This window comes from Lissotriton helveticus, chromosome 7 (assembly GCF_964261635.1).
Source record: "Lissotriton helveticus chromosome 7, aLisHel1.1, whole genome shotgun sequence".
NCBI lineage: Eukaryota > Metazoa > Chordata > Amphibia > Caudata > Salamandridae > Lissotriton > Lissotriton helveticus.
Window position 1 is genome coordinate 1,685,486,166 of NC_136068.1, and position 144,179 is coordinate 1,685,630,344.

Consider the following 144,179-nt stretch of genomic DNA (forward strand, 5'->3'; position numbering starts at 1 on the left):
TCAGCTCTTACACCAGGTAACATACCTCAACCAAATGTGATGCAGGGTGAGCTGGTGAGAAGATTACCATGTGCCGCCGCCATTCAAAGATAACTACCACGTCCTTTCAACCTTTGTGGAAATCAATGAAGCTAAGAAACAGGCAATATTCAAACTTTTTTCTGATGTGATGTCTGTACTGACTAAAGCGCATCCAACAGATAATGATATCGTGCTAGAAGAAACACGGATCACAATATTAACATTTTAAAATCTATTTTTATTTAATATATATGCATTTAAGATATATAGACAGTGCAGGCATTAAGGGAATTATATTTTCTTTCATTTGAAGCAATTCCTCCTCTATAGTGCTCACAATGAAAAAATAATGTCAATATACTAAAGGGCAGATTTACCAGGACTGGCGCATCCTTGCATATCAGCAGGGATGTGCCAGTAAAGATGCGATACGCAGGAATACCCTTGCGCCACCACCGTGGCGCAAGGATAGCCAGATGCTTGTCGCATCTTTTGACGTAAGGACACCGCATTGCTGGAGTCGTATTGCAAATGCAACGCGACTCCAGCAATGCACAGGGGCGCCCTCTGCCTAACATGCTGCATCACTCCATATGCCTGCTTCAAGCTGGCGCAGGGTTTTGTCGCAGCATGGACGTAAAAGTGGCTCAGTGAAATCTTGTATATTTCACTGCGTCACTTTTACGGGGCTTCCTTGCGACGGAACGCTCACCCTGCATACATTATACCAGATGCTAGTATACTGTAGCGCCGGGCTTTACAATGTGATGCATCTCACTAGATGCGTCACGTTGTAAATCTGTTGCATGGAGGCGCATTGTTTACGATGCCGCTGCGTCACAAAAGTGACTAAACAGTGTCGTAAACATGTCGCAAGGGGCTTGTAAATCTGCCCCTTAGTTTTATTAAAAATGAATTTCCCTTTAATCAACTTTAATAAAACAATTCGTTAGGTTACATTTGATTAAAAACAATATCAGTAGGTTATATGTAATTAAAAACAATGCTGTCTTCCCATAATATTTCCATTTAACACAATGCTAACAATTCATCACATTAAAACATACAATGTGAGATGCAACAGACTCCAACCGCTGTATAAATGTACAGCCTCTACCGCAAGGCAGTCAAAAATGTTCAGAGCCCCTTAGAAATGAGAACCGAAGCGTAAAATGTCCTCTCCAACAGTTTTGACTAAAAGGTGATCCTGTATTCAGTAATTGTGACAGATCCATTCCATCACATGCTGATAATGACAGACCTTTAATCATCCTCTGTTGAGAAAACAAGGCTCAGTACAAATCCAGATTAACATTTGGATTTTTGTCTTATTGTTACATAAAGGATAACAGACATGGGTATTGCTGCAGACAAATCCACATATAAAACACATCCACACCACAGACCAGCGTGAGCCAAATCTTTTTGTACAAAAGTTGATGGGGAATTTAATTTTAGTATTTCGTGCAAAACTCTATCTGTGGCCTGTCTTAACTGTTGTCCTAGATCTGTTATTTTTATTCTTTAAATTTATTTGGAATTGGTGCCCTTCATTAATAAATTCTACACAGATTAAGTGCCATAATAAAGAGTGATAATGCTGATGTATGTGAGGTGATAAAAAAGAAAAAAACTGAATATTATTGGAAACCACACAAGGAACGTTGCACTATACTGCTACCTACCCATTGGAATTAATTAATATCCACGGACTTGCTCAAGATCACACATTTTCACAAGAACTGTTGTACCTAAACAGTGTGTAGACATATGATGTGGGCTGGTGGTTGAAATATTGACTTTGGGTCCAGAATCCATGGGTTTCTCATCACAGATCACAAACCTCTTTGATCCTAGACCTGGTACTCTTACTCTCTGAGGCGTTCTTTCTTCATCTAACAACTTTTCAATAGTACTTAGAACTAGGATTTGTGCCAGTGTATTAAGCAATATATAAAACAAATAGACATTTCATTACTCTCAAGAACACAACTCAACACTGGAATTACATTTCAAACTATGACAAATATTGTTATTACGAACTCAAAGGAAACACCCCAAAGCACTGCCACCACCCTCTCACTTGGGTGGTACATAATGATGCCCTTTAAACTCCACTGAATGTGTTAAAAAGCATATTTTAGAGGAGCAGCAGTAAAGAAGCTGGATAGGAACACATGTGCTACCAAGATTAAATATTTTACATAGCCACAGAGGGCACTTTACAGTTTTATACCCTAAATCAAAGTTACATTTGAAATGATTATCTGCATGACTGAGGACATCAACAATATCCAATCCACAGGTCCTCCTAATAAGCATCCACTGCTAACAAGAGGACCAGAAAGCGTAAGTCAGTAATGGAGAAGTAGTTGGTGAAATAAGTCAACCGCAGAACTTATGTTTTCCCAGGAGAAGGTGTCCTCAGCAGAAGCGCAGCAAGGGTATAGAAGAAATGTTGGTCTGTTTCGCTAGATCCAGCATGAGACCACTGGAGGTTTATTTTTATGTGACCATCGGCTGCAGGATTAGATGGCATCTATATGACAGAATTTCTGCTTGATTTTGCACTATCAAGCAATGAGGCTTCAGTCGGAGCGCTGAAAAGAGAGAAGCAGATCACATCAGTTCTCCATGCAAAATTACCATTGCCAGAATGAGAATGTAATGTTTTGAGGTCCAATTACTGCACAGAACCATTTACTGATTCAAATGAGGCCTCTCTTAGTAAAATGTTAATAAAGTATCCTCACTACAGCCCACTGTACTTTCCCAGGACCTCTAAATCTTTATTTTGTCTCCATACCCCAAACTGGGCACAAGTGAGTACCTGTTTGTGGCACAAGTAAAACATTCTTCCCCCTGTTTCCTTTGACTGCGCTCCTCCTGACCATGCTCCCTTTTACTCCTCCCGTCCCCTTCTGCCTCTTAAATTCTTCCCTTGATTTGACATCCTCTTTGGAGGTTGTTAGAGCTTGCACGGATGGACTTCTAAACCATGGATTCAGGCGATACATGAAAGGACATCCTTCCACAAGGCCCAATGAGAATTTGTTTAGGAATGCCCATAAACATGCACAGAATCACTTCTTAAGAGACACCGCCTTTACCTATATAGAATAAATCATCCCTTAATGCATGTAAGTATCATGAAAAGCATATTGTATAGCTACCATAAGCTACTAAAAATAGAAAACCTGCTGCTGTAGTTTCAATTCCTTTTACATTTGTTCATACAACATAAGGTGCTTTCCTTCAAAGCCATATTGGCATCCAATTGATATTTCTCACAATGAACATGATACTTTCCACATATTCATGCTGGTGGTTACAAATACCATCTTGATATCCTCCCACCACCTTTGCCGGTAGTGCAGTGTGTTGCTGCCACGGTTACTGGTCCACTGCTCTGGCATCATCTCCTGCCCACCCCCCCACCAATACCACTCCAGACCAGAGCCGAGGACACATCAATAGGTACCCCCTGCACCTTAATGATACCATTCTAGGTTATGGCAGCAGATCCTCTCCTCTGCCCCTCTGTGTTAATTGACAAAAACGTTCAACCTCTTATGATGCTGATCCTCACGGCAATCACAGAAACAGGCTGTTCAAGATGAGACTCACCGTTCCATAGATTTCTTCTTTTCCTGCTTCCTAAGGAATGATAAAAACAAAAGATGACCTTTATCAGTGTTCAAATGATATTTTAGCAATTCTAATTGGCTGTCATCAGCTAAACACAATATGTCTCCATGGTTAGACCCTTCTGAAAGGCAATTACTCTCCTCTGTACTTGCCCACTCATCCCACCATTGAATTCTCCATTATCTGCTAAGGTGGGTGAGGCAGCAGTCTCACAGCGGTTCTTGGGTTACTGTGAGAGCACAGGCTGCTTTCTCATCTGTAGTAGGAAGACGTGGATCAGCAGAATGTATAGATTCATGTCCTGATCATCCTCTTTGGAATAAAAATGGAATCATTCAATACTGATGGTGACACAATAAGCCTGATGACTTAACCTCACGATTGTAGGGACATTTCAGATGGGGTAGTTCACGAATAGATTTTAGTTCAAATAGGTACAAGAAGACCAGAACACCTCCACATGATACTTACCACCATATATAAAGGGGCAGAAGCAGCACTTTTCTACCGTACTGTAAGATTCATTTAAGGTAGAGAGTCTATATCTCTTCACAAGACTCCTGAATAAAGAGTACAGACCAACAATTAATGGTTACTATATAACTACATGCTACCAGGAAGCAATGCTTTCTTCTTGCTCTTTCAATCACCAAAACAGTGCATTGTGGGAATTGCAAAGTCGGTTATTTTTAACTAAACTAATCAGATTAATATAATGATTTGTAAAATTAATTCTAGGTAAACCTGTGTTGCGACATGGTTCCACCTCGGACCCTAAGGGCAGCGATTTTACAAGTGATAAAACAGGCATGTAATATTTTAGGGGTTAACCCTTTCATTTCTCTAATAGAATTGTGATATTTCCAAAAGAGACAGTACCAGTACTTATCGCCATAATTATTATTTTGAAATAGAAAGGACCCTCTATGTTTTATCGGAGCGCAGTATTACCGATAGGGGTGATCCAGACAATCCCCAGTCGAGCTTTGAGGCAATGAGGGGACAGCCTCCTCGCATTAAATTATACTATTTTCTCTTAGTGCATCTCCCACTAGACTACTCTTATTAAATTAGATGACTTTGTAGATGCATAAGTCTACAGAATTTAAAATATAATTTTTTAATCATTTCCAGATCAATGCTTACATTTTAGGTGACTGGAATAAAGCGATATCTAGCCCTTTAGTGAAAAAGCCTTCATTAGATGCAAACAGGAATATTCTTGGTCCTTGTTCCCTTTTACCTGTTTCTACTAAACTTTAGGAAGAGTAGTTTTTTAACAGGTAAACTTTAGAAAGGGTAGTTTTCTTACAGATAAACTTTAGGAAGAGTAGTTTTTAACAGTTAAACTTTAGAAAAAAAGCTAACTTATAGGTAAACTTTAGGTCTCGCCTGAGCCAGCATTACGAGATCAGACCACTCACTCATGCGTGCTTTTTTTTTGCTCACATGCTATTGGCCTTTGCGTGAGTCTTTCTAAGAAAGACAGCATGCAATTGGCCAAAGGCGGGTGCATGTCCCACCTTTGCCAGGAATTGTAGCTGCCTAGGGCTTGTGGTTAATGCTCAGCGGCGCACAGTTTACCATCTCTTTTCTGCTTGCAGCGGCAGGCACATACGTACACATACGTGCGCACCACTCCCGGGGTCGTTGTTTTTGGTTATCTCCTCCATTGTCGTCTCTGAACTCCGTGCCCTGCTTGTGTTTTTTGTCCCTCTGGTTCTCTGTGTTTTGTGTCCCACAACTCAGCTTTATCTCACTAACCTTTCCCTGTGCCTCGTGTCTCAGTTTACAGCCGGTTGTGCTAATTTTGCAAACTCGCCATTTTTCTCCATGCACTTTCTGCAATGTAGCACCTTGTTAGGACTTGTGCCCTAGTAATAGGAAGTATGGCGGGAGAGATAAAGCTGATCGGAATAGCAAATGGGTTAGTGTGTGTTACAACATGAAAGTCTCATTGAGTTCCTGCGTGCCTCTCCACCAAGGAAAGTTTCCAAGTTTAGATTCACCAACTCACAGGCATCCATGTTACCGGCGGGCACTGCCCGGTGCGTGCGTACTCATCGAACTTATCCCCAGCTTTATCAAAATGTACTAAACATACCCGATCTGGTCGAGAGGCGTGTTGGAAATTAGGAATCATTTGAGGTTTCGGATCAGTTCTAGTTCTTACAAAAAAGTGCTTCATTCAAAACAGATATTTTGGAGAACTGGATATTTTATATACGTTTTTCGTGGGTTGTCCCCATCACTGGGTTCTCCGAACTATCGATACCAGGGGCTATTAGAAACGTAGAAGAAAACAAAGGAGGGAGGGGAGAGTTGGTGTCCTACACGGACACCTGGGGGCGGGATTCAGCCTCCCCTTACAATTAGTAAACAAAAAGATCCACCTAAGTGAGATTGCATTTAATGAAGTTTGATCATGGGTCAAGTGTGTTTCCTACTTTGGTGGGTAGCACATCATGTTTCTTAAATACCCCTTACACACCAAAAGGCCCCTTGGTGTCATGCTTCATCATAGGGGTCTTCGCATCCCTCTACGGATTGCGGCGTGCTACTACCAACGAATGCGCTGGAGCACTGAAGTAATCTCTATGTGTGGTGTGAGAGAGATGACATCTGAGGAACTCGAGAAACTTTGCAAGTACACACACGTGGCGAACTGCAATGTCCATGATGCCTACATTTGAATTGCCTAATCTCTACTGATGATGAATAACAATCCAGAAACACATGTTTAGAGATGGCCAGCACCAATCTGCACCTACCTGGTGAAAGACTTGCAAGACTTTGCAAGTACACATACTTGGCGAACTGCATTGACCATGATGCCCAGGGGCGAACCTGCTGGGAGGTAAAGCAGTGTGATCCCCCATTTGTTTCCTATTTAAAATGCTCCCTCGAGCCATTTGAGCTGACGAGCTCGTGGAGAGGCACCTGCGCGCCTGGAGAGTTACTGAGAACCAACAACATTTTGGAACCTGCTCAGCAACCCCTAACATTCAAATTGCCTAATCTCTACTGATGACGGATAACAATCCAGAAACACGTATTTAGAGATGGCCAGCACTAATCTGCACCTATCTGGTGAAACACTCGAGAGCCTTTGTAAGTACACACACTTGGCGAACTGCATTGACGATGATGCCTAGGGGCGAACCTGCTGGAAGGTGAAGCAGTATGATCCCACATTTGTTTCCTGTTTAAAAGGCTCCCTCAAGCCATTTGAGCCGATGAGCTCGTGGAGAGGCACCTGTGCACCTGGAGAGTTACTGAGAACAGACAATATTTTGGCAGCCTGCTCAGCAACCCCTTACATTCTAATTGACTAATCTCTACTGATGACGGATAACACTCCAGAACCATGTGTATAGAGATGGCCAGCACCAATCTGCACCTACCTGGTGAAACACTCGAGAGACTTTGCAAGTACACACACTTGGCGAACTGGGTTGACCATGATGCCTAGGGGTGAACCTGCTGGGAGGTGAAGCAGTGTGATCCCACATTTGTTTCCTAAGGACATTAATAGTGACCAGGAGAGTGATACATCTGATACAAGTACCAACAGTTCAAACTAAAGCAGGAAGAACTCATATAGGAACCAGAGAGGAGGGCAACAGTACCAAAGACCTTACAATCCCAGATGAAGAGGATTGGGCAATTACCAGGGACTAAGGATGGGCGCAAAATCCGTTCCGCACGCGGATGTTGCGAATTTTCGGTAAATTCACGATCCGCGAACTCCCGCGAATTTACCGAGAATTCGCAAATCCGCGAGCGGCGGATCCGGGCCCGGGGCAAAAGTTGAAGCCTGGCCTGTTGTAACTATTTTACGATGGCGCCGGCGCCATCCTAAAATAGTTACTAAGTTAGCTTCAACAGGAAGCTCTAATAGATAAAATAAAGCAGGTGCTCGATTTTATCTATTAGAGCTTCCTGTTGAAGCTAATTTAGTAACTATTTTAGGATGGCGCTGGCAGCTTGCCGGCGCCATCGTAAAATAGTTACAACAGGCCAGGCAGGTGTGCCTTCTTCCCAAATCTACCGTCGAAAATCAGCTGTGATGCTGGACAGAGGCCTTTGCATCCTTGACTTTCAGGAGCGCAATCCCTTTGCTGTTCCTGTGACCAGGAGGGTCTGTCTCTTCATCTACTGCTCTGATCGGTCTCAGACCTTTTACCCACACAAGAGGCATGTGCACTCGCATGGAAGCCCCGCCCACACACTCGCGGTGTGCACCGTCTTCCCGCCATTGACCCACTATGATGGACAGCTCACCTAAGGGACCCCTGCGCCCTTCGGGGCGATTGCATAGTAACACACACATGGTCGCTGGAACTAGTTGAAGCTCAAATGCAGTGACTCATTCATCAGCCCAAAAAACAATCGTGCTCGTCATCGAGGCTGGGCAGGTGTGCCTTCTTCCCAAATCTACCGTCGAAAATCAGCTGTGATGCTGGACAGAGGCCTTTGCATCCTTGACTTTCAGGAGCGCAATCCCTTTGCTGTTCCTGTGACCAGGAGGGTCTGTCTCTTCATCTACTGCTCTGATCGGTCTCAGACCTTTTACCCACACAAGAGGCATGTGCACTCGCATGGAAGCCCCACCCACACACTTGCGGTGTGCACCGTCTTCCCGCCATTGACCCACTATGATGGACAGCTCACCTAAGGGACCTCTGCGCCCTTCGGGGCGATTGCATAGTAACACACACATGGTCGCTGGAACTAGTTGAAGCTCAAATGCAGTGACTCATTCATCAGCCCAAAAAACAATCGTGCTCGTCATCGAGGCTGGGCAGGTGTGCCTTCTTCCCAAATCTACAGTCGAAAATCAGCTGTGATGCTGGACAGAGGCCTTTGCATCCTTGACTTTCAGGAGCGCAATCCCTTTGCTGTTCCTGTGACCAGGAGGGTCTGTCTCTTCATCTACTGCTCTGATCGGTCTCAGACACAAGAGGCATGTGCACTCGCATGGAAGCCCCGCCCACACACTCGCGGTGTGCACCGTCTTCCCGCCATTGACCCACTATGATGGACAGCTCACCTAAGGGACCCCTGCGCCCTTCGGGGCGATTGCATAGTAACACACATGGTCGCTGGAACTAGTTGAAGCTCAAATGCAGTGACTCACTCGCATGGAAGCCCCGCCCCAAATCCGCGGATCCGCAAACCGCCGATTTTGCGGATCCACGATCCGCAAATCCGCAAATCCGTGGATCGTGGATCCGCAAAATCCGCCCATGACTACCAGGGACCCCCTGCCTACCACCAGTATCCCTACAGACCACCACCAATGATGGGGGGGCATGCCCAGGCACCCGATTACCATTGTAATTACTACGGGCCACCACCTTTTTTAGGATCATGCCCTGGACCACGACAGGGCAGGAACAGGAGAGGCAACAATGTACACTGGACAACAGAAGAAGTAGAGGACCCACGCGTCTCAACAAGGAGCATGGCAGCTCACTCAACAACCAAGTGTCCACCAGCAAGAGGGGCAACTAGTGGTGAACCTAATGAAACAAGAGCTCACTGATATCCAGAAGAGAGTCCTAGAGAAAGGATTGGGTTTTGTGCCAACGAATAGGATAGACACATTCAATATTCATGCGGAGATGCAAGAATTCATGCGAAAATTGAAACTACGGGCCTTCAAGGACAAAGACACCACCATGGCTGAACAATCTGACACTGGCTTACTGTTAAAATCAACATTCACTCCACCAGACACTACATTACCCGCCGCATTACTAACGTTTCGAGAAGTCAGTGATGAGAGACCTAGGGGAGATGACCACAGACGACCAAAACTGTTTCCATAACACGACAAGATTGGAAAATGAAGCCATAAGACAACTATCAACAAACAAGGATATCGCTATCAAACCAGCTGACAAAGGTGGGGGCGATAGTAATTCAGACTACAATGGCATAGGACAATGAATGTAGAAGACTGTTGGGAGACAGAAGAAATTATTAAATTGTACAAGAAGACCACACAGAAACCTTACGGATTCAGATCACGGGAATGGTGGAAGAACCTCTAGCTCACAACTGGGTGTTCAAAAAAGAGGCAGAGTTTCTAATCCAAAAATAACCCAGGACCCCGTATTTCTACACCATTCCCAAGATACATAAGAACCTGGTACAACCTCCAGGTCGCTCGATAGTTTTGGGCATTGGCTCTATACTAGAGCCCTTGTCTAATTTCTCTGATGCCTTTCTCCGTCCTCTAATTCAACAAAAGGACACCTCCATAAAAAATACAAAAGCAGTACTCCAGCTACAACAAAAGTTGATTTTTTTTCCTGATAAACAACTACTACTGGGGCTTGACGTGGAGAGTTTGTACACGAGTTTACCCCATGACGAGGCACTTAACATCATGGAGGAAATACTTTTTAGCAACACATGAGAATACCAAACACCACGGAATCTTGTAATGGAATGTATCAGCCTTGCCCTGAACAAGAATTTCTTCCTGTATGAGGATACTCTCAACCTGCAGAAACATGGGACCAGCATGGGGAGCACATTTGCTCCCAGCATGTCAGGTCTCTATGTACACCATCAAGAGACCTGCAGGATCCTGCATCATAATCACCCTTCCAGACACAACACCAAGACATGGAAGAGGTAAATTGACGATGTGCTGGTCATCTGGGAGGGAAACGTTCCATCGACCGACGAGTTCATGGAATGGCTCAACCAAAAGAATACCTTTCTAAAGTTTACCAGTACAACATCACGTGACAATCTAGTGTTCCTAGATCTGAACATATACCTGGAGGGGGGAACACTGAAAACCACCACGCATTTCAAGCCAACAGCTAAGAACTGTCTGTTATAATTTGACAGCTTCCATCCACGTCATCTAAGTGAAAACCTCCTCTACCGGCAGTTCCTCTACCAAGGAGGAACTGCACCAACCTGACTGACTACAAAACACAAGCCTCAGATTTAAAAACAAAACTCGCCAATCAGAATGATCCCGTCCGCATCATTGACAGACCAATGAAGAGAGCCCGGAATAATAATAGGGAGGCTTTATTGGAAGAAAAAGGCACACAAGGATCAAGAGGTCAGGCCTATCTGTATGACCACCAATCACACTCATTCAAACAAAATATTTAAAATTGTCAATAAACATTAGAGGGTCCTTAACAGTGGCAATCTAAGCCTTGAGAAACCACTGTTCGCTCACAAAAGGGGCAACAACTTGAAGGATATGCTTGTTCACACACGACCATGCTCAGATACAGTCACAACCAATGAGAACCCCACTCTTCAAGCAATCCAAGGCCATTTCCCATGTGGGAACTGCAGCGCATGCCACCTCACCAAGAAGAGCAAACGAATTAGGTATAGGAATGACAGTGAATGGGAACAAAGGAAATTTACTAACTGTAATAGCTGGAACGTAATTTATATGGTCACATGCCCCTGCAGTTTAGAGAAAGTTGGAATGACATCACGACCAGCGAAAATCCACATTGGGAAACACAAAAGTACAAAAAGCACAACGAAAATGCCGACACACTTTCTGACTGGAGAACACACAGTGAATGACCTCCAATGGACAATCATACAACAAATACAATCTAAGAACGGCCTGTTGGAAAAAGAACAACGCTGGGTGTTCCGTCTGGGCACCAACGTAACAAGCCTCAATGATAACATACCATAGAGTAATTTCTCTTGAGTCAAGAATGGATATTGATTGCCACTGTTTACACTCATCTACCGAGTGTCAGTGTAAGGATCTTACAACCCTCGGGAAATCCGCATTTCTCAGACCAAGAGTGCTGGATTACCAACTGAGTCAATTATCTTTGGCCCAGTTGAAAAAGAGGAGGTTACAGGTTGTTATGGGTTTACCTAACTAAACCCTACAAATCTGGATTTCCGTACGCAGAGAAAGGGTTTACAATCTTTATTTTATTTTACTACCTTTTTTTAACAGAAGGTAATGGAGACTACAAAATATAGCCCCTCGCTGATTTACTGATTTACTACTTCTATCTCAATGGCTTTTTTTAAATCTGCAGCTACCAAAAAGAGCTACGTACAATATATATCCATGGCCCATGAATACACGAGAATCTTTTCCATTTTTTCCCAAATTTAAAAAAAATCATTTTAATAGCTTTGTAATATACATTTTCTTTCTCACACCGTGCTTAGTGCCCCCAGACTAATTATTGGACTTCTAACACGAGCGCAACCTATTACAGCGCTGTCCTATTTAATCCCAAGTGAGCGTTCTAGTTCAAAAAACGCACGGCGTCCCTCCACTTCCGAGTGAAGGAACACGGCACAACTTCCGGGACGATGGCAGTCCCCGCAACCCTCACAGTAGCGCAGGGATTGTAGCGCTCCTTGAACAACAAATACACGCCAATAATTAGTACAGAGCGGTCCTATTAAATCCTAAGTGAGCGCTCCAGTTCTAAAATGCACCGCGTCCCACCACTTCCGGGTGAAGGAACGCAATACAGCTTCCGGGGCGATGGCCATCCCCGCAACCCTCCCAGTAGCGCAGGGAAGGAAGCGCTCCGTGAGCACACGTACACGCCGATATTGGCGGGAACGATATGGGCAATTAAGTACAGTATACATAAACACTCCAGTTGGCATAACCACATTAAATGGAGCCGCGAGGGGGACGTTTATGCTAGGCAGCATCTTGGTATATGCGAGTACGGCATAGCCGCTTCACAGAGGCCAGTTCTGTTCCCATCGACTTTGGACACCGACCTAATGCAGCAATTCTAATTTTTATTTTTATTTTTATTTTTATTTACAGAGTGCAATGAGCACAGGGTCCCTTTCGTTCCAAGGCTCATGATGTCATTGGCTTCAAAACAACAAGTATGTGATCATTTTACTCTCTCTAGGCTGTTTACTCTGATTTCGGATTTCAAGAACTCGCTAGTCACTGCAGAAACTACCCTGGGACATTATTCTTTTAGTGTGTGTGTTTTCTGTTACGTGTGTGTACGTTTTGTATTTGTTCCCTTTTTTTACGGGACACTGCACTGGCACCGATAGTTTATAGTTTGCTCAATTTTTAAGTAAGGCATGTGTCACTTATACAGGTCAAGAATACTACATTTGGAATCTAACTTATACACCTGATTTTTTTCCCATATTGTGTTTCTTTTTCAAATTGAATCTAAGGAATTTCCTTTTTGCTAATAATATTGAGACCATTGTGTCCCATTTTTTGTAGCATTTACCATCTGTATACACAAAATACTGGTACAGTTGACATTGTCACACCATTCATGTGAGTAGGGTAAGGATCTGTGTACCCGTCCTGAAGAAGCACCAGCTTCGAAACACGTTGACACACGCAGAAGGTTTTGTACATTAATACAACACACCTCCACCTCACACCCTTTTTAATAATACCGGCACCAAGGCTTACTGAAATGTTTTACTCCTATGACGCTAGGTATTTTTTAACATTCAGTTATCACTCCTGACCCTACCTCTCACCATCTCTCTCACACCACACATAGAGATTACATCAGTGCTCCCGCGCATTTGTTGGAAGTTACACACCGCGTTCGGTAGAGAGATGCGAAGACCCCTATGATGAAGCATGACACCAAGAGCCCTTTTGGTGTGTGAGGGGTATTGAAGAAACACAATGTGCTCACCTCCAAAGTAGGAAACACACTTGACCCAAGATCAAACTTCATTAATTTCAAGCTATTAGAAATGTATCACTCGGTTTAATGGTAGTGCCTTTATTGAGACAAAGGTGAATGCCCAGCCGGCCCTATCAGAAGTTGATTTATCCCGTGGGTGACCTCAAGATCAAGCAGAGATCTCTGCAGAAGGTGTACAACCCACCGTGCTAAGTGGGCTTGGGCTCTGCAGGATTATACTCTGTGGCTAGACAACATCTCTACCAGATACATCGTTCCCGAAGGTAAGTAACTCATACATCTGATAGAGACATCTAGCTGCAGATTCCTTAACTTAGAATAGATACCATAGCCATACGCCAAAAGGGGAGGTGGTCTGCGATAGGACAACAGAAAGTGGCAGGCATGTGATCCATCAACAAGGTGACAGAGAAAGGGGGAAAACTGCAGCAGAACAGGCCGACAGCAAACCCAGCAGAAATCACAGGATAAAGATATCTGACAACACGCCACAATGGCGCCACACCGTACCAGTATAAAAATGTCAGGTAGAATGGTATGATCCGAGAGAGAGAGAGAGAGAGAGAGAGAGAGAGAGAGAGAGGGATCCGTCTCAACTAAATGGCGCACGAAAGTGCATTAACCCAAGCTTGGAATGAACTTGAAGAGATGCAACCAGCGCCTAACAGATCAGTTATAAAAGGAGGCCGAAAGTGCCGGAGGCGAAAGCCAAAAGGGAAGCCAGAACCTGAGCAATGCATTGGAGATAGCCAGCAGGACAAGAAACACGCCAAGCGCACACCCAACCCTAAAGGGTAAAGAGGGGCAAAAGCATCAACCCCATACTCGCTAAAAACAGGTAGAATATGCCACCAGCAAATGGCAATAGAGACCTTAAGTGGCTTACACAGGAACAGAAGAGTGCCCGACCGGGCAGCACGAAGCCAGAAGGAGGAACGACCTCCAAAATAGACTTGTCGACTGTAATTAATGACCACTGCCAGAAGAACTGTCCCACAGGCGTAGTTCTAACAAGAGTAGGCCACTTCGAAGGTAGAGGCCAAAAACGCCAAGTGAACTAATGGCGGAAAGATTCTTAAATCCAAGACTAGCACTCCAAAAGACACGGATAGTGTCGAACACCTAAAAGGGGCATATGACAATTGGAAAATCACCCCAGGAACTGGAAGCAAGGAGGACCCTATGGGAACTTGCAACCACCTAAAAAGGGCTCCCCCACAAATTGAGATATTGGTCCAAACTGCGCAGCCATGACAAGAAGAGGCAAGGTAGGAAGAGGAAACCAAGGCAACTGGCATGTAGACATAATGTATGTAGCCGTACCATACCCAGCACATTGAAGAGCTGGTAAGAGTCGTTTAAGAAGAAGAGACCATGAAACCTCTAAAAGAGATAGATAACCATGGCTAAAGCATATATCTCAAGGAAAAACATAGAACACTGTACAATGGACATACAATCGGTGCCTGGAGCCCACATTATCACTAGGCCTAGGTGAGTAAATCAAGGCTATATAATAGAGTACAAACCCCACATGGAGTATGTATACCCCGCACCAACGGGGGACGCCTCTTAGGGCAAAAAGCCAGGTCAAAAAGAATGCAGGAATGAACCGAACCCATGAACAGAGTTCCGGGCCTTAATGACATTACCGAGCTGAACTACGGGCTGAGAGCCACAAGCAGAGGACACAGCAACCTGTGAAACACAGCCACAAATGCCGACAGGCAACTGAAAGCAAAATACATCCAAGAGATGCTAATAAAAGGGTAAACACCCATGACCACATAAAAGGAAGATGTAAGGCTCACTGTTCACGTGAAACACAGAGCACATGTAAAGGCTCACTGCCTATGTCAAACACAGAATGCATATAACAGATACGAAAATGAAAAGTACCACAGAAGACAGGCCTAAAAGGACCTAAGTGGGAGGACGAAAGCCCGCCAGCAGCCTGTGAACCGCCGACTCGGCGTGAGACTCAAAGAGCAAAACCTCATCAATGGGTAAATCAACCAGACGTTCCCGGATATTTTCAGGGAAGACACTGTCTCTCAACCAAGCCTGACGCCTTAAGGCAACAGAACTCGCCATGGGTCGGCACAAAGAATCCGCAGTATCTAAGGCTGAACGGATTGTGAATTCGGCTATGTCGCGCCCATCCCGAATGGAGTGAAGAAGATCAGCGCGAGCACCGTCAGAGGTGGCAGTAAGCAAAGACTCTGCAGAGTCACACAGGGCAGAAGTTGCTCGAGCCAAAACACACACAGTTTGTAATGACCGAAGGGCTGCACTAGTGGATGCAAAGACGTTCCTACCCCAGGATTCAAGCCACCTGGACTCCCGAGAGGGAGGAAGCGTTAGAGGGGGCAGAGAAGGAAAGGCAGTCTGCAAGAAAAACTCTTTCACATCAGGGTGCACAAAAAGACAGACCGGATCATGTGGAGCTGGGTGATGACGGTGCAGAACTGAATGTGCCACTGGATTCCCTGAAGCAGGTCGAACCCAGGCACCCAAGAGGGCATCATAAAGGGATGCCTCAAAAGGCAAAAGCGGCTCCACATTGTCGGACCCACGATGGAGGTCCTCCAGTGAGGGATCTACCGACAAAGGGGTAGAAGGGGGTTTGCATATTAAAAATGCGGGTGGCCGAAGAGACCACTCTCAAAAAAGCCGCACCAGCCTCGGTAGCCCTCCGCGGAGGGGAAAACAGCTCATCAGTGGGGGAGGGTTGTAGGCTGACCCTCCCAATACACTGAAGGTGTGCCGAATGCCACACGGAAGGGATCCCCATGGAAGAATGAGGATCCTGACAGGGCTCCGGGGGAGGCGAACAGCCTGCCAGATCTGGGAGATCCTGAGGAGGCTCCACAAATTCCAAGGTGGGCACTGGTATTACTAGCTCTGGCGACGCCGGGTGGGAGAGTGGCACAGAACCCTCTCCAGAGGACTCCATAGAAGAATCCAGAACTCTGCGTCGACACCGCGTCGAAATGACACGTGTCGGCGCAAATTGTTCCTCGTCAGACGCCGACATCAGACGCCGACTCAGCAGATTTCGGTTTCAGACATTGGCAGGTTTCACAGTTCGTGGAGTCATGGTGCTAACCCAGACACCGCATACAAATAAGATGTGGTTCTGTTGCGGACCTCTGCCATGAACATGAATTACAAGTTTTGAAGCCCGAAGGTATCGCACACTGTTCCCGACGTGAAGCGTCGAAAATGATGCCTGAAAACAGGCCAGAGGAGCTCACTCCAGATCTGCGTTGCACGCGGAATAAAGGAAACTGACGTCAGCGTGCCGGAAGGGACTTATATGACCTCGCTGATGTCATGTACGAGGACAATGTCAGGGCGGGGTCTTATGGCGCCGTCCCCCAGCGCTTAGAGGTGCTGCTGCAAAAAAATTCCAGATCCAGTCTCACGTCTGGGGATATTCCAAGTTTAGGAATCTGCGGCTAGATGTCTCTATCAGATATTTTTGTTCAACATGTGTATGACATTTTGGTTTATACTAGTAAATTGAGCGATTGCACTGCTCCTATAATATTAAGGACCGAGGCAGCTAACATTGCAGATCAAGCTCCAATTAATAGTTGTTCCTGTTTCCTGCCTGGCATCAGCAATATTGTCTACCAAGGTTTCACGATTCTGTAAACTATTGATTTTCGATGTTGTAATAATTGTTTTTAAAAACTCAATATATACATATCTCTAAACAACAGGACTAGACTCCTCGAGTTCTGGCTACTGGTATTAAAGTTAAAAACATATACACAGTGTTTTGCTAATGACCTGTGTGTTGCCACTCCCCCCACTCAGCATCTCCTCCTTGCAATACTCACTAGTTGTCCTGTCGGGATATTAAGGTGACCACCAGGCGCTAGTGGGATTGGGGGCATTCAAGGGATCACAACTGGAAGAAGTCGTATCCAGGAAATGGTATATGGTTTACACCACTTTAAAATGATGCACAGGGGTTCTGTGTCTCTAAGGAATGGTCTATTTAGTAGTGAACCACGCCTCTTCCAACCACCCCTCACTGGCTTGGAGCCTGTTAAAGTCTTCTCTTCAAAGCATGCAGATGCAAATAGCAATGTGTGAAAATGCCCCTGACTTCATTGACTTTCTAAGGCATGGGCAAATTAAATTTATTTTTAATGTGGGTGATGTGTGACAGTCTAGTACAGACATTTTGCAGAGAAATGTTGTGCTTATGTTTCATGCAACATCCATAAAAAAGGTTTCTTCAAAACGGGACCTCACCTATGAGCAATGGGAGGGGGTCACAGAACATTATTTGAAGTAGTGTTAGTGAGCTGCTGCTGTGTTACAATGTTGAAAACACATATCACTATCCCCGAATATTAGATGTAAACACATTTAGAATTTAGACAAGGGTGTCTGTGCACTTTTAGTGAACTGGCCACAGAGGGCTTGAAAGAGCTTAAATTAGATCAAAAATTCAAAGGTGTTCGGAACAGGGGCCTCCAATGCATGTTTGGCTCAGGGCCCCCAAAATCCTTAAGATGTCCCTAGCCTCCAGGGTTACCTTTGCTTGTCTTGACTACACGGATTGTCATGCATACAGCCGAACGGAGTAAACAAAAAAAAATTATATTGCTCGCGGCATCGACAAATGGCGATGCAGTGCGCGCAATGTAATTTGTTTTATTTATTTATGTATTTACTTAACTCCATTTGGCCGTATGCCGGAGTTTACTACCGCTCACCCTGCCCCTCCCCTGCCACACCAGCCCGCAGCACTCCCTTGAGGAGTCGCTACTGTTACTTGACATGCCAGTCACTCCATTTCCGCGCTCTGATTTCACCTTTTCCTTTGTTTGCCAACCCTTACCTCCTGTGGCACCACCAAATGATGCCAACAGCTACTAGAACTGCCAGAGCTGCGATGACACAGACAGCAATGACACCGGGGTTCACAGTAGGCGCATCTGTAGGAAAGAAAGAAAGAAAGCAGGAAACACTTTCAAAACTGGTTCTGTTTCACAGCACAGCATACAGAAATAATAGCATTGAATGAGGAATTCAGGATAGTTTAAAGCGTGAGAAAATGCCCTATTTTCTTAAAGGCATAGGCGCAAATATTAGGCATTTTGAAAATTCGAGCAACAAAGAATGCGTACAAAACTAGTGTCTGTAAAAGAGTTAGGACGGCCTAGCAGTGGCTTCATAACAGACACAACCAGCCCTTGTGCGCCCCTGCTTCGTGCAAAAGCACTCAGAGAACTCTTCATGCCACCAGGCTGCTCCTGTTTCTGGCATCTTGCTAGCAGTGCTTAACTTGTAAAATATGAAGTGCAGGTGCTCACAGTGTTTAACGAGGCCACACCCACTTCCCAAGCTCCGCCTACTGGTGCGCACCAAAGCAAGCACACTAGCAGCATGCACAAAATCTGAACCTACAGCTGCACAAGCCTCGCTCGAGGCTGGGGCTTTTTAATGGCCTGTGCACAGGGCTGGCTGTGCATGGGAGAAAAATTCAATAGACCCGGCCCTGAGAAATAGGTGCCGGTGCTTAGCACCTGATAGCACCTGCACAAATTAAGCATTGCTTGCTGGAGTACAAGCATTTACTTCAGAAGAGTGGCCAGAAGGAACACAGAAAGATTAAATAAAACTGAACAAAAGATGAAAAGACATATTCAAGAAGCAGAATGGCTGGTGCTGGTTTCGGCCAGTGGTGCTTACTCATCCGTTTTAGGATATATATTAAATGCCTCAATGTAAATTAAAAATAATATCTCAGCCACAGGGGAACATTGTAGTTGGGGAATCTGCTGTGTCATATCCATATCTGAAACTTCAACTGCTAACCCTTTTATCCCACAACTTCACCATGGCCCTATTATGTATAGGGCACACTTTCCCTGCTTTCACCCAGTGCACCTTAACACAGGCATGTCTGGCGCAAAAAGGGGAAGTGTGCCCTATTACATAGAATATGCAGCCCCCAGGGCAAATGTGAACTCACGCTACCCAGTGGGCACCGCATTCAGGTGAAAAACATAGCAGCCGCTCCGTGTTTCACTGTGCAGGAGGCAACCCACCTGCACTTTAACAGTGGATTAGAGATCCCCTTCCAGGCGAGTGCGATGACTGACTTCACCCGCCTGCAAGGGGATGTCTAAGGGGTCCATAGGACCCCCCTTTTCCCCTCCAGAGGGCTGCTATCAGGGGTACAGTAAAAGGCACAACCTTTTAGGTCAGTGCGCCCCTGACAGCTTCATTGCCTTTGCGCCCGCATCTATAATTCGGTGTGTGAGCAGAGGCTAAGGGATCCCCTCATTTGCATGGGCCACACTGCCAAGCAAATGAAAGAACGCCTTCTTGAGGAAGCGCTGGCGCTCTATGGGGGCCAGCACTTTCAGTATTACAGAAGGGCCCGCAAAAGTGTCTGCGGCTTCTTCTGTAATACCAAAGTGCCCCAGGGGGCGTAGAGCGGGCGCAAATGGCCCCATATGTGGTGCTAAGCTGGATGGCAAGTACTGGGAGTGGAGACAAAAGGTACAAGATGTCTAGGAACTAAGGGCCAGATTTACTAAGGACTTAAGTTGTCCTTGCGCGAGGCAACACAAGTGCTAAATGGAATGGAGAGCATATATACTAATAGTTCATGCAACGCAGCAAAGTAAGTAGCTGCACTGCACTGTGAGAGGATTGAACAGCACCATTTATACCAAAATATGCCGATGTTTAACTCCCACAATGTAGTGGCGCACTTGTGGCTGCCTAGCGCTGGCGCAGGCACCATTGCGCAATGGTCAAAGGATTCCTGCATTACGGACACAATTGTTTTTGTGCAAGAAGGGCTACTCTCCAGCGCAAAAACAATCCTTCAAGGCATATTCTTCTTTCTATGTATGCTGCAAAATTCAGCACACTTGAAAACAGGAATTAACAAGAAAACAGGTCTTGGTAAGACAATTGGTATAGATCCTAAATGGTGTATTAAAAACTTCTGATTTAGCGTACGTTTACCTGTTCAAAGTGTGTATGTGTTTATGGGCCCAGGTGAGTATGGTAAAACGAGCAGGTGAGCCCGCGCTCTAGCAGAAAATGTACTCCATCAGCAAGGTCAAACCAAAGTATCCAAGCTGAAGGAATTGCATTAGTGTTGTACACTTTCTACCTCATTTCCAAGTTGGAGGAACTAGCACAGCTTGCAACCTTTTTAAGCACTTTATTAATGGGCACATATACATAGAAAAACATCTTCAGAGTTGGTTTCCAACTATATGAGAAATTTGACACACCTGGCACAGAGAGTAGCAGGAGCGATGATGGCTTGTGGTGGCCAACCCTCTCCCATCCACTAAAGCTTCTATTTCCATTCCTGGCCTCACCTACTCAGCCCTCACGGACAAGATGACATGGTGCGGGCAAATCTTATGTGCCAGCAAGTAGTGACAAATGACAGCATGCTAGTTGATGGAAAGGAACACCAACTGACCGCTAGCAGCTGCCTGTGAATAGGAGAGTGAAAGCCAGCAGCTGGCCGGGGACCAGAGATGGCGAGGCAAAGTTCAACAGCTACTAATAGAGGAGGTTGATAATTGGCGTGAAACCACCAGTATGCATGCGGCCTACCACATAGAGGCCACAGTGATCTGGACAGCCAGTCCCTGGGAGTCCTTCTGCCCTCTCAGCCACATAGGTCATTAGAGGGCCACCAGGGATGAGTCACAAAGCTGAGCTTGCACCGACAGTCTGTTTATAGGAAGACTTGAGCACTTCATACATCCAGATCATTTTCTGCCAATATTCGATGTATTACATTTTGTTAACTCTCATTGCTAACTTCACTGATTAGTCCAGTCATTAGATCACTGTTGACCTGCCTGTTGGACAGGGCAGTCTTCCCCGAGGTATGATAAGAAAACGTGAGAGCCTCTGCCAGCCCCGGCTGCCTCTGTATTTTTTACTCAAATGTAGAGCAAAGACCATACAGAACATCTGTGGCATCTGTGTGAGATGATCTCATTTGCTCCTTTTGCCGCCACTCAGGGGGAGGGGAACTACCAGTGCAAAACAACCTCTCTCCCCACTACTTCAATCAGGACAACTGAGCCGTATTAACCCAGCACCTTGTCCACCCTAACAATCTGGGCTATTTAGCGGCTCAAGGCCACCAACTAAACAATTGCTATTTATTTATGGAAGCGGGAAACAAAGATGCCATTGATGGCGGGAATCAAGCAGCACAATCTCTTTCAAGGAATGTCTACTCTAAGGGAATAAAGTGCTGAGTTTCTACAACATAACTATGCACTCAGCTGTGCACCAATAATATCCCTCCATCAATCTATTGTCAAAAGTACATATGAAAGGGTAAGTGTGTGATTTAGGTACATTTCAGGTAACTCTTGGGAGTATAATGTCTACACTTGATACATTTTAAACAACTCACTTGGTTCATATATGTGAGCAACTAAAAACAAAATATGTATTGATGATTTAGTAAAGAACAGACACAAAAATACATAACTGTTCATTTACAAAGGTATATTTAATCTCTGTGAGCCTATCTGCTCGCAAACTCTCCATCTCCTTTGTGTGCTGTTTGGTCGGTTTTGGTAGTCACTGAAAATCAGGAACAGAAAGACAAAGTTTCAACTTAGATTCATCACAAAATATTAACACCTTTGGGCATAGAATGACAATCATGGGAAAAGCTCCTAAATGGCAGACTGGGAGGAATGACTTAGATATGTATTTGAGCAGATATACGATAGCAGTAAAAAGTGCCACTGACCTTCCTCAACGCATCTTCTTTACAGCATCCTCTTAAATTCGACTGCCTGACTTCATTTTTATAGCGAATTAAAATAACCATATCTCCTTTAGGCACTGTCTCCTACACAACGTGACCAGCAGAAGTTTAAGAGGAGTTGCTTTTAAAGACTAAAGAAAATAACGTGAATTAAAATGGAAAGGTATAAACCATTCCTCGTATTAGAATTCTGATTGGAGTTTTTGCCACCTGGGCAATCAACATACATTGAAGGGAGACAAGGGAAAATGGCCAACCACATCTAAACATTTTTGCTAGCTAGATTATAAACGCCATGTGAAAACTAAGGTGGCAGGTAGGTTAAAGAAGTAAACAGGGATAGGAAAGCATCTGGTATGTGAACATAGAGACCATTACAGTAATTTAACCTCATTGTGGTTTTGTCTACCAAGGCCAGATTATGATAGTCAGGCTAAATTTACTAAGGAAATCTATCAAAAACTCCCTATTTTTTTTAATGTTTTCTAAACTTTTGCTTGATTAGTTATCTATTTACGAAAATGGGGGAGGTGTTCTGATGCACATCTCAAAGATTTGAAAGCTGTTCGCAACCAATATGACCTTTGCTATCGGTCGTTTGGTGTTTCAGTTGGATGAAGTTGGATGCCACTAGCACAGGAACAATATGGGTCACTCAAAGCCCATAAAAGCGGCAATCTGGCAATTAAAAATGATGGGAGAAAAGTGTCAAGAGGAAGCACTGGATGAATTGAAGGCTTTCTACACACTACGGTGACTATCCGTTTCTCAAGAACTCATAAAGCCATCTCATCAGAGGATGAAGCCAGAGTCCTAATGGAAGCGACAATGTGAGCATGTTCTCTCCAACTATCCACAGGTCTGTCCAAGGATGGGCAGACTTAGTAATTATGGTGAACATAAGGGGCAATATAGCAGCACTGTGTTTTGGTGAAAGATTGGAGTAAGCGGTGCAAGTACATTTAGGACAGTAACAACATCAATGACATCTAGTCCAGGATTCTCAGGAAGGCAATCAGGTACTAAAGAATCATCTCAGTGCAGGATACAGACAACACGAAGAGGAATTCACATCAAACTTACAATAATAAGCCTTGGCAAAGGCAATACAATGTAATACAAGATTTAAAACAACAATTAGGGAAACAGTAGACATTTGTTTCACATGTTAAAATACCTTTAAGATCACTTTTTAGAACTGCTATGTTTTCCAAACCAGTGGGCCTGATCACATTTCTTTCTGAAAGCTGGTAAATTTACCTTGTAAAACCACTTATTGCTTTAGGCCGGATGTTTCCTCAATTTGTCTTCACTTAGTTAGACAATACTTTACTTTAGTGTATTATACTGGAGAAAACCCTTTTCTCTATGACATTTTGTTATGGAGGGCCTACTATTGTGGGGGGACACATGAGTTGACATATTTGCTGTAGTAGTCGGGATAGCAATGAAACAATCAGAGTTGCTGAGTGGGGGTTGTGGGTACTTAAAAATTAGCGATCAGTGGCGTAATTAGCATGTCATTAGCCCTAACACATACATGGAATATGTCCCACCATGCACTTCATTTGGATATTAAGAGACAGTCAGAATGGGGTATAGACGGCCCTTACAACCTTGGGTCCTGATAGCAATACAGTCGTGCACTACTGATATCTAAGCCCCTGGTAGCGGCAAGTGGGCTCGCTTTGGGAGCAGCAACCGAAGAACACAGAGAAGTGATGTGACCAAAGTGAGACAAGTTTTAATGATTAAAATGGTAGCACTAAGACAGGGAATGAAATGATTGGTCTGGCCCTGGTAAATGCACTGTGAGATGGCCATGTTATCAAGGGTGGAGACAAGCTGCTTAACCAATAGTGTAAAATGCCCAGCGATCAGCAGCGCCTCATAAAATGCAGACCCTACTAAAAGGAAAGAGCAGACATCTAAAGGCCCCTCAAATTTACCCACGTGACACGTGAAAGGAGGGTTGATATTATGAAACTGCTGTCAATTAAACCACTGTAAAAATAAGATGTTTGAGGAATACAAATCAGGAGGAAAGTAATAAGACGTACTGCAAAATAGGTTTCACTATCGAAAACACAATCAATATTGTCTTTTTCTAGAAGGCCAGAGGTTTCTATCGCACGTATCAAAGAAGATGATGTATCTCAGTGCCCATTAAAGAGCAGAAGTGGGAAGAGGCAGAATAGCTACAGCAAGTCTCCTGGAGGTCCAGACCAGGTGTGGACTGATGACCAGAAATCACCTCAATAGGACAACAGAGGCTATTATTGCATTAGAGTGGTCAAGTGGTATTTAGCAAAGGCAGTTAATTATTTGAATATTTGAATTTAGAAGTGAGTTTCATGACAACCAGAGTGAAGTTAAAACACTGTAAAGTGAGTTTTTTGGGAGAACCGAAGTGGTGAATAAAAATGGTTGAGTAGCCCTTCGTACACGGATGACCCCTGTAAATCCATTTGATAAAGATTTTGTATTCCAGATGTCCAACTCTTCTATAAATGGGAATGGTGGGTAGAGTGCTCGGTGATTACAACCTCATGTCTAAGCATGCGTTTTGAGTAACCTGATTCCATATCTTGTTTGTATATGCCTTTTGGGGTTTGTGATTGGGTGATGCATTGACTATAGGAATGTATTGGACTTAGTGAATTCTGTGTATCTGTTGATTTGTTTCATGTGTTCAAAATCAATCAAATTTGAATTTAAAAAAAGCATTAGGCCTCCCACTAGGTGAAGCCAGGGATGTGATGATGCCTGCAGCAACGATTCATGGATTTGACTTATTAGTTGCAAATATTTTATTAAGGAATAGTTAAGAGCAGGCAGGCACATGCCAAGATACATGAAGAAGCAAGCTCGGGGCATATCCTTGGATCTGCAGACTAGTATTGATGGCCAGTCTGTGATTGACCACACTTATTTTATAAATGAAAAACGTAGGTTCCGGCATCCCTTGGGGGTGAATAGCATGCAGGAGAAGTCTCGTAATACTTCCTCCTCCGAGGATATAACACCACCTTTAAAGCTTCCTGGGGTTTATTACATCCTCTAATTTTCTCCTTATTCAAAGATAGCCTGGGAGTGTTGGAGTGCTGACCCCTCCTTCATCTGTTAGCTTATCTGGTGAGAACAATGTTATTTAAGAAGTAAGAAGTTTTTCAAGTCTGTGGCAGATTCTTTGGTGAAGAAGGCTGATGCTCTTTAGGAAACTTACTCAAGAAGATCACAGATAGTGCCCTGTTGAGCAGAATGAAAGACTAAGAATAGATGCCCCTTTGCTACGAAGAGCTTAACAGGAGACTCCATTGAGCTGGGTGTGAGTGGTTTTGGAAGGTGTGCTCCTTTTGTTCCTTGCTATAGTTTTTGGTGTAAGGCTTGATGATTAACCAGAATGAGTGGATCTTATAATACAATGCTGGGGTATTTCCTTAACAGTACCTAGAAAAGCCCTAACGGTTGGAGACATTACCTGCTCATTGAAACAATATGCAGAATTTTAAAAATAGGAATGGAAGGTATGGGAGTATTAGTACTGTGCCTCACGGGAACAGTCCAGCCCGAAATGCCAAGCCAGGTCTTCCCTGGACCGGAAACAAGCATCCTGGGATCAGTTTCTTGCTAATCAGCCGTTATCAGCCAGGCTAGCTTGAATCTAGTGGCAAAGTGAGCAAGGGACCCACATTTGGGCATACCCTGCCAACTTAGGGCAAACAAAGCAAATCCAAAGGAGATGATGGACGGAGTGTTGACCATTGCAAGCACTCACTCCCAGTCAAACGATCTGGGTTTAATCCATCATCATTCTTTAGCTCACTCCGCCACCCTAGTTCAGTTATGGCCATATGCAAACCAGTCTGATCCTGTGCCTCATGAGAACAGTCCAGCCCAAACTGCCAACTTTGCCATTATCCCCTTTGGTTTTGCTTTGTTTGCCCTAAGTTGGCAGGGTATGCCCAGACGTGGGTCCCTTTCTGACTTTGCCACTGGATTCAAGCTAGCCTGGCTGATGAAGGCTGACTAGCCAGAAACTGGTCCCAGGATACTTGTTTCCGGTCCAGAGAAGATATGGCTTGGCAGTTTGGGCTGGAATGTTCCTATGAGCCACAGGGTCAGACTGATTTGCATATGGCCATGTCTGAACTGGGGTGTTGTAGTGAGCTAAAGAATTATGATGGATTAAACCCAGATCAGTTGACTGTTGGTGTGTGCTAGCAATGTTCAACACTCCGTCCATCATCCCCTTTGGTTATATAAATAGTTAAACATAAATGTGCTTACTGTGATGAGGATCTCTTCTGCTTGGTTGCACTGTAGTGGTAGAATGTTCCTTGCAGCCTACAGTTGAGGGAGAAAAAGGATTGTCAATGATGCATGTTTTAAGCAATCTTATTCCTATTAAAGATATATTGCAAGTACCAGAAAAAGTTATTGGACCCATATAACTCTCAAACCTTGGAAATGGATTCACCCGGATTGCAGTTCTAGTACTTCTGTGCCAATGCTGACCTCTAGCCATCGACCATGGTGAGAAAATAATTTTAAAGATACCAAGTTAGAATTTCAGCACCTTGCTCAGTTTCTTCACCATACCCAATATTATGTGCATCTCTCAGAAGCTACATTTCCTATTCAGTTCAGTTGACAGAACTGTTCAATTTAAGATGCTTGCTATTATTCATGGCTGCCTAAAAGAATGTGAGGCAGCCCCTTCCTGGTATTGTGGCATTTTGTATATTTTCAGCAACCAGCTATGTCTGTTTTTCAGAAATTAAATCACTTTGTTCAAGTTTAGGGCTCAGATTTTCTGAACTTTGACGCAACACAGCGAACCAAGGGGCATATTACCAAGCAATAGCGATAATTATCGCTACTGCTTGGTTAGAGACAAATATTTACCGCTGAGCTGCGGCGATTTTTATCGCAAATAAACCTTGGTATTACCAAGGTTTATCGCAAATGCGATAAAAATCGGCCGCAATGCATGAATATCGCTGAAGTCAGCGATATTCATGCATTACCGAGATAATGCTCTTAGCCATGTTATCCACCTACCATTGGATAACATGGCTAAGAACTGCTCAGGGCAGGTGTTAGCTTTTGGAGATATTCGCGCTTAGCGCGAATATCTCCATAAGTTGGTAATAGGAGATAGCGATGTTAGCGACTGTTTCCAGTCGCTAACATCTTGGCATGCCCACTTTGCATGTCATTAGTGATAAATATCACTGACATGCAAAGTGGGGCCCAAGATGGTCGCTATCTCCTACTAGCTGTCGCTAACTGGTGATAGCGACAGCTAGGTAATAGGGAGATAATTTTATCTCCGCTTTCTTGGCTTTTAAAGCCAAAAAAGCGGAGATAAACCCCCTTGATAATATGCCCCCAAGGACGTTGCTGCCCTGCGTTGTATCAAAAGGGAAGAACAGAAATTCACCATATCTACTAAGATAGTGTTGGTGCACTTTTGGCTGTCTAGCCCCATTGCAGGGACCCTTGTGTCACAGCACATGTGAGCCTATGTTAAGTTCAAGATAGTTTTTCTGTAGGAAATTGTTACTTCCTGCTCAAATATCCTTTGAGGCTTTTTCCTCTTTGTATGTGTTCAGCAAAATGCAGCACACATGCAAATAAGAAGTACCCGGAGCAATAACGATATTTGTCTTTTTTATGCCAGCTACGCATATGTGTAACATTTTGGTTTAAACCATGGTTTACAAATCTTTGTAAATATGGGATTCCGTCAAAAAACATGGGTGGATGGCCAGGAATGCCCTTGCTCCACCCATGTAACAACTAAATGATGCTAGGAAATGGAAGGTGGTGCTATGTGATTCCATTAATTACTTTTGTTTTTTTCTAAACCACGCAAATCGGACAATGCGTTGCTTTGCAAATCAAAAAATAGATTCTGTGTCAGGGCTGTACATAAAAAAGTGACCCAACCCTGATGGTAAATCTTCGCAAATCTGGGCTTAAATGTTTTTCCCTAGATTCTGTGTTTTTGATTGAGATCCATATTGCTACGGTTTAAAATATTTGTTATGTTGCACTTTTTCTACATAGTGCAGATCTGGAAATTACCAGGCCCCTTAGAATTCTTACTTACAAAACGTATGTCTCTGCTTAAATCCAATAATTTTTTTTTTTTACTACTATAGTATGAAGTGGCAGTGGAGCACTGTATCAATGGCCAATAATACAATTAAATAATGTTTCCAACAAGGAGAGGAGCTGCAGAGTATTAAGAGGTGAAGGAGACTTTCTTTGACATTGAAAAACAATGATTTCTCCAGCTGTAGGTCTCTACCTATATCCTGACGTTAAGAGTTAGGTGATGCTCATGAATAAGGGTTATGGTTAGGATCCTGCGAGTGTTGGTGGAAAAGGTCTGTTCACTGTTTAGTTTCTGTTTCACATTGCTTGATCTCTATTCTGGAGCTGTCCTGGCTGATGGGGATGCCAAGAGCCAAATGAGGTAGCAAGCTTGTCAGCCAGATAGTAGGTGGTGTTGATCATGATGACTTTGTTGATATTGTGGGATTGCCCATGGAGGGTCATCCATGGGGCACTCTGTTAGCTACAGAGCATGGTCAACATTTTGTGAAGGACTAAAAACTATATATTTTATGTCTCAAACACAACAGGGATAGCACTGCACATAAAATCAGGTGGAAAAATTATGTTAAATATAATTAATAATTCATAAGGGCCGGCTAACTATACACTAGGTTATAAAGTTTCCATTTATTTTAACACGATTGGCTCCAATTCTAATGGTAGGTGTGACTGCACTAATAATATGAGGTGCTCGTAGTGCGTAGTCACTGAAGAAATTGGTTTAGTGAACGACACACAAACTATCAATAACTAGGAAACTGCCAAACAACTGAGCATTTTTGACCGCCGGCGCGACGAAGGCACGTGGACCACACCCAGCGCCACAGGTTCTGGCCCTTGAACCATCCACCACTACGATGCAAGCAATCTCCATGCCTTCAACATCGGACGCCCACCACCTGCTGCCGGCTGTCTCTAAATGACACCCAGGGCCTTTTTTCCTGCTGAAACTGCTGTTTTACCCACTGCACAATGGCACCAAACACTGCCCGACTGACAAATACCGGACCCAACTGCCTCAGCTGTATCTTGCTTAACACATGCTCCCTCCACAAACACAGCAAACACAAGGAGATGATGGACGGAGTGCTGGAACTTTTCAGATACTCACCCCCAGTCACAGATCTGGGTTCAATCCATCATCGTTCTTTAGCTCACTTCTCCACCCCAGTTCAGATCCAGCTATATGCAAATCAGTCTTGACCCTGTGCCTCATGGGTACAGTCCTGCCCGAACTGCCACGCCAGGTCTTCCCTGGACAGGAAACAAGCATCCTGGGACCAGTTTCGGGGTAACACCCCTCATCAACCAAGCTAGATTGAATCCACAAACATAGCATGAAAATCTCATCTATCCAGACTTCGCCTTCCCCACGGAAACCTGGATGAACTCCACCTCTGCCCCGGACATCGCCACCACCATCCCAGATGGCTTCAAGATCATTCACTGCATCAACAAGCACCCTCCGCCTCACCACACAAACAAACAAACACTGAACCAACATGAAGCACCTCCACTTCTAGGTCCAGATGATCCGGAACACCACCCTCATCTACAAAACCCCCAGACTCAGTCCAACCTTCAGCAACTCCATCATTGACTTCACTACACTCCACGCTCTTGCCTCCACAGATTACATCCTACTTGGCGACCTCAACATTCACCTGAACAGCCTCGCCACCATTGGACTCAAACAATGGGTCACCTCACCAACCCACTCAGCAGGACACACGCTAGTCCCCATCTTCTCCACTAGCGACAACATCACCTTCAGCCACACCTGCGATCTCCTTTGTACCAACCATCACTGCGTCCACTTCTTTCACCAAACCCACTGTACATTACCACACCCACCGCTAACCTCTCAGAAGCTGGAACAAGGTCACCGCAGAACAGCTCACCACCTCCCTCAGTAAATCCCCACCACTGACATCCACGGACGCTAATACCTTAGCATACAACCTCCATCAATAGACCTCCAAATGCGCTGAAACACTGGCTCCCCTCAAGGAAGCCCCAGTCAAGCAACAATCTAAAAAAGCTAGCTGGTTATCTCCCTGTCCTTCATGAGTCCAGAAACACCTGTCAATGGCTCGAAAAGAGATGGAGGAGCTGTCACTGCACTCCACCTCCTCATTAGAACAACTAAGAAAGTGGCCCTACAGGAAAGGATCAACGCCAATGCACTCAATAGCAACAAACTTTGTTTTGTGCAAAGAATTCTCCAAACCCAGCACAGACAGCAGACATTCCACCCACCCAAAATCTCTGCAACAACCTGGGCAACTTCTTCCACAGCAAGATTAAGGAGATCTATTACATCTTCAACAGCCTCAATACCCAAAACCCTCTAACCCCACCTGCAACCACCGCACCCAATGACACCGGACCCAAGCAGACCCTGCTCAGCTGGTCTCCTCTCACCGCTGATGACACCCTCAAGATCATGAAGAGCATTCTTCTGATCCCTGCCCGCACCACATCTTCAACATAGCTGGCACCTTCATCACCCCCTACTCTGCTGCACCATCATATGTTCCATCAACGCTGCCACCTTCCTGGAAGACTAGAATCACACAGAGATCAACCCCTTGCTGAAAAAAAACCCTGCCGACCAAAAGGACCCCAAAAACTTCAGACCCATCTCTCTGCTCCCTTTCCCAGCCAAGGTCATCGGATGCCCAAATTTCTGAGTTCATCAAAGCACCCCACATCCTGGATCTCTCCCAATCCTACTTCCACATAACGGAGACCACACTCCTCGCCGCCACAGACTACATCCACACCCTCCTCAACTGTGGCAACATTACAGCCCTCATCCTCCTGGATCTCTTGGCTTCCTTCAACACCATCTCCCAGCGCACCCTATGCACAAGACTCAATGATGCTGGCATCCATGACAAAGCCATGAAATGGATCCACTCCTTCCTCACTGGTTGAACACAGAGAGTCAGACTACCACTGTTCCAATCTGAACACAGAGATCAGCTGCGGAGTGCCTCAGGTCCCAGCCCTGAGCCCCACTCTCTTCAAAATCTACATAGCCCGCTCCTAGCCATCGCTAGGAACCATGGACTCAACATAGTCTCCTAAACCAACAACACCCAGCTGATCCTCTCCCTCATCAACAAACACACAGTCATCAAGAACAACTCACACAACAGGATGAAGGCTGGTGCCAACTGGATGGACAGTTGCCTCAAGCTCAACTCAGAGAAGACCGATGTCCTCATCCTGGGCTCCACCCCCTCCACCTGTGAGGACTCCTGGTGGCCCACAGATCTTGGATCCACACTCAAAACAGACCATGCCTGAAACATTGCCATCATCGTGGACTCCTCACTCACCATGAACCACCAGATCAATGCCGACTCATCCTGCTTCCACATGCTATACCAGCTCCGAAAGATCTTCAAGTGGATCCCCAATGAGTCCAGTAACAAAGACCCACGCACTCATCAGCAGCAGACTAGACTATGGCAACACACTCTACACCGGTATCACCCAGAAACACCTCAAGAAGCTGCAGAACAATAAGAACACCTCTGCCAGACTCATCCTCAATATCCCACGCCACAGCCACAACACCGGCCACCTGAGAGACCTCCACTAGCTCACAGTCAACAAAAGAATCAGCTTCAAATTCCTCAAACACACCTACAAAGCTACATATGACACAGGACTTGCGCACCACAACCACCACCTCACATTCCATGCACCCACCCGAAACCTTCACTCTACTGACCCTAGCCACCGCCCCATTTATCTGCAAGACCACAGCTGGAGGAAGATCCTTCTCCTACCTCAAATCAAAGACCTGGAACAAAGGCCTGGCAAAGGCCTCTCCACCTCATGTAGTCACTGCCACAATTCAGGAAGGACCTCAAGACCTGGCTCTTCGAATAAACCACAGTGCTTTCAATGGATCAGCAGCCCCCCAGCATCTTGAGACCCTTACGAGTGAGTAGTTGTGCTTTACAATTCACTAGATTGATGGATTGACCCGAGAGTGGTTATCCTGTAAAAGTGCACTAAGGATAGGACTCCACACTCCACTGGTCAACATAGCCCATTGGGTTCATTTTTTGAGCTTAAAGAGCCTCTCCATTCCATTACACTATATGAGATACACCATAGTTTTAGGCTAAGTAAAACTGTAGGGGGTACTCATAGTTTCCAAAGTAATATGTTGCATATAAAATGGGGGCAAATGATGGTCTTTCTTGACGATCCTCTAAAATGGCATTGATATCCAGTGGGGCAGGCCTTTCATTATAAATACATTACGTGCATGCCAGGCCTGATTGTATGGCAATATGAATGCACTAAATATATTATAGTATTTGTGCATTAGGCTTCAGATCTAGAAAATGAAATAAATGCTTGGATGGTAATGCTAGTAGATGTGTGTTCAATAGCTCTGTTTTTATTAGGAAACTCCATTTTGACATTAAAGGCAGTGAAGGAAAAGGTCCACGTTGCTGGTCTGCGTACAACTACAAGGCCATCGTGCAATGTGCAGATCTAGCTTGGAAGGAAACAGAAGTTTTAGCTTTTTCTACTCTTCAGGAAACTTCTGCAAAGAGGCATTTTAGTGTACAAAAGTAGTAACAGAAGCTGAGCACAAGGGGTCCCTCCTCTCTCCATAAAGAGCCATCTGGAACTACGGCATAAACAAATGTCAGAAACACAGAAGGGCAAGACCACATGGGCAGGTTAGTGGGGACACAAAAAAATTATCAAATTCTGACACAGGCCCAACAGTAACATAAGGTATGCAGGTAAATTAACATGACTTGGCATACTACTATGCCAAGTTAATCAACAATGCCAGACACAAGGCTGGAAATGCTTCTGGGTATTAAGTAGACTGTACAGCAACAGGAAAGGGAGGTGTGATAAGAAATGGTCTGAGCATTCCTGGCACTGACTTCATTTCTGATTTTTGTGATCTTTATATTAATTATCATTATTCTGATATATATGTCCTGCAAACAAATTATGAATGATAAATAACCAATCATTTTGAATACCAATCCTTGAGTGTGTTGCCTGTCTCTGGGAACCAGGGAGAGGATTCGCCTTTAAACCCACTATATTTGGGAGATGTTTGACAAGTTAGGGCATATTTTTAATACTCTGTCTAATACAACATAACGCACTGACTGGGGAGGAGGGTGAGTGACACCTGGCCACTCTTCATTTCTCCAAAATGGGGGACGATACTTACTGTTCCTTAATACAGATATACTGGGTGTGCCCCTCCTAAACTGTGAGCAACATGACAAACTAAAAAGGGTTTCCACACCTGTTCTAAATACACCTGCCTTCTAGGAGTCACCTGTACAGATCCACTGCAATACAATTTTCACAACGTTATATTTGTATTTACTAGCTAACGCTCCTATGTGTGTGCAGCGGTTTCATTGTTATTATTGTTTTCATGTCTTATACTACCAATACAAGAAAACAAAATTAAACATTACATCAGCATGCCAGAGTCAGACGCACTAGCTTGTACGACTGATGAGTTGTAATAAAAATATAAAAAAAATACCTCAAACCATTAGGTAGAAACGTTTCAATAAACAATACAGCTACAAGCTGTGCTTGTTAAAGATCTTTGTGGTTTTCATTGCCTACTTGCAGCCTGTAGCATGCCAAGACACAATTAAAGTGACAGGCGGAGTCACTGTTTGTCACTTGTCCTGGCTTTGTACCCAAGTGGAACCTGCTGTCTCTTAGACACACTCCACCTGAACTAAGCGTGAAATTTTCATAACAGATCGAGATCAGCAGGAAGCAGTCACAACACAAGAAACTAATCCAGACTCAAATAGCATTGCAGCGCGCGCAATGTAATTCGTTTTATTTATTTATTTAACTCCGTTCAGCCGTATGCCGGAGTTTACTACCCCCACCCTGCCCCTACCCCACCCCACTCCCGCAGCACTCCCTCCAGGAGCCACCCCTGATCCAGACAGAGACTGAAAATACTTATCAAATGTAAGTATTTATTTGATTGTACGGCTCGTTCATCAAACATGAAAATAAATTGAAAAAAGGTAAAACAAAGATTATGCTCGGTCATGAGCAGGATCTGCACCTGAAGAGATATAAAGGTGACATTAATTTATAAATGCAACTCCCTGTATTGGATGGATTTACAAAACCAAGGAGATTGTTGAGAGAATAAAACTGACTAACATCTGATTACATTGATTGGAAAAGCAGCTGGTTTCTGTTTTGTTCCAATCCCTCTGCAATGAGCTGGACACAAGGGGGGGTGAGGGGGAGGGAATATATTTACTAAGATTTTACAGCATGTTTGCCTCCCAAAATGACACAAATTGGCTCAAAATCTTTTTTTCCAATTTACTTTCCAGCTAAGTTTGTTTAGCTCTGGAAATAACGTGAAAGTAACGCAAAGCCGCGCATACCGCTGCTTTGCATTACTTAGTGCCAACGGGGCGTACCATGGATGGTGCATGGGCGTTCCCACCCAACCACTCAAGGTTTCTGACGTCCAACCCTATTTACTAAATAAAGTGGAAATGGGTTTAGCATCAGAACACTGCACCCTTTTGAAGTAGAAATGCTTTCCTTTCTCGATCCTTTTCCAGCTTTGTTTGTGTGCTACACTTTCCCACACACATACACAGAGGGAAAGGGTTAAAGTTAGTCTACGTATGTTATTTTGTACAGGAAGGCTATCATTCCTGCACAAAACCTATGGTAGAATCACAGAGACAACCTTGGGAAAGGGGAGGAGAGAAGCATATTTCTGTAAATATGACTCTCTCCTCCACTCTCCTTTTCACACAGTGCAGCATTTTGTGGCTGCTAAACTGTACGTGAAAGTGTTAAATCTGGCCCTTGGTGTACAATCCATTCTCTAATGTTTTCAACAGACCATACTTCAGGTTGTCCGGTTGTCGACATCCCTGCCTTCACTCTGAAGGTGTTAGACTTTGATGGAGTGCCTTGTGACCCCCCCACCCACCCTCAACATTGTAGCCACTCAACCAGGGCCGACTAGCTGCAGCGTGCACTGGGCATTTCCCTGGGGGGGTGGGGGGGCGTTTTTGTTACCAGGCTGGCAATATCAGCCCTCTGTAACAAAACCAGCCCAAACCAGCCCTAACAAACAGCTCAGCTACACCCACCTGTACTCCCCCCTCTCTTCCCCCCCTCCCAGGGCCAGGCCAAGCAGTTTGTCAGGGCCGGTTTCCTTTCCCTGCACTGAACTCTTGTTCACTGAACAAGAAAGGGAAAAATGACCATTGCCTATGCAGTGGGTTGTCTAGTGGCATGTCAGATAAGCACAAGAGTCTCTACAATGTAGCTCATACATTTCTGGGAGAAGCATGCTCTTTCCAAGTACTAGGACAGAGGTACGGAGTATTAGAGGAGACAGAAAGGGTTAAGAAGGTCATGCTAAGATCTACTAGAAAGGCAGCCTAATACAGTGCTTACCTTTGTTCACAAGATGTACTATCTTCTGATTGTCTGTTTCTAATCCATACTCCAGGCCATAGGTTCCAGTATTTTCCTCAAAGAAGTAGAATATAATTGAGTTATTGTTCCACAAACACAAAGATATATTATTTAGGCATTTTGTCCGCCCTGGACAACGAAGGATTTCCTTCAAGTTGCAGGTGGGTTGCAATTGGTCTTTGAGATTCAGAAGCGTGATGGGACAGTCAATAGGGGTGGTGCTGTTGAACATGTGTTCACAGTTTTTGAGGCCTAAGGAGACAAAATATGTATACATGAAATAGCAACCAGGATCACTTGGGCAGGGCTGTCAGCAGAAAGGAACCAGTTATGAACACAATGATCAACCCGCAATATGTTTTAAAAAGCATGCAAACACATGATTAGCAAATACAAAAACATGTACACAAATTCCCATTAGAGTCTCCTTGCATTTATAAATTATGCTTCCAAACTTGCAAGGGCAGCCTCATACACAAACTCGAAGCTATAGTGGTAAAGTCACAACCCTGCAAACCTACCTAAAACAAAAGGGGTGAACTGGTATGATTAATGAGGAGTATGGAAACTACTGGGTTCATTTTAACCAATAGGTCATTTAAATAAGGAATACAGTGCCAGATGTATTAAGAGTTTTTACAGTCACAAACTCTCCAATTCGAAGTTTGCGAAAAGAACAATACTTTATCTTCTGTACGAATCCTATTTTAGGAGTCGGTAACTTTTACAACTCATACAATGCGATTGAGACCCCCCACATCAATGTGGTATTTGCAAGGGGAGTGTTGTAGGTGTCCCTTCCAAATGCTGAATTGGTATGATATTTGTCAAATTTTGCGTCCAAAATCCAGGTGCATAACAATGAAAAATTACTGACGCACGAATTTTGGGTGATCATGAATTCTCAAAAGGGAAGGGTTCCAATCAGGATCCCTTTGAGGACCACAACTAACTCTCAGAATCTTTTGGGGGAAAAAGTATACTTAATAAAATGCCGCTTCACTACCATTAAGAAAAAAAAACTTCTATTTAAAAAAAGAAAAAGAAAACAAGAATAACAGATATTTGGTCTACTGACTGTGAAAGGACACTATCCCTGTGATGGCTTTCAAATCCTAGTGAGTCACAATTTGGGACCTCTCTCATTACCACTCAAGCGGTAGTTCAGATTTTGACCACAATGATTCAGAATTTTAAGAACCAACCTACTGGTACACGGGTTGGTTCTTAGAATTCTTTGTTGGCGACAGGAACGGAGTATGTTTCAGGTAATTCATTTTTAGATGGTCAATGGTGCTACTCACTTCATGAAGAGTAGTTTTACAACAACTGGTTCTAATTGTCTGTGTTCAGAGGCCAGGAAAAGCTGCAGTTAGACTCACATAGGTTGCTATAGTGCTTACTAAACTGGAATCTTGGTCAAAAACCACAATGCACATATATTTACTAGCTTTTTGCCTGGGCCGGTTTTTGGTTCCCAGTCCGGCCCTGCTTGGATCGGCCCATAGGTGCCCCAGTTGTAGCTCTATCAGTGAACTTTTCACATGGGTCAGCCAATTCCTCAGACTCGTTCCACCGGAACTAGCAGCATCTCCCAGAAAATGTTGATAGATCGTTGCCTTTGCCTTCCTCCCTAACCAAATCCAATACAACACTGGTTTTAAAGCGGTTTGTTGGATAATTGGCGTGAAGTAAAGTTCTGCACATAGTGCTAATAGGGAGGTACCAGGCCCCAATCTTAACAGCACCCTTAGGAAGTTTTTTTACGCTACTTGCAGGGTGCGTAAGTACCCGTACCCCAGAGATCAGCCCCATAGGGCACAGCCACCACTGATTTCTATCAATAGATTTGAAGGATGGTGCTAATACTTTGTGCACCTGCCTTATGTCTAAATTTCAAAACTGCTCCAGAGGACTGTGTCAAAACTGTACATGCTTTCAGTATCTTGTCTCTCCGACGTAGTTGTTCTGTGAACTGTATCCCCAAGTAATCATATTGTTTGACACACTCATTATGCTCACCGTTTATCATTAGTTTTCTCTTAAACCTAGTGGACGGTTTTAACACCATGCTTTTTGTCTTATAACAATTGATGGTCAGTGCCTTCCTTTGGCAGTAGTCAAAAAATCTTTTGAGTAATCAATGCAATGCATTTTCTGTTTGATACAGAAGGACTGCTTTGTTCGCAAACAATAAAATTGGGACCAGGTGTTCAGCAATGATAGGGGCATAGCCGCTTCACATCCGCAGCATCAACAATTACCTGGCTTTCCGTGAGGCCATCAAGACCCATTCCCTCCTACATAGGCCTTCCTTCTGTTGGTAGTCTCCCATTCTGTTGCTTAGCACCGGGACGCCCCTTTGCTGGGGCAGCTGTGCGCTTATAACATCAATAGGTTCTTCCATTAGGTGGTCTACAACATTTAAAAAAGACTAAAAAGCAGATGGGCTAGCACGTAGCCTTGTTGTACACCTTTTTCGAAAGGGAAATTCTTGATGCATTCACCTTCCAGACCATACCTGACTCCAGTTGTACCATTAGTGGGGAGTGCCATTATTCTTTGCACAATAGAAGTATCCCCCACTCGACTTTGAAGTGATCTCCTTAGTTTTGTTTGATCCAAAACGTCAGATGTTGATTTCAAATCAACAAAGAGTAAATATAATGATGATTTTGTTTTGACTACATACTTACAGAAAGTCATACATAGGCTAACCGCTTGGTCTATAATTCCAACCCTATATTTTTCGATGTAGGTGTCTTGTTTTTGAACTACATTAATTTAAGGTGGTATAAAATAATATTAACGAAGTAAAAAATATGTGTTATGTTAAATTTACAAGTTCAAATTGTGTGATTTGCTTTATTCTGTTTCTTATTTATTTCTATAAAGTCATATATATTTTTGCAAGAAGGTTAAAATATTCCTTGGTTACTTATACTGACTCATACATACATTATCGCATCCAATCCCCAGGAAGTTGTATATAAGTAAGATATACAACTTCCTGGTAAGAAAGAACATGCAATAGAAAAAAACAAACAGAGGAATAAAGCCCAAGCAAGAAAGCAAAAATCACAAGTCAAAAGATCCAAGTCAATATGAAAAAATGTATTAAAAAGTTTAGAAATCATATTAAAAATACATGATAAAAATATTAACCTCTTCCATGCCACGGCCCTCCGGTGCTCATGACGAGCTCAGCACGTCGTGAGCCGTGGAACGCTCGCATGCGGGGATAATTCCCCTGCTGTGCTGAGCGTTCCACGGCAGGTAATGCATCTGTGACGAGCTCAGCTCGTCATGAGCATGCGGGCGCTGTGCGCACCCCCCTGCCCCCCCAGCACAGCGGGAAAATAACCCCCGCAGCGAAGGGGTTAACACAATATAGTGAAAAACATACTGTATGAGACATATGTTCAGGAAGGCAAATTAATACACTGTCGTTTGCAAAAATGATAAGGAATTAATCCTCACAATCACCCCGGGGAGAAAAACAATTGACAGTATAATTAGTCATAACCTGTGACACATCCGTAGAACAAACTATTACCTAGAACCCGATACACGCTTGTATGGACGTATCTGTGGGCTCCAGTCAACTATCAGATTGTGTCTAATAGATGCGTCGACGCGTTTCGATGGCCCTCATTTATTTACACAATCTTTATCAAGACTATCTTATCAATCTCTCTTTTTGAAAGTTTTTCTTTAAATCAAGACCTGTATAAAACGGGACAACGTCATTTTGGTCGATGATTAATATTATTACATAAAGTTCTTTACAGAAAGGACCTTGTATCTCCACCTCCTATTTTGAATCGTTACAGGCAGAATCTTTCTTCATATAAGTGAGACTCCTAGGTTTTGTAGCATGTTGGACTTTTTGCCTTAAGCTCTGACATGATGGTAGTGATTTTTGGCCTCTGCGCACTTTAGCACTGTGGCCCAGTGTAAAGTGTGTGCACTCTGAGTGCATGTGGTGAGATTGGCCTGCCCTCACATAGGAATGCATGGAGGATATGTGTGTCCATGGTAATTCCTGATATGAGAGGAGTGCAGGGGCGAGTTTAGTATGTGAGAACTCGTGAGAATAAATGCTGTGCAATGGTGTGCGCAGATTATTGTGACTAGTGGAGAAGTGCCACTTTTAGAAGTTGGCATTTCTGTGTGCAGTGTGTCTGCCTGCCTGATGTGAATTGCCAGTCTGGCTCTAATGTGTTTAGACTTGTGAGATGATTGCATAATGTGTTTATGCTGGTGAGTTGGGCACAGAATGCAATTCATGCCTTATTTGAGACTGTGCATAATGTAGTTTATGTTACAGGCTGATGCTAAGTACAGTGATGACCAGTGGCTTTTGGTTGTACGTTGATCTGTTTTACTTTTACTAAGTTCGCTTTGTGAACATTCTGACAGTGGTCCAAGTGGCCTTGTCATGTGTAAATAATTCCCTTATAGATATGACCTAGAGCCATGTGGCACCATGTATAATATGCTGTGTGTGTGCACAAATGCTTTACACATCCTCCGAGATAAGCCTGACTGCTCGTGCCAAGCTACCAAGGGGGTGAGCAGTGGTTATCTTTGGCGTGTGGCTCCCCAGCCCTGAATAGAGTGGTGGTTTCTGCCTGGCTTTGGCGCAAGCCTTAGCCAACCAGAGATCCCATTTCTAACATAGCACCAATAATCTTGTCGCTATAGTATGGGCACCTCCAATCACTTAAGGAGGTATGGATATTTAAGACCGCCTGTTCTTGCTCTTCCCGTTGTGGGTCCAAGGGTTTATTTAAAAACTACCCTGTCTAGTTGATGACCTCGGGTGGTATAATATGGGTCCTTCGTTTACTTGGGCTTTATATGTAGCACAATCACTGCTCCGGTTTTTCTTGTACCCGGTCTGAATGGGTTAATTGACGGCAGATTCAAGACCGGGTATCAGAAAAACCGGCGCATGTCCATACAAGCGGGTATCGGGTTCTAGCCAATAGTTTGTTCTATGGATGTGTCACAGTTTATGGCAAATTATACTGTCAATTGTTTTTCTCTCTGGGGTGATTGTGAGGATTAATTCCTTATCATTTTTGCAAAGGACAGTATAAATTTGCCTTCCTAAATATGTCTCATACAGTATGTTTTTGACTATATTGGGATTTTAATATTTTTATTATGTATTTTTAATATGATTTGTAAAAACACTTCTTAATACATTTTTTCATTTTGACTTGGATCTTTTGACTTTGATTTTTGCATCATTGCTTGGGCTTTATCCCTTTGCTTGTTTGTTCTATTGCATGTTCTTTCTTACTTGTATAAAACTTGCTGGGGATTGGATGCAATAGTGTATGTATGAGTCAGTATAAGTAACCAAGGAATAATTCAACCTTCTTGTACGAGTGTACCCTATTTCCTTTGGTTGAACAAAGGGTCCCTCTCCGATTTTTTAATTTATATTTTTGCTCTATTATGACTGTGTAGCCATTATCATGTATGGCGAGATATTTCACCCATTAAATTAATTAGGAAGGAGTTCTGTTTTATTGTGACTTTTATTCCTCCGTTTTCCTGCCTTTATATTCTTCTTTACAGGAGCCCTCTTCTTGTTTGTTTTGAAGGTAATAGCTAAGTGGCACTGCTTGCTCCACCTCTTGGTCAGCTGGTTATCACCATACTTTCAATCACTCAGTTTGTTCATCCGATTCTATAATATCCCGATGTCTTTCTGTAATTATAAATGCAATTTCAAATCACCTCAGTATGCCCATTAGCTCTGTCAGTTGGTCTACTGTGGAGGGTTTTGCTACTCGAACCTCCAGGACTTTCACAAACCACTTCATGGTTGATCTGGGTAATCTTCCGAACGAAGCTCGTAATGAACTTAGAGGCTCGTTGGGAAACTACCTGGGGTTCAACTGTAGACACCTGCTGATCAGGAGGCATTTGAATAGGGGATATTTGCTGAAATGTTGTTGACACTCTTATGGATCTTCTTCCCCTTTGGTGGGGTCATAATTAGTCCCTTGTGCACTCTCAGGGAGCGTCTCGTGACCCTCTGTTTCCCAGTTATACATTTCCTCCTGGCCGTCACTCTACTCCTCAATGTATCTATTGATTAGCAGTCAACGTCAGAGGAGAACTGGTAGTAGTAGCAACTCTCAAACACTGTAATGTTCCAAACAGCGACCAAGTGGGCCATTAAATCCTTGTGTCTTGGCTTGATATCTCCGCCCTTAATACTGGCTACCCCCTTACTAGAGCCGCCGCCCTGCTAGCTTACCACTGCTATCTCTTCTAAGGGCCCACCGCCCTCCACTAATCACATTTGTAGTCACCACCTCTCTACGGGACTCCCAGGTAGCTAGTACGGATTTTGGGGTGGTGGGTTTTTTGCGGCACCCATGGCCAACATCAGACGGGGGCAGATGGTACTGGGCTGGCACGAGCACACCAGTTAGCAATGTTCCTGGACCCTGGGATTCAGTATTGAGTCCAGTACATTCAGGTGAGTAACGCAATAGGATTCATACACTGCCCACTCGCTATGAACACAAAAGTAGCACAATGCTTACAGTTTACTGCAGCCCTCACCATCGACCACTTTAGCTCCGCTCTACTTGGTTATCATAGTTTCTCCTCCTTCCCTTTTGTAAAGCAGTGGCATGGTGGGCTGGAGATCAGAAAGGCCACAAAGACCATAAAAACTGAGTGTGAGTGGCCCACTGCAGGTTTTAAATTAAAAAGCTGGCTGAAAAGGGAGACCGGATGGCTATTTTAGCCGGGACTCGCACCTCCTCATTGTTCCTTACTTGTGCTCCTGCGGGCCTCATCATCCCCACAACCCTACTGCCCCCTCTCAGCCCGGACACCAACGCCAATTGCTGGATTCTGAAAACGAGCATGGCGTGGCTCAGCTCCGACCAGCAGCATCGCCTCCACCATCATCATCTCCCCAATGTCCTGTGACAGCTCCAGCAGTTTAACCTCAAGTGTGGCTCCCCAAGCGTCCTCTCAGCCTTGGCTCCAGAAGCGTCTTCTCAGCCGCTCAAGTGTGCTCTCAGTCTATTTATTTTTCCTCAACGTCCACTTTGTACTATCAGTTTAGAAAGAGATCTGGTGAATTCTGTCAGAAAGACTGAATCCAATGACTTGCATTGTGCCCTGAATGACCCAGAAGAGTTTGCATTGAAGGCCATCCAACTAGTCCAGCAATCACTGCCGAATGATTCTAGAGAAACACTTGCATTAAGCCTCTGAGAATGCAATATGTAACCAGGAAACTACTTCAGCACAAAATATCTCTAATTCATTCAGTCTTTTTACCCAAGCATACTGGGAATTGAGTGGTACCACGTTGGAACAGTTGAGATAAACCCAGTTCTGCGTCATCCTACAAAGATTTGAATAACTTCTGCTTGCAATGCGACTCGTCGATTGAAGCCAAGAGTTAATATATGAAGATTGTTCAGCTAATAATAGTCTAGAAATGTCTTAATGTTACCCAAATTTGAATCAAGCTCCAACTAAAACTGGCAATGAGCCTTCTATTAGAGATATGACTTAAGCCTAGAGGTCTCCGGTGTATCATGGTACACACGGAGAATTTCTGGTAGAGAAGTTATGTGGGGAGACTTACACTTACTAGAAACATCCATAAACAATAGATTGCTATTTGTTCCCTCTCAGTATTAAATGAATACAGCAGGTAAGCTGTCAATATTGACTCAAACCTGGTGATCACGTGCAGTACATTTAGCCGCATCCCAGTTACCTCAACCTTGTCAAACCGTTTTATTGGGGATTTTAATGCCTCTGATCATCCATGGATCACCCGTTGATGTCTCTACAGGGGAAGTGACACCAAGGCGGTGCACCAATGGTGATATCAGAACTAAGCGCTTCATGCTGCAATCAGCAGATACGTTAAGGGGGGCGGGGGGCGCTGGGAAAAATAAAGAAGAAGCTGCAAGAGGATGAACATTTACATTTTTTACATCTGTTCAGTGAAATACATATATTGATCCACATTAATGGTACATGTCATAGATGCAAGTAAAACTTACCTGAGGTGCTGTGGAAGATGATCAAGAACAGGAGGATAAAAATGGCCCCTCGTTCTACAAGTAAAGGAGGAAATTAAAATGGTTGGACTGCATAACTTGTGAGTACTATTCCATATATGTCTGATGACATGAGATCTTTGCTCTGTTGAACTGTCCTGCAATCATCAACAACTATGAAGGCAAAGCATATGTTTCAGCTAGATTTTATTTTTGGGGGGTCTTAACCTGGTAACACTGTGTTAGCATTACTGTTACTGGCATATGTTCAGCATTATAACCATATAAAAGAGCCGCACTGGCCAATTCCAGAAATCCTTTGTGTCTGCTGACTTTCCAAAATCCAAATATTTAGATGTATAACTTTAGCCAGTATATTTTAATATTTGGGCAATTAGAAAACCGACTGCCAGGGTCCAATGCTCATTAGGCAAACGGTGCTGCACCTTTGACTTTGAATCTAACCTTTAAGCCACTGGCTTTAAGGCTCTTGAACGCGGTCTGCTGCTGGGTGAGCAAGATATGAAAAGTGTTATTGTAGCCAGCACAATGGCTCAGTGAGTTAAACACAGACATTTATTGCGATTCTCAAGTCACAAATTTGAATCAATCAAGGTACCCCTCCTTCTTCTGGTATCTAAATATATCTTGAAACAAAACTGTTATACATGAGGTGGCGTTATTGTTTGAACACAGCAAATGAGAGGATGTGGTCTAACGCCTAGGGCGTTGATCTCAAATGTGGGGAACCAGGTTCGAGCCTTGGCAATGACGCTCAACATCCTGTGATTCTGGGCAAATCACTTAATCTCCCCGTGCCTGACAAAATTAATGTCTCCTTGAGTAAGGCAACTGGTGCTCCGATACCTTCGGGACAAGTTCGCACTACATAAAACTCTGGCAAAAAAAATCAGAAGACACTTACACATTGTGTTAAACCTATGAAAATGAAAGGTTTGACTCTCAAAGTCTAAAAATAATTCTGTTGTGTAAAATAGTCCGATTTACATCTCCTTTGTAGTTTCGAATGTTTTGAATGCCAAAGAACCTCAACTGCTGGCGGGTATCTGAAATTATCATGGGAGTGTTTGCAGTATAAAACTAGACAAATACATTTTTGTAAGAATATCTTGGAAATATAATAGGTTATCATGAAACATTTGGCATGCCACCGCCATCTTGAAATGTGCAGTGCAGAAAATATATTGCATGCAAATTGTATCATGTCCAGTTATCTCACTCAGGCTTTCAGGCATTAGGTGCACGTCCTGCAGACTTCCTGAAGCGGTCTTCAATCACAAATAAATATTGCGAGACTCACCTCTCCCGCCAAGGGCACAGCTTTGAAACAGATTTCGGAAGCCACCCCTCACCACTTCAAAGAGATTTGTTGTCCCAAAAGTCTTTAATCCTATGAAAATGAAGATATGTAAAAACACAACAAAACATTATTGATTATAAAATCATACAGCACTTAGGATAACTTTCGGCCATGCATGACAGAATAGAAATTGGACACATTTCTTTTAAATAAAAACATATCATGTTTATTGTTACCCAAACCAATAGCACTCTTTTATCGACCTCAGAGTGGACCCGAACCTTTTGATCATGCGGTCGAGTCAGCTCAGGGTTTCCATATTAGGTACAAGTATTCTAAACTGAATTAATTTCCATAGTCAGGGATTACCCAGAAATTCTGGTATGGATTCGGCCCTTCTGGACCTATGCTGGACACACCTTGTCTAGACATATGCTTGGACGTTAGCGCTGGACTTTGACAGCAGGACAAAAGTCGGGCCGCTTCTTTGCAGCGTGAAATAAGGTAGAACCACTGACTGCAAAGAAGCGCCCTGGCTGTCCTATACAGTGTTGCATTGTCTGTGAGTGGGATTAATGATGTGGTAAAGGCAGAACATAAGAACCTATGTGTGACAGCTAGCTGTACACAGCCTGCGGATTTTTTATACACAATAAATACAGAAATAAAAAAAAGCAGGTTTAAAAGCAGTGCTTTGCAGAGAGGGCTGGTAGTGCATGTCGTTTCATTATCAGATGCAGTTTCAATCTCTGCGATCCGAGTACTCTTTTGCCACAACACCGTGACTGAGTCACAAAGGAGAGCTTGTCTTTGTGGTCTTTCGGCCGCATTTTAGCATTTGCATGTCTCTTCTGTTACTTAATTCACAAATTAAAGTGCATGTAAAGTGTTGCTGTAAAAGAACAGAGTTACTGCAGTGTTCACACTCTGTAGTGGTTTGTCAATTTCGATCTAAAAGTGAAACCCTGAAAGTGTTTTGTCTCTCAGCCAGAGTTAAACCCTGAGCACAAAGGAGATGGGTGTAGCTCCTAAGCAAATGTTTAGGACTGCAAACTGCAAAATGCGTCACAATTTGTTTTACTTGGAATTTCAAACTGAGTCGAATTACCAGCAACTCTACAGGCTGCAAGCCAAACCTCATCTTGGCATGTCCCAAATTGTGCTGGGCATATTTTCGGGATAGACCGGGGGGAGCAACAATTCTTAAATGGCTGGCCAATGACAGGCAGTGGTTGGCGAGTCACTTTACAAGGGGCTTCGAGGTTCTCCCATTGAACTTTACTAGGAACAGCAGAGTATTTTATGGAAAAATGGGCCAGTACAGTTGGATAAAACTGGCACAAAGTTGGCAGCAGTCTGTTAAGCCTGCTTGTTTTTTTCCACTGCTTTACAAGGTCTTACGTGGCTCAGTACAACCACTTCAGAGCGCTGTGAGAGACTTATGATGAGCAAGCGTCAACAGCTCTACCTGCCGCCACCTTGTATGAAATACTTGCTGATGTGAGCCATGTGCTAATATAGCATGATTTAGCCGCTCTCTGCCTTTACTTACACTTGCCCCACATTTCTGCAATCACAGTTGGCCAGCGTATGCAGTGGCATACACAGAAGCAGAAAGCCAGGCTGTTTCTTCTGCAGATGAGGTTACACTGTACAGATGTGTCTTATGTTCCACCGCTGAAGCACTTTTGAGTGCCTGCCCTCGTGCCTGCTGCTTGCCAAATTCACAAGTGGCTCCAGCATTGTAATTTATCCAATCCCAACTTTTGAATTCTGATGTAAGCCAAGACTTTTTCTTTTTCAAAAAAAGTATAACAAACAAAGATATTACAAAGATCCACCCCTTTCACCCATCGACACAGGATTCTTTAGCAACTCACTGTGGACATTGTCAATCACATCTTTGATCAGCCTACAGGAATACTTTAACCTCGCCATCTTTCTATTGGCTCCTCGGGTGTATCTTTCGGCCTGCATTTGGAAGAACTAGCAGGTGATTCCACTGAAATGCACGAGGGACTATTTTAAATGTGAAAAGTACACTAAACCTTCATACTTTGAGAACTTCTATGTTATCCTAGCACCCTTTGCACATGTTTTAAATATTTTAATAATTTTTGTTGCTATTTGTAACACGATAATTTAAAATGCATTATTTCGCCATTACCAAAATCCTGTTAAAGAAGAACCATATGTACAAATGCACTGATTAAGCATACTTTATGCTATAAACACAAGTCACTTTTTGTATATATTGTATCATAACTGCACTCTGTCCTTTTTAATCGTTCTTGGCTCTGTTGTTTATTACAACATGCAGTATGAAACAGAATGTAACCTATGTTTTATGTATGCTTATATGGATGTTTTATATTGCGAATAAAGCTTTGAAATTGAATTGAGAACTTCTATGCAGGAAGCAAGAAACAAGTCGTCAATATCAAACCGATAGTGCTGACAACTACAATTTTTCCTTTGTTCTGATTTTGTTCATTTTAGAAAAATAGATCAGAAGAATGAAAAGACAGGTCTCGTTTTTGTCGTTTAAACTGCAGCTGTAATTATGATCTTTATGTACCCTTCCCATGTCATATCTACTACCTCTGTCAGCGGGCGTTTTGAATTTCAAATTCAAATGTAAGAAGTTATTACAGTTGAGCTGCAACATAGTTTATTATTTCAGGTCACGAGAAACATCTCAACCCTACTAGAATAAGGAAATTCGAGACATTTTTATTTCAGGGATTGTGGCTCCCAGGTATTATATTACAGATTAGTGTGTTATCAATAATTTCTCCCTATAGGCAACAGACTTTTGCAGATGTGTTAGGTCGGAATAATTTAAGACCTTTTCAAACAATTTTATCAAATAACAAGGTCTTTGTAAGTCTGGAAATGATGTAGGAGATAGTTTGTTGGTCATCACATTAATCAATATAGAAAGAATTCCCAGAGTGCTCAGGTCTTTGCGCTGGGTGAAGAGATGCAATCAAAGCAATACAAAGTCGTTCAAGGGTTCTTATGTTTCAGTGAAGAAGGGATTTTGTGGTGGAAATGTACCCTTCTCAGTGCAGAGAGCGTTTTGCATCGCTTTACACCAAGAGGGCATTACTGGTGTGTGACTTGGTGGATCAGCAAAGCCATGAACCCCTGGCTTTTGAAGCAGAACCTGATCTACTAATAGCCAGACTGGGGTTTGCATCAAACAATAATGCCTCTCTGAAGCAGACCTTAAAAAGAAGAAATGTTTTAATTTCTCCAAACAACCCACACGTTGCACGTGTGCTGCAGTGCACAGCATACATCCAGTGCATGGGATGCTTCAGAGCTTGTCTAGGCATAGAATGTTATACTGGAAGGTATGCATTCCGTACAAATCTTATGCTAGACAGTGTACACTCACATTTCCGCCATGATCAAAAGGTTGTGCCCTACATACAACCTTTTGATCATGGCTGGGACGTAAGTATACACTAGGTAGCTTTTTCTATGCAGCAGCGATGGGGATGACAGCATCAGAAGTCCATTTGTAGTAAATATAGCTCTGCAGTTTTTTATTCTGTTGTGCTGCGTTTCCGTAAAAAATAATACATCTGGGAAACAGATTCACCTGTCTGAGCAACAATGTCACCCACTTCAACATTATGCAAACCTGCAGCCATTCACGCCTAAAATGTATTCTGTGCCGGTCAGAGTACCAGAAAAACAGCAATTGTGGTGTTCGGCTCCCAAGGCTTACTTTCTTAGCTAATTAATAAGCCAAGAACAGCCCAAGGCCTCTGATCATCTTGAAGGGTATGAGCATGAAAGTGCATCCTCTCCTCTGATGCTAGATCATTCTCTATGTGTTGCATCAACATTACATGATGAAAAGGAAGAGAAGCACTGAACTCACCAGAGAACATCTTAGGAGACAACTGCCGAACCCTCATGAGCTTACTCCGCAGCTCCAGGGAACTCTTGTAGAAAAACTGTTCCACTGTCTTCTTCACTGACTTTCTTCTCCGCTTTCTCTTTTTTTTCTTTTCCTGAAGGTCACCACTTGGAACATCCGGTGACCGCATCTCACAGGGATCAGCCATGCCTCCTAACTGATTATTAATTATTTCTACCCGGATAATAGGTGTTTCCCCAGTTGGACCGTCATCCACTGTTCCTAGTTGAGCCTCCTCTTCATGACTCAGTGTTTTGCAAGACCCTGCTTCTGGTTCCGGACCTGAGATTGTGGATTCTTGCGGGTCTACATCATCTATCAACTTCACAGATACGGGGTATTGAGGTTCATCAGTCTTTAGCTTGAGGGGCACTTTTCCTTCATGAATGTCATAGGAAGGTTCAAACAAACCATCAATGACAGATGTTTTGAATAAATCATAACTGCAAGATTCCTCTATGGACACGTGCTCTTGTACTCCTCGCCCGCAAGTTTCTTCAATACTCAGTCGAAGTGGCTGTTTGGATGGTGATGACCTGGCACGTGAACCAGCCCTTGAAATCTTAGCCATATTTCTGTCCCCCTCCATCGGTATAGTCTTTATAACAGGCAGCTCAACTGGATCCTAGCTTTCTAGAGTTCTGCAGTGCGGAAGAAAGAGATAAATGTTGGCGTCAAAATACATACAAGAAATTCACAAATGAATGTTATGATCATCAAAACTCAGGCCTACAGAAATCAATGTTGTCCCACTGATCACGTCATTCTATGACGATTTGCTTTTCAGGGAGAAAGTGCAAGGTGATATTTTTCTTTGAAGTAATCATTGTTTAAGGAAACAGTCATTCGTAAGGAAAATGTACTGCAGAGCATGAATTTGACGAGGATGGTCAGATAATGTTTCCAACCACTTTCAAGCCACACAGAAACTAATGTACAATTACACAGTGTAGATATTAAGATAAATTCAAGCAGCAATATAAGTGTTATAAGTATAAGAACGTGCTGTTGCCTCAATTAAACAAAGTTGGCCAGTATTGACGCCCTACCAGTTTGAGAGGTCTGAGCAGGTTATTTCCCTCTGGGCCACTACTGGCAAATTTCTAGTTAAAAGTGAGACTTCTGTCAGGGAAGGTCTCTTGAATTGGGTCACAATTAGCCGTAGATCTGGACAATAAGTGAACCATGCAAAGCCACTCCCATAAAATTAAGCAAAAAGTCCACTGATTTCAAGGGATGAATCATTCAATCCATGTCATACATAATTGTGCAGAGAATAGAAAAGTGCCATTATTGTGGTTTTCTGCTGTACCTGAAGGTGGTTTGCATCTGCTCATTGTATTTCTGTGTGGACTGATCAAATGTTAAGTTCATTCTTGTACATGTTATGTGAAACATGGTATTTTAAGTAAATACTACTTACAAAAATCACAAGGAATAATTAGTGTGAAAATTGTCCTGCACCGTGAAGTTAACTGGTATTCAGAATGTCTTTTAATTAGGTTTCAGCACCAGTCGGTGTACATAGATCACTCATATACATCAGAGAAGAACTACTCAACGCATGAGACCATGGCCACCTGTGTGTGGTGATCCTATTAGACCTCCCTGCTGCCTACAATACCATTATACATTGGCTGCTAATTGAAAGATTATCCACCTTAACCTATGCCAGGAAAACTAGGTTTACATGGTTTGTGCTCATTTTACAAAAGCAATCCCCTCAGGTCAACCCCAGACCATTTTTCTCTGTGATAGCAATCATTAGATGTGGTATTTCCCGTAACTTTGCCTTTTCACCAACACTATTTAATGTTTACATGTGCCCCCCACTTGCAGTCATCTTAGATTACTACACAATTTACATGGATGACACAGTTTAATTTCAGGCTGATGAACCTGGCATCATCCACAAGTTCTTGCGCTAGCTTATGTGGGTTCACCATTGTGAAGACCAATTCAGTTATGCGATTCTGCAGTGCTAGACCTGTCAGACTAAGGGTGTTCTTCTCCCAAATATTTGCAGATCTTGTTTTTGCTGACCTTGGGACTACTACATGTGCCCGTGCCCAGCCATCTAAGTAGCCCTTTAAACATTTTACATGTCTGCTATTACAGCCTATGTATGGAGTTTAAAATGGTCATTTCAACCAGGCATAATAAACCTTTTACCAAGCCCAAATCTTCCTATTTAGGTCGAGCATCAGCGATGACCTGTTGTATCTCTGTGTGGCTTTGGCAAACCCACCCATTGCTATTGGCTGTTAGCTGCAGCATTCAGAAATGGTGGTTTATTATTGGTGCATTTCTGTTAAAGTCCCTCCTTTGTGTGTTTAGCTCTCTTTCCGGCGATTTCACTAGGAGAGCATTTTGGCCGGCCATCACACAGTACAGCGTGTGATGACCTCTCTTCCCTCCTCCCATCTGGCTATTGCAGATCAGACGCGATCATCTCTTAATGATTAAATGCCTTTCACCCCTAAATTAATTGTAATAATGAGGGAAGGCAATCTTCTACAGACACAATATGTCTCCGGAGAGGCTGTAGCTGGAGGCAAGATGGAACTTTCTATTTCCACTCTCCCTCTCTGGTCAGCTGTGTACATCCTCCTTCTACCCTCTGTCCTGGTACCTCCCAGTGCACAGAGAGAAAGAGAGGTCGCCGGGGTCACCATTTCCATGTTTATCAGGTTTCACGTTCTCTACAATTACACGCAGTCCGAGCAGCGGGCCCTCTTGCATTACTGTGCCTCATAGTTACGTACAGGGAGAAAGGAGGAGCTGAGGGGGTGACGTGGAAGAGAGATAGGTGGGGCTACAGCCCCGGAAATATCTCAATACTTCTGTAATTGCTACACCCACCTAGACCATGCAAAACTTGATTACGCGCTGATTCCTACACTGGGACCAATCACCTAGGTTGTTCTCTCCACTTCCTGTCTCCTTTCACCAAAATAGTCACCAGTCTCCACAGCCATTCCAAGGTTCCCTTGGACCTTTCTTCTTATATTAAAGTGACTTACCTCATTTCACCCTCCCTCCCACATCTTACAGTGCATTGCCTTTCTCTTCTCTCCCACTATAACAGTGACCTGCCTACACTGCCTGCTCCCAACCTGCTTCCCCATTCTTTTTTTTAAGCGCATTTGTGCTAAAAGTAAAAACACCACTGTTTGTGCTGCTTACACCAATCTATTTTATATTGTTAAATAAATAAAGTACTTGCTGCATCTTGTAGGCGTCAGCATGCGTACTGGCGTGCTCCTACAAAATTACGCAGTTGGCTGTATACTGTTTTTTGTTTGTTTGTTTTTTAAACAAAAATGTAAGTCATGCTGCTCTACTACAGTGCCCGACCAAAAGCCCGGAGTCCTCAGGGCCGCAGAAGAACATTGTAACCAACCACAGCAAGAAGCGAGCCATATTTAGCTTAGCATTTTCTCTGTGCATCTAACACGTGAGCTTTATTTTACAAGGAAAATCTGTATGGTGTGTGAGTGCAGCACTCGAAAGGCTGAGGATGTAGTAAGCAGCAATGGAAAGGCTACGAACATCTGGTGTAACCAAACTTAGAAGGCAGAACTCTGACGAAAAGCACAAACATGTAAACATGGCTCCCATCCAAACAATCCCGTCTCCTAAGGTCGACTGCACGCCACTACATGCACATGAAAATATGTCTGTTCGGAAATATCTGGTCTTTAAACTTCTTTATTTTTTACTGCTGCTGTAACTATTCATGTTTCATTTTTTTGTAAGCAAATTGACTTTGTTGAACTTATTTCATCAGAGAGAGCCTGTATCTCTGCGCTTTCCCGCCATTCATCAACTCTGTTTTAAAATAGGCGCATCACACCACCTTCCTAATACTACATAGTGGGTTATGCATATAGCGCAGGCCTGAGCTGGATCGACTCTGGACGCTTCGCGGTTGGAAGTAGTGCCTTAACAACGTGCTCAGGAAAGGTGAGTTTTGAAGTTTTTCTTGAAGGTGAGGTCCGGGTTCAGTGGGACGCTCCATGGGGTTGGTCCTTAGACTGAGTAGTGTTGGCTTCCTTCCAAGCTGCACTTGTGTTTTGCAGCAGGTTCCATAAAATGAACGCAAGCTCTGTTTTACATTGCTTATTTAAGATGTTGTCTTCCCATGGAAGTGGAGTGAGGCAGAAAGTCTAGAACAATACTGAGCGGGCAGGAGACGGTGAAGGTGGATTCCCACATCTTCCTTCCCTCTACTGTTTGCTTATGTTATGTCACAGTGTTTCCTCAATTGTATTGTTCAAGCAGCAGCCAAGGGACCCATTTACCGCCATTCACTGCTGTTGGGACAGCTTGTGAATGGCTCCTAGTTTTCCACAGCATTACCTGGTCCTCACAGCTCCAGCAACAAGGTCACCGTCAACACTCCTGCATCTTCCGTCATTGGTGGTCATTGCTCTTCCTTGTCTCCTGGTCACCTCCGAATGGCATAGACTTCGTCCTCTCTGCTTGCAGGTTCTTCTCATCATGAATCCACCCTTGGATTCCAGACTATCTCACCTTCTTCGCCAGCTGCATCTTTACTGAAGTCCTCCATTATGGTCTAAGGCAGTTTTCGATGTCAATTCACAGCTATTTTCCCGACTTTCCTGGTGTAGGTATCCTGGTTCCTGGGGTATCCACAGGTGGATGACTCTCCAAACTTCTGTCTTCCATGCGGTTTCTTCAGGCTACACTGGAAAGGGCACTTCTTTAAAACTGCTACCACGACTTTCCAAATGACATTTATTGAGTAAGTGGCTGTGTTTCCACACTGCACACAGCCTCCATGGGGTTCCCGGGTACTTACCTCAGGTGGTTTCTTGTGTCCCCAGCTCTTCTGAGTCTCCTGATTCAAGTCCCGTCTTCGGTCACAGTTCGCATTCCACTTCTTTAGTATATGATTTGGTCTCCCCCTGGAGACGACTGTGTATTTGTGCTTACTTACATGTTTACAAGTGAAATATTGTCTAGATATCTCCAGGTAGGAGATATACTGATGTGTTAGTGAGTGTGTATAATAAATATGCATATTTTTATAACTACACTGTGTGGTTCATTTTCTGTTTAAACTACAATATATGATTAGCTCTGGTAAAACTAGCTGCTGAACACTCCTTCTGGTCAAGCCTGAAGGCTGCTCTCCATAGCTACCACTTAGAGAGCTTTCTATGGTTGTCCAAGACCACTAAAATCACCATAAGGGTTGTCTGGCTTAATGAAAGGTGCTTCATTTAAATAAGTGTGCATCATACATAAGCCAGCCTCTTACAAATAGTAACAAAGAATGAATCGACTATCACAATATGTGCAACATTTGGCCACATCATTTGCAGTCTTTCTGCATGGTTTAGTCAACCCTTCTACATAATTTTATCTTCCTTTGATACATAAGTCCGGTGACCATGACCATTGGATGCAAAATAAAGGTCTCTCTCTACAATGGTGAAAGTGAAATGGTGATCTTAGACACTGAGCAATACTGCCTCATATCTTATAGCTTGGCCGGTGGAATTAAATTCACTGCCAAGCACATAAATAACAAGAATTAAGCTCTCCTCCAACCCTGTAAGGCTAAAGCTCCTAAACTCGGAGCAATACTGCACAGGGAACTACAATGAAACCCTAAATAAATGTACTCTGTATGTGCTATTATTAGTGCTGGGATGCCTTCGGGTAGCTACGCGCTCAATAAATGTTTTTATTCATTCATTCATTCATAAATGTGGTCTCATCTGCCATCAACATCTGTTAACAGCGTTTCCACTATTGCTCCACTGCTCTTATAAATACTTCACCGTGCCCCGGTCCTGCCAGGATTACTACAACAGTTTATGCACAGGCCTCTCCAACACACCTCTTCCAAAACTCCAGAGTTCTAAACTATGCAGATAGCTGTCATTTTATCTGAAACAATAGGACAACACCACTCAGGCAGTAACATGCCTTCATTGGCTCTCAGTAAAAGAAAGAGCAATAGTCAAAACCTTCTGCCTCATACATGGGGTGATCTGTGGGTGGACAGCAAACTACCAAACAAAACTGTTCATGCTTTACTATGTAAACAAAAGCCTAGGGGGTCACTTGACTATTCGACTAATTACATACAGGTGAATAGGTTCATGCTCATTTCATTCTTTACCAACTAACCAAAAACCTCAGGCGGACAGACCAAAGTCACTTCACTATTCAACAATGTAATAAATGCGATTCGGTGGTGTTGAATGACGTTTCACTGCAACTAAGACTGGAGGGTGACTTGTCAAGTTCATAAAATCCTTGAATACTAACCTATTCTCTCTGGTATTTGGATAGTTGAATACACTGTAGATGGTACTCGCCCAAGACCAGCATGCCTCCATCATCACCTTCAGCTTTTTCATCTTTTGGGACATAAAAGATGGCGAACATCTTTTGTATGCGCCACCATTACAAGGTGGACCACCTGGAATACATCACCAGGTATTGCAAAATGCTATTCTAGTGCCCTCTAATCTTTGTATCTACCCACACCCAAAGCTCGCAGAGGCCACAAGTCAGGGGATAGTAGCACTTTAATGAAGATAAATGAACTGTTGTGCTAAATTGCACTAGCTGTTCAGAGATTGTTGTGATTCAGACTAAATTATGTATGCCATATTTCTGTTGAGTGAACCTAGCCAAAAGCCAAGCGCCATGGGGTAGTGTTAGCACCATTCAGACTCACGATTATGTAGGCTTGAACACCAGTTCTGGAGTTGTTTTCTGGAAAAAATGATTTTGCATTCTTGAGAAGAGAGAACTGGTGCCAGACTCTTTATTTTTTGGCAGTACGAATATTTACAGTGTGCTCAAAGGTTTCAATAAAAAATTAGAGCTAGTATTGGCTTTTAAGGTGATAGTGGGTGTGCGCCTGGCGTCAATACCCAGCCACCTACTGTAGGTATCCAGATATAAGTGAAAATGAACATGTGTTACTTTTTAATAATGCGAATTTGAGTTGTTTCGCCCGTAACCTTTGAAAAATCTGTGTGCCTTTGAAAACATGACGTGTAAAATAGTTTGCGACCGGCTAATGGTCATTGTGCACTCTAACGGTTTTTTGTTGATGGTTTGGCGACGATTTATGAGGATTAAAACTACTGAAGGAGTATTATGTAGAAAGACCTGGTGTATCGACGTAAAATTTTAAACGGTAGGAGAATTGCAATGAAAAACGCGCATCAGGTAAAACTGGCTCCAGGAACAGGGGCGTCGGCTGCTGTAAGCTCTGTTGATTGGTTAGCGGTTCATGCAAGCGGTGGATTTCCTTCGGGGTTAGGGCCAGTAGAAACGGAAAGCGTTGCTAGGAAACTCACATTTTGTTTACATAACATTAACTGATTCCTTGAAGCCCGACTCGACACAGGACCTGCAAGAAATGAACTTCTGAACTAGTAAAGCCGTGGATTGTGATAAATGGTCCCTGGTTTCTTCCTTCCTGGAGCCAATATGGTCGTGATTTAACACCAGTTCCTGTCACAGGTAGGTGGTCTTGTTATAGAGGTGAAACGTCAAATTCCCTACATGCAAGCAAGGGAAATCAGACTGAAACACATCAATGGCTGGGATACAGCAGATACCTCAAACTCCGTGCGCCTGGTGCCACTGAACGTGCTGCACTAATTATAGCTATGTTCCAGGCCACCTAGCAATGCACCGATGTGCCCATGGGACCAGTCCCCATGATACTCGGCGCACGTCATCCCTTGCATGGCAGCACTGATTGAGGCCTGTCCATCAGTAATGCTTTAGGAAGGGGTCCGGTGACATCATGTAAGCATGAGAGACCCGGGACTGGAAGGGGGATGCTTTTTATCAGCTGCTCGGTGGCTTGAAGCGGGAAGGTGGGTGTCAATCCTGGAACTGAACAGTCAGCATGTGCTCACAGACTGCAATTTAACATAACTCAGGGGAGCAATGCGTCTGCTGCAGAGAGATGTGCATATTCAATGGGTGTATTCAGGGCTCGAGTCGGGGGTACACACAAGTGGATGGCGTCCCCCCACTCTTTTCACAGTGTGGAAGCCGCGCTCCCCCCTGCCAAGTAAAGCTGGGCCCCACAGAATAAGCTGAACGTGTCCCGGTGTAATTTTCAGACAGCGGGACACGTTCCGCACGTGACCTCATGAGGTCATTTGCATAGTGCCAGTCCCCCCACTTCTTTTTATAGGACTTGTGCTCTGGGTGTATTTGTAGTTTAAACTCCTACATTTTTCCTGGTGGTTAATGCACTTACTGAAGAGGTCTGTGGGTAATTTCTGGTCAGAGGCTGGACATTTCATTAAAAAGCTCGAATATTAATAGTTCTGTTTTAAGAACCTCTCATTTAGCTTGTAGATCACATCTGTATGTTGTGTAAATTAATATTGTTGCTACAGAGATTCTTGTTTCACTTGTAGTGCACAAATTACAATCGCAGTAGTATAGCTCAGTGAGTTATGCACGCGCTGCAAACAGCTGTATGTAACCTGCAAGGCATTAGATTGAACCCTTACAGGCTTTAACTCCATGTTTACCTATTCTATGGCTGATAATAAGAACTTTTTACTGCAACTATTTATTTAAGTGGCAATAACGTTAGGGTTCAATTTATACTTTGGCCCAATGGGATTCTCATGCAAAAAGAACAATTGATGGACAGAATGAAAAACAATGTCATACATTCATCCCAGTACAGAGATCTGGGCCTAAATCCATCATTTTTTTGCTCGCCATTCCAGTTTGGTCCGAGCCATATTTGATTTTATTTTATATATGTAGAGCCCAACAATCACCCAAAGGCATCAAGGCACTAGAGACAAGCCGCCCAGAAGCAGGCTGAAAAGGAAGAAGAAAATCCAAATAGATGCTAGACCGAGAATAGCCATGTCTTAAGAGCCTTTCTGAAAGGGAGCAGAAGAGGGAAAGGCCTGAGGGCAAAGGGGAGGGAGGCAAATCTTTCTTGTCCCAGCACCCAATGGGATCAGTCCAGCCCGAACTGCCAGGCCAGATCAGTAATTTGAGTGGTGGATAGGTTAGTCAATTATTTGGATTCAGAAGGATAGCGCAGGGATAGAAGAGGGGAAAAGGTTTGCATCTATATAGCGCTTGTTACCCCCGATGGGGTGTTGATGCGCTTTCTTCAGCGAGTAGCACGCTACTCCGGAACCCATAAAGGTTTAGTGGTGAATTAGTATAGCGGAATATAAAAGTAATTTGAGTGGTAAATATTAGTATGTTATATGGATAGAGAAGGATAGCAGAGGGATAGAAAAGGGAAAAAAGGTTAGCATTCATATAGCGCCTGTTACCCCTAATGGGGTGTTGAAGCACTTTCTTGGCGAGTAGCACGCTACTCCGAAAGCCATAAGTATTAGTGGTGTATTAGTATAGTGAAATATGAAAGTAATTTGAATGGTGGATATTAATCAGTTATTTGGATTGAGAAGGATAGCGGAGGGATAGACAAGGGACAAGGGTTTGCATTTATGTAGTGCTTGTTACCCCTGATGGAATGTTGAAGCGCTTTTTTGGCGAGTAGCACACTACGCCGGAACCCGTTAAAGGATTAGTGTTGAATAGATATAATGTAATATGAAAGTAATTTGAGTGGTGGATATGTTAGTCAGTTATTTGGATTGAGAAGGATAGCAGAGGGATAGAGGTTTGCATACATATATAGCACTTGTCATCCCAGATGGGGTGTTTATGCACTTTTTTGCCGAGTAGCACGCTACTCCGGAACCCACAAAGGGTTAGTGGTGAATTAGTATAGTGAAATATGAAAGTATTTTGAGTAGTGGATATTAGTCAGTTATGTGGATTAAGAAGGATAGTGGAGGGATAGAAGAGGGAAAAAGGTTTGCATTTTTATAGTGCTTGCTACCCTTAATGAGGTGTTAAAGTGCTTTGTTTCGGCAAGTAGCACACTACTCTGGAATCCATAAAGGATTAGTGGTGGATTAATATAATGAAATATGAAATTTGAGAAGTGAATAGGATGCTCAATTTGTCACAACTGATTGACAGTCATTCTCAGTATAATGATTCTTACAGCAGCTCTTTCCCATGCAAAGGAGTTGCATCTTGCTTCATAGGGTGACCAAAGTACATCACCGGATGTTAAATGTTTTTAGTGCTGTGTCTCACTACTTATTGGGTGAATGACAGTAATGCCACTTTTCCAGTTTAAAATGACATTTTACGTTAGCATTGATGTAAATCATTTTGGTCAATTTCACTAAGCGTAAATAAAAATATTTTAATGTTTGTGTCCTGACCCACATCATTGATTTACAGAGCAGGTGGGACAAGTGGATTTCTTTACAGGACATGAAGATTTCTGTACCATTCGTCCCTTGGACAAGTGGATTATTTTAAAAAGTCCACACTCCTCACAGTGTCTGTTTCCAGCCTCAGCCCCAGTATAGGCACTTCACTTGCCTCACCGGTCTCACCTGCAGAGTGACCTGCCTCGCCTCTCTCAGGATGGCCTGCGCGACCAGCAGACACGTGGCCAACGATATGTGCACCACTGCCTTATCTCACTGGGAGACAATTTACAACTTTGAAAGTGCAAAATGGCAGGATTTGAGATGGCTGCTGAGGGCTGAAAGCCTGAAACCGGTCCTAGGATGCTTGTTTCCAGTACAGGGAGGACGTGGCCTAGCAGTTCAGGCTGGACTGTTCCTATTGGCCGCAGGGTCAAGACTGATTTGCATATGGCTGGGTCCCAATTTGAATGGCATGGTGAGCAAAAAAACGATGGTTTTTAGCCCAGATCTCTGTACTGGGGTGAATGTATGAAATTGTTCTGCATTCTGTCCATCAATTTAGGATGAATTACTGCGCCCGGCCGACAGAGCTGCACTAGAGCGCAGCCCTCTTGCCGTGGGCACTCTAGCGCCCCCTCAACATTGTGATTTGTAACTTACTTTACAAGAGCAATTATGTCCGCCAGACCCTTCTGCTTGCGGGGATAAATAGGGTTTGTATGTTCAACAAGAACTCGATATACCCAGAGCCAACTACCGAACTGCACCTTGCACTGTTTTTTTATTGTGCATCTGGCATAGATCAATTCTTATTGTAAAATATAAACAGTGAGAAATGGGTACCAAGGAAACCTATGTATTTCTGAAATAGCCACCAGTTATGAAGTTTAGAAGCAGTGGTTGTTTATAAATCTCTGAATTTGTGTGTAGCCATACTGGCATGTCATTCAGAAGGAATTTTTCAAAATGTCTTCTTTCTTACACACTAGCTTACATTTGGAAGGCTCAAATGCACAGAAATACAAATGGAAAATAAATGTTCTACTATTTGGTATTCCCACACATATCCATATATAAAGGGTAACTTACTTGTGTGGGTAGGCCTAGTGCGTGCAACAGGAAGGGCACAGAACACAACATGGACACATCACTTTTATTAGCTTAAAACTGCCCCCTTTTTAGGTTGAGGCTAGGCAGCGCGCATGCGCTGCTGCAAGCCCTCTTGTGGTCAAAAAAAACGACTTTGGTCCCACCTGCAGTTGGCCATACGTTTAGGCCACTGTTCCTTTTTGCTGCCTTCTAACTCGTTCGGCAGCCCATCAGTCACTTCCCTTGGAAGACAGAGGAGCACCGCCTAAGTATGGGTCCCTTGCGCTTTAATTTTTGAACAGTTGCTTGGCAGAACTTTTTATTGTTGCTTTCTGCCCAATGTTGCCTGCTATCCGCTAGTTTACAAATGTGTCCTTTAATTTTCGGTGCATATAGAGCAAGCTGTCCTGCCTGGCAGCAAGGGCGGAGTGAACGTGAAGAACAACTTCTGTTCCTGGAGCTGTGCGCGCAGCCCGCCATACGGCTACGGGGGTTCCGTCAGATAGGTCGCGGCTGCCCACTGGGCCCAGCCATTGGGGGACAGCCGCAGACTCAGCCCCTCTTCCTGCAGCTGCCGTGGTGGCTATATCCTGGTTGCTGGTCGTGAAGCTGGACTCTAGCTTTAAGCCCTTCCGTGAGAGCTGTTGGACTTGCATCGAGTACTGCAAGTGGCAGCAGCCTGTGGAGGCCCTTCACAGGGTGGTGGTGAGTGTGTGTGAGACAGGCAGCCATGGACAGGGACAGCACCAGTGAGAGTTTGTTAAGCCAGCAGCACTGAGAGCGCTGGCGGTGGAGAAGGACCCAGGCTGCAGCAGGGGTACTTGGTGCCCGAGGCTCTGAGTGCTACATCGCCAGCACCATCGCACCCGCTTAAAGGTGGCTATAGACAGCATAAACCAGGCTACCAACCCCCATTCAACCCTATGGCTGGTCATAGTATGGGGGCCATTCCGTCAGTGCACCAATAGTCCGCCTATCCATAGCCTGTGCAGACTGTGCAGTCCATCAGCAGATTCTCTCCGCACTCATCCCTCAGAGTCATGCTATGTCGGCAGGTCAGACTACTGTTACAGGGAGCGTGGCTGATTTAGCTTAAGGACAGCCAGGGCTAGTGGCCTCCGGGCACACTCTGTCGCAATCCACAGCTGCACAATCCACGGCCTCTGCTCTGACCACTGCTCACGCACCCACAAGACCCTAATGTTATAAAAGAATTATACATGGGTGAACTTTGGACTCACTTTTTTGTGTGGTCCTAAATCCATTTAGGTTTAAAGCATTTTATTATCGTTTCCACAACAAAGAAAAACAATACATACAAGGAATACGGTAATCACGATAATGCAAAGCAAAGACTCTCATCAGAGACGCCATCAGCAATAAAATATGACCAACTATACGCCCACAGAGCCCCATCAGGAGCAAAAGTGACATGATGTACCCATCCCAAACCTAAAGTAGAAAACACCCCCCCAACTCCCTTCCCCCCCTGCCCAAACTCCCCCAACCCTCCCCGTGCCTGTGCTAGTGTCCAATAGCCCTTCATATCCTCCAAGAAGCCCCGCCCTCATCCCATCCTCCCCCCCTCACCAATCACGGGATCGGGGCAGTCAATCGCATCAGCCTGAGATATCGTGGACAAGTGATCTCCTTGAACTCTGATTGTAACAGGACTCTAAAAGGTTGCCACAGGTCGTCAAATTTGTCCACCTCCCCCGCCACCGTGAGGGACATCTTTTCCATCCCCAAAACATGCCACAACCTGTGCAGCCAGCCCGTGATAGTGGGAAGAGTGGTGGTGCGCCAGAATATCAGTATGTTTTGGATCGCGGAGCCTAAAGCGATCGCAATGTGTCTCCCCCTTCTAGAACGCAGTGGGTACATCAAACCATTGGGTAACCCCAGTAGAACATAGGCAGGAAGGCGTGGCAGTTCGATGTCAAAGCACTGGTCCAGCTCATCTAAGACCTCCTGCCAGTACGGACCCAGCAACGGGCAATCCCATAAAATGTGTGTGAGTGTACCTGTTTGCCCACATTCGCGCCAGCACGTGTCTTGGATGTTATGGTTCATGTCATGCAATCTCTGAGGCGTGTAATACCAGTACGTGGATACCTTCGTAAAGGTCTCCGTGAGACCAGTGTGGTATGCCGAGTGCCGTGCTCTATAGGAGATGTCGTCCCATTCCTTGTGACTCAACGCCCTCCCCAGCTCACGTTCCCAGCGAGCCCTCCCGGGGTTATAAAGGTGGTGTGCGGGGGGTTGTAGGAGCCGATAGATGTCCGAGATGAGCTTGGCGTCCGAAGAACGTGTCGCAAGCCACATCTCATATGGAGTGAGTTTGCGATCGGCCAGCTCCCGCACCTGCGGCTGTAGCGCCCAATGGCGGACCTGCATGTAACGCATACGTTCCGTCTCGGGCAAATGGTATTCCCTGCGCAGATCATCAAACGGCACAGCGCCCTCCGAGCCATAAATATGAACCAATGCACAGCACCTGGCCGCTTGCCAGAGCGAAAACGCTCCAGGTTCCGTCCCGGGTCGGAAGTCGGGGTTCCCTGCCAACGGCGTGAGCGGCGACGGGAAGGTGGTGAGCTCATTCCTAACACTCACGACATCCCAAACCCGAAGCGTGGTCTGCGTGACCAAGGACGCATAGAGATTAGGGGGCCGGTGAGTCTGGCGCAGGAAGGGTATCTCCTGTAGAGTCCTACCCGCCACCGCCTGATCTTGAAACAGCCAGTGTCTGTCCGATTCCCATTTACTCCACTCTACCAAGTATCTCAGCTGCGCCGCCTGGAAGTATTTGTGCAAGTCCGGGATGCCAAGGCCACCAGACTCAGGCGCCAGCGTGGAAAGGGCTCTCCGGAGTCTGGGCTTACGACCCTGCCAAACAAATCTTGCGACGTCGGCCTGGGTCTGCCGTATCCACCCTTTCGGCGGTTGCAGCGGTAAGGCCCGAAATAGATACAGCACCTGCGGTAGGAGAGTCATTTTTACAGCAGCGATGCGCCCCAACAGCGAGAGCGTACCTTTGCTCCAACGGAGCAACTCCTCCTTTAGCTTCTTCCCTAGGGCCGCATAGTTAGCGGTGACCATGGCAGGTAGGGATGGCGCCAGCAGTACCCCTAGATACGGGATCAGGTCTCTAGACCACTGCATGGGGAATCTTTCTTGTAGTTCCAGCCTGGTAGCGGAGGCCAGCGAGATGTCAAGGGCCATAGACTTGCTCATGTTCATTTTAAACCCCGCCACTGCCGCAAAGACGTCCAGCTCAGTAAGACAAGCAGGGAGCGCGTCTTTCGGGTTGTCCAACATGAAGATCACGTCATCCGCATACAGGCTGATGGTGTGAATGTAACCCCCCATCCGGACACCCGTCACTGCCAGGTTTCGCCTAATCCTCTGAGCAAACGGCTCCATGTACAGAGCAAAGAGCAGTGGGGATAGAGGGCACCCCTGCCTGGTTCCCCGTTCTATTGCGAATCGGGCGGAGTTGCAACCGTTGACCCTCACAGTCGCAGTAGGAGATTTGTAACAGTTGAAGATGAGGGTACGGAACTTCTCACCCATCCCCAGTTTGCAAAGCACCTTCTCAAGGTAGGGCCAGTGCACGCGGTCGAACGCCTTTTCCGCGTCCACCGAAAGCAGCATACGTTCCCCAGGGACCCGGGAGGCCTTCTCCAAAACGTGGATCACCCTCTTGGTGTTGTCCACCGTCTGCCGACCCGGGACAAACCCGGCCTGATCCGGGTCCACCAATCCCGGGAGATGAGGCGCCAAACGCGCCGCCAGAATTCCCGTGTAGAGCTTGAGGTCCACATTGAGCAGCGAGATCGGTCGATAGGACGCGCATTCAGTACGGTCCTTCCCCGGTTTAGGGATAACCGAAACCGTCGCCCCCAGTAGGTCCGGGGGGATAGCCCCGGGTTCTGCAAAGGAGTTAAAAAGTCGCGTCAGTAGTGGGGATAGTTCCTGGCAAAATGTTTTGTAGAAGAGTGGAGTATAACCGTCGGGTCCCGGGGCCTTCCCATGTTTGAGTCGGGAAATAGCCCCGATCACCTCCTCCGGGCGGATATCCCTTTCCAGGTGATCCGCCTGTTCCGGCGTGAGTATAGGAAGGTCGACCGATGCGAGGTATTCGGTCTCGGCCTGGGCCGAGGGAGGCTCACCGGCGTAGAGATCCTCATAGTATCTGCGGAAGCCGTCTGCAATCTGGCTGTCCTCAGAGGCCAACCCTCCCCCGGGCACTGACAGTTCCTTGACCTTCTGGAGCTGGTGTCGCACTCGAAGTTTATTCGCCAGCAACCGGCCGCAGCGGTCCCCACCAGTATAATATGCGTGTTTCAGGCGTAGCGCAGCATATTCCGCCCTGTCCAAGTCCAGGGCAGAGAGAAGCTTCCGCGCCGCCTTGAGTTGCCTCCAGACTCTGGGGGCCCCCGTCCTCTGGTGCACCAGTTCTAGCTCCCGAACCGAGTTAGTAAGCTCGTCCCTCTTCCGCTGTCTGTCCCTATTCTCAGCCGAGGAGATAGAAATGAACTCACCCCGGAGCACCGCCTTCAGGGCTGCCCACTGCGTCGCCAGGGAGGTATCATCGTTCTCGTTGTGTTCCCGGTACCCAGTAATCGCAGTCCGAATCTTAGCCAGTACGTCTCGCCTATGTAACAGGGTATCTCGGAGGCGCCAGACCCCGCGTGAAGGAGCTACCGGTGGCAGCTGGAAGCAGCCCGACACCGGAGCATGGTCCGACAGCGTGAGAACCCCTATGTCAGAAGCAGTTGCCAGCGCAGCCAGCGGTCCCGACACTAGGAGGTAGTCCAGTCTAGCGTAAGTCCTATGTGCGTGAGAGTAGTAGGAGTAGGCTCTAGAAGTGGGGTGTAGGTGTCTCCATAAATCGTGCATGTCCAGGTCCCCCAAGTGTGAGGCGCTAAGCTGCGAGAATTCCCCAGTTTGGGGGTGACGCTGCGCGGACCTATCTAAAGATGAATTAAAGACCATATTCAAGTCGCCGCCAATAAGTATGTGCCTGTCTGGGGTAGTCGCGATGTCAGCTAAGGCAGACTGCAAAAACAAATCCTGGCGATCATTAGTGCTATATGCTGAGCCCACCGTGAAAAAGAAACCCCCTATCCTAACCCTATAAGCCAGGAGCCTCCCCTTCTGCTCCGCCACTTTGTGCAGTACCTCCCCTTTGAACTTCCCAGACACCAAGATGGCGACCCCCGCTGTTTTAGACGCCCCAGAGGAAAAAAGCTGAACCGGGAACTTCGGAGACCTCAACCTGGGACAGTCACGGGCCAAGAGATGAGTCTCCTGCAAAAGGCAGATATCCGCCTGGGTGCTTTCAAGGAGGGACAGTATCGCCCTGCGTTTGACCGGGTTATTCAACCCCTTTACATTAAGGGTCACAATCCTCAGGGCCATGAACAAATAGTGGAGTCACAGCGGTAAGTGGGCCCGAATGCATTATCACCTCACAAGGCGGGAAAGCGGGTCGAAACAAGCGCCCCAGAGGACCAATCAAGGGCAGCAACAGGTCGGTGACAGGTGGGCCAGAAGCATCAGAAGGTCCCAGCCAGCTAGGCAGCACGTGATGGGACCAAAGCCCTGCAGAGCCAGCCCGACAACTCCCCCATCGGCCCAGTGTGGAAAGGACAAGACAGTAACAGCTACATGGAACCTCAGCGGGCACCCAGCCTCCAGACCGAATCCCCACCCGAGTGGACCCCCCCCCACCCCTGTGAAGCGGCAGAAGAGCACAAGTAGCACAACATGAGACAAATGAGGCACAACCCGAACCCCGAACCCCCCCCATCCCCACACCCCAAACCATCCCCAAACACCCCAACTCCCTACGTCTCACCCCCTCAGACCTACCCAGTTCCCCCCCCACTCCCCACAACAACAACCCCAACTTCACGGAAATCCCCAGTGTCCCAGTCCAGCCCCTAACGGGCAAGTCTGTGGAAAAGTGTCCGAGTGGACGTCCAGCCACCTTCAATGCTCCCCCAGAGCCCCCCCCCCCCCGGAACCCTCAAACCTGCAGCGCCGGTGACGCCAAGATGATCTCCCCCCGGATGCTGCTCAGGCCGTCAAGGCCACTCCGCTAGGCGATGTGGAGCCGGATACCTCCCTGATGGCGCTGTCCATGTCCGCCCTGATCGTAGGAGAGTCCGGCCTAGATGGTTGAGGTGTGGTCCGGCGCCGACGAACTGTCTGCCAGCCCTCTCTAGAAGTGCGTCGGCGAGGCGCTGGTGTGTCTTCATCCGTAGCGGTGATACCCAGCACTCCACACGTGTCCTGGAGGGATCTCATTTGATGCAGCGCTCCGTTCCACCGGAAAATAAGCCGGAAGGGGTGCCCCCAGGAGTACTGCGTGCCATGCTCCCTCAGGAAATCCGTTGCGATTTTGAAGGATTTGCGTTTCTGCAACGTTATGGTGGACAGATCGTGATATAAAGCAATTTGGTGACCTCCGAAGCTCACCGGTTGTTTCTGACGTGCTTCACGGAGGATCCTCTCCTTCAGAGGAAAGTCCGGCAGAAAGGCCAAGATATCCGGAGGCGGCGCCGCAGCTCGGCGCGGCGGCCCAACCCTATGCGCTCTGTCAATCCTCACCGGAAAGTCCTCCGCTTCTCCAAGGATATCCCGAAACAGACCCCGCAGGTAGGCCGCGACGTCCTCCCCTTCTTCGTTGGACGGAACGCCTCTGACCCTGATGTTGTTGCGCCTGGACCGGTTCTCAAGATCCTCGGCATGGGCCTGCAGGTCGATCTGTTGATCCCTGAGCCGTAGTACCTCCTGTTGCAGCTGCGTGATCTCCTCGTCCCTGGCCTGATGAGTGTCTTCAATGGTGGCGACCCGTTCTCCAAGCGAATCGACTTCCCTCCTCACCTCTCGGACCTCGCCAGCAACCTCCTGTTTCAGCGCCTGAAAGTCCTCCCTGAGCGTGCTAAACAGTGACTCCAGAAAGGACCTGGTGACTGGGGGCTCTCCACCCTCTGCTCCACGAGAGCCGGTCGAGGGGCTCGGTACTGGTTGGGATCTGTCCTGCCTCTGGGCGCCCCTGTTCAGCATCTCGGGCAAGGTGCGGTCTCCTTTCTTTCCCCCTCTGTTGCCCGCCATCGCGGAGGGGGGGTGCTTGCCGCAACAGGGAGGGCACCTATAGAATTCCGAACGGCTGGACGCTGTATGGCCGAGAGTCACGCAAAGGCTCCGTCCGCCGCGGCTCGTGACGGTCAACTCCTAGTCAGAGAGCGACCTGTGTCTCAGGAGCGTCGTCTCTAGGATGGGCGCAGCAGTCCCCCTCCAGCCGCAGGGCACCCCCCCCTTCTCCGTAAAGCCAAAGGAAAAGTCCACAGGCGAAGACTGTGTGATGTGCCCCTTCCAAGCAGAACCAATGCACCACGATGTCAGGGCACCCTCCTCACCTCAGGGCCAGCGTCCGCTGCACAGCACGTCTGTAGGGGTCGAGATCGCCACCACCGTACCACAGTAAAAGGCGTCGCGGGCCTGTTCCCCACGAGGTCAGTGGACCTCACCACAGTCTAAAGGCACACGATGCAGAGGCTATGCGGGTCCTGCTTCTCCAGGGATGCCACCCCTGGGGGCGCCCAGTGCAGCAGTCGGCCCCCGTGTTCGTGTAGAGAAGGACGAGGAGGCAGGGGCTCCCCCCGGCCAGGTCCACAGGCCGCCCGTCACCTCCACGCTACAGGCCCAGCAAGGATCTCTTCGGAATTTCGCCAGGGGTGAGGGTCACTTGTCGCCTGCAGAAACAGCGAGGCTCTTCCGAGCTGCTCTCCACCTCCTCTCTTCACCCCCAGTCACGGGGGGCCCTGGGGGGAGGCACCGAGGTCGGCGCGTAGGTACAGGCCCTCCGGCCCAATCAATCCCCGGACTGGCGTAGGAGCTTCCCTCCGGTCCAGCCCCCTGGGTCGTCGGCCAGCGCGATGCTGTCCCGCCGGGTCTCTGGTCTCACAGCCGCGGTGGCGGCGTGTGCCGAGTGCACACCAAGTCTGTCTGCCCACCCTAGCGTCGCCGGGGCCCCCCCTCCGACCACCGGTGGGCCCCGGTCCGCGGCCGCTCTCGATCTCTGCTGGCTCGGCGGCCCACCCCAGCCCCAGGGGCCGCTCCTGTGCAACCTCGCCGCGCCCAGGGGGTCACCGGGGATTCCGCTGGACCGCCGGTCTGCGGTTCGCCTACCTCCGACCTTGCGGGGCTCCAGAAAGAAGGCACTAAATGTGGTGCACAGGCCCAGGCCTCCCGCTCCGCCCGGTCCCCAGGCTGTCGTAGCTGTTCCTCGCTGGACCCGCCTCCTCCGTCCGGGAGCCGGCGCGTCTCTGACCGGCTGGTGAACTCCGTCCGCCCGTCTCACCGGCCGCTGGCAAAGGGTGCGTCTCTGATGCGCCTGGCCTCGTGTTGTCACCGGGGCTCCACGCCGGACCCCCGACTGGATCCGGACACCGACTCCACAGCCCTCCGCCGCGTGGTAGGCCAACCCAGCTCCGGGGGCCGCTCCGGCACAGCGCCGCTATGTACAAGGAGACACCGGGGCTCAAAGTTGGGCTGTCGCTCGTCTGCTCGCTCCGGCCGTGTTCGCCGCTCGATCTGGGGGAGATCAGCGGTGCCAGGCGGCACAGGGGTTCCGGGGTTTCGGGAGCACACAAGGAGAGCGTCCTCTCAGCCCGCCATCTTGGCCACGCCCCCCTAAATCCATTTAAACTGCAATGAGGCACAATGTGTCTAAACTCACACGTTTCTGAAACAGCTAGTGTGTTTGTGATGCAACACAAACTGCAAAAAGTAAAGTGCCATTTGGAATTTGAAGTGCTACATTGCAGGTCATATTTATTCAATGTGTTTCTATAGCGCAAACAAGCACATGAGCACCAGAACACTTTGGAACAAACAAAAAGGAATGTTTTCTCAATTGCAGCAGAGGAAAACATTTTGCTATTCTCGCAGAAAGGTGAAGGCAAAAAGAGAACATGCCTGTCGTATTTCTTCCTGTTGAATGTTCCATGCTCACAAAACAGAGAAAGATGTGGTTTAATTAGATGTTGTCTATCTCGATTCACAAAGCTTTTTCTATGTCTAGGTCTGTCTTACTCCTTGCTCGTATGAGCTACCTCTAAATAACCAGAGCTGATTCACCAAGCATTCTCTTTGAGTAGGTGTAGCATAGTCCTAATAGCCTTAAGTTGGACTTTATCATTAGTGTTTAGGAGTAAGGCAAGGGGTACCCACCACAGTTTGAGAGTAAACATATCTTACCCTGAAACTATTCACTAAAAATGGTCTGTGAATCTGGCTGGGGGATACTGGTTAACCTACTTTATTCCCATGACCGCATTCATTAAGGCTGGAGACGCTTAGGGTGCACTTAGATTGGTGTTACCTGTGGCAATTTCAGACAGGACTTCAGCTGCAAGGAGAACTGGGCCTTATTCGAGAGTCGTCTGGTTTAGCAGATGTTTGGTAGTGGGTATATTAGATTTTATTGTGGTGTGCGGTTGAAAAGTCATGCGGCCATCCGGATGTTTACCGAGGGACATTCCAAGAGGAGAATTTCAACCCAGAACTGGGCACGTGACGATTCTTTGCCGAAAAGAATGAACTCTGTCCTGATGGAATTGATTTAAACCCACTCAGTCATCGAGGTATTTCATGCAGTGTCAAAGGTAAGTGAGGTGGTAGGGTACAGCTGCACCTTTGCACATGGGTGTTTTTTCTTCTGGACTTTTTTTCTAGTTATTTAATTCTATCCAGTGTATTAATGAATAGCATTTATGATTTTGAGGGTTTCTGGGGCGGTACCCACACCCTTACTGGAAGCCGGAGACCCACACCATCTCAATTTCAACCGCAAAACAACATACACAAATAAAGCATTGATCAAGCAAAACACAAATGATGAATTACTTATTCAAATTCACAATCCAATACAAAAAGCTACATTTTAAAAGAAATGTAGGAGCTTTTATGAGTTCAATTGAAGCCACCCATTGTACATGCTATTTTCTGTTTGATGCATTTGCACTATTCCTACGAATCAATTTGAGGATATCAAATTAATATTTGTCTTCCGATTGCAATACCTTAACATTTACAGAACAATTCAAAATGTTGTTTATATAATGCTTATTAATCAGCTAATATTTAACTTTGTAAGCAGACGCGGACAGCCTGAGTAAACATCACGGACCACAGGTTAAAAACAGCTGAACTAGACCATATCACAGCTAGGTTAACACATTAAAAGTAGTCTTGCATAAATACATAACTAGCCGTCGCAAAGCGTGTTTTTGTTTGGCCGTTTTGCAGGTTTTTTGGGGCCTGCTTTAATCACCAGTGTTAAAGTCTGGTGTTTCAGAATACGCCAGCCTTGTAGCGGTTAATCAGTGTTGTTTCATTTACAATGCCTTTTATTTAAGTCTTTTGAAAGCCTGCAAGCGGTGCATGAACACAAACTTTGTGCTTATAGTCACTGCTTACGAAAAGCAAGGCTGTCAGTAACTGCACCTCTTTTACTGCCGACCTTGCTTCTGGTAAGCAAGGACTATAAGTACAAGTTGCGTGTTTATTGCACCTCTTGCAGGAATTCAAAACACATAAATCGAGGCATTGTCATTTGCAATGCCATTCGCTCAAACTCTCACAAACGCGAGACCTATTGCATTGCAAATGCTTGTTTCTATCTGGGTAGCTGCGGATTGTGGGCCCTAGGCTCAGCTGGCACACAGGGAAACCTAGCAAACCTGTCCATTTTTTAAAACTAGACACCCAGGGGATACCAGGGAGGAGTGAAACATCACATTTTTGTAAGTAAAACTTCTGGAATCTGCAGGGAGCCACAACTTTCCTCCCCCTATCATTCCCCCAAGTATTCTAATAACAAGCACTTGCAATGCAACAGGCCTTGCACCAGCTAAGTGCAGAGCCATTTGGCCTGCAAATGGTAAAGCAATACGGTGGACAAACAATTTTGTGCCGCCATTGTTACAAAAGTGATAAGAAGAAAAAAAAAGTTGTTTGTCCACAGTATTACTTTCACAGCGGGAAAGACGAGGCAGACGAGGTGAACGCCAGCTTTTATCCAACATCCAGAACATATCCAGTTCTTGGTTATACAACAAGAAAAACATTACACCTCGCCGGGATGAATTCTTACACTTTTAAGAAATAATTTTATCAAGTTAAAAAGAACGCAGAAAAGGAAGCTAATCAGAAAATACTGATGCAACACGCATAAAGAACACTAAAAGCAGAAAAATTCCATACTGCAAAAAAAGAACTATATAACAAAACGCTCATCTGTGGGATGAGAGGGAAATAAGTGAAAACTTGCAGAGTCAGACTAAGGCAGATCCACCCGTCACATCACGACAGGGGTCTAAGAATAAAAATCAAGGATACCGTCTCCTGAGAGCAAGTCAAAGGTATAGAAAAATGATGAACCCCACACATCAGCAGTCCTGATGAAGGTGTAGACATACCGGTTGTGAACACCGAAACGCGTCGACGCACTTAAATATAGAACCCAGCTAGATCCCTATCAGAGAGCAGATACACCTGGATTATGGTTACTGTGATCATTGTCATCTAATGCATATTTATGTGTGACATTTATAAGAGGATTCTGGGTCAGTTTCAAATAAGAATAGGAAATAGTCCAACCCAAGGTGGGGCAGAGGTTGATTTGTTGAAATTTAGAAGCATACATTGGGTATAATTTTGACAAGTATTGTTTGTTAAAAAATGTTATGTTCTTTTTCTCTTTGATATACAGGAATGTACTTGTTTAACCGCTGTAGTTTGCACATGTATAGATTGACATGTATTTGAGTTGATATCACTGCATTTTCCAATTGTTTTTATATTGTACAGACATTTGTCTGTTTTTAACTTGTAGTACAAAAGCTTTTTTAATAAAATCAGAAAGATTGTAAACGTCATATTTTTGTGTTGGTCTGACATTGTATGAAAATGGTAAGGTTTGACTGAGGCGAATGCACGCAAAGAAAAGATACACAGTCCAGGGATTTTCCTTTGACTATAATTGTCGTTAGTACCCTGTTCCCTGGAACTCAGTGGGGTCACCTCTTCCTTGTGAAGTTACTTTCACATTTGCCAAGGCACCAGCTCTGCATTCAACGAATGCGAGACCTATTGCTTTGGAAATGCTTGTTATGATATGATGCTAGTTGTTAGTATCGCTCAGTCAGAGGCAGCTGAAGAGAGATTGTTAACCAGGCAAACATTTGTGCATCATCAGTGGATTGGTGGGGTCAGTTGATAAGTCAGCAGCGTGGGGTGCAGCAGAGTTTCGAGTACATGCTCATAGGACTGTGACTCAGTATTGCACCAGGTGCCCCTCGCCATGTATCTAGATTGTGTCGTACCCTGTGATTGTCTCCCACCAGACACCAAGAGGCATCCGGTGCTACCCATGTTTTGTGGGGATAGGCTATGATTAGCCCTCTCATCCAGTCCCTGTGCCGACGTGGGCGTGTGGTAGGTGAAGTGTTCATCTGGTAATAAAGTATGTAGTGTTTGAAGAATTCATATAATACTTGGCAGACATTCAGCAAGTTTTTGCTTACTATCAGGTTTCGAGCAGATCTGTCGGGGAAGGGGCAAAGACAAATGGAATGACAATGAGAGGTTCACTCACTTATAACTTTGGCGCTGCTCAATTAATCTGCATGAATTTGGAAGCTGGCAAAATTGGGAGGGTCCCCGGAAAGACAAGCCCTACAACCACCCCTACTGCAAACAACCATGGTGGGTTCGACACAGGGCCTAGCGTATGGGTGTGCAGTGCAGAAGGAAAGAGGAAAGAATGAGTCCATTTGCTCAGCATGAAAATGGGTACATTCGGGTACACCATTAGGATTTTTTGTTTTAGAAAATAACACCAAAATGTCTTTGCTATATGCCTCCATCTGCCCACCCATTTCATGATTTGCATGAGCACACATGCGGACACTGGTGCCGCCCTAGCTGAAAATGTTGAGCCAACCTTGCCTCCAACAATGGTTAGGGTGCCCAAAAGCAAGGCATAGGTCAATCGTATGTGGAATACAATTAAAAACCTATCTATGATCTAGTATTACCCAAACCATATTTTTCCAGTTATTTCGTTATTTTACTGGCTTCTGAAACACAGAATTATAACCAGGAACTGAACTTGATTGCAGATAAGGGGCCAGATGTAGGTGGCCATTTACCGACCGGTAACGGCCAATTTCGGCCGTTACCGACCGGTAAATGGGTTTTTGGTATGTAGGGGGCCAATTTTACCAAATCGGTAAATTTACCGAATCGGTAAAATACCGAATCGGTATTTTTACCGATTCGGTAACTTCCAGATGTAGGTGGGACTCTTCTGAGTCCCAAAGGCCTTTCAGATTCGGTATTTTACCACCAAATCCAATTGGGTAGTAAAATACCGAATCCAGGTGTGCATGCACATGTGTGCATGCACACCTATGCCATGTGACAGACAGACATGCCCTTAGGGCATGTCTGTGTGCCACATGGCACACATGCCTGTATTTGGGGTGCTAGAGGGTGTCAAAGTGACACCCCCTGCACCCTTGCTGGAATCGGTATTTACCGAATCGGTAAATACCGATTCGGTAATGCCCATTGTTTCCTATGGGCTTCAAGGCCCATAGGAATCAATGGGCATTACCGAATCGGTATTTACCGATTCGGTAAATACGATTTTTACAGATTCGGTAATTCAATTAACAAATTTACCTACATCTCCCTCCTTCTATTTCACGATTCATAAATACCGAATCGGTACAATTCGGTATTTATGAGTCGGTAAAATAGAATTACCTACATCTGGCCCAAGGTCCTCAAACTCGACACCTTTCCAGCCAGCGCATTTCCTGCCTGCTTTTTACACTCAGACCACAAAAGTTCTGCAGCACCATCTCTTAACCTAGCTGATTTCATCTCGGTCTCTAGCAGTTTTAAATGTCTTAGATTTTTGTCTGCACCACCAGGGGTATAGAAGACACTAAGGGGCCGATTAGGATGGCGGACGGACTTGCGTCCGTCCGCCATCCCAGAGGTGGAGGGACCATCCGCATGTGCTGCGGCGGTCCCTCCGTGCAAATTAGGATGTGACCGCCACCCTGGCGGTCACATCCTGGATATTTAACATTGCGGCGGGTGCTGCTTCAAGCAGCACCCGCCGCAATGTTAAAAGTGCATGTTTCACATTTACATGCACAAAGCGGCAGGCACCGCGCGGTGCCTGCCGCTTTGTGCATGTAAATACTGGGGGGTACCATAGGTACCCCCCATGTGCACCCCCCACCCGCCTACACCCTGGGGGCCCGCAACGGGCCCCCAAAATCAAAAGTACACATGCTTTTCCACGGCGGAAAAACCGCCGCGGAAAAGCATGTTTACAAATACATCCTAATTTGGCTGGCGGTGTCTGATAGACACTGCCAGCCAAATGAGAGCTTTTCCGCCGCGGTTGTAATCCGACCGCGGCGGAAAAGCAGCGGACAGAAACCAAGACCCACCAGCCATCGTAATGCGGCGGTGGGTCTTTGGTGACTCCGCAGAGGATTTTCCGCCTCCTCCGGGCCGGAGGTGGCTTCCGCCGGCCCGGAGGAGGCGGAAAATCCTCCATCCTAATCGGCCCCTATGTTTCTGCGGTCGACAGGGTCCGACTCGGGCACCCAATAAAAATTGACTGTGGTCTTCACGTTTCTAGTTCCAATAAACAATTTTTTAAACAAAGTGCATGTGCGGTTTTATTAAATACAGCCTAATGAAAGGTAGCTCAGGGAGTCAAGACATCTGCTGCCAAAGTCCACACGCATCCTGGAGGTCATGGTTTGGATCTCTGAAGGAACTGCTTTTCCTTCTTCTAAGGTCATAATATGAGTGCTACTGGGTTGGTATAATATTAACCCCTGTCATTTTCTATTCTATTCTTGGCTAGAAGTGATTTATCAGCAGGGGCAGGAATCTTTTTTTTTTTTTGCAGTTTTCTATAATGGGAACTTGACCCAAAGTAATTGGAGACCTACACATGAGCACTAGTTACATTACAGAAGATCATATACATTTTTATTTTAGGCACAGGAACATTAAGTGATATGCCCAGAGTCACAGGATGTTGAGCTCATATCAAGGCTTGAACTTGATTCCCCAGTGTCACGGAAATCATGCAGCAATGAAGGGCCAAATTATGTAGCCGAGTTTAGTAAATTATGTGGCAAAAAAGGCAAATTATGCAGCATAATGTGGCACATTATCTAATAGTATTATTTTTTACATTTTTACACTTGTTAATGTTGTATCGCAATAGTTCAAGTTTAATATCTAAATACAGCAATATGCAACACAAAGGTGACCAGTCAACTTTTGCAACGAGCCTTCCACTGCACAGCAACACATGCAACTGCATTTTTAGTAACTTTTGAACCGATTGAGCTACAAGTATTTTTCTTTTTTTATTCAAATCTGCAGATTGTGCATCCTAGGGCTGATTTTACTGGATTCAACAAGCCTGCTGATATGGGGTGTTACTCCAAAACCAGTCCCAAGATGCTGGTTTCCAGTCCAGGAAAGACCTAGCTTGACAGTTCCGGCTGGACTATTCCCATGAGGAACAGGGTCAAGACTGATTTGTGTATGACTGGGTCTGAACTGGGGGGAGCGAAGTGAGCTAAAAAACGGTGACGGATTCAACCCAGATCTGTGACTGGAGGTGAGTGTCTGAAAAGTGTCAGCGCTCCATCCATCATCTACTTGTGTTTGCTTTGTCTAGGAGGTATACACAAAACCCAAATGCCAACTACGCCAAGTCACGGGACCAGAGACAGCCTGCAGGCACCAAAAGGCTAAGCAAGAAAAAGCCAACTTCCTAAAAGTGGCATTTCCAGAATTGTAATTTAAAATCAGACTTCCCTATAAGTTAGGGATTTCAAATTAGGATTTCACAGACATCAAATTTGAATCAGTTATATCTTCCCATTTGGAAATTACACTTATAAAATTTTATACAATAATCGCAATGTAATCAATGGGAGATATAGGCCTTGAAGTAGTGAAAAACGAATTTAAGAGTGTTGTCTTTGAAGCATCATTTAGTATATTGTCTTGATGCATTCTAGTATTTCCCAAAAATATTCATAATGTAAAATCAGTGTAACATGTTTCAACAAGATTATGGGAAATATGAAAATCAACAAGCAATGGCAAAGCTAATAGGTCTAACATTGGTAGTCAGTCTTTTGGTTTGTCAATGCGGTCTTATTTTGACATGGCGTTTGTAAAATGTTTTTGTTGTGGGAAGTGCCGGGCCCTCACCATTGTAACAAACAGACAAAAACAAAAATATTTTTTGGTCTCAAAAAGCACATATTGCCACAGTAGTTCTGGCATTGAACAAAACTACTTTGTGTGCCGATATGCTTCTTGTGAAAGAGCAGATTGCTATCACTCACATTGAAGCCAGCTAACAGATAGATAAAAACAGAGACAGACGTTTATTAAAAACAAAAGGTCTTGGTTAAGGCCAGACCAAATTAGGGGTCCAGTTCATAAAGAAAGTCACAAAAGTGTATCCATACCATATGTAATGTTATCTTTTTTTTTTGTAATTTTATTTTGCATAGTTACTTAAAACCATTGCAATACAAAAAAATATAAAAAAAATAGGTTAAGAACAAAGAATAATAAAAGTACAGTTCTAATAAAAAGGAATAAAACATTCACATTTCCTTGGTTCGAATGTGCACGCAGCAACTTCGTAAGCAGTGAAGTTTTTTTTTTTTTTTTAAAGTTCAACTTTATGATTCTAAAATGTTTCTACTTTCCCGATGTCATCATAGGCTCTTTGAGTCAGTAATGTCATTCGACAAAGTGATATTAGATCAATAGTACAGGGACCGTTATAGATTAATTTCAGGCATCTTTTTTTCCACCGCCATCATAAATTTTACGAAGCTACAGCTCAGGCGAGAGTCATGGGAAGAAAAGCAAGCCAGAACTGCCTTCCTTCGTGTGCGGATTCCTTGCCGATTGAAGTGGTGTTTCAACAAGTATTTCCGTTCATCGTGTAATTTCTCGCAAGAGCATATCAAATGCAGCATGTCCTCTTGCCCCAAGCCACATAGCCGACAAAGGGGGATCAGCTTTTATTTTAATCCAGCGTGGGAGATTTTGAGTGCAGGGTAGCAGGCCCAGCCTGTGCTTTAAGAAGCGCGTTTTGATGGATTTGGAGTATCCCTCGCCAAAGTAGCTCTGTGGTGCCTTAGTAGTATACGAGTTTAGGGTCATCCAGCCATGCGTTCTTTTAGAGAGGGCTGCCTTGTCTTGGACCCATGATAGCTGTTTGATCGATTTCTTGACCAATTTTTTAAAAGTTATATGATTTACTGGGGTATCCCAGAGCTGCTCTAGTCCCGTGTTCGTCCGGCTGTCCAGTAGGAACTTGGCTGCTGCAGAGGACGGATGTTGTACTAACTCACTCCACAAATATTAATTTAATGTTCCCTGTTTTGATTTCCTCACTTTGTCCCAGGCTATCATGTAGGCTCCCTGCCTTGCTAGGAGCTGTTGCTCGATGCCAAATTCTAGCCTGATTTGAGCCGGTGAGGTTTGTTTGGGCAGGCTGAATATGATTCTGTAAGCAGCTGTTATTGTATTGTCAAGGATCTTGCCATCCCTTCCTCTAAGTGCCTCACTCCCATAGGTAATTGTTGGGAGAAGTTTAGCGCGAATTACTTGCGTCAAGGGCAGAAGAGGGGCCAGAAAGTTTGCGGTTTAGAGACTTCTGCGAAATTGCCAAAGATAACCCTATCCATGCCATATGACTTTCCATTAGTACAGGTATACGTATTCCATGAATTCACAAGAATTTACATAAGTAGACCAGGAAATCGCACTCCCAGAAAATATTTGTAAACTGTATTTTAGCATGAGCAACTGTATATCTATAGGTTTGCTCATGCGAAAATCTGTTGAGTGCTTACAAGTTCACTTTCTCTCCAACCACTTTTTTCCCAACCCTATAAGAAGTTTTACTTCTGCCCTTGTCAGGAGTAAATTTCAACCTTTCTCAATATTGGAAAAGATTAGGGAAGATCTGCTGAAAATCTTTAAACATGCAAGTTAGTAAGTTTGCACAGGTTCAAAAGGGCATTCCAATCCGAACTATTGCTTACCACTACCTCCAGTCCCAGTATGTAGATCTGCAGAAAGATGGCAAAATAAGGAAATTGCTAGTATTTAAGCCCTACTATAGTATTAACACTGGCATAATCAGAGCTCTTATATAATGAGACTACTACCATAATTTGCTGCCACACTACATGGCACCAAAGGGACAAGTAGATTTTTCTTGCAGGACATGTTTATGAAGCAATCTGTCCTATGGACAAGTAGATATTTTTTATTAAATTTCACACCCCTGAAGACAATATTTTTGCTTACAATATTCTGACATACATCCTGATATTCTGTAAAAAACTGTGCATTTGATGCAAATGACAAATGGCTTGGTAAAGAAAAACAGGGACACATAAGATTACATTATGAAGTGACAAGCACATGGGGCTATTTTCCATTTTAACAACCTGCCTGTGTTAGTAGGATGTAGTCACTGCTTTTTTTTCTATGAACAATGTCACGCAGTCATAGTTCTAATGCAGAGCTATTTTTAGTGGTGCAGACTCAGCTGTTATAATGCACACATCAGTATAAAAGACATGAATTTGTTAAAGTTACTCAATATTTTTGTAACGTATTGGTGTAAAACCTTTTTTTTAGACTCTAATTAAATTTTACGGTCCTATGGAAAAAAATTAACTTTTTCATGCGAGGGCTTGTCCTGTCAGGACTCTTCCACTGATAACATTGATATCAAAGGTCATGGGACAACACTTCCTGCCATGACATCACTTCCTGTAAGTTCTCAAATATGACTTGCCAGCTGAGTTGTTGACATAAAATGTCATCCTGGCCTCCGATTCAAAGTGACTGGACTACCCTACTTCAAGGAATTTATGACACTGAGTGAGAGAGCAAGTGAGAGAAAGAGTCCAAGAGAGAGAAGGAGAGAGAGAGTGAGAGAGAGAGAAAACGAGAGCAGAGTACATGATTTTAGTAACAAATACTCTTACTCCAAAGTCTGCCATAGCAGCACTGTAGGACTCCCGCAATGTGAGCTTTCTACAGCTGTCTAATAAGTAATGTACAACAAAGCACTGAGACATTCCTAGCAATAGAATGAGGTCTCTCTGTAGTGGCCGGCCAGTGCTCTAAGACCACAGCTCTGTGATATTCTTAACAGGGATGACCATTAGTGTGGTAAGACCACAGCACTGTGATATTACAATCCGCATGGCGAGTTCTCACAGCAATGTAATGCAATCTCACAGCGGTGAACCATCTGTTCTGTAAGACAAGAGCACTATGATACTACAATCTGCAGTTATCACACCGGTGACACATCTGTGCTGTATGCGAACAGTGCTGTGATATTACAATCCGAACGGTGAGTTCGGATGTATGACGTTACAACGCATACTTTTACAACGCCTACCTTTACAACGCATTTTTTACACCGCAACATCCATTATAACGCACACCATTACAATGCATGCCATTACAACGAATTCTTTGAAACTACCTTTACAACGCATTCCACTACAACGCATACTACATTTACAACGCATACCATTACAACGCATTGCATGTAAGGTAAGTGTTGGATAGTGTAGGGGTAAAAATTACTATTCTAACTCCAGGGGGTGCAGCAGTAGGGTAAGTGTTGGATAGTGTAGGGGTAAAAATTACTATTCTAACTCCAGGGGGTGCAACAGTAGGGTAAGTGTTGGATAGTGTAAGGGTACTATGTGTTGTAAAGCTATGCGTTGTAATGGTATGCGTTGTAATGACTGCGTGGCATGCGTTGTGGTGGTGTGCGTTGTAGTGTCATGCGTTGTAATGACTGCGTTGTAAATGCATGTGTTGTAATGGATGTTGCGTTGTAAAAGTTTTGTTGTAATGGTAGTGCGTTGTAAAAGTTGCGGTGTAAAGGTTGTTTCCCGTGAGTTCTCACAGTAGTGGGCAGTAATTGCTTTTCGACCACAGCACTGTGATATTACAGCAGTGGCCATTGGTGCTGTTGAAGCACACCACTGTCATTACAGTCTGCGTGGTGAGGTCTCACAGCAGTGACACATCAGTGCTGTAAGACAAAAGTGCTGCGATATTACAATCAGCATGTTGAGTTCTCACAGTAGTGGCCAGTCTGTGCAGTTTGACCACAGCAATGTGATATTTCTCACAGCAGTGATCATTGGTGCTGTTAGACCACAGCACTGTGATATTCCTAACCAGACTGACCAACTTTGAACCTGAATGAATACGGAGTCCATCCCTCACAGTAAGGCAGAGCAATATGGGCAGCAGAAGAGAAAACAGATCACTGAAAGGTAATCAGTGGTTTCTTCAGGTGGGGGTCGAACCTGATGCCTGGAGCAGATGCCCAGACCCCAGCCAAAGCTTTGCAAGAAAAGAGCCACACCAAAACCAAGCAGACAGCAAAACATGCCTGTTAGGGGCAGATTCACTGGTAAAGTTGGCTCAGTATTTTCTGGCTAAATAGTTAGATAGCACTGCCATCAGAATATAAAAGAATACAAGCTTTGGCAAATCCAATAGGTCTTCCCTCTGAGAGAGCTATTGGCTTTGGCAATGTGTTTATCCATTATGCACACCAGTCCGGCTACTGCTCAGCATGGCTAAAAGTTAGTGGCATGGAGTGGGATTGGATGGGGTAGTGTGGAATTGAGTAGGTTGGGGTAGATTGAGCTTGAGTAGAGGTGGGTAGATTGGCGTAGAATGGAGTGGGGATGATTGGGCTAGATTTAGGTTAGATGGAGTAGGGTAGATTGAAGTCGGGTAGTGTGGGGTGAAGAAAGGTATATTGGAGTGGTGTAGATTGGGGTCGAAAAGATTGGGGTAGAGTGGAGTGTGATAGACTGGAGTGGAGTCGGGTAGATGGGAGTAAAGTGGGTTAGACTGGGCGGATTATAGTAGGGTAGAATGGAATGGTGTGGGGTAGATTTGGGTAGTTTGCAGTGGGGAAACTTGGGGTAGAGCGGAGTGGGGAATATTGGGGAGTGGGATTGATTGGAGTGGTTTGGGGTAGATCAGGATGGGGTGGGGTAGAGTGGAGTAGATTGGAGTAGAGTATATTGTGAAAGTTTAGAGTGGGGAGGTAGGGTAGATTGGTTTGGGGTAAAGTGGAGTAGATTGGGGTGGAGTGGGGTAGACGAGTGGAGTAGATTGGAGTGGAGTGGGGTCGAATGGAGGGGGGAAGATTGAAGTGGGGTAGATCGGGGAGTGGGATATATTGGGGAAGATAGGAGTATAGTGGGGTAGACTTGGGAAGAGTGGAGTGCAGTGGATTGGGGTAGATTGGAGTGGGGTAGACGGGAGTGGACAGGAGTAGATTGGAATGGAATTGAGTAGATTATGGTGGAGTTGTGTAGAGTGGAGTGGGGTAGATTGGAGTTGAATATATTGGTTGGATTATGGTAGGGTAGATTGGAGTAAAGTGAAGTGGGGTATTTTGTGGAGTGTGGTAGATTGGTGTAGATCAGGATGGGGTGGGGTAGAGTGGAGTAGATTGGAGTGGAGTATAGTGGGGGAGATTGGAGTGCGAGATTGGGGTAGACTAGGGTAAAGTTGAGTAGATTGGAGTAGATCGGAGTGAATTGGGGTAGATTGGAGTGGAGTGGGGTAGACTGGAGGGGGATAGATTGAAGTGGGGTAGATCGGAGTAGCATGGAGTGGGAAATATTGGGGTAGATTGGAGTGGGGTAGACTGGGGAAGAGTGGAGTGCAGTGGATTGGGCTAGATTGGAGTGGGGTAGATGGGGAGCAGAGGAGTAGATTGGAATAGAATTGGGTAGATTAGGGTGGAGTGGTGTAGAGTGTAATGGGTAGATCAGAGTGGGATTAGTTGGGTAGATTATGGTAGGATAGATTGGAAATTCAGGATGGGTATCAGGGTAGGACAGATTTGAATGAAGTAGAGTGAGGTAAATTGGAGTGAGACCGACTGGATGGGGTTAATTGGGAGTAAAGTAATTTGGGGTCGAGTGGGGTAGGGTAGATTGGAGTAGGGTGGATTAGTGGGGAGTGGGTTAGATTAGTCTGAGGGGTAGATTTGGGTGGCATGTGGTAGACTGGAGTGTAGTGGAGTGGGGTAGATTGGGTAGAGTGGAATGGAGTTTGGTAGATTGGGGTAGAGTGGAATGGGTTAGATTGGGTGGGCGGGAGTAGTTAGACTGGAGTAGGGTAGAGTGGAGTGGGGTAGATTGGAGTAGAGTTGGATAGCTTGGAGTGGAGTGAGATATATTGCGGAAGAGTGGAGTGGGGTAGAATCAAGTGAGTATAGTGGGGTAGATTTGGGTGGACTGGAATGGGGTTAATTGGGTGGATTAAAGTTGGGTAAATGGGAATGGAGTGGGATTAGATTAGAGTGGAGTGGATTGGTGTGGGTAGAGCGGGGTGGAGCAAAATGCAGTGGGGTGGAATGGGGTAGATTGGAGTAGAATGGAGTTGATAGCAGTAGATTGGAGTCAGGTAGATTGGTCTGGAGCATATTTGGGAGGGGGAAATTGAGATGGCTAGAATTCAGTGGGGTGGGGTAAATTTGAGTGGGGTAGATTGGATGAAGTTAAGTGGGGTAGATTGGGTAAAGTGGAGTGAAGTGTTGTAGTGTGCAGCGAGTAGGATAGATTGTGTTAGATTGGAGTGGGATAGACTTTGGTGGAGTGGGGTAGATCGGAGTGGACTGGGGTAGGTTACAGTGGAGTTGGATACAATGCAGGGGAATTTGGAGAGGAATGGGGTAAATTGAAGTGGAGAAGAGTGGAGTAGGGTAGATTGGAGTGAGTGGGATTGGAGCTGGATTGGGGTAGATTGTAGGGGGTGAGATTGGAGTGGGGTAGACTGGGGTAGGTTTGAGTGGAGTGCAGTAGAGTGGGGTGGAGTGAGGTAGATTATAGTGGGGGTTGATTGGGTAAATTGAGTGGAGTGTTATATGTTGTAGTGGAGAGGAATAGATTGAATGGACTGGAATTGGGTAGATTGGAGTGGGGTAGAATGGATCATAGTGGAATGGACAGAGTTAGACTAGAGTGGGGTAGATTGGGTTAGAGTGGGCTAGATTGGAGTGGGGTGGGTATACTGGAGTGGAGTGGGGTAGGTTGGAGTAGGGTGGGTTAGATTGGGTGGAGTGGGGTAGATTGGAATGGAGTAGAATGAGGTAGATTGTAGCAAAGTGGAGTGGTGTGAGGTGCACTGGAGTGGAGTGAGGTAGACTGGAGTGGGCTAAAGTGGAGTGGGGCAAATGGTGTGAAGTGGAGAGGAGTGGAGTGACATGTGTCGTGGAGTGAGTGGCGTAGATTTGAGTGGGTGGAGTTAAGTGATGTGGTGAGGCATGTCGCAGAGTGTCTTAGAGTGGAGAGGCATAGAGTGGAGTAGCACGTAGTAGATTGGACTGGAGATTCACAGAATGGAATGGCGTGGTATAGAGGTGAGTGGGCTACTGTGGACTGTGAATGGTGTGGCAGAGCACTGCCATTAGAGAAACACATTTTTTATTTGAAATGTTCATTACATTTGCACCGCAATATGGTTTTGCTGCACAAACAATATGTTGTGGAAATGTCATAACATAGTGTATTGATATTTTTTTATCGTATTCAAATATTTGTTTCCATCACACTTCAGAATGACAAACAAAATTGCTTTGTTTTCACTAGTTCTGATATATTCTGAAAACATCAGCCCAGTTCTTGTTTTGTGCTACAAAAAAAACATCCTGCACCTTCTCTTTCATGAATACTCTGCAAGATTGTCACACAAATTCTCTCACTTTGAAGTCAGAGAAAGAAAAGTAAACACCAAGCTCCCTCGGAAGAGAGAGCTTGACATTTGGCCTCTATCTTAGAATGCTTAGCAGATGTGACAGGAGAAGAACAAGATTTAAAGACCTGTTTACAGAAAGCGAGTTTGTGGAAAAATACAGTAAACAAGTTTTGACCAATGGAAGGGACAAACTCAAGCTGGCCAGCCTAAAGCAAATAATGCCAGCAGATAGAAAGCCAGAAAATTTGAGATACAAGCCACAAAACCAATGGTAAGCAATGGCCGGAATGCATTCCTAGGTCGGTCAGGTTTCTAAATGTTCGCAGGATGTCTTTAGCAAATGAGACAGCTGCACTGTCCGGTAGGCTTCGAGCTAAAAATGACAGAAATCATAAAAATACCCCAAAACAACATAATATAACATCATAATGTCTACCCCAATAGTATCAAAAGAGCACAAGAAAAAAATATAGAAAGAAAAAAACAGGAAACAATTCCTACGTGCATAAAAGTAGAATATAAAAAATATAAAAAATGGCATAAGTGGTGTGTCTCTTAAGGTATTTTTTTTTATAACTGTGTAGGACTTTTTAGTTGTTTTTGCATGTTGCACGTTTATGTTTGTTTAACACTTTAAGGTTTTATATATCTCAGGAGGATAGATAACAAAACAGAGCGATATTAGCACGTATAAATACCGTTCCTAATACACAATGAATATAGATTTATATTTTGAGATTGCGCCTGCAATGCTAAAAAAAAAAAAAATTGACTGACTCAGTATTGCATCTTTCCGGGTTCGCAAATAAACATAGTTGAGTTGGGAAGTGAGATAAGATTTCTTTGGCGGGCGTGGGAGTGCGTGAAGTGGCGTCAGCAGTGAGGCCGGATCTACTGCCTCGGCGCGACCGGAAGTGTTTCATCACAGGGTCACTAAAGGTCTCCTTGGGATGTTCGCGGTTCTTTAGAAATCCCTCCATACCTTGGTGTGGGACTGTGCGTACTGCCTACGTACAGATAAAGCAATGTCTTAAAAGGCAAATGGAGGCGCTAAAATCTCGACCCATGCGAGTATTCAATGCCTCGTCAGGGGTAGTAGTGCTACATCAATACAATTAAAATACAAAAAATTGTATACGAAGAATAAAATCGAGAACCACAGAAAGATAATGCCAATTATACACAAATAGGTTTTCATATGGCGCTTTCCAATGAGCACGCCAAATGTACCAACCTGGTATCCAGAATCAAAAAATAATCGTTGCTTAACACAACTTCTTCTGTGATTACAGTTATGTAATTGTTTATTGCAATACAAGCCATTTCCATACGGAAGTATTAAGTTCATTGACCATATTCGGCTGAGCCGCTGTACATTTTTGATCTACAATGCTGTAACATCACATCTGTTCTTTATAAATAATTGGAAACCTCGTCAAATTTCACATTTCAGAAATGTATTTAGAAATGACTTGTATTCCAATAAACAATGAAGGGCCAGGTGTATGACCATTTGAAATTTGCGAGTCTAATTGCGAGTTTTTGTGGATCGTAATTAGAGATTCGCAAAATCAAATGTACAGACACATTTATTGATTCCCAGTGGGTTGCAAACGGACATGCCTCCTCAATATTCACGAGGCAGGTCGCAATTTGCGACCCATTGGGAATGGCTACAATCACAGGGATGGTGGCCTGCTGGGGTCAGCAGACCACCATGTCTGTGATTGCTTTTTTAATAGAGCAGCATTTCATTTGTAATGCAGCCCATTTTTCTTAAAGGAAAGCGGGCTGCATTACAAAAATGAAAAGTTTTCATTTTTTAAGAGTAGGCAGTGGTCTGTGGGACCACTGCGTGCTATTAGAAATGTTTTCACCCACATTCACAAAAGGGAAGTAGTCCCTTGGGGAACCTTTCCCGTTTACGCATTCCCAGTCACATTCCTACATACCAGTGCAACTCGCTATTAGGAAGGGATGTCCAAAACACTCCCCTTCGTAATAGAGACTCTTAAACCTTATTTTGTGAATCGGAATCAGCTTACCTTGTCGCAAAATAGGGATGGTTTATGTCAAAAAGCTTTTTACCGGTTACAAACAGCCTGATGGGATCACATAAGAAGTTGTGTTCAGCAGGATTTTTTTAATGGGATTTTTCCTAGTCGTATGTGCTGCAAATCTGGATATCAGATTTGTATATGGCATCTTTTATACTATAGACTCATCCTGAAGCGTTCCTGAGCAGATCACACCGCCAATTTTTGTTAAAGTACAAGAATTTGGGTTTACCGAAGAAGCTAATAGTTTAAGCAGGAAGGTTCCATGAGTCGAAGGAAGGAACTCATATGTTGGAAACCATATGTTTCAAAATCTCTTCTCCTTAAGACTTTGTTGGTGCAGGTAATTCCAATTCATCAGCCGACACATGTTTCGTTTGCACCAGCAGCTTTTTCAAGGTTTTAGTAGATTATGTAATCCAGTGAAGCCATGTTAATATGTTTCATGTATCTGTCAAAAACACATATACACTGTGTATTTACTGGATAATTCAGAGATTTAGCTATGCCATCGCTCACCTGTCCTTAAATGCGGCCCCAGCAAATCTTTAATTTACTATTGTCAAACTACACAATTTTTAAAACTTGCTTCCTAGGCTTGCCACAACTAGGCCTATGCTTCTCAATTTACCACTTTAGAACGATGGCATGCCAAGTTGGCTTTGCCAGTTTGGGAACTTGTTCAACACCTTAATATCACTACAGATTAGTTTGCCCCTAGACTGGGTTTCAACCCAACAACCGGTGCCTTAATTCCATGACCTTATGTTTTTTTACATTTATTTTTGTTTCAGTTTAAGTTTTTTCTTCAGATTTGGCTGGCACAACAGGCAACCTCCTAATTAACCTGCATGGACAGGCTGTCCTGGCTGTAGGTGTTAGCGACTACTGCTACCTCACTGAGCAATAACAGGTTCATTTTGAACTGCACAACACACTGCACAGCAGTGCAGTGTGTGGTGTCGTGGGTGGTAGGCCCGCATGCTGGATGAGTAACAGCACAGATACATTGAGAAGGGTACTGGAACTGGCCCTGGGCACATGCGCCCGGCCCCTTTTCTTTGCAGGGTCACCTGGCTGGTGACGCCTGTGATGGGTGGGTGTATGGTGCGAGGTGCAAACAGGCAGAACACTAGAACGTGTCCAGCAGGACACTACACTCTGGACTGTGGGGCGCTACATATACCACGACGAGAAAACGAGCACAACCTCTTTTTAATGTAACTAAGCGTTGCCTAGTTTATAAATATCCTCTGTAAACGTGGGTATACCATGAGCAACACAAGTCGCAACTACTAAGAATCGTGGTGTAGGAAAGTATCACGTACCAAAATTATGTTTTGTGACTAGACTCCTGATAGGCTGCATATGTACTGAAGACGTTTGCATTAAGAGTTCCACACGCCAAATTAGTTCTGTCTCGTTTCATCGTCCGTAAATCCGCCACCCCACCCCGTCAACAGAGGGCGCAGCAGAAATGTATGGACCTAATAAACCAGGGCTGTCGCTGGATGTGTAGTCCAGCAGCGAGGGTACTGGTTGTAAAATAATCGCAGCACCAACACTCCATAAAACACCGAACACTGCGCTCCAAGACACATTTCATTTTGCCTTTTTTTGTTAAATAAAAGAATGACAATATAATAAGAAACAATACAAATGACGTCATCAAAGATCCGGCCGCGTAACAGCATCATACAACGTGGTGTTAAATCCAAGACACATTTTATTTTTATAGAAATGTTTGTCTCAAGTGTAATGTAAATAGCTGAATCCCACTGGATTAACAGAATCGCCTCCTCTCCCTCCATATGTACAGCGCTTGTTGCTTCCAACCTAGATGTATTTTGTGCTGTGTAAGCGCCGACATTTACAGGTAGATCCCTAAGCAAACTTTAGACAATAAAACGTGCCTCACCTGCACAATAAGTTATTTTATATAGCGCATCAAAAATTCCGCCGTTTCTTAGCGCTGTAAAACAGCCATTAATGTTAACCATTTAAAATGTTTCCTTTTGCATAGAACGAAATCCTCAGCTATGGGCGAGCTTTATTGAAACTCCAACATTTTTCAGAGTCTTCATAGGGAGAGGGGCAGGGCCTGCCATTCTGGATAAGAATTATTCTGCGCACTACGAGGGGAACATCCTTATTGGACGACTGTGCCCAGACTACGGCGGCACTCGGGCACCGTTTGCAGAGCAGCGGGAAGGAGCTGAAGAGAGGGGTTAATTCATGCATGCAAGAAACACTGGTCAAAATCACAGCTCCTCCGGCTCCACCCACGCAACCATGTGATCTCAAGCAGATTGCATCAGCTCAGTGTCACTATGTGCAGCGCTCCAATGCCCTTGAGCCAAGTTCAAACGCAGAGAGGGGGCACTGGGAGCGTCTTTGTTCGATCCCAGGTCACAGATTAAAATCCGGGCAGGTCCTCGCAACCTTTTATCATTTCGAGCTCTATAAATAAGTACTATTGGCTAACAAAAAACATCTCTTGTGGCGCGTGCCCATTTAGAAAAGAGACATTTTATTGCTTTTTATAAATCTGCCTCTCAAACTGCAATGCTCCTCTGTACATCTGCATGTTGAGCTGGACGCTGCCCTCCTCAGACTCACGCCAGACTCAAATCTAAGTGGACGGGCAGGGTCTGACTGGGACAGGAAAAGGCACAAGCGGCAAAATAAAAGTAGCAGCTCTTAGAGAATCAGATGGCTAAAAAAAAAACAAGCATTTACAATGTGATAGGTCTCGCATTTGCGGGAGTTAGAGATATTGGTGTTGTAGACAGCAACGTCTGTTGCCTAAGTGTTTTGGCTTGGAATGTAGTGGAATGTGGTGTAGAGTGGAATGGTTCGTTGAGGAAGTGTGTGTGCTGGAATTGTGTTGTGTGAAGTGGATTAGTGTACAGTGGAAATGTGTGGATAATAGTTATGTGGTATTGAGTGTACTGAAATTATGAGGAGTGTAATTGTCAGTGTAATTATGTGGAATGGCATTGTGAGTTATGGAGTGGTATGTTGTGGAGTTTAATTAAGGTGTTGCATTTCCTTGAGTTACAGTATTTCGACCCCTAGTTTTTTGTGTAATATCCACTACACATTGTTGGATACCTAATAATTTCTGCAACACGTGCCGTAACTCTCTATGCCATCTTCCTAGTAAATACAATAGGACGGAAACTATCACTGAAATGCAGCTTACTAGGGTTTAAGGTCACCTTTTTGAATCTGCAGAATAAAGAAAACAGCATTGAGTGAGCTAACTTCTGTTAACAATGCAACTGAAATGGAAGATTATACATAGAAAGGAAAAGACAAGTACATGTGTATGCACCTATGAATGCACATTTAAGGGGGATGGCGCTTTCTCATAAGGGGGCACAACCACTATTTCGTTGTAAGGAGGAGTTTCAAATACTAGCCAGAAGAACACTCCAATGGAAATTAATAAACGTTATTTAAGGCACAATAATGACGGAGCTTTTTATTTGAAAGGGAGCTGCAGAGTGTCTACTAGCACCTTCGGTGTGATGTCAACTTCTTTGCGGAATGCTACCCCAGGACAGGCATGTTCTGTTTGTCAACTTGGGATGCCATTTTGTTAAGCGAGTACATTAACTAGAGTAGGCTTTGCACATTAAGCAATCCGCTTCCGAACTCTAATGAACGACTAACATCTGAAAGAGGCACGTGCTGTGAAGAGACGGCAAGGTCTGACGTACAGCTAAACAAAGTCACGCAGTCTAATCGGCTTTTATGGGGCTCGAAAAGCATCTCCTTCAAAAAAGGATGGGGCAGATTTATGAAGGCCTTGCGCCGCCGGTGCGTCATTTTTAACATGGGAAAAGTGACGCACCGGCGGCGCAAGGCCTTCATAAATCTTCCCCGATGTTTGCAGCTTGAGACAAATGTAATTTTCATGATGGAGGGCTCCCTATGCACTAATAAAAAAGGCTCTATTGCCATTTTCTTTCAATTTCCCCCAATCAGTTGGTGTATCGAAAGACTACTGCCTCACATCACATTTTGAAGTTTACACAACTCAGGTTGAGGAGTAACATAAACCAGTCTCCCAATTTGTACTGGTTCGAAACGTTGACACACGGGGCCACTATGCTTCCATCACAGCAGACTTACTTAGCGCCCTCAACACTCCGAGCGCCATCATGAGAGAGGGGGCTGTGCTTAGAGAATGTCAGCTTGGGTAAATAATACACTGCACGGATGTTGCATTGACCTGTGGCAGCTGAGACATTCTTAATTTTTGCGAAATGTGGCCACACACCACGCAGGGTGTTAAGAAAGGGACATGGTTGCCTGCCACCACCTGTGTTCTCTGACACCCTGCTGCTACTGCCACAACTTCACAACCAATTCAGTTGTGCTTTGTTAATCAGTTTCTGCATAGCTCTTTAGTCGCCATGTTGTTGGCCTTGGGCACTGGGGCTGGAACAAGTTAGCCCGTGGAACGGCCAGTTTCCTAATTTGCACTGGTTCGAAACATTGACAATGTATGTTTTTGATCGAATGGGCTTTGGTATAAGTTAGTCTTTTTTGTGGAAAAATACAGTTGACAGGATACTCAAGAGTACATGCTTACAATCTCAACCGTATCAGATTATTACAGCATTGCTTCCAAAGAGGTTCCTAACCGACATTCAACTTAGCGACATTGACCTCCAGGCGCAAAACACCTTTAACCCCTCCCATGCGCCCGCGATTTTGCGGAAGTGCGGCACTTCCGCAAAACGGGCAGGCCGCGTCGGCCACTGGCCGACGGCAGCACCAGCGAGGTAGCATGGAAGTGGTTAATGATTGTTTTTGTGCAGGAAGGTCTATCACCATTATTGGTTATTTATGGGCAGGAAGGGACACCTTTCTGCATATAAACAATTATCCCTGCATCGCAGGAACCTTTGCACTATGGTGCAAGGGTGTCTCTATTGGCACTTAGCAGGTATTTTTAGCGCCAGCTCTAGGGAAAACACAGGGTTGGGCCGTATTCTTGTAAATTCGGTGCATCCCTGTGTTTTGGAAATGACGCAGTGCAAGACTGCAGAATTTGCTGCAGCACCGCGCAGCGCCATTTCCATATACATATGACCCACAATGTCTTAACCACAGTGTTACCAGCCGCCACAACCTGCACTCCCCCACCCACCAAAGAAGTCTCCCTGGAGCACTTTACATTGAGAAGGGGCAGTGTGTGGAAGCCTAGAACCAACGAAATTGAGGTTTAATTGGAAAAAGCACGCACTGGACCTTCTCGGACGGGAAATGTAGCAATCTGCCACATAGTGACGTCAGCGCCGTGCACATCGCACAGACACTTAAGAACCACCTCTGCTGTAACGCACAGCAGGAGGTGAGCGAGCCAGCAAATGAACAGGGGGTCCAGCCACGGTCGGCTCTGGCTCTAAGTGCCCGTACACAAGCCAACCCCTGACAATTCGTGACAGCAACAAACATCACTTTTGGGGTCTCTTCAAAATTCAAAAAAACATATTCAAAAACCGTTTCACCTCAGCACACCAGATTGTATCCTTGAATTAAGATGTGTAAAAGTGAGAGTTTTTAACCATGCACTGAGAAACCTTTCTCCCCCCTGGCCTGAGGACAATGCCATGAGCAAAGTAAAAGGTAAGTCAGAGTTCATGTGTACCCTATGTCGCCTCAGGTTTTAGGTTTTTTACAGATGCAGCAATATTATAGGCAGTGCTTTTGAAACTATGTGGCAGGGGAGGACCAAATTGTGGAGGAGGATCAATTAAATTATGTTGCATCATCAGCCAAATTATGGGGCATACGTGACACATTTGGTGATACTGTCACTCATTTTGACTTTTTAACAAGATAATTCTGTCTGGGCAAAGGTTTCCCTTCAGCAGTAGCGATTTCACACCCAATGCATCAATTAATAAAAGAAAGGTGAGCTGTTAACGTTTGCGGAGGGTCTTCCACTGCTGCAATACGTCACTGTCTTTTTTACTTGTTTGAACTAGAAAAATTGTTTTGTTTTTTTAAATCCGCAGATTATGCAGAAGATGACACAGTATGCATCAAATCCATTACTATGCTGCAGAAAACGTCGCAGCCGGTTTCTTCGCTTCCGTGAACGCTTGCCTCGATTTGGGTTCGAGGTTCTTGCGCCAGGCTTCTGCCTCGAGCTCTCCCGTGAGGCGAGTCACCTCTAGGCGCTGGCCTTGGTTCTTTGTCATCGAAACTGGAGTCAGTCGAGGTCTGTGGAAGGTAGGGTCGTCTGTGAGCGGCACCCTACATTTCACAGCTGACCGAGCGATCACAGGTGAGGGAAGAGGTGCTGAAGAGCACAGCTCCAACAGCAGCACACGGACATAAGAGCAGAGCGGCCACCTGTAACACTGCGCCAACAAGAAGCAGTGGGTGCACCCCAATGCGCACCACCCACGAGGGGCAGCTTAGGGCCCCACAGAACCCCATCATCGAGGCACCATGGGAATGCACCAGTGAGTGCCCTGTCCCTCCACCCGCACAACGGGGAGGGGCCGAGGGACCTCGGATTCGCCTCGGTGCGCTCTGCGGCGTCGATGGTCATTACCTGTGCCTGGACGCGGCTCCTCTCAGCGGCTCCGGATTCCTGTACAGCGCGCGGTCCCGACCAAGCAGAGCCCAGCCCGTGGCGCGCTGCTCTGCACGCCCGTGGCTCTGAGAGCCCACACTGCTCCTCTCGGGCCTCCGCTCCGACTAGTACTTGTGGGGAAATGAGCGAAATAATATGGGTGAAGGGCGGGCTGGGCGTCGCAGGAGGTCAGAGCGGCAGCAGGGGACTTGTCAGCAGGCAGAGCCGCAGCTGGATGGCACCTATGACACCCGCAGATGGCTGAAGTCTGAACTCACTCTCACCGCGCGCGCTCAATGCCCGGGGAGGAGCCTGCCCTTTCCTTATATAGGCACGCCTGAAATGTATGACGGGACCAGTGACGACTGTATCTTCACTCTTTCTTCGACTCTTCCTCTTCCGCCCGTGGTCCCATCTATGCGTCTCACTTCAATGTAACTAATAAAGTTTCAAATAATACTAATAAGTGCATGGTCGACACCACGCTAACCGAGGCAGGGCAGTGACCGGAGAGAAGGGCAGAGGGAAGGGTTCCGGCAGAGGGCTGGAGTTGGCCCAGCAGCCCTGGACTTGGATATAAATCACTTTGGAAACACATACATTAGGATCCATCTGTGGCAAAAGACAGGTGATGTAGTCACAAGGGGCGGAGCTTGGAAAACAGAGCCTGGCTGCAATTTATACGTTTACTCTAAAAACAATCCGCTGGGTAGAAACTGGCAACAAAAAAACACGCGAGAGGAAATCTGCTCTAGATGACTTATTTGGTCACAAAAGGGGCTACATTTTTAAATATTTTACAGGATTAAGGTACCTGCTGCAGAGGTCACTGTGTGTCCAGCAATTTTGAGAGGATTATAATAGTGTTAAGGTAACTCCAGTGGTGAACACAATTCCGAGTGAGTTCTGTGTTGTATCCAGTCACAGTTTTGACCTCACACAGTAGTATAGAGGGTTAATGTGTCTGCTGCAAAGCACATCGTGTCACATGCAGATCAGAGCTTTGTATTTTATTTAGATTGGTTGGTGGGCTACTGCTTTTGACACTGAGATCATTTTGTTACTGTCACTGCATAAACTGCAAGCCTTTCATAACTCATCGATCTATTTACTGGCATGCAGGAGTTGCATGCAAACTGAAAATCATGGGTTAAGATTCTTATTGTTTTGTTTTCTCAATCTGATGTCATTCTGATATTGCAAAGAAGGGTTTCTTTGGGAAAAAGTGCAGTCTTATTTTTACAGACGATAACAATCAGTTTTGTTGTATATCCTGACCGTTTTGCCTGACCAATCACTCTTAACATATAATTTCTACAAGTATGGATGATATGTGATTCCTACACCCTTATAGATCTCAATAAGATACATACTCCAAAAGCCACTGTTAGAAAGGGCGATTTCCGTTTGGCTAAGGCTTGCACCAAAGCCAGGCAGAAACCACCACTCTAGTCAGGGCAAGGGAGTTACTCGCCAAAGATAACCCCTGCTCACCCTCTAGGTAACGTGACACGAGCAGTAAGGTTTATCCCGGAGGCAATGTAAGTTAAGTATTTGCGCACGCAACCACCAGCAACAACATCCCAGGCCCCCTACAAAAGGATCTCCACACAAGGTTATATCAAAAATAGCCTTTGTATTATACCAAACACATTAGATAAGGAACCCAAACTTTACAATGTGCCACTGGCACAGGCAGAATTTACAGGGGATTATGTACACAGGACAGGGCCACATGTCAGGAATAAGCACTTTTAGAACTAGCACTTGGTAGATTTAGCACTTTGTAGGAATAACGCTTAGCACATAGAACATATAATAACTGTAGCACCAAATAGCAAATGTAGCACACAACCAGTAACCACTGGTAAAAGGTAAGTACCACCTACGCAATCCTAAACACTTTAGGCCAATATCACGCAGAGAACCATGAATTCCCTAGTAGAACCTATACTAGGAAAAACAACCTCCTAAGTATGAAAACACATTCAGAGGTATAGGCCAGAAGCTTTGTACATATTGCATGAAAACACATTCAGAGGTATAGGCCAGAAGCTTTGTACATGATGCATGAAAACACATTCAGAGGTATAGGCCAGAAGCTTCACACATGATGCATAAAAACACATTCAGAGGTATAGGCCAGAAGCTTCACACATGATGCATAAAACCACATTCAGAGGTATAGGCCAGAAGCTTCACACATGATGCATAAAACACATTCAGAGGTATCAAGACAGGGTGCACAAAACATACTACACACAGTACATTTCCTAACACCCAAAAGCATCAGCACATAAATCACCATAGCACATATATCACATTAGGGTCCAGGTTGTGCCACTGTGCCAAAACCTAAACGTAGGAGCTGCCCACTACTTGCTGGGCAACTGGGGACAAGCACAGGGCCTAAACGCTACAGCTGGCACTAAGTGCTGCGCAGCTGGGGAAGGCCAAGGTAGGGATGAAGGAGTGCGACTCACTCCTGAGTCCAGAGACATGTCCCTAGGAAAGAAAACCTAAACGGTGCAGCTGCCCACTACTTGATGGGCAGCTGAGAACTCAAAACTGCGACATGGGCTCTCCCTAGCCCTTAGAACAAAACTGCGCCAACTGGGAGCCTTCTAGGCTCTAGAAATATATCTGCCACCGCTTTGAGCCCTCAAGGCTCTAGGACAAAGATTGCGGCACAGGTTGGAGCCATCTGGGCTCTAGCAATAACTGGGGCCTCGTTGGAGCCATGGAGGCTCTGCAAAATAACTAAGGTACCCCCTGGAGCCTCGTGCTCTAAATAACAATGCCACCACTCTGGGGGAGCGGCCCGCTGCCAACCAGGGCCGCTCTACCCTCTAAAGTGCCCCCAGAATGTAGGAGCCTCTCAGGCTCGAATTACAAATGTGCCCCTCGTTGGAGTCCAGCTTGGGGGACTCGAAATGACAGAGCCTCTCTTGGGCTCTGAAAGGCAACCAGGCCCCCATACATTGGAGCGCACTGGCTCTGGGGTAACACGGGCCCCCGGGCCCCCACAGGGCCCTAACCACAATGGCGGCCGTCGGTGGAGCCATTCTGGCTCTGGACACTGATGAGGAAAACTGTGGAGCGGCCCGCTGCCAAACGGGGCTGCTCGAACACTGCCTCTCCCCTCGCAATACCTCGGCGGCTCTCAAGAGAAGCTGCTGTGGGGGCGGCTCACCACTGCGGTCCCTTGTACTCGTGGGGCCTTGCCCCCGCCCCAGCCGTCTTAACTTACCGGCTTTCGGCGGGGAAAGGCTTTCTCTTCCTCGGGCGGCGGTAGCGGAGCTCTCCCGATCCCTGGGACCCCGCCCGACAGCACCCTTGCTCACCCGGTCCCCCATCTCGGGACCGGGACTCGGAGTGGAGCCTGCAAGGCTCGGCGGCTTCTCCTCTCCTTCTTGGCGGTGGGCAGCTAATCCCCGGTTGGCAGCTGGCAGGACTTCCTGGAAGCAAGCGGAAGTCCTGCCCCGTTCTAGGCGCCCGGCCGCCTGACTTCCGGTTTCGCGGCGCGAGGGCCGCGGCGGTGACTTTTCTTTGTGCAAAATGAGGGGTGGGCACCCTCGAGATGAAAAATAACAGCAGAAATGGGGTGGGCACCCGTAATTAGCAATATTAATGCAGGCATAATGCAGGGTAGGCTCCTGCTGTTAAAACCTCGAAATAGGCGGGGTGGGCACCCGCGCTGGGCGAATTCGGGGGAATCCCTACAACGGGGATTCCCTCAGGACAGAAAGCAGCTCAGCGCTGCAAAGCTAAAATAAAGCGCTTCCAGAGGGGGGAAAAACGCAGGGAGATCTAGGGGCATAAAAAATAAAAGCCAGCACACCCAATGTGCCGGGCAGCCCCCAGAGTCTCTTCAAGGTACTCATATGGTGAGAGGGTAGGAAGGTCCAAAAGAAGTCCTCCAGGGCATCCAGGGGCTGGGCAGGGCCCAGGGAGCCAAGCCTTCCCCTGGGCTCAGCAGCAGCACGCCCCTGGTAGATTCCAGTCAGAAACAAGAACATTTTACAGGAGGTCACAGCCTCTTTTTATACACAAAACCCCTTTGTCTCTAGGTTGCAGGGTGGGGGAAAAACAGACACAGCTGGTTTTGGAGCACTCTGTTGCTCAGCCCCTCTCCCCATTCACTGGCCAGGCTAGGGTCATCAGTTGCACCACAGGGGGTGGAGCCAGCATTGTGTGGGAAAAGCCTAGCCCTATTCAGGTCCCAGGTGCACTCCTCCCTCACATCAATCATGCAGATCTCTCCACTCACCACCGGGGCAGACCCATCCTGACTCCTGGAGCCAGGCTCACCAGCCAGCTCCAGCCAATCACAAGCCAGACAGCCAATTCACATAAATTACCCAGACATGCCAACTTCTAGAAGTGGCACTTCCACACTAGACACATTTATGCCGCACACATCATCGCGCAGCATTTAATCACACGAGTCCGCACATACCAAACCCGCACCTGCACCTGCACTCCCCATGCATCAGGAACTACCAGGGACACACATATTCCCCATGCATACCTAAGGGAGGGCAGGCCACTCTCACACACACACTCAGAGTGCACGCACTTTACACTGCGCAACATTGCTAAAGTGCGCAAAGACCATAAATCACTATAATGATGTAACATTAAAAGGCAAAAAGTTCAGGGGTGAACCTGCCAGCTGGGCCAAGTCCAACTGCCACTAAACCATTTGAATACTTGAGTGGAACTAGGAAGGTGACCCCCCCGAGACCTCAGACAGCCAGATATTTGGGGGGAACTCTCCTGGAATTACGCCGGACGTGGCTCCAAACTGGCGGATCCTGACTGCTCCAAATATATCAATACATCCGATATTGGCCTCTTTCAACAAACGTGGCAAAGTCATGAAATTAGCTATCCCAACTTTGCTATTATTTAATGCCAACTCTTCTGGGAAAAGAAGGCCCTCTAGAGGCTTAATGACCTGGATTGGGGTACATGTGGGTTGCGTGGTGCTGGGGACCGAAAAAACAGAGGAAGACATTCTCAGTGTGACTGTCAGGGCTCAGGTCAGGGTACCACATGGGTGGATGGTCCCCCCCCCACTTATTTTACTGGGAGCTCGATAACTGGAGCAAATGGAGCCACACATTCACTCTTTGGCCTTTCTGGGGCAAGACCGGAGCTCATTCAGAACGCTGCTCACGTGCTGGCTTCTCTGATGCAATCACATTTAAGGGGTGAGCGAGGGGAGGAAATGAGTCTGATGGTGCAAGCCACCTTTCGTGACGTCACTTCCTGTAGTGACGTCTGCGTCCCCCCCACTTCTTTTTTTAGGACTTGTGCCCTGGTGACTGTTAATCTTTCTAATGGATGCTGAATAAACATATATAATGTAATATATATTGAAGACCCTCTGATAAGCATCTGGAATCTACCATCATCGACATGTTAATCTCGCACATAGCTGGTCCCCATCCAAATGCTTTAAAAATACTGGGGGGTGATTTAAATTGCCAGTTCAAACCACTAGATTTGGCAAATTACCATTCTCTGACAGAGGAGGATAGGATATGGTCAATCCCGGTTCTCACTCTTATCCCTATCAGGAGGTGGTCTCCCTTGTCATTACAATTAAACAAGCTATCTTTGAATTGCATGATTCAAGCGTGTAATGGACAAACCATTCATGGATAAACCAAATCTGATAGCATGAAAACCCATGCTTTTAATATAATAGGAAGTACTAGTCTTATTGATTAAATTTTTTAGATGTTAAAATGTGTCCATTTCTCAAAGATATGGTTGTGGCAGGCAGGCATGATGGTGACCATAATGTTCTTGAAATTACCCTGGTTCGCCCAAATACCCCAAGCCAGCAAGCCACCCTGAGCCACTGGATAGGAGAAGTAGACTTTCTAACAGTAAACACAGAATTCACTGTCAGGCAGTGGCCAGATCCAAGGGGGCTTTGAGTTCTATATATGGCAAGGTTGGTAAAGCAATGGAGGTGTTTCACACCCTCAAGCTAGGACTTGATGATGAATTAGCTGTACAAAAGGTAGAAGTACATCATTCCCTCTTTTCCAGCTTAAAGGTGGAGTTTTTCAGACAAGCAACAAGCCAAGGGACAAGGTGTAGTGTACCATCCTGGTCAATAAAAAATGTATCCAAACAATGAAAATTTGGCGGTCTAATGATCTATGTGCTTCACAAGTACATTCTCTGTACATGTACTGCTATTTTACTATCTACTATATGCCATGAGAGTGAAAGGAAGACACAATGATGCAGAAAACTAGAGTTAGAAACAAAAAATTGAACCGAAGCCACTCCTGGATATTTGGTATTCCATCATTTCACATGTATGTGTGGCCAGTGTCATCATCTGGGAATTACCAACCAACTGAATCTAGTTTTCCCTAGAACATTAGGAAAAAACAGGAGGTATATTTGTATCCTCTTGTGGATTCTCACAAGAAAAGGTGCAAGTAAGGGAAATTTTACTTTCTAAAACGTTGTGTGAGAAAAAGCAGTACATAAAGTGAAAACCGTGAGAGAAAATAGGATAAACCCCCGAGATATACAATACAACCATTCCTTTGATGTATACTCAGCTAGATTTTCCAATTTAAAACCAAAGTGCGGGTGAAAAGAAAGACAGTTATAGATTAATCACTGTCTATATGGTCAGTGATTAATCTCTAACTGTCTTTCTTTTCACCTGCACTTTGGTTTTCAATTGGAAACCTAGCTGAGTATACATCAAATGAATGGTTGCATTGTATATCTCGGGGGTTTATCCTGCATCATTGTGTCTTCCTTTCACTCTGACATATAGTAGATAGTGAAAATAGCAGTACATGTTCAGAGACTGTACTTCTGAAGCACATAGATCATTAGACCGCCAAATTTTCGCTGTTTGGATATAGTAAGGAGTATGGAGATTAAATCTGGTTGGCCTTAAAATATTTTCCCTCTGGCAGCCGCGGTGCGTCCATTTGGTGCGTAGCCCCCATGCCGGCAGCTCCCTCAGCATAGTTCAAACTAAAGACGCCGAGGGAGAACTAAACTAGTCAGCATGACGTTGGACCGCCCACGAAGGGGGTGGGTGGTCTGGCATCATGTTGACTGACATGACTGTGTAGCAGCAAAACACAAGTGCGCATGAGGGGGGACGGAGGGCGAATTTTCGCACCTTGTCCACTCATGCGCACTTGTGTTTTACCTTGTTTGCGCATGCCCATTAGGAGCCCTTTGGGCTCCTAATGGGCATGCCTCGGTTGAAAATTAGCCGTGCCCTTTGCCATGCCTGACGCTGCTGGCAGCGCCAGGATTGGCTGAGAGGGGCCACTCCAGGGCCGTTCGCGAACAAGGCGCCAAGCCGCAGAGGTGGCGCGGACCGGCGGGCTGAGGTAAGTTTTCCTTCTTTTTTATATTTAATTGAATTCCAATCCCTGCTGCCACCCCCGCGTGGTCCCAAGTGCCCGGAGTGTCCACTCGAAGGAAACAGATCGTCGCTTTCTCTCATAGCCTTCGGATTCGGATTCCTTCTCCCATAAAGTGCCTCTCTTCTCGCGCCCAAACCAGAGCATGGGCAAGCGCGTCAGCACAGCAATAATAAACAGGGATTCCCCCGCCGAATGGCATTCAATTATTTATGAGGACTCGGGCAACGTAAAGCGTTTATATCTAATAATCTAGGAAATCAGTCAAACAAAACCGTTTAGGAACTTAGGAAGACACTAGCATTGTCATTTGGAGAACGAGCTGTGTGCATGAGGAGTGAAGGAAAGCCAAGACACTCTGGGTGGGTGCTGCGAGCAGAGTGCAGGAAAAGCCACGAGGTGCAGGATGCTGCGTGAAGAGTTTAGGAGACTTCAAGAGGCTTAGGGGGGTGCATGTGGGGTTCATAAAAAGCCAGGAAGGTGAGTGCGGTGCATGCAGAGTGTGGGAGAAGCCAAGAGGCTCGGCGTGATGGTGATGCATGTCACGAGTAGACAAAGCCAGCAGTCTCAGGGTTCCTCAAGGTGATGAGCCAAGAGGTTCAGAGTGCAGCATATAGAGTGCATGAGAAGCCAGGAGACTCAGAGAGCTTCGTGAGGAGTGCAGAATATTTAGGAGGCTCAAGGTGCTTGAAGTGGAGTGCAGAAGAAGCCAGGAGGCTCAAGGGGTGCATGCAAAGTGCAAGAGAAGACAAAAGGACAGGGTCTGAACACCAGCAGGGGCCACATCCCAGGGGCGTCGCTGTAAGAACCACACTCTGCCCCGCACTTTGTAAGTCACCCACGGCACCTCGGGGGCGAACTCCATCACGCCGAACTTTGCCTCTTATCAAAGGCTGCTCCGGGGAAGGGTTAAGTGGGCCGCCGCCATGCTGTTTGGGCTCATCAGAGACATATTTAATTAAGCTTGTCAGCACTATTGATTTTAGCAGTTTCAATTACTGCGCGGTATGGCTTCTGCATCTAGTGTGGTAACAATTACTTATTAATCAGGATATTAAACATCTCTCCTGCTCTGCGCCTCATACTTTGTTATAAATGACAGTGCTACATCAGGAGTGCACACACCTACAGAGGCAGATGGAGTGTAGTGTTGCGTTTGTGTTTAAACAAAGCCTTCTGTGATTTGGTCTGCTTTATTTAATCCTGTTGGTGCTACTGGCGGCGGGCACTTTAAAAAGATAAATACTTAAGCAAAGCACAAGGCTGGAAGTCATGAAGCGCTGCAGCTGACTGCTACCTTATAGCCATGAACCAAGCAGGATATCTCTATTCGCCTTTGATGTTGCATATGTAAATACATTTTTGTCTGTTTCCTATTTCACATAAGTTTATTTTTTTAATAACTATTTTCCATAAAACAAACATTGGAATTACTGAATTTTTGCAGGCCGAATCCGAATGCTATAAGGGTGTTATCATTTTCACTGTTGTTTAATGATTTGTCTATATGGCACATTATGGTCACCGTGAGCAATGTAATTGAAGGAATTCTCTGTATATTATTGTTAAAATGGATTAATACATTTTTTTAAAATAGTATCACAAATACCTGGACAGGCTGTAATAAATTAAACCTATTGAGTGCAGTGCAGCGAAGGGTGAGTGATGTCTGTGTGAGTGCAGGTTGAGCAGTGTGCCTGTGCGAGTCCAGGGTGAGTGATGTGCCTGTGTGAGTTCAGGGTGAGAGATGTGCCTGTGCGAGTCCAGGGTGAGTGATGTCTGTGTGACTGCAGGTTGAGCAGTGTGCCTGTGTGAGTCCAGGGTGAGTGATGTGGATGGGTGAATGCTGGCTTACTGATCTGTCAGAGAAGGGTGAGTAATGGGTCTATGAGTGCAGGGTGACTGTGCCTATGTCAATGCAGGGAGAGTGATGTATCTGTGCAAGTGCAAAGAGACTTGTCTGGCTACTCCCAGAGATGTGTTCGCCAAGCCACCTATTTTCTTTCTCAAATTTGCTTGAGAATGCAACATTTGCCCACTCTTTTTGTCAAAATTTCCCCTCATAAGTGGTTCGGGCTCGTTCTCTCGCCACAGTGCAGTATTTACGGCTCACCACTTTCAAATGTCACCAGCCGCCTGTAGTCAGGGCAAAAGCGCTCTGATTATTACCATCAGGAGCTGTAAGAGGGAAGATGTTCAGGAAACCGGGGCCGAATATAAATGAGTTCTAGCGCTGGCAATAGGGGTTTCGCACTGCCAGAACTGGAACCTCCTTTTAGCTTCCACAAGAGAAAAAAACAAACACTATTCTGGAACTTAATTGCCACGCAGGAATACTCAGAAGCCAATGGCCTAATTATCAACCTAGAGAAAACAAGGACTATGACGATCAGGAAAAACCTAAAGAAATCCCCAACTTGGTTCTGGGGCAGTACATACATTGATTTTGCATCGGAATATAAATATCTAGGCGTGAATATTGATAAAGGAGGCCACTTTACTGCCCAGAACAACTGGATCAAACACAAAGGCCTCGCCCTGGCAGTCTCATTAAAGGACCTTAACTCTAAACTGAGCAGTCTGTCGATATTGCCATTGGCTCAGGTGGTACGTGAAAACTCCTTCCAAAAAATTCCTACGGATGCGAAGCACAGAGGGGCAGGGATTCGAAAGCACTGGACAACACAGTAACAACAGCATGCAGGATCTTTCTAGCTTTCCCAAGTACACTTCGCCCGCACAGATCAGGCTAGAATTTGGCCTACAGAAACAGTCCCTGGCAAGAGAAGGGGCATTTATCATTACCTGGGACAGAGTCCGGAAAGCTGCACCAGGAATTCTTAATCAATACCTGTGGAAGGAGCTACTATTGCAAGCTGCATCACCCCCTTCAAAATATCTCATAAATAGCCTGATCAACACAGGGCTAACTCAGCTCTGGGACACACCTACCTAAAATACTACTTTAAAAAAACTGGTATGGAAAACGGTAAAGCATCTCCTGTGGATCGAAGACAATGCTTCCCTCTCAAAAAGGGCTCATAACTGGATGACTCTAAGCACCTATACAGCCCCAGTTCTTCAGAATTATTTCGATTTGGGGTATGTTTTTAAAGCGCTGCCTAAGCATTTTACCCTGCATACATCACCCCCCCCCCTCATTGGCTCATGGAAAAAGTGGGCTGTATCTGCTGCTTCTGTGGCTTAGCACCAGAAGATCTGCTGCATCTCCTATGCTCATGTGAAGAACTTTCAGAAGAGAGGAAACAGATACTAAAATCTTATTTAAACCAACGAGGGATACACACTAGGAGACAAGCAGTGCTGGCTTGTTTTGCACCTAGAGACACACAGTTGAACTGTTGTCTGGTGAAATTTCTGAGACTGTTGGAAAAAATGCCAGATTAATGGATGAGCTTTCGACCAAGGGAAGTTTCCTTGGAACAACTTTAAACCAAAGCCGCAGTGAGCATTGGGCCTTACGGTGCACTACTTCCATAAGATGGTAATACTACTTGCCCTTAAAGTACTGGGTTACTTCAATCATGCCGTAGATCTATCTTACTCAAATTTACTTATTAGGTAGTCTACACTTTAAAGGGGGGCAGTTTCAAACATCATACTCAGCCCCGATCAACATCACCTAGCCTGAGTAAATCATACTGGGACGAAACAAGAGATTAGCACTTTAAAAATATCTCAAGCACTTTTTGCACTAAGAGCACTTTGTAACCATCCTGGCATTAGGCTGCACATGAAGAGACAGGTTTGATACTTCAATGTTGCTCCCTCTAACCACATTGAAGTATCAAAAGAACATTTTATGTAGAGTTTTTTTATAGTTGCCTTATATCTGCAAATGATTTTTTTTAGCAGACATGAACATGCAGATGTAATTATATTATTATGTGTTTTAATGATTTTATTGGTTGCTTTTTTGTATTGCAATAGTTGTTGGTAACTATGCAAATAAAATTAAACTGAACTCAAATTGCCACTGGGAATACGGAGGGAATTTCCAAAATTGACAACAATGTTGCAGCTGAGGCATGCATAGCCCATTTCACCAATCTATACCAACAAAAACCAGAGGCAGTCATATCCCCCGAATCTACAGACATTTCCCTGTGCACTGGAATAGAGAGGAACAATAGATGTTTACCCCGGATAATGTGTAAGGAGCTAGAAGATGCCATTAGAAAGATAACCCCACAGAAATCTTCTGGCATTGATAAGATCCCAGGAGATCTATTTTGATCAGAAATAGAGGTGTGGGCACCATATTTCACTGTGGCATTTATTGCCATTTTAAAGGGTGCTGGCATACCAAAGTCATGGCCGGGGCCGAGATTCTCCCCATTGGAGATGGAGGGTTGCCCCTTGGACCCAGCCAACTAAAGACCAGTTAGTTTAATTGATACAACACAAACACATTTTAGCAGGGTTATACAGAGCAGACTTCAGCATTGCCTTGAAGAGAATGATATTCTTTGCCCTCTCCATGCCGGATTTTGACCCAACACTTCTAATGTGTATCAGATCTTCTGACTGCAGAGGATTTAGTGGAAGACCATTAACTTTGAGAAGGGGAGGTTGTGTCTAGTCTTTGATGACCTAAGAGCTGCATTTGATATTGTTCCCAGAACTCTGCTGTGGAAACACCTCACAGAACCAGACAACCCAACATACTTGTGCCGTATAAGTGAGAGACTACAGCAGAACAACTACGTGCAAATTAGATTTGGCAAGTTAGATGAAGTTACCAATCCTATCCCAGTGAAGTGTGGCGTAAGGCAGGGTTGTGTATTGGCCCCACCCTTTTTACAGTGTTTTTAAATAATCTGGTAATTTTTGTAATTGTTGTGAAAATGATGCCCCACGTCTAGCTGGCATGAAGGTTCTAGCCCTCATGGTCGCAGACGATACTCTCTTGCTGTCAAAGACTCTCATGGGGCTACAGAAAATACCAGATGGTTTTAGTAGACTTTGTTGGTTGAGGGGAGTGGAAACAAATATAAAAAAATTATGTTTTTTAATCCCTGTTCCTCCTCTTGCCCACTCCTACTCTAGACGGTGCCCCTCTAGAACAGGACCGCCTTTTTGAGTATCTAGGGATTACTCTAGACGAGAAACTAGACTGGTCATCACATTTTGCAAAAATAAGATTAAAACTAGAGCAGCAAAGCAGGGGTTTGCTGAAGTTGTACAAAGGGTAATTTTATACATTTGTAGCACCTGTAGCCTAACTATATTCAGACCAGGCATTGGTGGTGGCACTTTACCATGCAGATCTACGGGGCCAGAAAAACATGAAACTCCTGGAATGGTAGAAACTAGATTTATTAGGCAAATCTTGTGCCTACCAGTCAGTATTCCTTTAGTACCACTGAGGCTCAAGCCCTTCGAATAACATAGACCAGGGGTGTAGCACGTGTGGCTATAAGAAGGAGGATATAACACACCTGCTCTTCTTTTGCCCATTATATAAAGAACCACATGCTAAATGGCGGCTGATCCCAATTTGTTGAAAGCTAGGTGCTAGTTGTTAAAATGAAGCACTTAGGATCCTCCAAGCTGACACAACCCTTAATCTGGCCTTTGCAGTGTCCAGATATTTGTTCGATTCCTGGCTAAAACGAAACAAGAAATAGAAAAGCAGTAATTTTTAATAGTAAGTAAGTAAGTGCAGTTTTTATTAAGGACGTAAATGCCTTCGCATTTTAGCACAAGGGAATGCTATTCCCAATCTGAAAGGCAGGGAGGCAAATACTCAGTGGCGGCGGGTCCATAGGGGTGCCGGAGCGGTGCCTCACTATTCATTAACACAAAAAGAAAATCACTGCAGTTCGGGCAACAGGAATGTAAGCAGACAAATTGATATATTTAACAATTCATCTGTTTACATTTTGGGCCTGTGCTTCACACAGGTGAAAGTGTGCATGTCAGCGCACAGGACAGGTGAGAGCAGGAGAGGTCCAGAAGATGGTCTGACTGCGCATGTGAGAGAGGAGCGCTCCTCATTTGAGCTCCCGTCTCACATTGATAAAGGCATTAGACATGCTGCGCATGCCTAGTGTAGTGCAGCATGTCAGAAGAGAGCATCCTGCTCAGGCAGTGACGTGCTTTTGACACAGTCACCCCATGCCCTGTCAAATGCCAGGATACAGTCGAGTAAACAAGGGTCAGCTGCCCCAGTCACATTCAGTCTTCTGATTTAGCATTATCAGCACGTGATCTAGAAAAACGTTTCCAGATTCTTGACTGGCAACAACCAAACCTGATTTGCACGCTTGAACCAGGTGCACTCCCGGCACACTTTAAGAAATGGTGCATTTTACAAAATGGAGTACAAACAGAATCTGAATGTAAACTTTATTTAGGTGTGTGTATACAGGCAACATGAAAGTTATGTTAGACATCCAGACATACTGGTAAGATCTGGTCTTTAAGTGAGCTGCGTCCTTGCGAGTTCTAGACACATCAAGATTGAAAAACAATGTTTCAGACAGGTCTCTGCTCAGCTGTTGGGGTGTAGGAAGAACTGGTGCTGTTTTCATTCTGAGGCTGCAGCGAGTAGCACCTCGTTAAGCGCTGCTCGCCTCTCAGCCTGACCGCTCAGGTAAGCGTTCTACATTTACATGCAAGGAGGCTGAATGTCGTGCTCATCTTTAATAATGTAAGCACCCCTGCAAAAGCGAACAATGCATGTTAGAGGGAAACGTAGCTGCAAATCTGCAGATGTGGATGGGCCTCCTTCAGTGTAAGAGAAGGTGACAAGGACGGCATGTTGGGGAGACTCGCCAGGAACCACTCAAAAGAAAGCACCATAGGTTGAAGATCATCAACAACGAAAGCAGAAGCTCTTGTTGGCCCCCACTTGGCACAAGTTAAAGCCCGGGAGAATAGTTGTTTTGGGCATAGGGAAGGCGCCGATGGAAATATTCACTAACTTATCCTGATTTGAAATAGTATTATATGGTGCTACAAGGAGGCGAGAACCACCCACCTCTCCTAAAACTGCCGCCTAAGCTGCAACACAAATATTTACCAAATTCCCTAGCACACGTGAATTTCACGTTAATAACAATGTAACAACAGTAACAAAGTAAATCCAGAAAAACATGTATCCACAACACAAAGTAAGTTTCTTAGACTCTTCAGTCTTTAATTCTTTTGATGATTCTTCTTATTATGTCAATCATGTGACTGGTCGAAAGCCCAAAGCCAACATGTGTTTCGTCGCATACATGGGGTGTTAACCCGCGACTTTTTCAAGGCTATTACTTTTCTGTGGTAAACTACAATTTGTGGTGGTACTTCCAACCCACAAAAGGTGTCTGTCTTTAGTGGCGTCTTTAGATAAGGTAACTGTACATCCAGGGATCCGATGAGTCCCGTTAACAAAGACTAATGCTGCAATGTATCTCCCTGGCTGCCGCCACTGATGTGATAAGGACTTGGCACAAGAGAGGCCCACAATAGAGCACCTCTCTGTCCTGGTAGTGAGGGGGTCTTGAAACACACTTCTCCGTGGTTCTTAGAACTTCAAGTCTGTTAGATTTGGGGGTCTCTAGTTGGCACAGGTAGGTACTTGTGACAAATAGGGACCCTTGCCTCCAGTCAGGGTAAGGGGTTATACTCCTAAATTGACCCCAACCTACCCCCTTGGTAGCTTGGCACGAACTGACAGGCTTATCTCAGAGGCAGTGTGTAAAGCATTTGTGACCACATACAGTAATCAAGTGACAACACTACAGATGGACACCACACAGGTTTTATATAAAAAATAAGACTTAACACAAGACCACAAACAACAAAAATCCGCAATACTATACTTAAAAGGGTAGTTTTAGCTTAGCTTAGTTCAGTTTAATTCTTAAGATGCAACACTTTAAGTTAATGTACCTTGCGATGTGTGACGCTTCCACAACAAAAGTGTTGCTGCGATGGAAATGCGCAAAGTTCTGGTGCAAAGAAATAAAGACTTGAAGATCTTCTAGATGCGGCACGCTTCTCTGATGACGCGAGAAGGCTCGGTTCGATGCGTCAACTGCAGCGGCGACACCCTTGTTCAGTGATGCAACGGCAACAGCCGCGGCTGCGGCACTCTTCTCCTACATTTGCGAGACGCTTCTGCGCAATGCGACAACTACAGCATCGACATCCAAGATGCGACGGCAGCAGCTCGGACGGCAGCACGCTTCTCTGTGGATGCAAGGCGCTTTTCTTGATGCGGTGCAGTGCGACAGCTACAGCGGCGACATCCACAATGGGACGGTGACAAGCTTCTTCCTCGTTGCGAGACGCTTCTCTCGATGCGGTGCAATGCGTCAGCTACAGCGGCGACACCCTCATTCGGAGTTGCGACGGCAGTGGCTGCGACGGCGACACACTTCTTCCTCTTGAGTCGCGCTTCCAGCTCCTTGCAACACGCAGTCCCTCAGAAGGCCCCAGAACAGCAGCAGGCACTTCCAAAGAACTCTGGGGAGCTGGGGTTTTAAGTCTGTTGTCCCTGAGACTTCAGCAGGAGGCAAGCTCTGTTCCAAGCCCTTGGAGATCCTTCACAAGTTGAAAATAAAGCACACACAATTATTTCTCCTTTCTTTGGGAGTCAGGCAACCACTGCAGGCCAATCCCCCAAGCAGCACTTCAGCTTAGGGATAGTCTCTCCTCAGTTTCTTCAGGTTTCTGTTCTCAGCATAGGTTTCTTCTTGTCCAAAAGTGATCCAATTTCTTGGGATCAGCGTCCCAATATTTATACCCCAAAATCCTTTGTCCTCTGAGGGTAGAGGGGCCTTTGCCCAATCCAAACCAGTTCTGGAGCACTCTGTTTACATGACTCCTTCTTTCCTTTCACAGTGCAGGGCAGAAACATCAGACGCCCCACAGGAGGTGGAACCAGCATTGTGGAGGAAAGGCACAGCCCTGGAGAACTCTGTTGACATGATTCCTTCTCTCCTTTCACAGTGCAGTGCAGAGACATCAGACACAGGGGTGGAGCCAGCACTGTGGGGGGCAGGCACAGTCCTATTCAGGTCCCATGTGCAACTCCTCCCTCCCATCTAGATGCAGATCTCTCTATTCACCACTGGCAGACTCACCTTGTCCCCTGGAATCCCCCAGCCCAGTCACTCAAACTCCAGACAAGGAATACACAACCTAGCAGAAGCAGGCCTGGATAGTTAGACAAGAAAATACCTACTTTCTAAAACTGGTATTTTCAAACACAGAATGTTAAAACCAACTTCACTAAAAGATGTATGTTATCATTCTGAGTTCAGGCATACTAAACTCGAATTTCTACCATGTTCCCTGAGTCAGTTAAGGTTATAAGATGTAGAAGCTCGCACTGAGCCGGCCACGCCAATCTTCAACAACGCAGGCCTTATCGGAGCTTCACTGGCTCCCAGTAGCACAAAGGATTTTGTTTAAATCCCTGTGCATAATTTTCAAGGCACTTCATGGGCAAGGACCTAAGCCGATCCAAGACAGCTTTCAATGGTACGCACCCAATCGCAATCTGCGTTCCACATCTGCCCACCTGGTCAGGGTACCAAAGACGAAAAGGGCAACCATGGGAGGCAGAGCCTTCAGTGTGGCAGTGGCCCGTCTTTGGAATAGCTTGCCGGTAGACATCAGGAACACACAGCACTTGCTGCCCGGTCGCAAGAAAGTAAAGACCTGGCTCTTTCCTAAGGGCCGCCCCCTGAATGCCTAACCTTTGCACCTAGTTTCTACCTATCGTTGTCTGTTTGTATGTTGTCTTAAGCGCCAGGATGCCCGTAGGGTTACAGTGCGCTCTAGAACTGCCAAAAAAATAAAAATAAAAAAAATAAGATGTAATAATCTAACTGCCCAGTCTGGCCTATGGAGAACAGATAGCCTTGCAATAGTGAAAAATGAAAATGGCTGTAATTCATGCCACACACACCAGGGCATGTCCTACCTCATACCTACAATGCACCCTGCCCTTGTGCCTACCATGAGGGTGTCTGATATGAAGAAAAGGGAAGGTTTAGGAATTGGCAAGTGGGTGCACTTGCCCAATCAGCATGGCAGTACCACACTGCACACAGGATCTGCAATGACAGACCTTAGACACATTTTACAAGGCTGCTTCTGTGGGTGGCACAACCAGTGCTCACTAGCAGCATTTGGTGCACAAGCCCTGGGCATACTCAGTGCACTGTACTAGTGTCTGACAAATGAACCAAACCAGCCAATCATGGAATCACTAATTTATACATCAATTTACAATAGGGAGAGCATATGCACTTTAGCACTGATCATCAGTGGTAAAGCGCCCAGAGTCATAAAACCAACAAAAGCAGGTCAGAGAAAATAAAGAAGGAAGGCAAAAAGTTCAGGGATAACCCTGCAAAAGGGGCCAAGTCCAACAGAGTCCTTGGAATTTCTGGGCCCAAAAATAAAGGTCTCAGTGGAGATGTTTGTTTCCAGTTGTGCTTTGACCCGGGGCAGTTTAACACAGCATCTTAGCCACTACTCTTCCCTGCTCACAGGACCTACACCTCCCTTGTGAAACCCGGAAACATGACAAGCACTGTAAGTCACAAACCAATCACAATGCATGCTTGGGTATGGTTACTACTATGCAGCCATTCTGATATGCGCACTAGTCGATATTGCAAGGGGCACTTCGTTATGCTTTGACCCCCACCCCCAATACTCCACCAAAGGCACCCACGCCTTTGTACTTAATAAGAACATTTCTATTTCTTACAGGTTAATCAAGGCAATTTTATGTACTAGTATTGTATTGGCACGCGTGAAGCACAGGCCTGGAATTGTAGTCCAGTTATCCCAGAGGCCCAAACTAGAATGTAACCTTATTGCTAATTAATGCAATGTTGTTTAGTTGTACTTTTTAGATTCTTTGTCAAGCCCCAGGGTATCCTCTCTGACTTTCGGCTCTAAATCGGGCACAAAAAAATTGTCTGTGAATGGAGAGAGAGTGAAAGCGCATTTTTGACACCTGTTTGAAACCAGCCTGAAACTGAACATAGATAAGACATGTTAGGATTGGTAAATCATGCTGCACCAGGAGAGTATATCGTAGCATTAAAGCGGCTAAAGGTGCTGCTGCCGCCTTTGGAGCTGGGCAACCGGGTTTGAGGCGAACCTCACCGTCGCCTCAGTTATTTAATCTCCCGGTGCCAATAAAAAATGAAAGTGTCCTTTTGTGTAACTTTATGTAACTAGTGCTCATGTAAAAGCGCTCCCATACCTTACGGTCAAGTTTGCGCTATATAAACTAACACTATGACATATCTTAATCATATGTGGGTGACAATGCTCCCGACACAAGGAGAATTTTGTTAGATTTAGAAAAAATCCTAAAAATGCATATCGTCCATCCAGCCTTTGCCCTGTCAAACGTTCATTAGACTACCACAATATCACATTCTGCTTCCTGTTCTTTTTTTCAGCCTGCTGGCTTGTGTTAAAACTCCGTGTAATGAACTATTGCAGGATAGCTTTGTATCTCTAGGACTGTGAACTCAAGTACTTGGCATCCAATCACTTGGACTATTCCTATATTAGCTCCAGGCTGTACCAGTTTCATGTTTGTCTTCCGATTCTGAGGTGGTTTTTGTTCAGTGCAGCACCTGACAAAACCATTAAATAAATTACAGAAAAAGTACTTAAAGGGCATTTGCAATGACCGAAGTATTAGTAAGAATGTGCATTAAGCCACTGACATGTGAGTGGGCAACAGGAACCCATTATTTTAAGTCTGTATTGAAGATCTGTGGTTATATTGATAAGCAGCAACCTACATTATATTATCATACCCAATCTCTATATTGAAGTTATTGCTACACTTTCCCAATTGCGTTATTAACATTCTTGTTTTCTGAAATGTTGTTGAAAATGCACCATTTGGCTGCTCTTTTATCAAACTTTTCTCGAGAGGAGAATCCTCCAAACCCCCTTCATACGTTTGCATTTGCTCGCTACACTCACTCGCCACAGTGCGCTGCCTGCAACTTTTACGATCACCACTTTGAAATGTCACCAGCCACCACTGCAAATACTTAGACCCCGAAGCAAAAAGCCAAGTCTTCAAGGATTTTCTGAACACTAGCCTACTTGTTTGAGACTTCAATGTAAATGGCATGGTGTTCCACAACTTACAGGCCAAGTGGAAAAAAAATTCCGCCCCCTCACTTTGTCATCTTGGCACTGGGGATGACCATCACTTGGGAGGTGGATGATCTAAATTTATGTCGTGGGACATGCCACCTAAGTGACTTCTGAAGGTTGGTGGGGCCAGAACCATGCAGGGCCCTGTGAACGATGCACAGGGCCTTAAATTTCACCCTAGCCTGGACAGGCAGCCAGTGTAAGTCCCTGATGCACTTTGATATGGGTCAAATTGTCCATTTCATTCTTGTTGCGCTTCTTAACAAATTTATATTCTGAATAGAAATTACTCTCTATGCAATTCTGTAGTGGCCATGTACGTATTCATATTTGAACCTTAAAGTAGTGTTTTCTTACCTTTTAATATGTTGATCTTAATGTTTGGTTTTTATTCTAATTTTATTCCGCATCTCTTTTATGGTATAATACAAAAATAAAGAGTATTCAAACAAACAAATCCTACACCTTATACCGCTCATTGTCTTATGTAACATTTCTTGTACATTGGTTTACACCACTAATACTCATAAAGTACGTCCGGGGGGCTGCATGCGGCACTCCTGACCTTGACATGCACCCTCTGGGCAGAAGCTTTGGGCTGCAGTTTACTGGGCTTAACACTACCATTAATAAAATGTTAAATAAACAGTAAGCATTAATTTAAAAATGAATTGCTGTTAAAGAAAGGAAGCAACTAGTATGTACTGCACTGCTTAACTTTAGGAACAACTTAATTTTTAAAGACAGCAAACGTGTAAAAATATGATACTCTCTTCAAAATACAAAAACTGCACTATATTAACCTGCATAACGTTTCAGCTTAGTAAATCAGATTATAGCAGTGCATTCAGAAGTATTTCTTTTTAAAGTGATAGTTTTCAAACATGAATTTAGAAACGTTTATGCTTCCTCCCACCCCCTTGAGAACAATACCATTAGTGATTAACCTCTTCCATGCTCGTGACGGCATCACGGTGTGTGTGAGCGCAGGACAGCACCCGGCCGTCCGAATCCCCGCCCACTAATAGAAACACCCACACAGCGCGGGAATTCCACGCGCACGGAAGGGGTTAAAGCTAAAACACAGGAGAAGGTTTTGTACAGCATGCATCCTGACATCATGCATTTTGAGGTCTTCTTACATGTGATAATGAAGAAAATGGAGGGAAATTAAAAGAGAAACAATTGCCCAGGATCACACTATTTGGTAAAGGGGGAAGCCAGGATACGCCCCAGATTTTCTGCTTTCGCATTGAGCAATTTGGTTTAATCACTAGATGCACATGCTTCGCTTCCTTTACTCCAACTTTGTATCTCCCTCCCTCCTCAATATAAAGTGCTCCGATGCCCTGCACTGGAATGAGTAGCACTACAAAAGAATTAAATTAAAAAAAAGAAGTCTGTACCATTTAAATCAATGGTTATGTAATTACTCACGCAGATACATCTAGCATAAGTACACTTCCAATAGAAGGAGTTGAACAAAGTTAAAAATGTTCCTCGAAGTCAAAAGTTTCTCATAATCACTTGTGAAGTGATACGTTCTGCCCCTTTGTTTTCCTCCATTGAATTGGCATCTAGGTGGTAGGCTCCAGATGGCTCCCAGCCATGATGTTATTTGAACAAACAAAGGGTTGATAGCCCTTTAAATCAGGCCTTTGTTTGGGGCCAGCTGCAAGTATAAATAAGAAATCCCCCTACATGCTTGCACATTGCTGCTCCGACCTGCATGCAGACGAGTGGGTGCGGATGTGTCCTGGTGTCAGAAAATGACACCAGGACAAATTCAGCATGTTCCCCTGGGAGTTCCAGCTCAAAATAGCTGCTGGAATGGGGATCTGTCAGAATCCCCCTACTTTCCAGAACTGCTTTGAAGGAATTACAACATGACATGAGTTGCCTTATGAGGTATACGAGGCAGTATGCTTTGTATGTTGGACATGGCCCTTCTTAGGGAATTCCCTAAAACATTCATATTTTTTCCCCCTGTTTTTTTTGTTGTGGATTCTCTTATTGTGGCCTTTGGATTCTTAGCACTTTACCACCGTAATGCAGTGTGAAAGCACGCACACTCTTCCTACACATGCTAGGAAGTGGTGCTACCTGAGTTGTTTAGGTGCTGTACCTGAGAGAACCCTGTACACATATATCCAAGGTAGGTACTGCACTGGCTACTAGTGGGCTGCAGCACTGATTGTGCCGTCCACAACAATAGCATTTCAAACATGTCTCAAGCCTCCCTTTGCAGGCCTGTGTGTGCACAGTTGCACTTATGCTCAGGTTGGCCTTTCCAAATCATTAGCCAATGCTGAGTGGGCCATTCACTACCACTAGGACACCCCTTGGGTAAGCCCTTCCAACTTCAAAGGCACACTATATAAGTACTGGTGCCATACTTCAGCAGGGCAGAGATACACTTATGGGGATGCAGGGTTAGGCATCCTGGACTGCATGGTGCACACTGCACTGCCAGAGTAATGGGTTGTGCACAAGGAGGAGAATGCCATTGTAAGGGATAGTGAACCCTGCCTGAATAGGTGCTGGCCTGGGCTGACTACCTGGTCTGCTGTGTGGAGCCATGAGGTGGGCTGTGCTCCCCAAGGACTTTTTGGCATTTCCCCATTCTTTGTGGAGGACTCAGGGACATCAAAGACCTCCCTGAGGGACCTATACTGTCTACGTGTTTCACCTGGAGGAGAATGCCATTGTGGCCTGCTTCGTCATCCATGCTTCAGATCTCTAGTGTGACATGTCGACTGCATGCTCATTGTGTGCGGTGTCCGATTCACAGGTTGCGACCCTCAGATGGAGGGTGCATCCCTAGTAGTGCCTCATTGTACTTCATGCAATAATACTGAACTTCCGACTGTGTGTGTGGGGTGCTATGTGAGTGCAGGAGAGTGTGCTGCATGAAAACCACCTGCTTATAGTTGCAATGGTGTTGTTTTACTGGTTTGTTTTTGGCAAGGGCGGTGATTGTGGAATTCTGCAAAGTTGCAAAAAAACTTAGCCGAATTCAGCTGAGTGTCGCTCTTGGGCATAGTATTGCTCAGCCACCATAAGTATTGCTTAACTGTACATCCTGCTTATGTTTTGACAATCTATTGAGCATTTGGGACTGGTACAAGTACCAGAAATGCCCTATACATAATATCACTGAAACTTGAGGTATGGGAGCAGCGATATGCCCAGAATCAAACACGTCTGTAGAATGAAGGGAGCCAAGATTAAATGTCATGTCATCTGATTCACAGGATGGAGTTTAGATACTAGACTACATCTCCTCCTCTGCCTTCCCCAAGGATGCCCTCTTCCTCTGCTCTTCATTCACCTTTGGGGTTGGCTCTGTTCTGGTTCTCCTCTCTGTGGCTCCCGTTGTGGTGCTGTTCCATAGCTGGTAGGTGACAGCATCTGTACGCCTTTGAGAGTTGGGGCAGCTGGTTCATGCTGTATGTGTTACTTAAACTGAGCAGGGTGGGCGGGACAGCTGGAGATCCTCTGTGAGACCCAGAGGCCAGGGACTTCCTGTGTGATACTTTAAAGGGTTGCATGGAGAGGGCCCAGCTGCCTGAGCGTTTACACTTATAGGCCTGAAAGGGCCCTCATATGCATGTTCAGTTTTTGCCTGAACAGTATCTGCTTGTGAGACTGCAGGCTTGTGGGAGAGTCAGGCAGGGCCGGACTGGCTACCGGGCTTTTTAGTGTGCTTCCAAGCTGGGGGCTGATTTTACTGCAGTGGGGGCTGATTTCATTAATGGGGACCTGCATGTGCTTTTAAATAGACAAAACAAATGGTTTTATGCACACGCAGGTCCCGATTAAGGGTGGGCGTAGTTTGCGAAGTAGCGCTACGCGAAGCTACCTGAAGTGCACTTCGCACTACGCGAACTTCACGTAGCACTACGCGAGCTGCGTAGTACCATGTTCGCACTGTGCAAGATGCGTTTTCAATGATTGCACAGTGCGGACAAGCATCCGGCACTGTGCAAGCATTGAAAACGGCATCTTGCATAGTGCGAGCTGTAGTTTTCTGCTGCTCGAGTAGATTATTACTCGAGCGGCAGCTTTCTCAACACGAACAGATAGTTTCTCATTGAGAGCGGTCGCGAGCATGTGCAACCACTCAAAAATGAGAAATCTGACCTCCTCGCGTTGAGAATCTCGCCAGGATGTCATTTTGCTTGCTCGCGGCGCGAACATGACGTTCAGGACCGCGAACAAGCAAAAAATGACCGCTGCACTACGCTACGCGGCACTACGCATGTTCGCACTGTGCTACGTGCAGCTTGCGTAGTGCGAAGTTGCGAAAACTTCGCAAACTCCGCGAGCGTAGCATAGTGATTCGCCCAGGGTTAGTCCTGATCAACAAAATCAGCCCCCAGCTTGGCAGCACACCAAAACGCCCAGTAGCCATTCTGGCCCTGGAGTCAGGCTAGAAGTCGACATTCTTGGCCATGTGGGAATGTGCTAGCCACTGGCTGCACATCTGTTACAGCCTGGCCACCATGTCAGAGAAAGATTACTGCAGATTGGCAGGCCTCCGGACTTATCTTTACTTACTTGCTCCACCATATCCTATGACACTTAGAGACTTGGAGATCCGAACAAGGGTGGAATAAATAGAATGTTGCGTTGAGGGAAGAGAAACACCAGATGTAGGAAGAGGTGTATAGATGACCTCAGCTTGGGACTTACATACTACATGGTAAGGGTGAGTGAACGTGCACCTTTAAACTCCGCTCTGCCAGTGGCTGGTGGAACGTTTTGTCAAATTCCAGTCTCCAAGCGAAGTGCATTGTGCCAAAACTCTGTGAACTCTGGTGTCATCAATTGATCTTTCGGGTATCAGTTGCAACACAATATGGTGAGTATGTGGGTGAGCGCGTTCCATATGGACCTACTTGATATCTGTTGCACTGCGTATCGTACTAAGTGAGTGTGTCTGTGTGGGAGTGTTAGTCTGTGTGGACCCCGGGTGATTAACAACACTGGCTGGCAGCGTTGCATTACATGTCGATTTCTTGGCAGAAGAGCACTACGTTTGACATTGGTTAACCTCAACGGCCTCGGCCCAGGGTGCTGCTTAGAAGTATTATAATTATTTGTATGTATATATTTCTGATGTTGTTGTGATATGAGGTGCACCCTAACTCTGTGTGGCATTGAATTATAAGAATTTCTAGGGTGGGCCTAGGGTTGACAATGTTTTGCACCGTATAAGGGTGCTGGGTGGGGATAGAATATGATCTTTCCCAAGTGTGCATACTACTGATGTCATTTGTACATGTTTGGGCCTAGTACTTCTAGTAATATTTCCAAATGTGATTTATGCCTAGAAATACATGATGCTTATGTTGTGTTAATTATTGTGTGTGTGTTGAATACAAACTTTATTTACATACATCATGTGTGTAGTCTCTTTTGTGAAGCTCAGTGTATTTATTGTGAGTGAGTACTGTGCCAGGGCTGTACACATTACCTCTGTGATAAGCCAAACTGCTCAATGCCACAAGCTACCCAAGGGTGAGCGCAGGTTATACAGTGAGTGCAATCATTCACCCCTAATGTGAGTGCTAGGTTCTTCCTGGCTAGCACATTGCCTCAGCCAACTCGAAAATGTTAGTTCCAACAGAAGAGGTAGAGTTTTGAACCAGGGGCAGTTGAAAGAGTTGAACATGGAAATTAAGACAGGCGATGAAGAGATAGACAAGTAATTGCTGAAAAGGAAAGGCAAATGAGAGAGAAATTTAAGAATGAGGTAAGACAAGGGAGAACCAGATGACAGAGCGAGGGTGAGGCAGTTAATATAGAAAAGGGGAGATGGGGTCTGAGATTGATAGTTTGTAAATTTGTAAAAGTGTAGCATTGAAGCCTCAGAAACTATGCTATAAGAGAAACAGGCTAATGCAGACTCTGTCGTACATCTTAATGTGACGTTTTGCTACCCACACAATTAAGTTTGCTGTTGATTCTTTGTTAGAATAAACAAATACTAGGCTCCACGGAGCAAGTTGAAGACTCTGCTGATTGTTCTGAATGAAATGTATTTTCTCAAGGTGGAGTTTAACTATCCCAGACTGAATAATATACTATGTAACAGTTGTGTCTCCTTGCACCTGACAATGTGTACACAGAATCATATGAAGTATAATAGTGAGAAAGTCCTCAAATGCATTCGATTGCATAGGTTTCCCTTTGCTTCATTTCATTTCGGCCGGAAAACCATATAATAATGTAATGAATGTATGAACCTTATTGTATAAAGTCCTTTAAAACTGTGTGATTTTACAATGGAGGAAGGAGTCATGTCCCCACTCTTAGAAGACGAATCTCTGTCAGTTTCGTCTCTGAACTCTTCTGAGTTCATCATTCTGTTTTCTTGGCATAGCACCTTGACTGAATGTCAATGTTACTAACAGCAATGTGTGCCTTTGTACTTTGAATATTTTCGAATTAATCTTTAAAGCTAAAACCATCATGTCTATCACACTTAAAGACTCCAGTGGGATTAGGAGACAGGGCTACTGAATTTCCATTACAGGACAGACAGGTCTATCGGGAGCACCAAAATCAGTATGAAGACCACACCGCTCGTGTTCTGAGAAAATCAGTAAGCGCAGGGGAAAGAGAAACGTATTAGTTTGCTCAATGTCATTTCTGACCAGTCACTAGAGATAGGAGGATGACACAAGCTGACAGAAAATATGGCACTTGAGACAAAAAGAGAAAGTGGAGTGGTGAGATAAGGGACAAAGCAAGGGAAATAGGAGAGAGGCAGGACAAATTACAAGAGAAGGACAAGGCAGGAAAGTGAGAGATATCCAAGAGTTAGAAATCTGACAAAGGATAGGAAAAAAATGGGAAGAGAATATGAGGAGAGGAAGAAAGAAAATCAGATCAGAAAGGAGAGAGGCAAAGGCGAGCAAATAGAAACAATCTTTTGCAAACAGCATGATATATAGAATTAGAGATGGCGATCAAAGCAAGATTAAAAAACCAAAAAGAGTGAAGCTTGAGTTGTCTATGATGTCACTCAGAACGCCAAGGTGGAATACATCAGTGTAATTCACGTTTTACTCATCTATAATTTTATGTAATGTATGCCCCCAAATTAATCTGTTCCTGCTTTTAATTGCTACGGATGGGCAGAGGAATAATTGGAGAGACATATGCCACTCAAGCCCTCTCATCCAGAAGCTGCGCTCGGTGCTCTGACAGGCTCTTAGGATCCCAGCAAAGGCAACCTTGAATTCCATTTATGACATAGCAACAGTGGATAACAAGTTCTGTTGCCCACTGTTACTATGTCATGGCAGTGAATTACTGGATTTAGAATCCAGTTATTCGTGCTCATGGCTCTCAGTGAGAGCCGTGCATAACAAATTGAATTCCAGATGAGTAACAGTGAATTTCAGGGCTATTTTTCATTAAGGGGTTCTGAGTGACCTTAAATAAACAACAAGAGCGTAGCTCGAGTTGTCTGTGATGTTACTCAGAACCCCGCCACTGCCTCATCACCCAACACCTGCAGACACTACACTGGCTTCCCATCGAGAAGAGAATAACCAAGCTTTTCACCCATCCCCACAAAGCCCTTCACAACACCAGACTCGCCTACATGAACCACTGCCTCTCATTCCACGCACCCCACAGATCCCTCTTCTCACCCCAGCTCTCGCTTGCAACTGTGCCGTGCATCAAGAAGACCAGAACAGGAGGTCGTTCCTTTTCCTACCTCATGGCCAAGGCATGGAAAACCCTCCCTCTCTATCACTGACAGACACCAACACTCTCCAAGTTCTTGAAGGACCTCTAGACCTGGCTCTTGGATGAATCACACCATGTAGGAAAAAGAAATACTCTTAGAGAATGCAAGGTAAAGTTAACATGTAATGTAAGAGGGGGCTGCATCATTGTTATGGATTACCTGAATGCTTTCTAAAGGGCATGAATTTAGGACCCGAAAATGATTCATTTCAAAATTTTGAATTACTGCCTCATCTGAGATCTGGCAGTACCTGAATCACTTTCAGCCCTGTAGGTAGCATACTATTGTAGAGTGAGTGATGGCCAGTGGAGCAATAAGATCCATGTCCTCAACCCTGCCAATGTATCAAACACATCTTTGGAGGTCACTCGGCAATCCCAGGCCCAGTTATACAGGTGAACAAGCTTCAGAATTCTCAAGGTCCTCTTGTACCATTCAGACCAAAACCAGCTGAGCTTTCATGTGGTGTCTGCCTGCTTCCAAATTCTAAACGCATGCACCAAAAATTGATGGCAGAGCACCGACCTTTGATCAAACACGGGCTAGTGAAAGAGATACCGATCTAGTTGCTGAATTGCACATTGTGAAACCAGAAAATCTGGAGTCAATCACAGCTTCCCGGTTTGAACAAATTGTGTGACCCTAGGCAAATATTTTATTTCACTGAGCCTCCTTTTTCTTCACTATCTCAAATGAGAGTACCTTCAAATGTGTACGTTCAGGAAGTATGCTGTAAAAAAACCTTTTGAGTTTGATTAAACAGACGATAATATTTCTCCATTTGTAATAGGAATCTTGGCCACATATGGGGTACACGTGACAATTGACTTGCCTCTGATTTGACTAGTTGCATTGCCTTCAGGCCGGAGGAAAGGGGCATGAATATTTGTAAGTTTATGTTTTAAAACTATCACTTTTAGTAAATGCCACCTATTGCCGTGATAACATCCGAAGTACTTTGGTCGAACATATCTGCATGTTAAAGAAATACACTTGTTTTAAAGTGACTGCCATGTTTTCCCATGATGTTTGTTGCATGATTTACATGCCAAATATTTGGTGAACAGCCTTTACAACGAAACTTTTACAACGCACTACCATTACGACGCAACTTTTACAACGCAAACTATTACAACGCATAGCGCTTGGGGGCGCTCTAGGATAGGGAATAGGTTTAATGTACTATCCAACACCTTCCCTACTATCCACGGGGACTGGAGTTGGAATAGTAAATTAAACTAGTCACTATCCAGCGCCCAAAAGCATTATGCGTTGTAATGGTATGCGTTGTTAAAAATGCGATGTAAAGGTAGGCGTTGTAAAAGTATGCATTGTAACGTCATACATCCCAAATATTTTCATGTCTCAGCTCGTGCACCTTCTTTTAGAGTCAAGTGCCGCCCTTGGTTGATGCTTGCTCTACTCTCCTTGTTAATCTGTTGGCTCGCCTGTACCTACCCAGTCTGTAGCCAAAGTGGCTAACACCACTGTTGCTGCAGACAGTCATCCAATTTACACTGCCAAGACTGACTAAGAACTTTTTAGGGGGATGTCTACCTCATATCCCCCACAAAGCTGAATTCCTGCTGGAAAACTGTAAAGTATTGGGAGGAGGACATGTGGTTCCTTACAAAACGTATACACTGATTAATAATAAACATATCTTTCTATACATATCTTTCAATGCCAAGTTTGTTAAAGTACATAGTACATGGCAGGGTGCCATTGTGAAGCGCACGCCTTCTGGTTCTTGTACTAAAAGGCCTTTAATGATTCATGATATGACGAGTATTTACTATAGCCTAAGGGGACAATTAAACACTTACCTTACACTTTCTAGCCAAGTACTGCTGTTGTGCCACCAACAATGCACAAAGAAACACTGTCTTATGTCGCAGAAGTTCTCTTGTATGCAAAACAAAGCTGAACCACTTTCCTATCCAGAGGCAAAATATTTGTTTAGTGTTCTTTTACCTATCTTTAATCACAGATATTCAATCCGTCCAAAGATGGGTCCAGTTCCACAAGTTTAATGGAATATTGAACTACTGATTTTTATTACATTTATAAGCACTGATTTCCCACACTTTGTGCCGGATTAGTAGCACCAAAATTGAAGAAGACAGGGGTACAGTTTTGATTTCAGGTTTACTTTCCAGTGCAACTTGTGATGCACTAGAAAGTAGCCCTAAAATAACATAACGTAGTGCTATACACTGCATTGCTCTACTTTGCATCAAAGGGGCGTCCCATGGGTGGTACATGGGTGTTCCTGTACAACCATGCATGGATATTGATAGAAAGCTTAAACTACTATCATTTGTAGGCAGGGCTCAGCTCCAAAAATATATGCTGCAAGTGTAAATTTGCAGAAATGTTTTCTTTTCTCTAAACATTCAAAACTTTAAACGAGTGCTGCACTGTAAAGCACACATACAAAGATGTCAAAGTGTTAAACTATGTCTAAGCATAGTTTGTTGTACTGTAAGGGTAAGTACAAAACCTAAACAGAGCAACACAGGGCTATTTGTGGCACAAGGCAAGGCCTAAAGTGCACCAGTGGAGAGGGGAGAGCAACAGCACCAAATCTTAGCAAATATGGTGCTCTCCTGCTCTCGCTCACGCAAAGTAGCAAAGTAACTTGGTTGCTGCGCAGTGTTACATGATTTCTATATTAATTTGGCCCTTAATGTTTTTCTATAGCTACAATATGGTGAAATGTGGCCACTTTAAAATGCCTAAGACACCATACATAAACATGCATTTCCACAGCCAATTGGAGTGGGTTTAATGTGCTAACGCATGCAGCACAGACACATTAGAGAGAGACACACGTGAGGAAACAGCAGGAGTGCACAGAGAGGGCTATATTTGTAAAGTTATCCATCATGCAGTCAATTAGAGGTCAAAGGATCCACCCAAATGGCCCACAGAATTAGATAAGAGGTGAATACTCCACTGTGCTGAGCCACGTCCTAATTGATTGTCTCAAGGCTATAGCTGAAAGAGGCTGGTAGAAGAAAGCCAATGGATGAAATTGGTGGACCCGAAGCCAACTCAATGCATTTTGGTCGCATACAGTTTTCGTGATGGCTGCATTGTTAAGACCCAGAGCTAAAAGCGTGGAAAGAAAAAAGAAAAGGATACTGGTCTGTGGGGTTTGTATATGGCATCACATGCCACTTACGTAGACTTTTTACAGACTTAACCCTAACGTGTGCTGCCGGTATGATGACTATAAGCATGTTCTTGATCAGATGTGTGGTCACCTCTTAACACAATGCGAGTTAGGGCCAGATGTATGACCATTTGGAGTTTGCTGCTTCTAAATTGCAAAAAATAGCGAGTTGCAAACCCAAATGTACAGCGGTGTCAGACACAGTTAGTGATTCACAATGGAGTCATAGAATGCGAGGCTCATCGATATTCACGAGGCACTCGCATTTTGCGACCCCATTGAGAATGGTTAGCCCTCCCAGGGATGGTGGCCTGCTGGAATCAGCAGACCACCTTGTCTGGGACTGCTTTTAAATAAAGCAGCTTTTTCTTTAAAAATGCAGCCACACATTTTCTTTTACAAATGATACGTTTTTGTTTTATTTTTTAAGGCAAGCAGCGGTCCCTGGGACCACTGCCTACCCTTAAAAAATATTTCCGCATGCATTTGCAAAGGGGGACCCCTTCCCAATTGCGACTGCATTACCACCTACTTGAATTCGGTGGTAAATTGCGCCTGTTTTACGACCTCAATTGCAGTTGCAAAACTCTCATACATAGGGCTCAGAGTCGCAATTAGGAAGGGACGCCCTTGAAACGCCCCTTCCTAATTGTGAGTCGCAAATGCTATTTAGCGAGTCGCAAATAAATTGCGACTCGCTAATTAGCATTTGTATATGACCCTGTAGGGTTTTTGCATGCGCAAACAGGTCGCAGGCCCGTTTGCGCATGCAAAAACGGGTCGTACATCTGGCCCCTAGTCTTTTACAGCATTCAAGGAATGAGGAATATTGCTCACTTAGAATCACTTATAGCTGTGCTTAGGACTAGGAGAATGTGTTCATTTTATGTCCTTAGATATTCTCTTTATACCCAGAGGCTTATTTACCATTTGTACTCTCTTCTGCCTTGTCATATTTCCTTCATCATCAATGGCAGCCTCACATCTTTTCCCTCCATCCAACTGAACATGTTTTTAGGTGTCCTACTAGAGATGGGATACTCAAAGTACGGTCAGTGGCTGCATGCGGCCCTCCTGACCTTTAATTGTGGCCCCCTGGTGAACAGCAGCAGTGGGCAGTTGTTCACTTGACAGAACAGGAGCATTCAGAAAGCTGTGGAACCTGCATTCTTTACTTGCAGGTTAACTAAAGTGAAGGTAAAGAAGCAAAGAATGTTTGCTAGACGACTTGTATTTATTATGAATCTACTTTACGTCAACCTATGCCCACCTTTCAACACCCGACCTTCCTCCTGGCATTAGTGCGGCCCTTGGGAAGCCACAGAAAGTACTTTGTGGCCCCCAGAGAAATATTTGTGAGTACCCATGTACTAGAAGGTTAGTTTGAAGAGCGAGAGATACTGAGACCGTAGGGTGGGACGGGCAGAGTGGTGAGGATTGACAGCCGATTACATGTAATTGTTGCTCACCAGTTAGGGTGTGGTAGGCATTCTGTTGTAAGTATAGTGGACTACTTTCCTTGATAGAATGGTTGTGATTTGTGCCTGTTACTCTCCGAGCCCACCTTGGATGGTTACAGTGACTGCAAGTCGATAAGTGCGGATAGTATGGCAGATCTTATGTTATTTGGTCTCGCAGTGGCCATTCAAAGCTGGCTGGAGTAATGTTACCAGATGACTCCATGTCATGAGGGATGACTCCAGTCTAAATTTATATTTCTCTGCCACTCAAAATTTAGAGCATCAGTCCAATTGTGTCGGTTGAGATTTATCAGGACTGAAGCTCCCCGCATGTATTGTTTGTCAGCTGAAAATCCAAGACTGCAAATGGGTACCTTAGATAGCTTGGAGTTATCTAGTAACTGTACTCTTATGGTTTAAATATATTGGCCAGTATTGTGTCTCGATTGGCACAGTCCGGATTGGGAATATTGAATATAGAGAACTGACGGGTCACAGTATGATGACCAGAATATCAAATAACATAATATTGAAAGGTAGGTTTGTATAGATTTTCTATACTTTCCTCAACATATATTCATCTTCTTAATATATGTATATATATTCAAGGTATGTAGATATGGAGTTAAGAATAGTAATTATTATTATTATTTTTATTATTATCATTATTTCCCGGTGCTTCATGACTTGTACTATTATAACTTAGGGTATGTCTTATTGTATGTTTTATTGTATTTCTGTTTGTCAGTCAGTCAAATAACTTTATTCAATTCGAATGAATCATAAAAGTTCACCAAAAAAAACATACATTCAAGAATAAAAATGAATACACAAAAATTTTAAATATACAGGACAAAGACAGATAGCAGCCTGATCACATGCCCCCTGTAAATTACCTTTACATTGCATAACGTTTCCTTAATATAAAAACAATTTTGATAAAACTAAGCACAGAGCTGCAGATAGAAACAGTTGATAATGACCATAAATAATTAAAACCCTCCTTATACGAAGAGGGACGAATTGTATTTAAAATCGGTGTAAGGAAACGCACCCTGGGGTCTTTGTATAATGTGCAAAATAGCATATTGTGCATTGTACTTTGTTGTGCTAAGTTATTACACGGATAGGGGGGTAGTCTCTCACATCACCCCGCCTGTTTCGGAAACAGTGCAAAGTGCCTAAGCGAAATCTGGTCATTAAAAACATGAATGAGCTTGCCGGGTAAAAGACAAATAAAATTGTTGCAGATTTTGAGGAAAACAGTCCAATCTTTCCATAGCCCGGTGTGATATTCTAAAATCAGAACGATATGCATCTTTTATACCCATTTTTATATTAGATCGTATGGTCTCTGGCTTGTCATAAAAATGTTCTGGTCCTATCTTATAAAAGGTTTGTTTGACATAGCGTAACCACAGGACTGCCGTTGCATTATCTAGATTCATATAATCTCTTAAAATGCATCGTGAGAAGGAAAGTTCTTCTGTAATCCAAATTTTCCCCCATAGAAACAGGGGGGCCATATGTATGCTGTCAACAATATAGTCCATGCCCACCTCAGAATGGCAAAATGATGTTGGGGAGCTATTAGGGATAAGTAAAAGTCTCTTTAAAAATGTATTCTCTAATGTTTGAATTTGTAGGCTCTTATGGTATCCCCATACTCCAGCCCCATAAGTGGCCCCCGACAGACATTTGGATTTATACAAAGTTATCAACTCATCTACAGGCTTATGGCCAAGTTTGGCAGCAAAACGAAACAACCCCTCAAAGGCTCTACTCGTTTGTTGTACCCTGGATACTATACGTTTGTCCCAATTTAAGTTAAAGTAAAAAACATTCCCCAAATAGGAAAACATTTTCACACTGTCAATAACTTTTCCTTCAACTGTATATTTTTGTGTTTTCATTAATTTTGGCCCTCAGACCATAATAAAAGATTTTTTAAAATTCACATTTAAATCTAATGACAACATATACTCAGTAAAAGCGTCCAGGCACCTCTGAAGGCCATTGGCTGTCAGGGCCATCAGGACTGTGTCGTCAGCATAAGATAGCAGAGGTACCTCTTTGCCTTCTATTTTCGGAAAATCCAAATGTTGATTTAGCAGAAACTGTTCATGACCGTTGTTGTATACCAAAAACAGAAAAGGAGCCAATATGCAGCCTTGTCGTACTCCCACTTATAATGGGCTTGGTCTTTTCTCCCCCTGGCCCATAACATACATACAGAGGTGGACGCATGTAGTCTATGTAGGAGGGTGACTCGTGGTTCCTCAAAGCCCAGATCTTCCATTAATGACCACAGCTTCCCCCGGCACACTGTGTCGAAGGCGCTGGATAAGTCCATGAAGGCCAAGTGGATCGATGCCCCCCTGGCCTTCATGTGCTTACCCATGATCTTGGACAGATTGAGACAATGCTCAGTTGTTCCCATTCCCTTCCTAAACACGTATTTGGTATATGATATTAAGCCGGAAGTATTAGCCCATGACTCTCAACGTGCAAGGATTACCCTTCCCATCACCTTGCACGTGACATCTATTAAAGAGATCGGCCTATAGCATGTTGGGTCATTTCTGTTTCCCTTTTTGAAAATTGGCACCACCATTTCTTTTTTCCAAGAAAGTGGAATTTGGCCCACTATGACTGCTCTAAAAACATTTAGTATCAAGGGGCCCTATGCCGATGGATTTCTTTTAAAGAAGTCCAAGGGTGCCCCGTCTGGCCCTCGGGCTTTGGAATCAATACCCTTTTGCAGGGCCTCCTCCACTTCACCTAAAGTCAGGGATGCACTTAGCTGCTGAGCAGCTTCGGGAATTAAAACATATGTCGGTCTGGTAATCCTGGGGAATGAAGGTTCCCTTAGACTCCCAGTTGTAATGGGGATGTTGGCAAAATCATTGAAAGAATCATGTGAATTCTCATCCGGCCTACCCCCTTTAATGAATCTAATTCTGCTATATCGCTTAATGGTGCAAATTGATTTCTATGAAACCAGGGTTGGGGCTGAAGGTGCTGATTTATCATTGGGTGTCTCTTCTTCCATATTATAAATTACAGGTTTGGGTGGCAGATAGAACAAACCCAGCGGTAATACAGAAATTGTGTGCTTGTTCACCGATTCATTAACAATCATGTCTAATATTGATTTTACCAGGCCTGGGGATCTAAAGGTCAGCACACCATAATCCCCTGCCAGGTTCTTATAAGTTGCACCTACCCACCCAATCCTGCGAGCCATCTTGAATTCTGACAATAAGAGTCTGTTATCAAACCCTGTTTTTATATTTACAAAGTGCAGTGCCTTATTTCTCAGAGAAGACCAGTGTTTCCTCTGGCCAGACGGCAACGGGGGAACATTGGCTAACACAATAATGTAAGGTGTAGTTTGTGGTGGAAGGTGCAAATTAATATCAGTGCCACTTATAATTAAATCATCTATTTGCCGACTCACAAAAGTACTATATTTACAAGGCCCCGCAATAAATATCGCTAATCGTGCTTAGCGCGATTGAAGTTATCGCAGGCTATCGCTGGATATTATCACTGAGATAGCACGTATCAACAACGGCTATCTCCAAATCGATAATATATCCAGCAATAGCGGCAAAATGCTGCAACATCGCTGGTAATACAGCGATAACATGTCAGCGATAGGGTAGTTCTTGTTGATATGCCATGGGGGATTCAGCATGATAATCCACCCCCGATAGGGCAATATGGGTCAGTCAGCAAGTACCCTGGCATAAGGAAGCAGCGTTAATAGGCTCTTTGTGCGACTTTCATGGTCGCAACACGGGAATGGGGCATCCATGTTGATAGCAGGAAGCTGCGTTATCGATGTTCTGGCATGTAGTGAATGTCAGGAACGCCTACCTTGCATCTCATTAGCGATGAGATGAAAGGCGTTGTTGAAACGTGCTATGCCACGAGGTTACACATGCTAAAGACGGTTAGCATGCCCTTGCTAATACCGCGTTAGGATTATCGCCGCTTTACGCCCGAAAACGGCCACTAAAGCGGCGATAATCGTCTTGATGATATGCCCCTTTGGCTTTGCAGTCTATTATCTGGTTTGGCATATACCTGGCCAATGGACTCCAAATTTAAAGAGTCTTTGCCTTTCCATCTTTTCGGAGTAGACCCTGACTCTGCGATGAGGGCTCAACATCGTACAAATGAGCCCTCCTTTGATCTAGCCCATCCTGTAACATCACTTTTGGTGGGGAAATCAAGGTCCGTGCATCCCCTCCGGCGGGCCCATCCATAGTCCTGATTGGCCTATGCATGCAATTATCTATACTGTGCAATTATTAGGCATTGAGTTTGATGAATGTAGCCCACTGGTTGGAGGTTGAAGTTGACAGTCACCCAACCTTTCCTGTGGTCCTAAGGTGCAGGAGTTAGTAGAGACTGATTGAGTATGGGGATTCAAAGACAGTCTGTGCTCTGTTAACTCTCATGAATGAGAGCAGATTCTGCCCTTAGTAAAAACGCATCAACGTGCCAACTACCCTTTGTCCCCCTTTTAGTTTTGACTTACTTTCCCTTCTTCCTTTATACCAAAATCAATAAATAAAGTCAGTAGGGTCAATAATATCAATAACAACACACCGCAAGTTCAAACAGTACCTTTTAAGTTTGTGTGCTTATCAAAGGTGGCTTCCGATGTGGAAGCTGAAAATAATGTGGCCCTGCCTGGCTTCCTTCGGCCTCTGATGGGCGCAGACGGGGCTGACCTTGGCCCGTGCACACCCGTGCGCGTCACGGCAGGCACCGCTGAGGGGCTGCGGGATGTAGTCACCCCAGCGGCGAGAAGGACTTGTAGGCCATTCCCCTCACGGCAGACAAATTATGGCGTCAATGGCAGTTCCCCTCACGGCAGGTAGGTGTTTCTATGGGCGTTCCCCTAACAGCAGTGGCAAAGTGCAAATGCGCTGAGTTCCAGCATCCTGCGCTGCGGGAGGATGGCTGGTCTTTTATGCGCCTCCAGGCGTAGGGAGAGACGTCACAGCAGGTACCGCTGCGGGCTGCTGGGGGATGTAGTCACCCCAGCGGTGAGAAGGACTTGTTGGCCGTAACCCTCACGGCAGACAAAAGATGGCGTCAATGGCCATTCCCCTCACGGCAGGTAGGTGTTTGAGTTCCAGCATCCATTTGTCATTTTTTCATTTCTTATCACTCAATAAAAATGACTTGAAATAAAGATGAGTAATTACAGGATAACTGCTCCACTACAGAAGAGTTGGTATAGAAAGTGAAGGGTTGTCCATAGAAACACACCAAGATTTGAGAACCCTGATGGAACTACTTCAACATCTTTAGACTAGTTACACCTGGAGACACAATAGACTCAGTGGGGTGATTTTAAGGGCAGGCTGCTTGCACTGTAGGCCAAGAGTAAATTTGTATGTTTCGTAGCTGAAGAGCAATTAGTCTTAGGGCAGTGATCTGTACGTACTGCAATGATGTAAACACATAATTGTTGATGTTAAGTCTTCATCTAATTTCAAATATAGTTACAAAAATGTGAAAACTCATTAAACAGAGATGTTTTAAATTAATATGGTAAATCTATACCCCCACTGTGCCTTTACCTCTATGATATTTTGTCCCTCAATATTCTGCTCACAATATTGTGATTCTTCGATATTCTGACTTGGATATTGCCTGGTACTATCTGTTGGAACCTGCACACAGATGAAGAAGGGAGCTTTGTTCTTGTTTCGAAGTGTGGCCCTCTTTCTGTAGCATGGGGTAAAGCGTTAACAAACATAAACCGACTGCAGAGTGCTCAGCTCAGAAACACAAAGGGCCATGCATTGCGGCTGACTGAGCTGAGCAGTCTACAGTACATGCACTATTGTGTGAGCAATGGTGAAAATCTGCTGTAACATCTCTATTGGGTTTCCCTCCAGGCTTTTTAATAGGCTTCTTCTTTATGTAAAATTGCACATAAAGCCTGGGTATTTTGTGCCTATATTGGTATGTACATTTAGCTCATGATGCTCAATGTATGTATTGGCACAGGAATAAATGTAAGCCCCGAGACTTTTACTCCAATCCAGTTTTGAGAAGGCCCCAGAGGTGTACGCAGGTTCATGCAACCCTGGGAACATAGGGGGCCTCCCAATCCTTTAAGGGACCCAATTCTGCCGGGGACCCACATTTGGCTGAAGGCAATGTATATCTGTGAGATGTGGGCACGAGGGGGGATGTATGTCGTTACTACGCATGCATTTACAACGCATGCCTTTACGACGCAACTTTTACAACGCAAGTCGTTACAACGACTTGCGTTGGGGGCGCTGGATAGTGAATAGTTTAATTTACTATTCCAACTCCAGTCCCCGTGGATAGTAGGGAAGGAGTTGGATAGTAAATGAATCTATTCCCTAACCTGGAGCGCCCCCCAGCGCAAGTCGTTGTAACGACTTGCGTTGTAACGACTTGCGTTGTAAAAGTTGCGTCGTAAAGGCACAGCGTGGTAAAAGTTGCATAGTAAACGCTGTTTCCCACGAGGGGCCACCGCAACACATACTGTGGGGTGGGGGGCTTCATTTTGTGTTATGCCACTGAAAAGCCCATGTGTGCCTTAAATTATACCGGCTATATTTTTTGGGGCGCATCTCGAACCCCTGAAGGCGCCACCCAAAGAGATCTATTGGTACTTTACTAAAAGGTTTGTGAGGCCCAGCCCAAGTCCTGAAGGCACCACTCAAGAGGCGGCACACATACCTCAGTAAAAGGTCTATGGGGCCCAGCTTTTAAGTGTGTAAACGCCTCTTAAGCAGATACACAGATATCAACGGGCACACCAAGTGCTTAATTTGACAAACATCAATGGGAACCCCAAGTGCTTAATTTGACAGACATCAATGGGCACCCCAAGTGCTTAATTTGAAGTGGTGGTTGCAGGTGGTGACCACCCATATTTATTTCTCCTCATCAGACTTTGAGCCAGAGCAAGAGAGAGAAAACACAATAAGAGGAAAGAAGTAGAGAGATGGGAAAGCAGTGAGAAAGCAAGAAAGACAGCTATGATGAAAAAAGTCATGTAAATGAGTGAGATAAAGGGGCATGGAGTGGCTTGTGATGGATGAAAGAGACATAAAGTGTAATCAAGAGAACGCACGCTTGGCGTTACCTGCCTGAATAGCACCAGTAACTTTAAGCCCTGAAACATATTCTTTTAGATATCAAGAACTGGGCTGAAGTGTAGTCATTCTGCACCTCGGTGCTCCTAGTAGTCATCAACCGGGTCGACCTGAATAAGAGATGTTGGTGTTGAGCTCAGCTCCCACTGCCCATGGGTAAGACACCGATACCTGAAAGAGGTCTTTGGTTTGCTTCTCATGGCGAATTCAGAATAGACTTCACATTTCAAGGGCCATTAAAGACAGATCTTATATATTGTGGGGAATGTAGTTCAGTGGTACAGAATGTAGTACAGACCAAATACTTATATGGCTACTTGTACAGTAATAGGGCAGGCCCCCATATGTGTCCCTGGGGTCAGCCCTAAGTATTTTGATGCCTTCAGTAACCATCGTTTTCTGTTTGATTCACCATTTTTAGCCCTCTTATAGCTAATCCCCTCTAGCGCAGTTACACTCATGGCAATCTCTAGCAGGGTGCCATTCGTGACTTCCTGTGTGCCAATAACAAAAAATGTTGCACATCCGAGTAACCTCTGAGCAGTCGCGGCCTGTGCAGGTAAGAGCGGTGGGCGGGCTGGGGAGATTTCGACAGACCATGAAGAGGGCAAAATAATTATTTATTTAACTTTCTTTTGTCATCGGAATTCCCCCCCCACCGGCCTCACCTCTCTTACCTGCCACAGGCCGCGGCTGTCTCGGAGTGCTTCTGTAGCACAGCTTCATAAGTATAGTACACCACACCATTCAAACATCAAAAAACCACTGGACTATCACAATGCTTGAGAGCCTTCAATGCAGTCTGCCTTGTGTTTCTTGTACGCCTTCAATGTGATTAAACTGCACACGATAACACACTTAACCCAGGCCTGTTGGCTTTGCAAATTCTGTCTTCTGTGGAGCTCTAGACCAGTCATTCACTGAAGACCTCTCACATTACTTATGCTGGGTGTGTTTGTTTTGACACGCTATGAGCGTGTGTGGTTTGCAAGATGAAGAGCATGACATGTGGTTATATCAGTCACACCAGCGTTTACATCATGGTAATCTATCAGAGGGATTTCAAGGATGTTTGTGGTACAAGTGATGAAAGAAAATCCAGTCTGAAAGCGAGCCTGCCGTGTAATGCCTCAACTGATTAGATAAAGACATTTGCGGTGAGAAGCCACCAGGCTTCGAGGCTCTCCAATTACCCACCAGCTGTAAACAGGCTGCAATACCACACAGAGGCCAAGATAGATTCTACATCTAATTCGTTTATTCCATACTATTACTTCTTACGTTTCTGGCTGATGCCATTGTAACACCCTAATGATATGCGATACATTCCCTTCTTTAATTCTTATTACAGCATACACTCTCCCTTTGAAGATATTGCAGGAAGTGACACAAGGTTTGTTCTTGTTGACCTCACATAAAATTACATCATCATCAGATGAGCGGTAAAAAAGCCTCTTACACCCGCTTAAGGCATGTGGGTTGATTTTGTGGCATTAGATGTTGATGGTTGGATAGCACTCAAGCTGTTCTTGATGGCAGCGCCCGGGGTTGGACTGGCCTATGGAGCAATCAGGCAGTGCCCAATGGGCTGGCCTGAAAAGTCAGTGTGTGGGCCAGTCTTCTAGCTGTCTGTGGACCTGTTTTATGGTCTACTGGGCCGGTCTATACAGTTGATTTCCCTCATATTTATGGTTTAGATTTCTTTATTAAATTTGCAACACTCAAATCTTTTCCTCATCTTTAAACAAACATTGCCGCAGCAAGTTCAAAACGATTCACTCTTCCATACCTTGCAAAACAATTACACAGCATGTCTTTATCAGTTCAAAACTACCCCACTTTGTAACCATGGGCCACTTGTTAGGTCGAGCTAGGAGAAAGCATGCGAAGCATGTTGGAGTCCAGCTCGACAACTATAGCCGCCCGTCTCCTGGGAATCTGAGACAGGGGCCGGGCACGAGCGTCGACTTCACCTCGTGGGCGCGCACGCCCAGACCGGCGCCGTGCACATCCCCTGCCTCAGATTCACAGCAAGACAGGCTCTCACCCGCGCGCACACACAGCCACACTCACGCATGCGCACTCACATACACCCACGCAGGCATACAGACCCACATATACACACGCACAGCTAACAGACACACAGTCACACATATACATACACATGCACAGCTACACACGCGCACACACACAGCTACACCCACCTCCCCCTCTTACCTCAGCGGGCTTCCCGATGTTCTTCACCCGGGCCCCCTTCTGGGACCCGGGACTTCAGCTGCCGGACTTGGGAGGGTGGGGGCTGCCCGGGCATGCGCGCCATTTGTAACTGGGGCTCTTCAGAATAAAAGTTAGAAATGCCGCGCATGCGCGGGCAGTCCCCGCCCTCCTCATAGCCGGGATACAAGACCTAGTTTCAGTTTTGACATGAGCAAATCAAGGAGTAGTGCAAGGAATTGCAGTAAAACAAACAGTAAATGACACAGGTACTCGTCGGATTATGTGGTCTAGCGCAGAATAGAGGTCAGGTTCTGAGACGGTGAGCTCACTCTAGGACTCCTAGTGGACTCCAGAAGCCTTTGCAGTCTCTTGCGGGCATTTTTTTTCTTTTTTTTTGAAGTGCCGCTTGTTTTCATAAGGAGCACAAGTGGCGTTCGTTTTTGGATACTTCAACCTTTGCTCGTAAGCGCAATAAGTTATTGCAGCTGTCGATAAAATTAATATATTATTCACATGTCTTTACGCACTTTACATAGCTACTTCCATCTCGCCTATCATTTGTTAATGTTCTTAATATTTGTATTTTTGTTACAAAATTATAATTGATCTGGATACTGGCTCGTTTTGCATCAGTTGTGGGAGACATAAGGTCCTGAAATGCCGCGCTTGACAGCCAGTGTTACAACTGGCAGCACAAGGGCCGACCGCACTGCAACGAAAGCTTGAGGAATAAAGTGGTTTCTGTCTGTTTCTGTTGGTGCGGGGGTCCTGATCCCAAAGGGAGATTGGCACACCTGAGGGCGAGTATTGTACACCCTGAATCCTGTCCATCCCCCCACCGGCTGCCCCCCATTCGCACACTCCCCCATCTGCCCTCTTCGTCCGGGACCCTTGGTGTTTATAGGGGGACCCTTGACCTCCGGGGCTGGTGAGGCAGGGTGGGGGGGGGACTGTTTCATTTGTGCCCCCTCCCACTCCGGGTTAATCTGTTACGCAAAGTCTAGGCTGTTCCACAGAGAGGGGAAGTTGTCCTCTGTGGTGAAAGCTTGTAAACCCCACCTTCTGTGTGCGGACAACGCATATTGCACGGCCCATTAGTGGAAGTGAAGAGAGCCGCCACCGGGGGACACGCCCAGGTCAGGGAGGGTGGAGAGTGCAGATGACTGCTCGACGGCACTGCCTGGAGCACACCGCCTGTGCGTGTGTGTGTGTTTGTGACCATGGAAATGTGTGTCTCTAAGAACGCGCCTGTGTGTGTGCGTGCCTGCACTCCTTGTGAGTGCTGTGTGTGTGCTTGTGTGTGACCGAGGGAATGTGCATCGCTAAGAATGCACCTGTGTGTTTGCATGCGCGCCTGCACTCCTTGTGAGTGCTGTGTGTGTGTGTGTGTGTGTGTGTGACCGTGGATAGGTGCGTCTCTAAAAATTCGCCTATGTTCCTATTTGCTACACCGCCGTACGCTTTGCTTTATTCTATTAATATGGCGGCAGCTCCTTGCTTTTGTTTTACATAACCTGTGCCACACAGTCGCGCTGTCATTTTATTAACAGCAGGTATCCCACCAGCGTCCTGCTGCTGCCATTCATGAAAAGCAGTGAGCCTGCCAGCGTCCAGTGTCCTGCTAGTCTTTGCTACCTGGTTGACTCTGCATGCAGTCCTCCCGTCTGCATTTCATATACTCTAGGTAGCAGAAAACATAGTTTTTCATTTTATGTACTCATTCAGAGCATTTGCCGTATGTTCTTTGTAACTATTTTACATGTGTCAATACCTCACTCTTTATATTCTTTTGTGCACGAAATTACCACAAGTTGAAACCTGTTGGTAACTTCCGGTCAAAACAGAAGCGAATATAAATTATGCTGTGCTAGAGCAAAATCTGTCACAGACAAAGTTGCAAATGTATTTCCCTTTTTTTTAACTATTGGAGATTTGAAGGGTAAGATTGGCCCTGTAGTTTACAAAAGTAAGAGCCAGCGTCAAACCCACTCTGCTTCAACAGGAAATGGTTCCCAATGCTTAGAGGGGCTCTCAAGTCTGTTCACTTCGTGCTCAGATTCTGGAAGGGAACAAGGCAGCAGTGGGGACTTTCAAAATCAGCCACAATTAACACAATCTGATTATATGGCCTTGGTGCCTGCCTCCTCTGTATGTATCTAAGGCTGGTAGGTTGACTCAGGCACTGCTTAATTTGATCCGGTGGTTGCCGGTGTGAGGAACTGTCCCTCATTTTTGGGGACTGGCACTTATTTTCCCACATACACAAATCCGAACGCAGAGGAAGAGCAAGGCAAAACAAAATCATTAAGGGAGAAAGCAGGAACCTGCAATGGTGAATGAAGGGGAAGGGAGTGTCTGGTAGTGCATTAAAGGGTGTTAAGGTGGATTTCAGAGCACGCAGCCTTGATATTCACTGCTTAAAAACACTGGTCGCAGGCTTCTGGGAAGAGCTTTTGGCACAAACACACATTCTTTCACAAATTAAGCACCGCTCTCAAGCATTTAGCAGTTGAGGGAGTGCTCTGGGGGAATACTTGACTGTGCAAGTGTGAGAGCACAACTCTGCACTTTTCAAGGGTAATTGTGCCATCTTTCTTCATTTTTGCAGTTGTGGTTGTGCTTGGCTCTAAAAGACCCTGATTAACACCAGCCTTCGGGAATGTACAAAGGAAACTTGCAGTATTGTACAATAAACAGCGTTTTCATCCACAGGCACGTTATTATTCTGTCATCTGTTCATTCTTTTATCCATCATTCAATCTTTCACCATCCACCTATTCAAGCATTCATTATCTATGCATGCATGAATGCATCCATCCTTTCACTTACCCATCCATCAGTAAATTTCATCCATCATTTCAGATTTCCATTTACTCTGCCAACCTTTCACCTGTCCTTCCACCTATTCATTCTCTCATCCCTACCCACTCACGCATCCATCCACCAACTCATCGACAAAGTCCTTATATTTCAAATTAGTTCTCTTTCCTAATGTGCAATGTGCACTGTGTGCTTTGCTTTGAGTGGGGTGAGAAAATTACAGGGTCTTTCAATCCGGAATTGCTGTGGCCAATGAGCGAGAGTGGTAAGCAAAAAAAAAAGCACTAGCAAAGACAGTAAGTCGGTAGTGCCTTAGAGACATGCTGGCGCTACCAATGTTTTTGTTCATGTTGTACAGCATGAACAGCAGAGGAAACAAGCATGTGCAATGCAATAGGTCTCGCATTTGCAAGAGTTTGAGCTATTGACATTGTAAATGATAATGCCTTTTATTCATTTGTTTTTAAAACCTGCAATCGGTGCATAAACCCGCACTTTGAATTTATAGTCCTTGCTTACGATGAGCAAGGCTGGCAGTAAAAGAGACTGCCAGTCTTGCTTCTCATAAGCATGGACTATAAGTACAAAGTGCTTGTTTACGCACCGATGCAAATGAATAAAAGGCATTGTCATTTACAATGCCAATAGCTCAAACTTTAATAATGCGAGACCTATTGCATTGTAAGTGCTTGTTTTTTCTTAGCTTTCTAATTCACAAAATGGGGGCCACTTTTATTTTGTGTCCAGCCTGACTCTGGAAGCGCCTTTTGGAGGCAGCTGTTCCCCTGGAATCCTGCTAGACCGGCAATCTTCAAACTGTGGGACAGCCCCTCCTCCAGGGATGTTCTGGGAAGGGGGGGAGAAGGGCCTAGTTGCTAAAGTGTGAGGTCATCTCAGCCAATTCCAAAAAATATCTGTATTTGTACATTGCTTGGTTTTTATTTTCCTTATGCTTTGTTATTATTTCTTTTTGGTATCTATGTCATTGCTCGCATCTAATATTGTATAACTGGTGTTTCTTTTTCTCAGTTTTTATGAAGGTATTTGATTGTAGATCATTGTATGTTTGATTTCGAAAAAAAATAATAAAGAATTGAGACACAGAAGAATATTTTAAAAACATGTATTTTCTAAATCAGCTATTTAAACTGAAAACCTCCTTACAATGTTTCTAACGTTACTATTGTTTTGCGTCAAAATAGCAACTATGTACATTATTGTTCTCAACATGTCTCAAAGGCAACTCCAAATCTGCAGATTTACGTTACAAAAATAGAAATAACTCACAGGTCATTTGTTGACATCCGAATATAGTAGTTTACTCAAGGGAGGCATGGGATATGGAATTTGTAGATCTCTAAACTACACATAGTGGTTGTAAATCACACCATTGTTATTTGTGGGATAGGTTTTGTGTCCCATTCATTACTAGTACAAAATTTGGCAAAATGTCAGGATTCGTGATAAATGAGAGTATCTCAGCAACAATCGATGAAAATAGAGATTACAGTGAAGCAATAGTGAACAACAGGCTTGTGTATAGAATGGGCAGTAATTCAGTGTTGGCTGGTGATATTTAACAGTGGTGAGCTCTGGCTCCTCATCTCATGTCTGGCTGCCTACTGTACAAGCCCTCTCTCCACCATGGCTATGTCTTATAGCACCAACACGCCCCAGCATGCCAGTGTACTCTAAGTATGCGGGCTCAGTGGCTCTGAAACCGTGAAATAAATCCTCACAGTGGCAATTCACCAGTTTATAGAAATAAACTGAATACAAACCTCCTTCATCCATCCTACCATTTCTTGTTCAGTAAAGAAGCACTTAGACACAGTACAGCTAGCGGTGCCCCTCTAAACACGTCTCTACCTCCACCCAGGATATATATACAGTGTTAGGCATGGACACACTGCACCGAGCACAGAATTTCATCAAGTTGTACACAACTATGGAAATCACCCAGGAACGTACCACAAAAACGTTAAAAAGAACGCTTTCATTTCTCGGTCACCTAACATTTCTTGAAATACCGGTTTGTAGTTTCTATCTAGTTCATCTAAACAGTTTCTGAGCAAATCAGGCATAATCTGGTTTTTAAAGTTTGGGAACTGGACAAAAGGCGTGTATTGTACAAACAGGTTTTAGGGTGTGTTCATGTGCAGCTCAATTAACCTATCACCAGTACATTTCTAATGTACTGCTCTCACACTGTACTTTCTAATTTTCTATGCAAAAACTCAGCATACCGACTTTCTTCTTCCATTGTTAGTGACTTTATAGGTGAATATTTTAATCAAACGATAAACATGTAAAAAAAAACCTATACCATAATGTTTAGAAGTCTGGTTTAGAGGGCACAGGCAAACCTTTGTTGTCCGGTGAATGCAGGCCGCCTCAGCAAAGAGAACAACATGCTGCAGCTCCTTGAAGCCAGGGTGCATAGAGTACATGGTTCTGCAGGTCCATGTGTAGCTTAAAGGGCACAGGGCATTTGTGGTCTTTGAACTCCCAGCAGCCTATTGAGGAAGAATGCTGCATTTCCTTGAGGCCTGTGATGCTCACTGAGGCCCTTTGCTGCCGACTGAGCAAAGGTCCCATTGCTTCTTGAAGCCCCTGCTGCCTAGAGGGCTTCAAGTCCCCGCATCCCTAAGAAGCCTGTGTAGTGCAGGGAGCTCAGGCTGCTGCCTCTCAGGGAAGGCAGGCCGCTGCAGCTCTTTCACGCAGCCCAACGCAGCTGAGAGAGCGCAAACTGATTTAATTGTATGAGTACATCACACTTACCTGAAGTAAGCACAAATCATGAAGAGAAATGCCATGAGTGCTAATAGTATCTGCAAATATATTCTGAAGGTATAGCTACTGTAGAGATTTAAGTAGAAGTGGAACTAATACAGAAATGTGTGACATTATATGATTTTATTAGACGTGATTATTTTGAATCTATGTCGTGTAGCTGTTAACATGTAAGATGGTCTGTGGTAAAACGCAGAACGTGGTAGGCCTCAGGGCCAGAGCTGGAGCTAAAAGGGAAGGTGTTTCTTTTCACGACACAGATTGTTTTAACGTTTTTGGTCATTGCATTAATGGGCCATGATTTATAGTAATGTTTTCTAAATAATAGAATAAGAGTATTAACATGCTTTAATTAAATGAAGAAGTTGAATGCTATAATCATAATGAGAAATATTGTAGGCCTGAAATGTTTTAGCATTGATTTACACGTACATGTCTGGGCTGAGAAATGTTGCAAGCCTTTTTAGAAGTCTATGAGAGTTGGGTTCTTGGCGGCAGATATCTGTCTGCAACAGGAAAGGGGGGATCCAATTATAAATGAATGAATAGAGGTCTGTTCAGTAGACGGCCCAGACATGGAGGAGGGTTCTGGAATGTTTAAGGGGTATCAGCGGGCCGGAGAAGAGTCTGAGAAGCAAGGTCAACTCTAACGCATGAGGCCCAAGACAAAGCATCATGGAAAAAGCCTGAAGTTGCACCACGTGAGAGGCGTTTCGCAAGGGGCGTCTCAAATGTTGTTGACTGTTTTGTATTAGGGACAGCACCCCTGGGTGGAGTTAGAGCAGAGACCTGAGGACCCTTTAGAGAGCGGATGGGTAGGCAGTGAGGGGTCATGACTGGAGAACTTTAGGTTTTCACCAAGAGACTTAGAGTGGGTGACTTCCCTTGGGGGTCATTCATTGCTGACACCTTTGTTAGGTTGGGATTTGGTTAAGTAGGGATACCATCTAGAACAGGGTAGGGACGCCTAACCTGTGTTTGTTTTCCTCCAACCTAAATGAAGGAGAGATATGCATCTATGCTGATAGCTTTATTATTTTTAGAACTTGTGTTAGTGATTTCTGTTGCTCGTCTGAGGGCTTTTCGAGAGCACATGTATGTAATTGGACCTGTGTATCTCGTGAATCTCATTCTGAGATGCTTGTATTTGCAGCTCATTATAGCTTTACAATAAACTTTTGAAACCTAGAAGTTGTCCGTGATCTTTGAGAGTAGAGTCCTTTATTGGGTGAACTAACTTGCAGATAGGTGTACTGTTTTCTTCCAAGACAGGCAACAAAGGTTCAGTCGACCAGATCGAGGTTGGGATCAATAGATATAAGGTATCGATCAAAATCTCGCCCTTTCAGTTGGTAGCTATAGAGGATGGTTGCCTTCTTGAGGACGGTGACCTAGGCCAGGTTAGCTTACCCCAAGGCCCCTAGAAATTGATGATCGGAAGAACAGCCCGCAGATGAAGATCCGGATGACGTGAGACAGAAAAAGCAGCAGTATCGGTCGAGAGTGAGTATAAAGGGTTATGCGTGTTAGATTGCGGTGTTTTTGTATTGTATCTATGTTGTAATGTCTGGCGGAGTTGAATGTCTGTAGAGTGACTGTGGAACAGGTTGTGAGCGCGCGCAACCGATGGAAATCTTAAGTTCAAGGAGAGCTTAAGTGGTTCGGGTGTATCGGACACCCAGAGTAATTGTCAACTAGTGTGAAGGGGGTCATGAGGTACCATTGATCACCCAAAAGACCGAGATAGGGGGAACGTAAGAGTGAGTGCGTGAGTAACGGACGCTGGTCGGAAGTTACTGTGTGTGTAAGCAACCTATCAGAGAGACGATAGACATCTCGTCAGTTGTGTTGACAATTACAGATAGACTGTGGACGTACAGTCGAGAGAGAAGTGACCGCTTGGTCGGAAGTAGTCATTTTTCGGTGTATGAATGGGACGCATGCATAACCGGGAGACGAGTTGAGAAAGGAGGGGTGCTGCTGCGAAGCGGAGAAAAGTGACGTCAGGTGGTGTCGCGCAGTGATTGGCTGACCGGCGAAAGACCGCGCTGTGATAGGCCAGCTAGCGAACACGTCAGACAGGGTCGCGACGTGATTGGCCAATAGGAGAAAGACCGCGCTGTGATAGGCCAAGCTAGCAAAGCTGCGACAGGATTGGTGGATTGTCATCAGGAAGTAAACAGAGTAGCGAGGCTGGATTTTGTGCGCATAATTATGAAGTGTTTTAAATGGTTGAAAGCGCTGTTTAAGAAAGAGAAGCGAGGATCGTATGAAGGGGAAGAAGCCCCGCCGGAGGGTACGCCAGCTCGTTATATGGCAGTAAATGTTGGGTTGCATACGATCCTTTGGATATCAGAGTGGAGTAAGATTACTGAAGGAAATGAGGAACTGACGTTCCCGAAGTACGGGACGTTCAGATTAGAGGTGTTACATCGATTGAAATCAGTCATGACCTCAAAGAGACCCTTGCCTAGACCAACCCAGTTTGAAGCCCTTGATGCATGGCTTAGGGCAGCGCATGAAAGGAATATGAACAGACGACAAGAAAGGGTGAAACGCTCGGTAAGGGCAGTACAGGATGCCAGGTGGGATGCGGATGCTAAAAGATGGAGAGTGCATAATTTGGAAATAAATAAACTGTACCCAGTGTTAGAGGCGCCAGTAAATAAAAGTCCCCTAGAAGAAGATGAGGAGAGCGAAACAGAGGATAGCTTGATAAACAGATTACTGACAGACAGGCCACCCCCGTATAATAGAGCAGGGGGAGAGGTCGAGAATACTGAAGGAGCAAAGGGGGGCAATGCAGGAGAGCATAGACCGCTTCCCAGTTCAGAGTGGGATCCTGAGCCAAAGAAAGAGTTGCTCCAGCCTAGTCAGGTGCAACAGGTAGTCGGTAGGTTTGTGGTACAAAGAGCGCCGGAAACGGAAAGCGCCACATCCTACCCATTACCAGATGCACTACAGGTACCTGTTACCATAGGTCCTATAATATCGATATATGACCAAGAGAGAGCAAAAGGGGAAGAACGGAAACGGAAAGACAGGGAAAGAGCAGAGCAGGCAAGGAGGAACGATACCACTAATTCCCCAAGTCAGATGCCGATACCCAGAGAGTGGAGTACCCCGATGCACACAGCAGGGGACCCAGGGGGAGATCCTGGGGGCCCCAGATGGCCAATGGATCTGAGGGGATCTGGACGAAAATCCTTTCAAGAGCTAAATGAGTACATGAAGCAGTGGGACGAGGCAGTGAAGGCTCAAAAGTGCATCAATGCTGCAGAAGCAGAAAGGGAAAGTCAGGACAGCCGAGCACGGACTCACTGCGGGGCTGGAGAGAGTAGCCCGGAGTGGGACTGTAGAGGGAGTAGGGGAGTCACCCATTGGGCCCGGAATGGAGGTAGAACAGACCTGGAAAACGGGGGCCCCGGGAATAGAGGGGTGGCGTGCCCAATACTCAGTGAAGGGGAGAAGAGAGCGCAAGAGTACAGGAACAGCTTTAAGTGTCCACACTGTGTGCCTGGCACCAGAGAACAGAATGGGAGTTGTGAGAGGTCGCACCATAGTCCCTGTGATGACAGAAATGAGCGCAGCCCAGGGAATATGGGGAACCAGGAAGGATCGTATCGGATACTGAGCGATACGAGGCAAAGGGAGTGTAGCGACCAGAGGGAAAATAACAGAGAGATGTGCGGTGAGAGGAGAGAAGAAGACGAGAGTGAGCAGAGAGAGAGTAGGGATAACAGGCCCGTGTTCCATCACCTTCCAAGATCGGATGGCCGAGCATGGGACCTGGAGAGATGGGAGCAAGGGAGGCCACCCATTAACTCTCCTGAGCCCAAACGCAGAGCTCGAAGTTGGGATGGTAGGGAGACCAGTGAGCCCCCTTCAAAGGACATATTGCGAGCTGAGATAAAAGCCAAGAGACTTGATGTCTCCAGCTTAAGGTCAGATCTGGATGACATGGTAGATGGTACCCTGCCTTTAGAAAGAATGGAAATGTATGAACAGGATGAAATACTGTATATGGCAAAGGACATCACTCGAAAGGCGAGAGCAGTCCATGAGAAGTTAGTCGAACTAGCAGGCAAATATATGGTGGACTTGTCAAGAACCAAAGCATTACAGGGT

The 144,179-nt window shown here is 45.0% G+C and overlaps 1 protein-coding gene across 1 annotated transcript; it reads right to left on the minus strand.

The window, feature by feature from the left end:
* Positions 1–238: 238 nt before the first annotated feature.
* Positions 239–93,341, minus strand: LOC144770662 (uncharacterized). The gene is made up of 9 exons (XM_078655374.1): positions 93,043–93,341; positions 49,058–49,737; positions 45,163–45,252; positions 43,845–43,898; positions 35,761–36,033; positions 26,446–26,502; positions 18,220–18,316; positions 3,649–3,678; positions 239–2,621 (listed from the first exon to the last, which is right to left on the minus strand). The coding sequence occupies exons 2-9, from the start codon at positions 49,683–49,685 to the stop codon at positions 2,561–2,563; spliced, it is 1,290 nt and encodes a 429-aa protein (XP_078511500.1). The 5' UTR covers positions 49,686–49,737; positions 93,043–93,341; the 3' UTR covers positions 239–2,560.
* Positions 93,342–144,179: the final 50,838 nt, after the last annotated feature.

Coding starts and splice junctions, on each gene's coding strand:
- LOC144770662 (XM_078655374.1), bottom strand. CDS start 49,685: ATGGAGGGGGACAGAAATATGGCTAAGATTTCAAGGGCTGGTTCACGT. Junction 26,503..35,760: donor AGTACATCTTGTGAACAAAG/GTAAGCACTGTA, acceptor CCTCAACTGTAG/GCTGCAAGGAACATTCTACC. Junction 3,679..18,219: donor ATTTGGTGGTGCCACAGGAG/GTAAGGGTTGGC, acceptor ATCATTCCTTAG/GAAGCAGGAAAAGAAGAAAT.